Source organism: Callospermophilus lateralis, chromosome 1 (genome assembly GCF_048772815.1).
Source record: "Callospermophilus lateralis isolate mCalLat2 chromosome 1, mCalLat2.hap1, whole genome shotgun sequence".
NCBI lineage: Eukaryota > Metazoa > Chordata > Mammalia > Rodentia > Sciuridae > Callospermophilus > Callospermophilus lateralis.
This window is the reverse complement of record NC_135305.1, coordinates 195,860,044-195,991,161: the sequence shown is the minus strand read 5'-3', so window position 1 is coordinate 195,991,161 and position 131,118 is coordinate 195,860,044. Positions and strand designations below refer to the sequence as shown.

The 131,118-nt window shown below is 41.9% G+C and overlaps 1 protein-coding gene across 1 annotated transcript; it reads right to left on the bottom strand.

The window, feature by feature from the left end:
• Nucleotides 1-16,506: 16,506 nt before the first annotated feature.
• Nucleotides 16,507-119,287, bottom strand: Cmtm8 (CKLF like MARVEL transmembrane domain containing 8). The gene is made up of 4 exons (XM_076868778.1): nt 118,838-119,287; nt 29,293-29,466; nt 18,522-18,638; nt 16,507-16,938 (listed from the first exon to the last, which is right to left on the bottom strand). Exons 1-4 carry the CDS (start codon nt 118,982-118,984, stop codon nt 16,855-16,857), a joined length of 522 nt encoding a protein of 173 aa, XP_076724893.1. The 5' UTR covers nt 118,985-119,287; the 3' UTR covers nt 16,507-16,854.
• Nucleotides 119,288-131,118: the final 11,831 nt, after the last annotated feature.

The window sequence follows — 131,118 nt, the reverse complement described above, 5'->3', positions numbered from 1 at the left end:
CAAATAGTTTTCCAAGTGGCAGGACTCTAAATGAGTTATAGTTTTGAGACACATCTCCAACTCCTTTTTATTTTAGAGACAGGGTCTTGCTGAGTTGTTTAGGGTCTCACTATGTTGCTGAGTCTAGGGTCCTCCTGCCTCAGCCAGTGGATCTTGCTGGGTTGTTCATGCTGGCCTCAAACTTCTGGGCATAAGCAGTCCTTCTCCCTTAATCTTCTAAGTAGCTGAGACTCCAGGTGTGTACCACTGCACGCAGCTCCAAAGAGTTATGTTATTAATGTTCCCTGTGGCTATATTTACTCATATAGAGAAAACAGCAAAAATAATCTATCTTCCTGGGTTTAATACTCAGCAACACACACGCAAGAGTGTTCATGCAAGCATGCACAACACAAAAAGCAAACAAAGCCTGATTTGATGAGCTTATTAGGTACCAGCACTATCCTGGCATCAGAAGATTTTCCAACGTGGCAAAGTCTTGATAATTCTAGAGGGTGGATAATACTCTTTCATTCTCTGTTTTGACAGGTCTCCTAGGTGATTCTGAGCACATTCAAGTTCAAGAACCACTGTCATGATCAGATACACTAGAGTTGAGACATTACATTACATTTTTTTCTACTTTGATATACACTTTTTTTTTTTTTTTTTTTTTTTTTGGCCTTCAGCATCTGTCTTCTCTTTAAATAACATGCACAGATGCTTGATACCTCTATTTCTTTCTCTGTAAAACAGGTATAATTGCAACTAGGGGCTGCTGCAACAATGTGACAGACATGCAGATGTGCCAAAGCATGAAGTTGGCATGAAGTTGGTATTGCTCATCACTTCTCATGTAGATTTACATTTTCACTCCTGCACTTGTCCAAGTCTTTGAAACCCACAACAGAGGTGACAGGAGATCTCTGTTAAAGTGAGGGCTTCAAAGAAGCAGAAAACACAAGCGCTGGATAATTTCTCCTTTGAAGAGTCTTCGTGCAAATCTCTAGCAATTGTCTGGTGATTTTTCAGTTTAATGGCTCCCAGTCCAGAAGCACTGTTATCACCTGTGTGAAATACAAATTCTAGGATGCCATTCTGGTCTGCTGGATCAGAAGCTCTTGGTATGAGGCGTGGCAGTCTGTGTTTGAATAAGTTCTCAGCGTTCATCCCCACCCTGGATGCTCCAGGTTGAGAGCTGTTATTACCCAGGAGAGCTTGCTGACACATTACTGGGTTTTTCTGCCTGGTGTTGACCATTGGGCAACCCAACCCTGATTGGAAATAATCACCGATACTGGCCACTGTGCTAATCATTTTATCATAATCATTTAAGATACTTGCAATGCAAGAGACTTTCACTGGCCTGATGTGAAAGAAAGGGCTGCAGAGATCAGATCTTGCCAAGTACAAGGAGATGTCTGCATGGTGCACTGCCTGCTGGATGTTAATGATTGCCACTTGAGGGAGCAAGGGCTTGGACAAAGGACTTCGTAGTCCTCTAAATATGTCACACTATAAGAGGGAGCCAGATGGGTGGTCCTGAGTAGCTGTTGAGAATTCAGGAATTTCCAAGTTCTCCGTTTCTCTACTCTGAGGGTTTCAGGTGCTTATCAACAGTTCCAAGACTTCAAGTGGAATGTCAGTGACTGCAACTCTTATACCAACACAATTAAGATGATATATCTGGATCAGATATAAGGAAAAAATTAATAAAAACAAGAGTTGGCTCTGTATTTGTCATAGTGATTTTTGTTGCAGAAACTTAACTTGAGCAAAAAGAATTCATTGGCTTTGTGTAACTGCAATATGCAGAGGTGAATTCCTATATCAGGCATGGTTTGATCCAGGAATTCAAATCAGACCTGGTCAGGGCTTCTATTTCTAGCTTAATAAAGAAATAAAAGATTTTTTTTCCTGGATTTAGGCAATACAAGAAATTGAGGGAGCATCTGGGGGAAATTTCACTTCTTCAGTGTCTGGGAGGCAGGAAAAGGTGGTTCACCTATGCACTCTTCAGACCAAATAATTCCTGGAAGAGGAACTCCTTCCCCAGGGAATTTGTAATTTTAGTAATACAGGGAAATGGAGTTAGGTAGCAGGTAGCTGTGATTGTCATCTGCATGGAGTGGAGTCCAGGTCTGGACTAAAAGTTCCCTGTTCATGCAGTGTTTAGCAGAATTCTTGGCCTAAAGTAGTACTCAGTATATATCTGTGGAATTAATGTAGAGTTCCAGGGATAGTCCACAGAGGGGAGTAACCAACTTGTCCTGAACCAGGGGAAGTTTTGTAGAGGAAGTGGTGTTTGAACTGGGTCTTGAAGAGTGATTAAAACTTATAGTGGTGGGGGATGGGGGAGGGGGCATGGATGTAGCTCAGTGCACTTGCCCAGCAAGCATGAGGTTCTGGGTTCATTTCTCAGTACTTCAAAAGCAACAAAAACAAACAAACTTATAGGCAAGAGGGAATGGCCCAGCCCAAGGAGGCATAAAATAGCAACATGGTCTCCAGGAATTACCAGTGGTTTGGGGTGGCTAGAGTGTTAAGGATACATGGAAAACTGACAGGGGCTGGACTGAAGAGGTAGTCCTGTGGGGATACTGCAGGATTGTGGATGCCAGTTTTAGGATGGGGTTTTATATAGGTAGTGGAAGCTGAAAGGAACTAACAGTTAAAAAATGTCAAATGCTGAGAACCCCTGCTTGCCCTTATGATGGAGATGATGATGATTAGTTTATTACGATGAAGAAAGTTTCATGAGTAGTTTTTTTTTAAAAAAAAAAAAAGGAGAGAGAGAGAGAGAATTTTTCAATATTTATTTTTTTTTAGTTCTCGGCAGACACAACATCTTTGTTTGTATGTGGTGCTGAGCGCACTACCACTTGAGCCACATCCCCAGCCCCATGAGTAGTTTTTTTTTTTTTTTTGATATTTATTTTTTAGTTGCAGTTGGACACAATACCTTTATTTTATTTATTTATTTTTATGTGGTGCTGAGGATCATGCATGTGCTAGGCAAGTGCTCTTCTGCTGAGCCACAACCCTAGTCCTCATGAGTAGTTTCAATGCCTTCATGAACCTGGTTGAAAACTACTGACCTGGCAAAGTTCCTGGCAATTTAACTAAATCTCTTGAAATGTCACTACCTCTGTGTGGCCTTCTTTGAGCAATGAGCAATTCTCCATGCCACATATTAAGCCAATATTTACTGAGCATCTAGAAAGTGCCAGGCTCTATGTTAGGATTGAGAGCTATGTTCTTTTCCCCTGGGGCTTCCTGACATGAAGGGACCAGACTGTAAAACACTATTTTATTTTATTTTTTGGGGGGTACCAGGGATTGATCAGGGACACTCAACTACTGAGCCACATCCCCAGCCCTATTTTGTATTTTATTTATAGACAGGGTCTCACTGAGTTGCTTAGTGCCTCATTTTTTGCTGAGGCTGGTTTTGAACTTGTGATCCTCCTGCCTCAGTCTCTGGGATTACAGGTGATGCTTCACGACTGGCTCAAAAAATGGCAATTTTGATGCAGTATGAAAACTAAAAGTAGGGTTAAAGTGAGGTGCTGGGGGGGCCCGGGTTGCACCTCACCTTGTAAGGGAAGTAATGGGAACATCTGGGAAGGCTAAAAAGCTATTAATCAGCCTCAGGTGGGTGGAGAAGAGAGTTTTAGGCAAGTGCTAGATGAGGCTGGAAAGGTGGCAAGACAACACGGCAAATATGGTCCCCTCACTCCTGTATGTGTACCCACCCTGCACCCACGCTGGAAGTATGTGGCCTCTCACACTTTAGCCTTGCTGTCTCTCTTCCCACATTGGGAGTTCACACAGGGAAAAAAATCACCATGCAGCACCATGCTTGCTTGAGTTTATGTGCTGATTCTGTCACCTACCAGCTCTTCGAAGGAAGTAAATTTATTTTTTATTTTTTGGGGTATGCTGGGGATTGAACTCAGTGGCAGTCGACCACTGAGCCTCATCTCCAGCCCTATTTTGTATCTTAATTTAGAGACAAGGTCTCACTGAGTTGCTTAGCACCTCACTTCTGCTGAGGCTGGCTTTGAACTTGCAATTCTCCTGCCTCAGCCTCCTGAGCTGTTGGGATTCTAGGTGTGCACCACTGTGCCCAGAAAGTGGGAAATTTCTAACCCCCTTTGGGACTCAGTTTCCATCTGTCGAATGGATGTGAAAACGCATACCTATACTTCCTAATCCAAATCTCTTCTGCCTACTGGGCATGATGGTGCATGCCTGTAATCCCAGCGACTTGGGTAGCTGAGGCAGGAGGATGGCGAATTCAAAGTCAGACTCAGCAAAGGCAAGCTGCAAAGCAACTCAATGAGACCCTGTCTCTAAATAAAATACACAAATAGGGCTGGGGATGTGGCTCAGTGGTTGAGTGCCCCTGAGTTCAATCCCTGGTAATCCAAAATAAATGAATAAATAAACAAACAAATAAACCTCTTCTGCTGCATATCAAATCACCACAAAGTTTATTGACTTAAAATACTTTATTATTCTCTCTCATGGTTTTGTGATTTGACTGGGCTCAGCTGGGTGGTTCTTATTTGGGGTCTATGACACTGTTTTAGTCAGATGGCAGATAGGGCTAGAGTGGTCCGAAGCTCCCCTGGGGTGGACATCTAAGATGGCTTTCTCACATTGCTGGCAGTTGATGCTGGCAATTGGCTGGAGCTCAGCTAGGCCTGGGACTGGGGTGTCTACATGAGGCCTTGCGGGGCTTGGATTTCTCAGAGCCTGACAGCTGGGTTCTGAGAGGGAGCATTGACAGGGGCACCATTCCAAGAAGCAGCAAGAGGAACTGCAGACAGTTAGGGGTATCCCTGGAACGGGACCATCACTATTTCCTCTATGTTCTAATAGTCAGAACCTTCAAGGTCCCGCCCACATTCAAGGGGGTGCTGAAATAAACTTCACCGATTAAAAAAAATTTTTTTAGTTGTTGATGGACCTTATTTACTTATTTATTTATTTTTTATGTGGTGCTGAGGATCGAACTCAGTGCCTCACACATGCCAGGCAAGTGCTCTACCAGTGAGCCACGAACCCATCCCTATGACCATTTTTAAAAGTACAATCTGCCACACCTGTGTGAGGATTCAATACAGAAAGGCCTGGATCGCTTGACACGGAGCCTGCCAGCAGGCTTTCAAGTGTGCCAGCTCTTCTTGGCCTTCATCCCAACATCCTTATCACCATCCAAGGTGCCTGGTACATGGTAGTCCAGATTTATCATGTTCAAATCTGATAGCGGGAAAATCGTTCACCATATATTCATGGTTACTGACCATATAACCCAAGAATAATTATGCATATTAATAAACAGTAAGATTGGCTTCACTGTTTTATTAAACTAACTCTAACCATGAAAGCTCAGTTTGCATTATGTCTGTGTGTGCGTGGTGTGTGCATGCACACAGAATAATCCTTTGCTGGAAAATGGGGAAATACATTTGGAGATTTAAGAAAAGAGTATAATGCAAAGAGCATCAGATGAAGAGCCTGATCTTGCTCAACTGAAGGGACAGGGGAAATGGCTAACACTTGCTTCCTGCTCCTATCCTCTGCTTAGTTCCTGCCTGTGAGAGGTTTCTGGCCTTGCACACACCAGAGGTTCCTGCATCTCTTCTGCATGGGTCTCTGGAAAGGCCACCATAAGGTAGAATGCTATCTGGCAGATTGGCACCAGCTGTTTGCTTCAAAACAGCGAGCCAGGAGGGAAGTTTGACCCTGGCCAGTGAGGGCAAGTTGACTTTCGATTCAGACAGTGAAGCCTTTGATACTTTTCTTTCATTTTCTAATTATTTCCTGTGTTTGCTGTATCTCCCCAAGTAGTCTGTAGGCTCCCGTGGACAATTCGCTTTATGAATGTTCATGGGTGTAACTTGGAAGACGGGTTCCTAGCCCATGCTTTGGGCTAGGTAGAAAAGGGGTCAAGGAGAGGACTCCCTAATTCCTTAAGCAGTGAAAGGTCTGCTTACAAGGGCCTGCTTCTGCTTAGTGGCCCTTTGGAAAAAGCAGGTGGGACTGTGACAGCTGGTCTGCCTGCAAGTGAGGCTGTCTGGACCTCAGTTTCCATTTGTGAAATGTTGAAGCAGATAGATGTGTGAAAATGCCAAGGCAGCATTGCATGAATGTGAGGATCCACAGCTGTGTGTGACAACACTTTCCACCAGGACTGCTAGTTCTTATGCAGTCACCAGTGGAGAAAGAAGATGTGTGTGTGTGTGTGTGTGTGTGTGTGTGTGTCTGTGTCTGTGTATAGGGATGGGGGTGTGGAAGGCAAGACATGATTCTAGGGTCAAGAAACTCTTGCTATTTGTTTTGGTCTGAATTCACATTGTGAATGTATTTGGAGACAGGGTCTTAGTAGATAATTAAGTTAAAATGGAGTTGTGAAGGTGGGCCCAATCCAACATCACTGACGTCCTTCTAAGAAGAGTCTAGAACACAGACAACACACACAGGGAGGAGACCACATGGAGACACAGAGAGCCATCTACAAGCCAAGGAGAGCAGTCTCTCCCAAGAAACCACACCTGTCAACACCTTGACCTTGAACTTCTGGCCTCCAGAAGAGGAACTAAATTTTGGTTGTTTAAGTGACCCCATTGTGGCACTCTGCTATGTCAGCCTTGGCAAACTAATACGCCATTTATGTTTTAATTCAGTATCGGGGATTTTTTTAAAAAAAATAAATCTTTTAATCATTGCCCAAAACATCAATAGCACCCTTAATCTTTTAATCCTTAAAACTTGGGAATAATATTTCCTTACCTTACAAAGATAATATATGTTTATTATAAAATGTAATCATTAAAACAATCATTTAAAGTGAAACAAACAAAAAAAGATTTTTAATCAAGGCCGAAAGTCCCCCACATCTAACTGAAATTTCTCTCCTTTGACCAACACTTCTCTCTGCCACCCTCATTCCCACCAGTAACTCGCCACCATTGTGTTAGACTTCACACTCCAAATAAGTGAAATCATGCAGAATTTGTCTGTGTCTGTCTTCACTTAGCATAATATTCTCCAGGTTCATCCAGACTGTAGAAAGACAGGATTTCCTTCTTTTTTAAAGGCTGAACAGTATTCCATTGTATGTATCCACATTTTTTTTTCAATCCACTTATCAGTTGATGGACATTTCGGTTGCTTCCACTACTTTGCTACTGTGAACAATGCAGCAATAAACTTGGGGGGTACCAAGGTTTCTTTAATACACTGACTTCATTTCCTTTTGATATATAACCAGAAGTGAGATTGCTGGATTAGAGGGTAGCTCTATTTCTAATTTTTGAGGAAATCACCACACTGCTTTCCATCTACATTTCCATTAACAGTGTACCCTTTATCCACATACTCACCAATACTTGTCTTTCATCTTTTTGATAATAGTCTTTCTAACAGGTGTTATTATTGTGGTTTTAATTTGTATTTCCCTGATAATTAGTGAATTAATTAGTTGTTAGTTTTTTAATTTACCTGTTGGTCATTTGTGTATCTTCTTTTTGAGAAATATCTATTTAATTCCTTTGCCCATTTTTAAATTGGGTTATTTGTTTTTGTGCTATTGAGTTGAATTCCTTATATATTTTAATTACTAACCCATTTTTAGATGTGTAGCTTTGCAAATATTGTCTCTCTAAACTTAATCTTTTAACTAAGACCAAGTTTAAGTGCTCAAGCATTAAGTATCACGCACTTAGCTTATAGGAGAGGTTGTCTTTCAAACTCTCATTTTACACACAGTTCCCACAAGTGTAGTGAAAATTAAAAGCAGTTAATTCAAAGGGGTTAGGCTGCTGTAGAAGGGAGATGTACTATCATATAAGAGTCTATGCTATCAATCTGCACAGTGAGGAAAATGCTTGCAAATATATAAAAAAACAGGTTCAAAATTAACAACAAGGCCATTTGAATGGAACTTTGCTGGATTATAGCACTGTTCATAATGACTATCATCCCTTATTTTCAAAAAGTGAAATCAAGTCCAATGCTAACAAACCAGGGAAGACTATTACTTTTTTTATAAAGATTTTTTAGCCAAAATGTCAGCTAAATATAGTGGAAGAATGTTCTAGAATTATGCAAGGCAGTAGAATAGTGTGAATGCAAGAACTTCTCTCTGTGTAGGTGAGGTGTACAGATGTAAATTCTCACAGTTCTCTGTATTAGGTATAAGATAGACAGGTGCAAATTCTCCCATTAATCCATTTTTATCAAAAATTTGTAAATGAGAGCTTTGCAGATGTTTAGAACAGAATACAAACTTTCAAAGATGAGAAGCCCACACTCCCTTCATTCTTAGCTCCTACCTTACCCATGAAACCTTGCATAAATAAGACAAATGGCGGGGCTGGGATTGTGGCTCAGTGGTAGAGCGCTTGCCTAGCATGTGTGGGGCACTGGGTTCCATTCTCAGCACCACATATAGATAAATAAAATAAAGGTCCATTGAGAAGTAAAAAAATGTTAATGGCCAAAGACTATCTTCCCTTCTGAAGACATCGAGGCAATGAGTGGGTACAGTCCTCCACATGGTTTGAAGGCAGTGGCTCCGGCCACTTGTCTACCTTTATAAGGGAGCCTGAAGATGCTCATTTTTCCACTAAGAGGATCCTATCTTTTCTGCCTGATGAAACTACTGCTTTGTCTTCTACTTAAAAATTATTTTCTGATTGTGGAAGTATTTTATGCTCACTGGAGAAAACTGGGGAGAAATTCAAAGAAAAAAACAAAGAAAATCAAAATTGTCTGATAGTCCATCCACTCTTTACTACTTGACTTGCTCTGCCTTTTTGTAAACTCCATTATGCCATAAACATTTCCTATAGAAACCCCTCATAAACAGTTTGAGTGGCATTGATTTTTTTGCACACTTTTTTTTTCTCCATCATGTATTTTGAGAAAGATAGCACTTTAACACTGATCTTTGATTTAAATAAGCAATCCAGCAGCCCCTGTTCAGCACAGTTTGAGAGACTTCTCTGCAAGGAATGTAAAGGGAATTCATCAGTGAAGTGCAGTGTGAAGAACAACTGGGGTTCTGAATAAACTTGGGAGGGAATCAGTTGGAGTCCATTGATTCAGTCTCATTGACCAGGCGTAACTATTTAAGCCTTCTCCTACAGTGGAGTTTTTAGGCTGACTTTAGCTTTTTTCTTCCCTATTACACATAAAAACAGGATTAACATCTTTGTGCATGAATCTTAGACTCCTAAGATAGGCATCCCCAAGCCCAAGGGAACATTTTAAAGATTCTTTGTATATATGGCCAAGTAGATTTCTGGAAACGTTGTACTATGGTGTCCCCACACCCTACATAGTTTACACCTGATTCCTTTCCTCACGGTCCAGATGTTTGCAGTACACTGGGCTGGAGAAGAGAAGATCCTTAGTGAGAAAATCTCAGTCAGTCCACATGGTTCTATTTTTTCTTCTTGAAACCTTAAGCAAGTCACTGACCACTCAGTGGAGCCTTGATTGTCCTTATAGATAAACAGAGCTGTGGGAACTGCCTAAGGAGAAGACTTTTACTCCTGCAGGGCTAGGGATCAAACCCAGGGCTTGGTGGATGCTAGGCAAGCCCTCTACCACTAAGTTATGCCCAGTCCAAAAGGAAGACTTCTTTGAAGGTCAATCCACACTATATATGAAAGTAACTTGTCAAGTGAAAGGCTGTAGGATGAATCATATGAACTTGCCAATTTTGTCTGTCAAAGAAGCTAGCAGTGACACTTTCATGTGGTCCAGTCTAACACTGTATCATTAAATGGCCGGAAGCTATTACACACCATGACTCATAAGTGAGTAATCATTTACATGTTCTAGAAACACATCAGCTAAGTTGTGTGTTTGTTAGGGTACTCAGCTCATGAACCTTTTGTTAGCTCTAATTTATTAATCATTTTTTTTTTTTTTTTTTGGTACTAAGGATTGAACCAAGGTGCGCTTAACTTCCCAGCCTGTTTTTATATTTTATTAGAAACAGGGTCTGGCTGAGTTGCTTAGGGCCTCACTAAGTTGCTGAGGCTGGCTTTGAACTCATGATTCTCCTGCCTCAGCCTCTGAGTCGCTGGGATTACAGGTGTGTATCACTGTGCCTGACTTATTAATCACTTAATCGCTTTTCTAAACAATCTAATTTGGAGCACCCCTAAATAGATCCACAGGTTCAGCTCTTCACCTGCAGGTCTCTGCTGACCTGCTCAGTGCTGGGTTCCCTGTGATGCACAGAGACCCTGTATCCCCAGACCTAATCACCTCGGCAAGCTTGCCTCATCTTCTGTCTTGCTAATCTTTCAAGGTGTTCCAGAACTCTCTCCTGACCAACCAGAGTCTTCACTTCAGTAGATGTTTATTGAGTACAAAGTATTCTTGGCATCATTCTGAACTCCAAAGGGAAGATGGAGATAAAATCTCATCATTCCAGCTCTCCAAAAGATCACAAGTCAGATGAGAGTTCGATGGTAGAAAATGATTTGACAGCAGAAGAGATCAAGGTGATGATGGACATTGAAAAAATCCCACACTTTCTTTTAAAATTGATCTTATCATCTGGCATTGTCCCTGTGACCAAAGAGGCTAAGGCAGGAGATTCACAAGTTCAAGGCCAGCCCCGGGAACTTAGCAAGACCCTGTCTCAAAATAAAAAATAAAAAGGGCAAGGGATGTAGCTCAGTGGTAAATCACCCCCGGATTCAATTCCTAGTACCCAAACACAAAACACAGACAAATAACAAAAACAAAACAAAACAAAAAAAAAACACCCAGCTTTATCAAGATATAACTTACTTTAAAAATGTGCCATTTTAAGTGAAAAGTTGGTGAAATGTGTCAAACATGTACACTTAGCAATAGCCATCACAATCAAGACAGAACATCTCTCACATCAGAATATTTCCTGTTGGGGCTGGGGTTGTGGCTCATTGGTAGAGCACTTGCCTCACACACATGAGGCAGTGGGTTCAATCCATAGCACTACATAAAAATAAATAAAGATGTTGTGTCCATCTACAACTAAAAAAATATTTTTAAAAAAGAATAGTTCCTGTGCCCCTTTCTGTCCAATTCATCTTCAGCCCCAGACAACTACTGATCTGCTTCCTGTCATTATAGATTTGTTCTGGTTTTTTTTTGCTTGAATTTCATACAGATAAAATCTAACATTAGGTTTTTGGTCTGACTTCTTTCATTTAGTGTAACATTTCAATGATTCATGTTCACATTGTCACATGTATCAGTAGTTTATCCCATCACACGACTGTAGCATACCACGATTTGTTTAGTCATTCACTATTTGATAGACATTTGAGTTGTTTCCAAATTGGGTCAATTATGAATATAGCTACTATGTATATTCCTGCACAAGTCTTTTTTATTTTATTTTATTTTATTTTTTTTGGTATTGGGAACTGAACTCAGGGCCACTCGACCACTGAACCACATCCCCAGCCCTATTTCGTATTTTATTTAGAGACAGGATCTCACTGAGTTGCTTAGAGCCTCGCTTTTGCTGAGGCTGGTTTTGAACTTGAGATCCTCCTGCCTTAGCCTCCCGAGCCACTGGGATTATAAGCATGCACCACTGCACCTAGCCCAGTCCTATTCTTGTAGAGTCACTGTTCTTTGGCATTTACTGGCCAACTTACGTATAGAGATGTGAACCACTTCTCAAGAGACGGTAGGCCTTTGAGACATAACAGGTGGAGTTCTCACTAACAGTTAAAATGTCTGGAGCTCCGATTGTAAATGTCACTCCTTCACACTCAGCTTCTCTATTGAAATGATCAAAGACAGGTCGTGAGGTTCTCTTTGGAGCGCCTGTCCCCCCTGCTGTTTCTTTCCAGAATCTGTCCATGCGATTACCCTCTGAACTCCCTCAGGAAGGCTTGAGGAATTCTCTCAAACAGCTTCTCAAATTTCTTCCTCCTATTCCTCCTTCTTCTGTCTCTTCCTCTTCTCATTCTTATGTTTTGGTATTGGGGATTGAACTCAGGGGTGCCTTACCACTGAGTCATATCCCTAGTCTTGAGTTTTCATTTTGCGACAAGGTCTCACTAAATTGCTTCGGGCCCCACTAAATTGCTGGGGCATGCCTTGAACTTGAGATCCTGTTGCCGCAGCCTTCAGAGTGGCTGGGATTACAGGCACGCACCACCACGCCCAGCTTCAAAATTTCCTTTATCTAAAGTTGATTCATCTATCCCATCATTACTGTCAGGGCTCTATAGTGGTTTACTATGTCTCCAAGATGTCCTATGTACTGCTTAGGATGCATGCTGTTGCAAGAAATGGAGTTAGTTTGAGTAGACATATTTGCTTTTACATATTGCATTTTGAGTTTACATATTTGCTAAGTCAGAGTTTGGAAGCTTTCAGGGCTGAACTGATTCAGTGGCTCAACAATGTCATCACTGATGGTTTCTTTCCACCTCTTTGCTCTTCTTCTCTATGAATGGTTCCCCCTCCTGGTTCAAAATATTTGCAAACGACTTCCAAGATATATATTTCCTTAGTTGCCTTCCAAGGGGAGGACTGTCACTTCAAGGAGTTGCATTAGAAAAGTCAGTTATGTAATCATTCCATCATCTATACATATACCAAGGCATCATACTGTACTCCCCAAATATATATAGTTATTTGTCAATAAAAATAACAATTAAAATATAGGATAATAAAACATTCAATGAGCACCTACTATATATGCCAAGTGCTTTAAATATAATATTTAATATAATCCTCACATTGACACCTGCAATGAATATATTCACTTTTCACATTTGCTAGTTGGATGACTTATCAAATTTCTTAATCTCTTTGTACCTTGTCTATAAAATGAGGATAATCTAGTGCCTACTTCATAGGGTTGTTCTGAGAGTAAATGAAACATAAGATAGAAACCCTTGGTACAGTGCCTGGCATATACAGAGAAGCTTCAATATACATTAGGTATCTCATGCACAGAGTAAGCATGCTTCCAGAACTCCTAAGCAAGCCCTGGGTTACATGATCATCTGTGAACAAATCACAGTGGCCAGGGGGTGGGTTAGGAGCCACCTGCTCCATTCCTAGAGTCCAAGTGGAGTCAGCCTCCCCTAAGAACCTGGGTTGTAAGTAGAACAGACATCAAATGAAGACTAGGGGCAGTAAACAGTAAGAAGGAGAAAAGATATTGGGCAGAGGAGGGAGCTACAAGGTCTTTTATGTCCTGGATTATTTTAGTTATTCTGAATATTTTAGCAAAAAAAAAGATATTTACCACTGATAGGAAAATTTTCTCAAAATATATCTTCCAAAAATAATCTTCCTCAAGTTCCTGAAGTCACATCCCATATGAGGTCAAGCACTTTCTCTTAAACTGTGTCTTCTTTTATCTATACCTAACTTTATATAATCTCCAATTTATAACAATATTCATTATAATCTTCCCTATTATCCTAAGTCATCAGCACTGATACAGTTATCTTACCTTCTTTTACAACTGCCTGCTTACAATTCACATTTGGTAACAGAATGTCACCAGAAGGACATTTATATAAGGCCAAGTAGGTGCCATCATTCTTAGTACGTGTGTGTGCGCGCGCATGTGTGTGTACAGTGTAGCATTATACTCCCAGATTATTTTCTTTGAAGATCCATCTTTTCAATTACATTTCAATAAAACCCATTTTTTCCTTTTAAAACACATCTTTTCAATTAAAGCAATAATTGTCTGGGGAACAAAACTATGGACTTCAAATTGGTTTTCCACCCGAGGTTCATCTTCATTTAGCATTTCTAAATGTCGGTGCTCTACACAGAGATTCGTTATGTATTTAAAACCTTTTGTGTGCTAAGACCCTGAGGGGGTTTTCCTGTGAAGGGAGCAATTTAAAAATCTGAAAATAAATTATTGGTATTGAACATTGTTGTCTCTAGATTTTCTTGTAGTTTTCAAATATTGGCTAAATATTTATCTTTTGGGGGTATGGGTTGGAAATAGCTATGGGGAGAGATTAATTGCCTAAAGCATTTTATTGATCTGCCATGAGTGGGTAAATACATCAAATTAAAAACTCACCCAGCTCCATCAAAAAGCACATGAAGGGCTGAGAGGCGAAGGCAGATGTTGAGCACAGATGATGGTAGAGATGAGTTTAAGTATATTGTATGCTCTCCCTGAAATAAGATTTTTTCAAATCTGTTCTTTTCTTCTCTCTCCTTTTTTATTTTTATTATTTATTTATTTATTTATTTTTGGTACCAGGGATTGAACTTGGGGGTGCTTAACCACTGAGCCACATTCCCAGTCCTTTTAAAAATATTTTGTTTAGAGACAGGGTTGCACTGAGTGTCTTAGGGCCTCACTAATTTGCTAAGGCTGGCTTTGAACTTCTGATCTTTCTGTCTCAGCCTCCCAAACTGCTGGGATTACAGGTGTGTGCCACTGAGCCTGGCCAGAAACCTCTTCTTAATGTTAGCTGTAGGTACAAGGCTTTTTTGTTTGTTGTTTGTTTACTTGTTCGTTTGTTTCTTCCTCCTCCTCCTTCCTCTTCTGCTTCTCCTTCTTCCCTTGAGACAGGGTCTGACTAAGATACCTAGGCAGGCCTTGAACTTCCAGTCTTCCTACCTTACCCTCCATCCCCAGTGTCTGGAATCATAGATGTGCACCACCATGCCTGGCTTTTTCTACTGCTTAAAAGAAAAAAATATAAAGAAAACTAACCCAGTTCAAACCTTATAGTTTCATCTAGTGATAGAGCATCATTTTGTTTTCTAAAAATTATTCATGAACAAGATCTGTCAGCATGCACAAGAGGAAATAAGATCTTCCTTTCAGTTAAAAAAAAATAAAATAAACACTTCTTGTTGTTGTTGCTTTGGTGAACTCTCAGGGTAACACGGAGTCCTGCTCCTGGAAAACCACAACAAAAGACAAGACAGCAAGTGGCCTGCCCAGACACCAACTGATCACTGCTTTTTTAAATAGACCTTTTGGGGGATACCGGTTCAAGAGAGACCCAAAATTGTAATCTCTTTGGAGACCATTTCAAAGTGTGGTTTATGGCATCCTGGAAGTTACTTCCTGTAAACATGGCCATGATTCTAGGAATAAGGTACTCTCCCACAGCATATAAAAGCAGTCTTTTCTTTCTTTCTTTCATTTTTTTAAACCATTTCCAGGAACAAACCTCTATGTAGATGACTGTTTTCTTGCCTTGTCTGGAGCTTTGATTGCAATACCATGTGCCTAAAAGAGTCCCCACCAGGTATGTGAAGGTACATATGAGCCTGAGAAGAACAGATGGACAGAGAAGTTATTTCAGCTTTTTTCTTTTCTTTCTTTCTTCAAAATCTATTCAGTGGCAGGCTCTCCTGGTGATGACATAAAATCAGCTTTGAGAGGTTCAGGGCACCAATCTCTTTGCAGGTCTGTGTTGAGAAAGATTGACCTTCCAACAGGTTGTTCCCTGCTGCCACAGTGGTCCTATGTGCCCCCTGGCCACCCCAGCCCCACCCTCTGCCCTATCCCTACCCTACCTCTACATCTCGTTTTTGGAATCTCCTCCCCACTATCTCTTTGGGCCTGATCTACAATCTAAGAACCTTCTTCACTTGGATTTTTAAAGGACCAGGGTGGCTATTAGATACTGAAGAAGAAGTCTTAACTCTCTTGATTAGGTGTAGACAGAGCTTGGAGAAGGAATTAGAAGCAGCTGAACAGGAAGACCCACACAAACAAAACCCAACAGAAAGAAACAGCACTGCTAAGCAAGTAAGATACCGAGAAGAGACCATGGGCAGTCATGTAGACAAGAGTGCATGGTGTCAGCTCTGTTCATGTCATCGACTCATCTACTAGTGTTTCTGTGGTTTTTATGGTTTTTCAAAAGCTCATATTGAAAAATCACCCAAGATACCTGCTGTACCAGCAAGAACCATCCTGCCAAAACAGTTCTAAATACAACCCTGATCAGAGCTCCACCCACCATCTGTTAACACCTACTAATAATGTTACAGTATATCTGTGCCAAAGATTTGAGATATTGAGACTTTTGGGGTCCACGAGTTTCTATACACGTCACTCTGGTCAGCAAGATAGTTTTAAGGTATATGCAAAACATTTATCCTACTTATCCTTTTAATGGTTATATATTCATTTTTAAGGAAAGAATGAGAGAAGAAGGGAGAGAGAGAGAGAGAGAGAGAGAGAGAGAGCGCAAGAAGAAGAGGGAGAGGGAAAGAGAGAGGGAGGGAAAAATATATCAATCCCTACATTAAGCAGCATCACCTAGCATGAGTTCATTATCAAACTCAAGGCCAGGTCTCAATAGATGATTTGGGGGCCCAACCTGTTAGGGTGTGAGAATCATGGGCTCTGTGATACTCAGATTTGAGAAGATGAGTCTCTCCTACCACCCTGACCAGTGACTCTGGTCAAGTGTCTCCTGCCGGTTGGGTTGTACGAGGAAGAACACTTTCCAGAGTCTTTCATTTTTCAGCGGACACATTAGCTGGAGTTTTGCAACATTTAATCACAAAAGAATCTGGCATTTTAAAAGTTAGTTTACAAACTTGACACATTCTTAATATTAGCAATTTATCTATTTATACATTGACTAAGAAAATAAGGTCTGGGAGACATCAACAAGATACTTAAGAGTTCATTAAAAGCTATAGCACTTTGCAAATGAGTATCCAGTTTAATTGTAACAAACCACTACCAGCGAATTTAACTAAGTATATAAAAACATTAGTTAAATACAATTCTCTGGAAATATACATTATACCTACAGTTGTTTTTACAGTGAGATTCTTCCTGTTTTGAGTTTTTTCTCCCCTTTTAATTATCAAAATGGTAAATCACTGCATGGTCCTGGATCTCCATGCTGTAAAACTGAAATATGTGTTTCCAGCGTAGCAGATGGTGACCAGGAAGGCGAAGAACTGGAGAAAACAAAGCATAATAGAAAAGGGGTTTAGGGCATATTCTAATTAGCAAAAGTTATCATTTCACCTCCACTGAGTGAATCATGTACTCACGACATTCCCCTGACTCCAGGCTTCTCATCTAAAATTACTTTATTGGTTCAATTACTTTCTTCTCAAGCAATTTCTGGCCAGGCTGATTTTAGCTTTTGGAACATGTCTGGAAAGTCTATAGTTCTGCTCAAACCACCTCGGGGAGTTTCCCTTAGGAGTGAGTATGGTGGTGCATCTATGAAAAGTCTATCATTTCTAATTCAGCACAGGCAATTTTCGACCTTGGATTACCACAGGGTCAGCTCGCAGAAACAAACTGAGGGGGCCAGAATAAGCAACGAACCTAGATGGGGGAGGAGGAAAATTCAGGCCCTTCTTAAGGGGGCAAATACACTCACTGCTAGCCCATCCTTGCTGTATGTTAATTGGAGTCCAGTCTTACCAAAGCTGGGGATGATTTAACATCATATGCATTTATGCTGTCTACCTTTTAAAGGTGATTTTCAAATCTAAACGAAAGTAAAGAATATAATGAACCCCTACACGCCATTAGTTTTTCTTTTTTCTTTTTGGTACAAGGGATTGAACCCATGGGCACTTAACCACTGAGCCATATCCCCAGCCCTTTTTTTATATTTTATTTAGAAACAGAGTCTTGATAAGTTGCTTAGGGCCTCACTAAGTTGCTAAGGTTGGCTTTGAATTCTCAATCCTCCTGCCTCAGCTTCTGCGCCTGGCCATACCATCATTTTTAGTGTTAACATTCTGTCATTCCTGTCTAATCACCAATCTCTACTCCAGATAGGCTTCTTTTGGGCATGGGATATTTTAAGACCAATGTCAGAGTCATTCTTCAAACTAGTTTTTTTTTTTTTTTCCTTTTGTACTGGGGATTGAACCCAGAGGCACTTAACCACTGAGCCACATCCCCAGTCCTATGTTGTATTTTATTTAGAGACAGGGTCTCACTGAGTTGCTTAGTGTCTCACTTTTGCTGAAGCTGGCTTTGAACTTGAAATCCTCCTGCCTCAGCCTCCCAATCTGCTGGGATTAGAGGTGTGATCCACCACGCCCGACTTTTTTTTTTTAATTAGAAAAATAATATACAATTATGGTTTTAAAACGGTATGCAAACACATAAACTAAAAAATGGAGGTTTCTCATCTTATTCCTCTCATTTTCCGGTCCCAATCCCTGGATGGAAGCTCCATCTGTTTTTCTGAGCATTCTGAATGCACAAACATTTCCACTATTATGCTCATTCTCTGCAACCTCCTCCACTTAATAAGCTGTAGGCAGTGGAATCGTTCCAGACAGTTCTTCTCTCTCAGGTACTTACCTTCCTCCATTCCACTTTCACTTAAGCAGAGGGCTTCAACCCCATGGCCCTGCAGCCTTCACCAGTTTTTGAACCAGCAAATCAATTGCCCACTTGTTACTATTACAAGTGGCACTTTTTCCTGTAGATAACTTTGTCCTCTTCCATAAGTAATCCTTGGGGGAAGGAAGAGGAGGAGGGCTGTGAGGAGATGGGAGGGCTCACTCACCGATGAGGCCGCCCAGCTGTTGAAGTTGTGATTGCCCCTCTCTGGGGAGACAGAAGATGCATCCACAATGGCGGCAGAGAGGTATAAGACGAAGGCACTGCCATTAAAGCACAGGCCCTGGGGAGAGGCAGAGGGGCAGAGTGTTCAGGGTGAGAGGGGCCTCAGAACCGGCCAGAATTACGAAATCTCCTAAGTGCAGAATTGGTAAGGGGCCCAAGGGGAGGACAGGTGGGGGAGGAAGCTGTGAGAAACAGCTGCAAGAGGAGAGGGTTTGGGGCTGGGGTTGTGGCTCAGCAGTAGAGCGCTCGCCTAGCAAATGCGAGGCACTGGGTTCAATCCTCAGCATCACATAAAAATTAATTAAAAAAAAAAAAAAAAAAAAAAGAGGAGAGGGTTTCATACCAGCTCATGCACCAGAAGCCACTCCACCCAGCAAGACACCTCCATGCTGCTGCTAAATTAGCCCTTATTCTTCCTCAACTGGTTCTTGGTTCTCATTTAATGCAAACTTCAGCATGATGACACATTGGTGGAGCAAGGCAGGCGGAGGCAGGGGCCACATGGTGAGAAGAGACCTTTTGGGAGAGCCTTTTTCCAAACAGGCCGGGCTGATGTTCTCACCCGTGGCTCTAAGCAGGCATGGGCATTTCAGTGAGCTCCTCTGGCCACACGGCCAGTTTTTCAAAGTAAAAAAGAAGATTGTAGATATCATCACAGCCCTTTAGGAACTAATCTTGCCCTTGGTTTCACCTTATTATTATTTTTTCTATTCTTAGCGAACAGAGATATGTAAATCCAAGGAGGTAATTGGTTTTGAGTTATATTTAAACTCCAGGAATTCATATTCTGAAATGTGCAAAGCTTGGTCATGTCTGAACACCAGTGTGGGTGTGGTGGGGTTGGGAACAACCTAACAGCCATACAGGTAGGAAGAGGGAGGCATCTCAAGGAGTCAGCCCCCTGTGGTCTAGCACCTCCCCTTCCACAGTTCAGAGGGGAGAGGGATGGGCAGAGGAAAGAGGAGGAGGCAATCTTTTCCTTCTCAGAGGAGAAAAGGTACATATAATTTTCCAGATGTGGGTCCCAGAATTTTGAGTTGAACATCCTTGTGACCATCTCTGCCCCTTGTTCACATGGCCCCTGGGTTAGGTGATGAGACTCTGAAACAAGGGCTGTGTCAGGATCACGTGCAGGGTTTGGGCTGCCCCTGATGTTCATCTATCATTGATAATGTGTCTCCAAGAAGCTCTGGTTTCCCTAAATGACTTTTTTTTTTTTTCTTTCTTCTAGCACCAGGAATTACATCCAGGGGTGCTCTACCACTAAGTTACACCCTTTTATTCTTTTGAGACAGGGTCTTAACTAGTTGATGAGGCTGGCTTTGAATTTGCAATCTTCCTGCCTCAGCCTCACAAATCACTGGGATCATAGGTATTGCCACCATGACCAGCCATCTGAAGATTCCCCCCCCCCCCCTGATATTAAGGATTGAACCCAGGAGTGCTTTACCGCTGAGTTACATCCCTAGCCCTTTTTATTATGAGACAGGGCTAATGAAGTTGCTTAGGGCCTTGCCTAGGTGCTGAGGCTGGCTTCAAATTTGTGATCATCCTGTTTTAGCCTCCCAAGTTGCTGGGATTACAGGCATGTGACATTGCACACAGCATCTGTACATTTTTTTTTTAATATTTATGTTTTAGTTGTAGTTGGACACAATACCTTTATTTATTTATTTATTTATTTTTTGGAGGTACTGAGGATCAAACCCAGGGCCTTGAACGTGCTAGGCAAGCACTCTACTGCTGAGTCACAACCTCCATCTGCACATTTTAAAAAAAGAAAACTTTGCTCTCTTTTCACATCACTTTTTAGAACTTAGAGCTTTGCACATTAACTATTACTTTTGAAACATTAAGAGGCTTATTTATTTATTTATTTTAAGGTAATACATGCTCATGGTTGCCAGACAATCCGTCCTGGACAGAACAATCTGGAGTAAAAAAGGCAGGATCTTCCTTTCTACTCCAACCCCTCCTTTTGGGTGCAAACACTTTAATACAAATGGAGCCATGGAATTATTAACTTGATTCCTCCACCTACATTTAAAAGGTACCAAAGACATTTTCACAGGTAGTTCAAACAGACTGTGATTCTTGTCATGGTATTAGTGCCTCAAAATTGAACTCTTCCCCTATTGATGGGCATGTTGATATTACTTGTTTTCCAGGATTACAAACACTACTGTAATAACCATCTCTGAATGTGTATTTTGGGGGTACCCACGCATGGCCAGTTCCCCAACAGGGATGAAGGGACCAAGTGTGGTGGCACACACCTGTAATTCCAGCAGCTTGGGAGGCTGAGGCAGGAAGATTGCGAGTTCAAAGCCAGCCTCAGAAACTTAGCAAGGCGCTAAGCAACTCAGCGAGACCCTATCTCATAATAAAATACTAAAAAATGGCTGGGGATGTGGCTCAGTGCCCCTGAGTCCAATCCCTGGTACAAGGAAAAACAAAAAAGACTCCTTGAGCAAATATGTGAATAGTGAAGATGTGCAATGGCCTTGTCTCCCAGTAAGTGTGGCCCAGTCCTTTTTTCTGAACTCTACAGAAAGGAGAAACTACTCTAGTTCCCTTGCAAACAGGGAGAGGGATGAGTAGGAGACAGGCCATTCTTTTCCACACACCATCTACCAGGGGTCCTGCCGGTTATTCACAAGACTCCATTAATACTATCTCACAGAGCCTAACTTTTTGGTTTCTCAGTCTTGCTTAATACTCCCCAAAGTAAATATGTCCCAGGGGATGTCTGAGTTGGGGAACTGGAGTGAAAACATGTGGAGACATGAAAGAAATAAGAAGAGCAAAGAAACTAGTACCCGAGGTTGTTTCAAAGGTTCAACAAAGAGAACAGGTGATTACAGAAACTCAAATGGCTGTAGAACATCACTGAGCCTCACAGAAATATGAGGTCTTACTGCTGTAAAAGAAGCAGGTCCCAGAGCAGGGGCTGTTCAAGACAAAAGAAGTTAGAGCTTCCCTGTTGCAAATCCCAGTTCTGGACACATCCCTGGGTCATGGTAATGGCAGAGTGACAAGGACAACACTGTACCTTACTTGATCCCTGTTCCACATAAAGACACTCTTTTTTTTTTTTTTTTCTCAAATAAAGACACACACAGACAAAAGCCATCCAATAGCTGGCAAAGCTTTGTTGATCCTCCGCCCTGTGTTATTGGTGTCTACAGTTTAAAAGACCCAACTGCTGAGGATGCTTACTCCCTTCACGGTAGAGAGAAGGTAGGTTTAGGTTCATGGAGGTTTCTTCAAGGCTGGAACCAATTACTGAGTTTCAGAGTAGAGTTCATTACACGTGACTCTGAGCCACACAGGTCAGCCCTGCACAACCTCCCTGCCCTGGGTGAGACCCAGACTCCAAGTGACCAGCTCCAACAGGTGACTCACAGCCCTCTGCAGTGGCCCAGTCAGTACTGGACAGGTTTCGTTTGTTTGTTTTTGTTTTTAGAAGTTCCACATTATTGAGGGCAGTGTTATACATATGACACATACCAAATAAACACTTCTTGATTCCAAGGGTCAGAACTGAGCTTTATTTAAACTGGTTTATTTTCACACTGCTGCGCACCGTCCTGTCTAGTTAGCTCGACTACTTCCAACATCCCTTCGACTCTTTTGGTCACAAAGGTACTGAGAGGAAGCCTACTTACAACTTCCCTAAATACTAAGAGAAATTCTAGGTCTGACCATGTGTAGTTAGCATGTGGGTTTGGCTGTTGGGAACCCGACCCCAAATGAGTGACTTAAGAAAAAGTTTATTCCTCTCTCACATCACAGGCTTGAGCAGCCAGAGCTGGCGTGGAGGCCTCAGGGTGACAGGAATACAGCCTCTTTCCTTTGTGTCAGTCAGCCATCTCTAAGGTCTTACTGTTTTGCACGTAAGGAGGTTAACACTGGCCCAGCTGCATCCCAGCTAATAGGGACGTGGGAGAATGTGCCCTGTCTTAAGGTTATGGCCCAGAGGTGTGGCCCTGCCTTTTTTATCCAATAGCCAAGCTTAACCCTAAGGCCCAACTAGTGCCAGTGTGGCTGGGAAACCTAAATTAGCTGGGTGTCCACGGGCCTAGCTGAAAATTCTATGACTAGAGAAGAAAATGGATAATGAGGGATAATGAGCAGCCCCTGGTGCTGAATCTATTCAGAGAGCAAAAAGTACAAGACTTTCAGGTCAGCATCTGGCACTGGGTCCTCAAGAGTTCCAAGGAAGGCAGAGCCACCTGGATCACCATCTGGCATTCCCCAAGGCTCAGGTCCAAGCAAGCAGCTGGGAAGAATGGGTCCTTCCTCTTGCTCCCCTGGAACTTTGCCACTCTTTTTAGTATTCACAAAATGTCATTTTGCTTAATATTATAATTAGCCTTGTGCATCTCCTCTGTCTTCTCCATCAGAGTTCATCTTTTGAGGGCAGTAGGATGTCTTACTACTCATCTACCATTTGCCTTTCGAGATCTCTGGCCTCCATCACCAAGTATTAGTGGAAGAGATGTTCAGGTCTGATGGAAGAGATGTGGTCCAGGCAAAGGCTGAGAGGGTACAGAGTGACACCAGACTGCTCCCTATCCTGTCCACAAGCAGCTCTAGAAGAGCTCCATGCTACTCAGGGTGTGGCCCACAGACCAGGGACAGCAGCACTATCTAGATATAGCTCATTCTCAGACCCTGTCCAGACCTACTGAATCAGGTCTGTCAGGAATTTCCAGGTAGGACATATTCTCAGCAATATGAAGAAGAACTGTATTTTGAAGTCACAACAAAGGGAGAAATGATGAAGACAGAATGTGGTGAACAAGAAAGGCCACAGGATACATGATGGAGGAACAGTCTTGGATGCCAACTTCTGTCCTTCATCCTACCCCTCACTGGCTACGTGGCTTTGGACAAGTCACCTCTTTAAGCTCTTTCCTCTGTGCCTTCTGCTATCTGTTCTCCCTTCTCCTATGATAACAGCATGGCTAGTGACCACTCAGAGTCAAGATCCTACTTTTCATCTTTCTTGGAAGGAGTTGCAGTCACATGACCCTGTTTAGACCAATAGGATGCAAGCAGATGTAATGAATGCGACTTCCACATCATGGCTTTAGGGGAAGAAATGTGCCCTCCCCTTGCCTCCTTTTAATCTTCTCTCCTGACTAGAAAATAGATGTGATGGCAGGTGTTGAAGGTGCCACCTTGGACTCCAGGCAGAAGCCAAGAGTTAAAGATGGAAGAGCCACAGATAGGAAGAATGTGAAATGTGAGTTGATCTCATAGACCATGTGACTTACATGAGCCAGCGTTATCTTGGATCTCTCTAGTGTAGGGATCAAACTGATAACTGAACTGATTCTACTCTTAATTTACAAAATGAGGAAACATACGAGTCTCACACATCTCAAAGGAGACAGTGCCGTTATAGACCCATGTGAACTGTAAAGTGATCTACTTGTATAACCTACTCTTCTTATTTGTGTTTAATGACTGTGTCAACTAGAGGCCAAATAGAGGCCTAAGTCAAGTCACTTAGAACCTGACTGTGCCCTTCATACTAAATCACTACTGGTTAATGGGAGACAGGAAGACTCAAGGAGTCCCTGTCACACAATGTGGTCCTACCAGGTGATAGCAGGGCCCCTAGCTCTGTAGGCTCAGGTAGACTGGCTAGAAACAGAGCCAACAGGAAGGTGTCCATTTCATGTCTCTCAGCCCTTGATCATGAATCATGTCCTTAATACTGGTACTACCATTTGTTGAAGGGTCTTTTGGAAGCTTTGCAATAACAAACAGGACTCTTTGGAGCTGCTATACTGAAAAGATCAACCAGGCACTTCCTACTCAAGATGGCACAGTGGAAATGGTCACTTCCAAGGTCAAGAGAAATTTGAATATACATGAGCAATGGGAACCAAGCAGACTCCAGGGTTGAAAACTGTTGTCAGCATTAGGAGACCTGTCTCCCACTCCTGGCTACCAAACATCCTCTGAAGGCCTCAATGTCTTCATTTGAAAAATGGAAACAATCCATTCCACCTTTGCAGAGTTATTATGAGGATTAAATGATGTAAAAAATAAAGGATTCAGAACAACATCTGCACACAGTAGGTACTTAAGAAATGGCAGGTGCTCTTCCTGGTGAAATAATGCAAGCATCCCCTGCCCTTTGGAGCTCACAGGGATTGCAGGGAGGCCAAAGGAATGAGCAACAGAGGATGAGTCCTTGGGAAGTACCCTTACGGAGGCGCTAGTGCTTGGTGCTAAGAGGAGGGACAATTTTATTGCTTTGAACTTTCAGCTCAAAACAGATTTATCATAAAACGCATCCAAGGGGCTGGGGATGTGGCTCAAGTGGTAGCGCGCTTGCCTGGTGTGCATGCTGCCCGGGTTCGATCCTCAGCACCACGTACAAACAAAGATGTTGTGTCCGCTGAGAACTAAAAAATAAATATTAAAAAAAAAATTCTTGGGGCTGGGGATGTGGCTCAAGCGGTAACGCGCTCGCCTGACATGCGTGCGGCCCGGGTTCGATCCTCAGCACCACATACAAACAAAGATGTTGTGCCCACTGATAACTAAAAAATAAATATTAAAATTCTCTCTCTAAAAAAAAAAAAAAAAAGAATACATTATACTCCATGTGTGTATAATACATCAATATACACTCTACTGTCATGTACAAAAAAAAAGAAAAAAAATAAAAAAAAAAATTTTCTCTCTCTCTCTCTCTCTCTCTCTCAAAAAAAAAAAAAAAAAATGCATCCAAGCCTCTGAGAAAATGATGTTAGAACAGCTGTAGTTCAGGACCATAGAGGTACTACTGGAGACCAGCTGCTGCTCTTGCTGGTCTATATTAAAAGAGGATACAAGGTGATTGTACACCTCTGCAGACACATTAAGGGAATGGATTATTATTAAGATAGATTCCAGAGCAAAGCTCATGCCTTACCAGCTGGGGAGCTGGATTATGAAACTATTTTTCCAGTGTTCCAGGAGTGCTCTTCCAGCCAAGTTCCTGGGGACTATCAATCCCTGCTCTGCATTGTAGATTCCCTAAATACTCTGAAAATCAAGAGCAAATCCAAAAGTCATCTGGTAGCAAGAACTGACTAGAACTGACATGGGAGCGATATGGTCTTTACTATCCCTCGTAGCAAGAAAATTCATACGTTCTTGCAGAAACATTAACATGCCTTATTAGAGTGACATCCCAGATTTGGGCGCATATGTCACATATTGTAGTAAAGGCACCAAATTACCTTATTACCATTCTAGATTTTGAAAAAATATCTTAACTTACATCTGGCCTAAAAGTTTCAATTCAGGGATTTGGGGCCTATAATTATCTCCAGGCCAGTGTTTCTCATACTTTTAGGTGCCTAAAAATTATATGGAATAATTTTCATAATAGAGATTTCCATGCCCTTTAGAGTTTCTGAGCCAGTCAGTAGAGTAGGACCCAGGATTTTGCATTTCTAACAAGCATCCAGGGATGTAGCTGGTTCAGGGCCCGTGTTTTAGCATCATCATCCTAGGAAGACTCCTCCAGCACCAGGAGGCAATTGGCTGCTTCAGTCCACAGTCCTGGCCTGACCCTTGCTGTGTTCCCCATCAGTACTGGGACCCAACAGGGAAAGCCAGCACCCCTGGCCCCCAGACTGCTCTGTAAGAGATTCTGCTGGGCAGAAGGTAACACAGAAATTTAGTCTGAGTCTTTAGTTGTTAGCAGATGGAAACTTTTTCTAGTCTCCCCTCTGGATCTTCCGCTAGCACCATTTACCCAATCACAGATGCTTTGGGAGGTCGCAAAGGCATTTCTTAGTTGGCACAGCAAACAAAAACCCCAACCAAAAGCCAGACATGTTTGAGCTGTAGCTTCCATCAGCAGAAAATGAAATTTAAAAAAACTGGCTATAAATATGTTATAATTGGTAGAGTTCACACTTCTGGATTCTCTTAGGAAAACAAACAAACAAGTCAGCAATCCTGGGGGCAGAGTTTCAGATTATTTCTTTGTGAAATGATGAATGTTCTCAAGTTAAGATGCTAAGAAACTGTGCCTGGGGTGGCAAGAATTCAGCACCAAGCTGAGTTTTCTCACTTGTTTGACCTGTCTGGTCCTCACACGTATGAGTGCCCAATTCCTGACTGCTTTGCTTGATGAGATAAATGATGAAATTATTTCAAAGGAACTAAAGGTCCAGTCCCTTGACTTCTTGTTGGGGTTCTTACCTACTGCTAAGGTAGAGGAGCACCTGGAGTAGGAGGTCAGGAAAAAAAAATCTGGGTAAAAATTAAGACACACGGACCCCCAGTGTATATGAATCTATGCAGTCCTGAGATTCCAAACCTCAGTTTCCTTATCTACAAAATGGGGACATTATAAACTATGCAAATCAATCTCTTAGAATCAGGGATTGTCTGCAGGGTCAAAGTCAAATTTTGAAAACCTGCCATTTAAGGCAAGATTTAAAAATTTTAATGGAATAAATCAATATGAGAGTTTTGAGTTCCCTTCTTGGTTTATTCCATAAAAATGTTTACTCTCCCTTATGGATCCAACAAGAATTTTTGGAAATAACGTTTTACTAGAATACAGGTATGCTCATTCAATCAGAAATTGCAGGTGGCTGCTTTTGCCCAGCAGGAAGAGGTGACTAGTTGTGACGGAGACAGGATAGCTCAAGATGACAATACTAAATGTATGGTCCTTTATTATTATTATTTTAATATTTATTTTTTAGGTGTACTTGAACAAATACCTTTATTTTATTTATTTTTATGTGGTGCTGAGGATTGAACCCAGGGCCTCACACATGCTAGACGAGCGCTCTGCCTCTGAGCCACAACCCCAGCCCCAATTGTATGGTCCTTTAAAGAGAAAGCTTGCCATCCTCTGATCTAGACAACATAACTAGAAATTGAGACTTGTACAAAAGGGTAAGTAAGTAGCCCAACATTTTGGTTCCCTGCTACACTGTCTGAGCTCCTCTTCTTCCAGGTTCACGTCACTTTCTTTGAGACTGACATTAAGACTCATCTTTTAGGGCTGGAGCAGGAGCTCAGTGGCAGAGCAATTGCCTAGCATATGTGAGACACTGGGTTTGATCCTTAGCACCACATTAAAATACAATAAAATAAAATAAAGGCATGCTGTCCATTTACAACTACAAAAAAAAAAAAAAAAAAGACTCATCTTTCAGCTGGGTACATGCCTATAATTCCAACAGCTTGGGAGGCAGAGGGAGGAGGATGCGAGTTCAAGGCCAGCCTCAGTAACTTAGTGAGGCTCTGGGCAACTCAGTGAGAATCTATCTCCAAATAAAACATAAACAGCATTCCTTAAATGACCCCACATACTTTGAGTATTCTCTCACCCTGAGTTCTTATAGCTACTATTACTTCAGGGTGCTACCTGTCTTAGAATGCAACATACAAACGAGTCTGTCCTTCCTGTACCCACCGGGGGGAAAGTGGGACATTGATTCCAGTGCCCTAGAAAGTCATGAGCGCCTTGCTTGGAATTCCTTTCAGAACCTGCAACATACTCTTAAAAACTCTAATGGAGAATCTTCATTTTTGGATGTGGGAAAACAGCCAAGAGTCAGTCAATCTATTTTGTAAAATAAAAGGAGACTAGTTTCTTGTGGGGCTTAACTTAGTTCTGAAGGCAACTCAGAGAGAACAAAGCCAGGTGCATCTGAGCAGCGACAGCGTGGTTTGAAAGCCTGCCAGCTTAACTTGGGTCCAGAGCCTCCAAGTGGGAAATGTTTCAAATTTAGTTCAGAAATGAATTTTTTTTTCTGACATATTAGTTGAAAGTAAACAAAAGAAAGGTATACCTGAATGTTAGACTAGGCACATCAGAAAGTACTTCAGAGCTTTGTTCTATACATACTGACATACATACATGCGGCACCACTGGATTTAAAAAAAAAATCATTTAGCCACTTCAAATTCCCCAACAAGACTGCCCATGCTCCAAGGCAAAGGGATCCTCACCTTCTATCTCTGTGAGTCCACTGAGAATTCGTATTGAATCTTCGGGATAAAGCTAAATGTCACTTTGTTTCTAAAGAGTTCCAAACTGAGGTGGCAACTTTGTCACACTGTGCATAATCCCATATGGCATGTGGCAGAGGGAATGTTATCTGCACATTTTTTTTTTTCATCTATTTCCCCTTACCCTGTGTGTTTAGCTTTCTTTAATCTTCAGGTAGCATAGTTCCTGGAGCAGGACAAAACTCCAGTCACCCCTGATTGGAGTGCGAGGGTGGCTACTTGTTTTCTACAGTAGTTTTCATTTTTCATCCAAACTCTTCACGCACAAAGAGATGTGATGTGCAAAATATTCAGGAGAGGGTTGAAGGAAGGAAGATCTGCAGAGGCTGGCGCCCTGACATTCCTGCTTCTAGGTGACACTGTCTACAGAGGACTAAGAAGCAAGCATCTATGTAAGAGAACCCAGCTTTTCTTGATTCAGTCACCTGAGAATTGGTTTGCTAGTGAAATAAATTCCTGGATCTTCCAACCTGCCCAGTTTCATACATCTCAGTAAAACACTTGAGAAGCCATCAGATGCTGCTGATCCTAAATGCTATATTGGGTTGTCTATGGCTTGGCCCACTCTGCAAGGGCAGAGAACCATCTTGAACTAAGTAGAGGACTCTGGGCCATCCCACCTAGTGGGCACTGGACAGGAGCACCACCCCTGGCTTCCTTACCACTGTTGTCCAGGGCACCTGAGGAATCCTGGTGTAGGTCATCGTTATGTAGATGATGAGGAAGAAGACGGTGAGGACCCAGTAAAATACAGCTACGAACATGACCCAGCCAAATGCAGGAACCCGGAAGTACTCGGTCCCGGCGATAAGTGTCCATACCAGTAGACCCAAGACCTGTAAAATGGTAGAGGCAGTGGAAAAGAAAGGGGATGGGGGAGGAACAGGGGACAGAGAAAAAGATAATTATACAGAGCATCAATTACAACTTTCTTGAATATTCACACATACAAACACATGATTTAAAAATAGGGATTGCAAACTCTTATGCCCACAAATACTAGCAGGGTAAGATCAATGACCATGGCAGACAGGTTTGGAGCCATGGCAAATAAGAAAATCCATGTCTTGTGAAAAGGAGGCACTCTCTCTGCAGCTCTGGCTGATTTTAGTGGGCTGGTTTCAACAAATCTGCCCCTTCTTTTCCCTATAAGAACACAGAAACTCAAGTTTGCCCATGATAATCTTGTTTTTAAAATATTAGCACTAATTAAGAGTCTTAAAACACCACTCAGGGCAAAACAGCAACTGTGGCTGGAATTTGCTCTCAGAGCAGTACTTGTCCAGAAACAAGACTGCAGGTCCACTCAGAGGCGGTCCTGGGGCTGATCTGCTCCCAAACTCTGAGCCTCTGGGCATTCCCTGCCTGCCATCGCTGCCCTGCTCACAGATGGTGGAGAGTGGTGGCCTGAGAGAGCTGTCAGAGGAAGAGCAAGCCAACGTCCCCGTGCAGACACAATACTTGGCATTTTATCACAAGTGGCACACTGTCCCAGCAACAGCCATTCAACTCTTCACCACTGCAGAGCAAGGCCAGAGCCAAAGCCACATCAATGTCACTTGCTGAGTCCTGGAGGCCTGTAGCCAGGCACAAGAAACTGACCTAAAGCAGAGCTGTCTAGAGTCCTGAGCAAAGGAAGGCCAGAGAAAGGTAGGCACTTGCATTCCAACACTTTCCAGAGTGCTGGACAGAAGGACTTTATTCCTAAGTCAAGGGAAAGTTAGAGTCTGTACCACATCCCCAGGGGACACCGTCAAAAATTCAGGGTGAACTCTGGCCATAAATGCTGGCTTGCTGGGTGACTCAGGACAAAATATTTCATTTCCGTTTTAGCTTTCTTTGCAGTCTGCAGAACAAATACTAAAGTAACGCTAAGCATACAAAGCTGGGAAGATAAATGTTGCTCATTCGTATACCACATGTGCATCGACAATGGTCAGGCTTCTTGTCATCCGAAAGTGGGATATGAACTGAACAGATCCTGCTTATAAACAGCTTAACGTCTAGGGGTGGGAACATCAGACTAATTAGAACTGAAAATCACTACGCAGGAGTATGGTCAGTTTCCATACTAGGGGGACATCACGTTATTGGCAGGCACAAGAAGTGTCAGAGAAGTAAGCTCCTAAGACAGGCGGGAAAGTAATATTCTTGCAGAGTGTGGCATGAGCAAAGGTGGGGGTGGGGAGGGCTGGGCTACCTTCCCAAACCAGAAGGAACATGTATGTAGTAGGTTAAGAAGGGTCACATGACGCAGGCCCAGGAAACCTAAGGATTTTGTACTTTATCCTAAGGGTGAGGGTTTTAAGCAGAGACTGATGACATCTGGTTAATTTTTTTTTTTTATCAGATCACCCTAGCTGCATGCGGAGAATGGACATGTGGAGGGGTAAGAGGTGGGTCTGAGGGATGAGTTCAGAGATGGTGCAGGTACCCAAATGGGAGATGGGGATGTCTTCAAGACCAGTGAGGTGGGAGTGAATACTGAACAGTTGGTAAATTCATGACAAATTTCAGGAGCAGGTAGGACTTTATATATTACATATGATGGTGTGAGAGGATACAGTGGAATGACTGATCCCAGGTTTCTGGAAAGGTTTAGGAAGTGGTTTAGGGTTTCATTTGTTCAGCTGGAATGACAAAGGAGGAAAGATTGTGGGGGTGGGGAGGGTGGGAGGGGATGCTGTTGATGAGCTCAGTTCTTAATCTGTCAAGTTTGAGGTGGCTGCCAGACCCTTAAGACAGGTATTTTAGTCAGCTTTTTCACTGCTGTGACTGAAGGACCTGACCAAAATAACTGTAGAGGGGGAACAGTTTATTTAAGGGCTCACGATTTCAGAGGTCTCCATCCATAGACAGCAGGCTTTATTCCCCAGGGTTTCCAGGTAAGGCTGAACATCATGGCGGAAGAGAATGGCAGAAGGAAGCAGCTCACATGGCCATCAGAAAGCAGAGAGCAAGACTCCACTTGCCAGATACAAAATACATACCCCATAACCACGCCCCCAATGAACCACTTCTCCAGCCACACCCCACCCGCCTCCAGCCGCCACCCAGTTAATCCCATCAGAGATCAATTCACTGATCAGATTAAGGCCATAACACAATCATTTCTCCTCCAAACCTTCTTGTATTGTCTCACATGTGAGCTTTTGGGGGATACCATACCTAAACCATAACAACAGGGATTTTAAAAAATAGATGCTACAGGGAGGAGATTTGGGCCCTTCTTTAAGAAGTGAGAGTCATGAAGCCTCAGGTAGGATTCCCAGGGACACTCTACAGTTGATTTCCTGAGAGAAGCACACCTCTCTGTGAAAGTCTGCATGCCTGTGCAGGGAAGCAGGTGACAGAGTCTGAGTGTTGCTATTTCTCCTCTTTAAAGTTGAACATGGACATTCTCTTGTCTCCTTGATGTTGTATATGGGTGCCAAAGAAAAGGTGCTTAATGGAGATGTGTGTTTGTGCTTACATTGGTGGCAATAAAAAAAAGTGAGGATGTACAAAATGGATGTGACTCTAGAAAGCACTAAGCCTCACACTAATGGGGATTTTGAGCCCGAATTCATCCCAACTGACAGGTAATCTATACCCCAATGTTTGACATTCCCTTGGATCAGTAAGATTGGTAATGGGTATAATCCAGCACAACAGCATCGGAAACAACATTTTAGGGCCTCTTGATTCAAACTGAAAGGGTCAGATGGGCCTTTTGTTGATGATTCACACAAGAAACAACAGCGAATGAATGATTGCAAATGTGTTTATGGTGCTCTTCCAGGATTGCAAAGGTTTAAGGGTCACCTGACAGCTCTTGGCTATGAAATGCAAAAACGTTTTTCATTAATAAGCAAATGGAGCCTGTTGTCCAGAGCTGAAGTTGTCCAATTTGCTAGCAATGGTCACTTTCAGATGCAGGACAATATGTTTAACTGAGCTGTCTCTCAAAGAGCAGGAATACTTGACCCCTGACCTCACCAGCAAACATAGTAAAAAGAATGTCCCTGTCAAGAGAAGAATTGTTCTACCCCAGTGATTTTCCTAGGTAAGTGAAATCTATCTATAGGCAAACCTTTTATCTCCCTCTACAAGCAGTACTGATGAAGATCACTCTACAAAAATGTCACTCATCTTCTACGTGCATGTGTATGTGCATGCATTTAAGAAAAGTCCTAGATCTTTATTTGCTTAGACTGCACAAATACCATTTATTCTCCCCTGGTTTGCATTTTGTAAGGCCAAGCCTAAAAAAAAAAAAAAAATTCAAGAGTGATAAATATAGGTTAAAAAATAAACATGGAAATATATCCACAAGTTGGAAATTTAAGAAAAAAAAATCAATACCAACAATTTTACCAACCTTTTCTCTTGAATTCCTAACCCACCACCTGAGTGTCCTTTTCTTTCTTTCTTTATAAATATGGATCATTCTGTACATGGTGCCTATAACTTGCTTCTTTCAGTCAGTAATTCCAGGGAGGACATCCTATGTACTATGTACAGAGCTAGGTCAATTTTAATAGTTGCTAGTTCTCCATAATTCATGTAACCAGTTCCCTATGGAGGTAAATTTAGGTTATCTCTTTTTGTGTTTGTACAAAAATGCCCAGAGCATATTCTTACAATATAATCTCTGCATACCTGAATTCCAGGACACAGTTCTAGAAGCAGAATTTCTAGACTATTTTAAGCTGTAGAGATGCTGTCAAATCACTCTCCAAAAACCTTATACTCGTTTACCTTTCCATCAAAAAGCATGTAAACATGTAGATATTCTATATCTATATATCTATAATCTATATTCTATATTTATATTCTTTTTAAAAAATTGTAGACGGACACAACATTTTTTATTTTATTTATTTACTTATTTTTATGTGGTGCTGAGGATCGAACCCAGGACTTCATGCATGCAAGGCAAGCGCTCTACCACTGAGCCACAACCCCAGCCCTCTATATCTATATTCTGTATCTTCATTTATACATGCTTTCCTCCTTCTACTCTCACTGGACTATATTCCCCAATTTTTGTTGTTTTTGAGACAGGGTCTCACCATGTTGCCCAGGCTGGTCTTGAACTTGTAAGCTCCAGTGATCCTCCTGCCTCAGTGTCTCTAGTAGAGATACAGGTGTGTAGCCACCACAACTGGCTAATTCCTATGCTTTGAGTGATTAAAGACTTACTTCAGAGCTCATATCTTGCCTTTCACTACTTTATTGAAATACAGTCAAGAGAAGTGTGTCAAATCCTAAGGGAACAGTGTGGTGGATTCCCTCTAACTGACCCAGCCTGTGTACCTAGCATCCCCATCGAGAAACACACCACGGCCAGCACCCACTTCTAGTTGCTGCTTCTCCCCTCCAAGGGCAGCAATGATCCTGATTTCTAGCCTCCTGGATTAGTTTTGCTCAATTTCCATCTTCATGCAGATAGAATCGTACAGTCAGTACTCAACACACCCGGTTTCCTTTACTTGGCACCAAGAGTCAGACACAACATAGAATATATTTCTTTCATCCTCCTGACTACCAGCAACGGTTCTCCAACGTGGAGGGCTTGTTCACCCAGGTTGCACAGACTTTGCTCTAGAGTCTGTGATTCAGATCCAGGGTGAGATCTAAGAACCTGCACTTCTAGCAAGTTCCTGGTGATACTGCGGTCAGGAGCCAGCAAGTTATGAACCACTGATACATACTGTTCTTATTTCTGCTTTAAATTACATTTTCCTGACCTGTGCTAAGTATTTTTTTCAAATGCTTATCGGTAACTTACAGAGCTTTCTTTAATTGATAGGTTAAAAAAAATTGCTTTCTGATTAGAAGAGATCTTTACATAAGAGGGATAGTAACCAACAATACATGTGGTACATATTTTCCCCATGTAGTTTTTTTTTTTTTTTAAATGTCATGAAGTCTTGTCAATAGGAGTTTTAAAGTTTTACATTGTTCATTGGTTACCTGAAATCTTCTTCTATATCTACCCACTTAGGAAACTCTTCCTCAACACAAGATTATAAAAATATTCTCTTGTATCTTCTTTTGTAATTTTGCATGTATGTTTACACCTTTAATGAAACTTGAATTGATTTCTATAGGTAAGTAGAGAAGGGCTTTTAACATTTTTTTTCCCCTGGCAAATCAACCTAAATGTCATTTATTGGTGACTTTCCATATATCGGGGCTCAGCTTCTGGACTTCTGGAATTTTTATTCTATCCCACTCACCCATGGTCATTGCTGTGCCTGTGTCAACCAATGTAGCTTACAAATGTATTTAATGTATTTTAGGTTTCTGGATAAAGATATCAGACTGAATAGAAGAATCTAATTTTGTTTCCTTCCCCAAACCCTCCTAAAATTATCAGGAGGATGGATGAATAGGAGAGAAGGCAAAGGGAACACATTTGGGGGAGCTAAGAACACAGATTGACAAGGGATAATGGACTCAGCCACTCCGAGAGGGCTAAATGCTAAGATGGCCAGCAGGGAAGTCAAGAACAAAACCAACCTTGCTGCAAAGTCTGAGAAGATCTGGTGTCTCTGGGACTGGATGCCTAGGCTGGGTTCGGGTGGGGAGCAGTGGCTGCAATGTGGAGGGGGAATGGAAGGCTGTTTGAAAGCAGCTTAGTCTTTACCCTCTGCCCTGCTCCCAGCTACAGCATGTCTCTTCACCTCTTCATCAGTTTGAAGGTTTATTTTCTAGGTCAGGATTCCTCACTCTTAGCCCTATTGACAAGGTGGGTCAATAATTCCTTGATGGAGGAGAGGACTGTCCTGTGCACTAGAAGATGTTTGGAGCAGTATTCCTGTCCTCTTACTAACTAGATGGAAGCAGCAAACCTCCACTTCTTCCCTCTTGATGACAATCAAATATATTTCCAGAATTGCCAACATAGGAGGTGAAAATCACTTCTGATCGAGAACCACTCTACAGAAGGTGAAACGAAGTCAAGTCTCTGGATCGAGGGGCTTAGTTGAAAGTTTCAGCATCAGACTGTATGCAAAGGTTCAATGTGAAGACTTACCCACACTTTCAATCCCTAGCCTTTTGACTCTACTTGGGTTGATTGTTAGCAGCCGGGTCTTTACTAATGTCGAAGAAAAAAGCTAAAGATACTGACTTCCAGGATTCTTCAGCACACAGCCCAGCTGTGAAGTTCAAGGTTGAGAATGAAGTTCCACAATGAAGTTCAAGGTTGAGAAGCCCCAGCCACATGCTCAGAACAGCTAAACAGCTTTGCACTCTCAAAACATGGGCAGACAATCCAGCCTTCCCAGATTTATGGAGACAGCAGAGCCTGTTGGCAAGGGTGGGATCTGGGACCAACACACAAACTGGGAGAAAACTTGCAAGAGGGAGAAGAAAACATCCCAGAAAAAGAGTCTTCCGCATCCTAGAGAGAAGAGACTGTGTAGGAGAAATATGAGGTTTACAAGAAGGACAAATAGTCCTTCAAAAATAAAAATGTTTTTTGAAATTAAAGTGAGAATAGCAGAAATGAACAACTCAATAGAAATGTCAGATGGTAAAACAGAGAAAACCTTCTAGAAACACATCAAAAAGATAAAAAACAAAACAAAAAAAAAAACTCCAAACACCAGGTGAAATACAGAAAGTTAGAAGACAGGTTCAGGAGGCCAACATCTAATTACCGTTTCAAGACAGAGACTGGAGAAGATGGAGGGAAAGAAACCAACCAGAAAAGTCAAGAAAACTCAGAATTAAAGGAACAAATTTCTACATAAAAGGGCTTATACCTCCTGAATACCTAGCACAATGGATAAAAAAAGACCAAAACCTAGGTATACATCATGAAATTTCAGAACATTAATCAGAAAGAGAAAATTCTTTAAACAACCAAAGAACAAACAGATTACCCTACACGGGATCAGAAGCAAGAATGGCTTTTAATCTTTCTAAAAGTGAACAGTCAGAAGATAATGGCCAATACTTTCAAATTCCTGAGGAAAAACGATTTCTAACCAGAAATTATCTGGAAGATTATCAATGAAGAGAAACATAAGAATGCAGTTTTTTCCCCCTGATTTGCAATGTCTAAAAAATTTTCCTCCTCTCATGCAATCTTTCTCGGGAATCGAAACCAAAACAAGGCATAAGCTTTAAAAAGAAAATGCCAAACAAGCCAATAGGAGAACTGCCCAGGAGAGAGGTGAAGGTCATCCCCAAGATGAAGTGAAATCCACACAGGAGAGGTGCCCGGACTTGGAGGGTGACCAGGTCAGGCAGAAGACAACATTACAGGTTGTCATCATCAAGACTACGGCATGTCCCTTTCTTCACCTGCTGAAGCTACTAGAGAACTTGCTCCACCAAAATGAGGCAGGAAACCAAGAAAGAGAAAGAGAAGGCAACAGGAAACTCAACCTCCCAGAAAGGCAAAGGTTTAAGATGGCAGCCAGGGGAGATCCCTAGGAGAAATTCACCATAAGATAAAAACTGGAACTCTGGTTATCTGGTGTGATTTACCTTACAGAAAACGTTATTGAGAGGCTACTGGGAAAAAATGAGACCATTAACTACAAAGATAATTGAACAAATTTAAAAATGATACTAGGCTCAGTTGGTAGAGTGCTTGCCTCGCATGCACAAGGCCCTGGGTTCAATTCCCAGCACCACACACACACACACACACACACACACACACACGCACACACACACACACAGACACAAAAGAGATACTATGCTATTATATATACCTCAGTATAAAACAAAAGAAAGGCAGGGGGCAGTGGTGCATGCCTGCAGTCCCAGCTACTTGGGAGGCTGAGGCAAATGGGTTTCAAGTTCAAGACCAGCCTGGGCAACTTTGCAAGACCCCGTGTTAAAATAAAAATATAAAAAGGGCTGGGGATGTATATCTGTGGTAGAACATTCCTAGGTTCAATCCCCAGAATCACATACACATAAAGAAGTTATTGTTCACTAAAAATCTCAGATCTAATATTTTCATGAAGATAATAAACACTGAATATTGACTTCAATGATAACATGGAGAAGGAAAATGATAGACATGATGCCACAGCCTGAAGCTTGTCTCTGGAAACATTCATTTGTGGAAGCCTCAATTCCCAGTGTGATGGTATTAGGAGGTGGGTCTTTAGGAGGTAATTAGGCTTAGGTCATGAGGGTGGTGTACTCATGGTGGGATTTACTGGCCTTGGAAGAAAGACATCAGAGAGTTGGCTTCTCTTCTCATTGTCCCCACACCCCTGCCACCACAAGCACCAAGGAAAAGCCCTGTGAAGACCCAACAAGAAGCCAGCTCTCTGTGACTCAAAGAAACTTGCCCTGCTGATACATTGATCTTGGACTTTCAGCTTACAGAACCGTGAGAAATAAATTCCTGCTACTTACTCAGTCTATGGTATTTCATTCTGGCAGTTTGAGCTAAGACAAAAGGCCATAGGAAGTTACCAGTTATCATGTAAAACTGAAGACAGCAGCTCACATATTATTTACAAGTATGAATGTGATAAAGCAAGAGGTGACTCACGTGGTTACCTCTGGGAAGGGAGGGTGCTGGAATAAGAAGATATGGGGTGAGAATAGCTGCTTGTGATAAGCCTTTTAGTTCTAAAGGTGTTTTATCAATCTACTGATGTCAATTGATTCTCTGGACTTTTCTGGCTAAGACTTCTGCTTTGATGCTTTCCAGTATTTATACCAGTTCTTTCTTTGCTTCTTTCTTTCTTTTCTTTTCTTTTTTTTTTTTTTTGCATTATTATATTAGCTAGAATCTCCAGAACTTTCTTTCAGAACACAAGTGATAGTAACCATCTTTATTATTTTAATTTTTTTAATAGTTTGATGATCCGTTATTGGTTTTTGACAGATGGTAGATACCCTTTATCAAGCTAGAGATTTCTATTTTTTAGTGAACTAATCAGCTTCTTTCTTCTCCAGTGTCTCTCCTGAATAGGACAATTAGCTCAGTCAAACGCCTTTCTTTATCTTCCTTTTAAAATTAAATGTAGTATTCCTAATTCCTTTTGATGATTCAGGGTCAATGCAAACATCAAATATTTCAGTTACCATCTTGTCTTACAGGATGAAATTGCTTACTTCTATTCTGATGGTACAGGATATTTGTGGTTTTCTATGAAGAATTTGTTTTTGAGGGAGTATCAGGGATTGAACTCAGGGGCACTCAACCACTGAGCCACATCCAGCCCTATTTTATGTTTTATTTAGAGATAGGGTCGCACTGAGTTGCTCGCTTTTGCAGAGGCTAGATTTGAACTCATGATCCTCCTGCCTCAGCCTCCCGAGTTGCTGGGATTATAGGCGTGCATCACCATGCCCAGTTTATGAAGAAAGTTTTTAAAAATTGAAAAGCATGAGCTGTCACCTATGGTTCTCAGTAAATGGATTCCAGCAGCCCTCCTCTGCTCTTTGTGTGTATAAACATATGGTCTTCATTCTAACATTCTGTGGACTAAGAAAACAGATATCTTACATTTTTTAAATGTAAGAGATACCAAGTTTGCCCCTGAGGACTTTCCTGAGGAGTCAAGTCTATAACCTTGTGACAGCAATTCTGCTGCTCAGAATTATCTGATGGTAGTGTTAAAATGACATGAGGATGTACACTCATGGTGGGATTTATTCATATTCAAATACCACTAACACGGGTTTTCTTGGCACTGCTGATGGGGCAGGAAATGCCACATGGCTATAGCATGAGTTGGCTAATTTACTTCTGAGATTAGTTTTGATTGACAGGAGCACCTTTAGTATACCTACCTCTCAGCCTTGAAAACAGGTGATTTTTGACAAGGTTTCCTAGGAGCCAAGTACCAGTGTTCCCAGCAGATTTTGCTCAGAGGCACTGCATGGCTCCAGGTGTGAGCTTGAGAACAGTATACTTTTGAACTAACTCTTTGGACCTTAAGTCATATGATCATTACAAATTCATTTCAATGAAGTGGCACTGGAAATCAGCTTTTGTAAGCTTTACTTTGACGTACCCCACCATGAGAACCAACCAACATTCCTCTGCCTGGCTGCTCTTCTCCTGACCTGTGTTTAATATGGTCAACATATGGCAACATACATTCATTCAAAATTCTTACCAAGTTCTCACTGGCAGTGCAAAGCTGGGGGGAAACTGACATGGTTACATCAATCAATATTTAATTACACTCTGTGATGAGTCTATAAGAAGAAATGAAATTAATATTGGAATGCAAAGTACAAGGACCCAATCATTTGGACGGTTGAAGGAAGTTTGAGATTTAAATAGATGAAAAGGAGTTAATCAGGCAAAATTTTGAGAGTGGAAGGAACAAGTCTCTGAGAGACCCCAGATAATAATGTGTGTATCCTGTAAGTCCTGACTCATAGGCAAAGGCCGGGTGGAATTCCAATTTTGGAGGAGGCTGACCCATGCTCGGCTTCTGACACCAGTCTCCAAGGATGGCACTATTTCCCCAAGTCAAGACTTACTTCATGCGTGGTTCAAGAGCCCAATAGTGTTTCCCCTGGAATTTGCTTAGCTCCTCGTTTTATAGTTGCTGGGAAGTGGAGGCCATTTTCAGCAGCAACCAGCCTAGGGTGACAGAGCTGGTCCATGGTCAGAGCAGAACATGGGCCCAGTGGCATCTTTTGGTCCAATGCTATCTTAACTTGTAGACATCTTGATTTCCTTATCGATGCTTTCTCTCCTTTTCCTTCCTCTCTGGCTTGGGGGCGGGGGAGGGGGAGGTGCTACCACCGCAGACCAACAGGCAGAGTTCACATTCCCTGCCCTCAGGCAAGTTGCTACCCTGAACTTCAGTTTCCTCATCTAGAGAATGTAATTCAGAAGTTTCCCTTACAGGGTTATGGGAGGGGAAATTGAGTTGAGCAATGTGTGCACAACAGTGCTTGGTATGAGTGAGGTGCTGTGCCAGTTATTGCTATTTTCTAAGGTTATCTATCTATCTATCTATCTATTGGTACTGGGAATTGATATCTATCTATCTATTTATTTTTTGGTACTGGGAATTGAACCCATGGGACGCTTAACCACTGAGCCACATCCCCAGCCCTTTTTTATATTTTATTTAGAGACAAGATCTTGCTAAATTGCTTAGGGCCTCAATAAGTTGCTGAGGCTGGCCTTGAACTCATGATCCTCCTGCCTCAGCCTCCCAAGCAGCTGGGATTACAGGTGTGCGGCACCATGCCCAATTATTTTCTAAAGTTATTACCAAGGTTTATTATGACTGTTAGGTGTGCCTTCCCTCTTCCTTTCTCAGGTTAAACACTTATATTTCTCTAACTCAAGCTTTTCACACCTGTATGGAGCCTGCAAATCTTACCTATTTCCACCACGCTGGATGTACAGACTGATCTTGAAGGCTCTTCAGTGAGCAGTACTACCAACAAGATTCAACGTAAGTGAGCTGGGGATGTTTGACCCTCAGCTCCTGTCCCTGCCCTGTGGAGACATGCTGAATGCCACAGGTCTGCCTCAGAGCTATGGTTAGTTACCATGTTCTCTGTTGCTATTTGGTTTAATGGTATAATGTCAAGGGCATCTGGCTAGTAGAAAGCTTTAGGCTTTGAATTCTCACTATGTGACTAGCAAATAACTTATTTATTCAACCAATATTTACCAAGAACATTTTATGGGATCAAACCCCAGGCAACAGCCCAATCTCTTCTAAAGTGTAAGTAAGTGCTTCATTTGAACCTCTTCGCTTGTCCCCTGAAACAACTTCAATCATGATTGTTTTAGCTGGGGAAACAGAAGCACGCCAAACAACAGAGTCCAAGCTTTTTAGCTCTCATGCGACAGAATAGCAACATCATGCTCTGTTGAACTTTTCTGCGCTGATTTATATAGTTCTGGGATAATAAGCATTTTCCAAAATCCATGTGATGAGACAATATGCTCTACCAATGATAGCTACTGTTAATAACTAAAGAAACTGCACATTTTGGCAGACCATAAAACTACCTTCTAGGAATAGCCAGGTACAGTGCTGAAGAGGCTGGTGTATGAGGCAGAGAAGCTGACTCCTCCTCATTGATTTGCTTGCTTGTTTCTCTCTTTCAGTTTTCTGGGGAGTGAAGCTAGGGCCTCCTGCATGCTTGATAAGCACTCTACCACTGAGCCACATCCCCAACCCCCCTGCTGTTTTCTTGTTGTGTAAGGAATGTAGCATCACCTAGAACACCCTAGCTAGCCCCCACCCCAGTGCAAATCTGTGGGCATAAGTAGGTTCTAGTGAAAATAGCAGATGTCTCAGGGCAAACTACCCCTGGTTCTGCAAAACAAGATTCCCCAAAGCTGCCCTCTACTATTAAACCCAGGGAATGTCCTCTTCAGGTGGGATCAATCTGATTATTGTTAGACCAGGACGCAAGAAAAGACCACTGACTCCAATTAAAATCAAATTAAAGCAAGCTTATTATTTCGACCGGCCGGGCTGCCTCACCCTACCAAAACCGTGGGAACAAGACAGCATCCCAGCTTTCCTGCAGCCCAGCTTTATAGCCCAGAAAGTTACCCAAAGGGGGGGGGGGGTTATAGATAACATAACTCTGACAAGCATCACACTAATGGTAGTTTACATTTTTTTGCTGGCCCCAATATCAGAATTTATGAGGACCATTAGAGCCTCAGAGAGGGTCGTTGTCTGGCCAGGGAAGGCCAATATTTATGAGGTGTCTCTAAAGTTTCAGAGAGGGCTGCTATCTGGTCAGAGAGCCAGGCATGGGTGAGTTCAAGGCACGGGCAGGCATTCCAAGCAGGTTCAGAATTTGCAGTAATTTATAGTAAAGCCGAAATTATCTTTTCATGGCTTTGTGGCGAGATGGCTCCCAATTTTAAGAAAAGATCAGGTTGGGTCTATCAATTATCACAAGGCCTTTTTATCTATTGGTCTCTCCGGTAGCATGTTGGTTCATTTTAGTTAGACACAGATAGAAAGAAAATGTGGAGGGCATTTAGACCTATTTCTCTGATCATTTAACATCCAGTTCAGAAAGCATGCGGCTCTTTCTTCAAAAAATGCCAGGAAGTCCTCAAAGAAAGTTCATGTATATAACAGAGGTTGACTTAAAGGCAATTTTGGACCAGGAACTTTTGACTACTTGCTGCCTCTGGGAACAGGGCTGGGTACTTGGGACAAAGGTGAGTGAGACACAGGGTCCATGCACCTGAGAAATTTACCATCCACTGTGAGAGACAAACATGATTCATTTTTTTCTTCTTCACCAGGAGTTGACAAACTATAGCCCATGACACATGAAGCTCATTGCCTATTTTACGTAGACAATGAACATAGCCATGCTCATTCATTTATATAGTATCTATGTTTGTTTGGGGGCCAAAAAGGCAGAGTACAAAGCTTCTAGGCCACAAAGCCTAAAATAATCCTTTAAACGAAAAGTCTGCTAATTCTTGCTTACCATCACACATATTCTCTGCATCCTGAAATACACACACATACAAATGTGTGCAATCATTTGCTTTTATTTCTTGCATTTTTTTTTTTTTCAAACAAACCAGGTTATTTAGTGCATCAAGCTGGAGAAGATGCAGGACAAGAGTGTATCCCTTTCCAGGATCACCAAGGAACCACGTGATCCTCAAGCTGCCCTCTGCCTACATCTGCTAGGTATTCGCTTCATAGAGTCAAGAGGGTCTTTAAGCCAGTCGTCCCCTCTGGTCCCGGCTGGTAGTTCTATTCAGCAAGAGAGGTGAGCATCTCCGCTTATCCACCAGAGGGTGTCCAAACACTGTTTATAAAGGCGCTCTGGCTGGCCGCTGCTCTACGGAGAGCTCAGAGCTGGTCTGGATGCGTTCCTACATGTAAGGTGCATCGCACAGAGTTGGCAGGATGTGGAAGAATAAACTTGACTCTCCCCCATTAGTCCCAGACGTTGCCTGGAAACACATCCGACACAAAACGCAGTCAGCTGGCTGAGATAAGGATGAATTAACACAAAGAATTGGAAGGGCAAATTCCATCCGCAAATTCACAGCCTCCTCCTTGAGCCCTGCAGAGTTTTTACCAAAAACGTGTTTAATGCTCTATGGGAGAACCGTGCGGAGCATTGACCAGTGCAGCCCGGGGGCTTCAGGCCTGGGCGCCTTCTCTAGCCAGGCACGTGGCTCTTTGGGCCTCTGCTTTGCCAGTCTGGGAAACAGGGAGGATAAAGAAACCAAAGGGAGGGGGCCCCCAGCACCTAGGAGGAGCACATCCAAGTCACCTGGGTGATTTCAAGCCTTACAGACTTGATCCCACTTTCAAGCATGCCACAAGGGTGGGTGTGTCCCTTGGCCCTCTCTGACCCTTTCTCAAGTCCCACCGTGGAGTCCTTTGTGTGCTCCAGGCAGAAGAAGCTTGAAGCCTAGACATTACCAGTCATTTGTGACTTACCTTGCTCTGGCTTAGGACTTCAGTCTGAGGTCCTATGATCAACTAAAGGCCTGCTCTGGGGCAATACCATGGAACCCTGACATTCCCAGCAGGCAGTGAAATGGAAATCTGCACGCGGGGTGGGTTTTTAAATGTCTATACATTCTCTGACACTCCTCTTGAATGTAGGCTGGACTAAATGATTTGCCTCTGATGAAGAGAATGTGACAGAGAGGATGCTGTGTGACTTGGGAGGTTAGGTCTGAATGAAGACACAGTGTCCCCCTGGCTGTCTGGCTCTTGGATCACTGGGTCTGGGGAAGTTAGCTGCCATGCTGTGAGGACACACAAGCAGCCTGAGCAGAGGCCCACGGGGAAGGATCCGAGGCCTCCCACCAACAGCCTGCACCAGCCTGCCAGCCGCATGCGTGAAGCACCAGTCAGGTCTTCAATAAGTACAGCCCTGGCTGCTGTCTGACTGAGCCTCAGGAAACCACCTGAAGCAGAACTGCCTAGACAGCCTGCTTCTGAATCCCTAACCCAAAGAGTGATAATAAATATCCACTGTTGTTTTAAGCCATAGATTTTGAGATAACATGCTACATTGTGATAGGCCATGAATAAACCAAATACCATCCAATTTTGCGTTGTATATAAGAGGCAGCGTGGTAGGCAGTAGAAAGGATAGGAGACCTGGGATTGTCACAAATAAGTCCTGTCACCATGGGTAATCTTTCTCCTCTAAGCCTCAGTTTGTACTGCCATGAGATGGATACAGCACTGTCCAGGTTACCACAGGGTCTGAAGATGTTTTGTGATCTACAAAAATCTACATAAACAACAGTGATTACTAGTCCTTGTGTTTATTTCTTCCAGGACACATGATCCAATGCTTAGCAAAGCTGGTGTCTTGGTGGTGAGGGTCTTAGAATATTCAGCCAGTGAACGAAAGCAGGGTGTGGGGGGTGCTGTGCCTATAATCAGAACCACGGGGCTCAGGGAATTGAGGAACCTCTACAGTGGAGGTTGGCAAGCTTTCTCGGTAAAGGGCCAAATAGTAAATATTTCTGGCTTGGTGGGCCATATGGTCTCTGTCACAGCTACTCATTTTGCCACTGTAGCAGGGAAGCAGTCACCGACAATGTGGGAATGCATGGGAGTGACCGTGCTCCACTCAAAACTTTATTTACAAACACAGGTGGCAGGCTGGATTTGGCTGGCAAGCTGCAATTAGCCTTGCTTCTCCAAGTGTGTGGTCCTGGACCAGCAGATCAGAATCACCCACAGCCTGTCGGAAATGCAGACTTGCAGGCTCCCCCCAGACCTCCCAAATCAGCACCTTTGGGGCAAAGGCCTGGCAAGGTTCTCCCAGGTATCCAGGCAGCTCCAGTTGGACTGGCCCAACCTTTCTTCCCTCCTTTCCACAGGGTGCTCCCTGCAGCAGGGACCTAAGAGGAATCTTGAGAGCCAATAACCCAGATTAAAGATCTTCTCAGGCCTCATAAAGAGCACAGGTCTTCTCAGTTTTCCCTGTGAATCTTCCACAAACACTTGGTTTACAGTCCTGGCCACCAATGTCAATAGAGCAGGCAGCCCAAGCCAAACAGAGTCTGGAGGAAAATAGAAATGTGTAGTCACAACACTCCTAGAGGGAGGGGTCTGAATCTGGTGATATCCCAAGGATGTCCCTGTGTGTGCAGGGCTGGACAGAGTCATCCGTGGTCAGATGCCAACCTGCCTCCCGGCTCTACCACTTTCCCTCTCTGAATGGTTTTGGTGAAGTGAGGATATGGAAGACAGGTATGTTTTAAGGAACAGAAGAGAGAGAAAGGCTTATGGGAAAGGTTTGTAGAAAGGAGTGAGGGGGAGACAAGGCACCACGAAACAACTTCTTCCACTTCTACGAGGGACAGAGACCCTTAATGCCATAAGCACATTGTCATCTTGCTGCCAACACTAACATTAGCATTTGCACTACATCCCTCCCATCTCATTTAGGCAGAGAACCGTTGTAGAGGTAAATATGAGAATTCCCCCTTTAGAGAGGGGAACCGAGGCTTCTGGCAGTGAAAGGCCCCATTTAGAACCACATTCTATGAAGCTGGTGGAGCCTCATCCAAAGCCAGATCCAAAGGCTACTTTATACCACAGAGTCTCCAGGTGTGTGACCCACAGGTCCACAGTCCCTCCTCTTTTTTTTTTTTTTTTTTTGTACAAGGAATTGAACTCAGGGGCACTCGACCATGCCACATCCCCAGCCCCATCTTGTGCTTTACTTAGAGACAGAGTCTCACTGAGTTGCTTGGCATCTCACTTTTGCTGAGGCTGGCTTTGAACTAGTGATCCTCCTGCCTCAGCCTCTCGAGCTGCTGGGATTACAGGCATGCACCACCGTGCCTAGGCTCCATAGTCCCTTTGAGGACAAGGTAACATCTTAAACATACAAGTCTTGATTTCTGTAGACTCCAGTTTATCACGGGTCCCCTGGAGATAAGAGCTCGCTTCTACTGGGGATAGTTCCACCTCTGTCCTACACTTGGGCACCAGGGAGAGACGGTGATCATATAAAAGGTCTAGACACTGTAAACAGTGCAGGTGGCAAAAGTCAATCTCAGCCACCCTTAAAGTCCATCTCAAAAGAACTGAAGTAAAAAAATCAAACAAGGAGGATCATGGAGTACTTCCCTCCATCAAAGATGGGAGCATCCGCCCTACCTCTGCACTTGAAGAAGGCTCTCCAGCCCTCTATAAGCTGCTGTTTTCTGAAGTCCTTCCCTTGGTCTTTTCACCATCTGGAGGTTTAACTGCCTCCAAGTGCAGGAAGGAAGACAGCCGCTTCTTTGAGTGGAGTTCTGACTTCCCGACCAGCAGGTCAGGCTGCTCCCTTGCAGCTGCCAGGGCCCTGGCAGACAGACACATCTGCCTTGCAGGAATTCACGCTCCTTTCCATGGCCGTTCCCGGCTCTGTCAATCTGGGTTATGGTGCGCTTTTGGTTCCAATCAAAAAGAAATTTGAGAGTCATAAATCATAATGGGCACATTCCTGGGAAACATCTGGGAACAGGTGTGGAAGGCACAGCTTGTCACCAAGTGGGAAGACCCGAGAGAGTCTCGGGAGACCAAATCAGGCCTGTCCTTCCCTCCATCTCAGACACAGAAGCCCTGGCAGGATGGAATCCTTGACCCTGGCTAAGCTCCCCCCCCTCCCCTGCTGGGCAGAGTGTGGCAGAACTGTCAGAACTGTGCTCTTGCTAGGAGAGCAGGCAGGCACTTCAGAGACAGGGCTCTCAAAGGCCCCAGCGACTTCCCCTTTTCTTCCTAAAATGGCCAGGGGCTGGGGGAGCAAGAACCTGCAAGACCCCCCAGGCCCCTGGCAACCATTCATTTTTTAATGTCTCCAAAGTTTTGCTTTTTCCTCATGGTGTTTTGGTGAAAAAGCAAAGGAGAAATCTTATGCTACAGTTAGAAGCAATGCATTAGAAATGCATCCAGCAACATAGTTAGATCTTTGAAGCAGCACTAAATGAGAAAGGGAAAAATATGAGAGGTAGCCCTTCCCAAAGAGGAGTGTGCAGGCAAATCACCCGGGGTTCTTATTAAAATGCAAAGCTGACCCAGTAGGTCTGTGGTGGCCTGAGCATCTGCATTTCTTTTAAAAAAAATAGTTGTTTTAGTTGTAGTTGAACAGAATCCCTTTATTTTATTTATTTATTCTTATATGATGCTGAGGATCACACACAGAGTCTCACAGTGCTGAGTGAGCGCTCTACCCCTGAGCCACAACCTCAGCCCCCTGAGCATCTGCATTTCTAACAAGCTCCCTGTTGATGCCCCTGCTGCTGGTCCACCTACTGAGAAGTAAGGAGCCCAATGAGGGATGATCCATCAAACCTGATGGGCCAAATCACGCCACGACCCGTGGTCTGCCACCTAAAAATGGTTTTACGCTTTTCAATAGTAGAAAGAAAAATCCAGTGAAGAGTTCTTTGTGACATATCAAAACTTAAACGACATTTGAATTTTGGTCTCCACAATTAAAATTCTATTAGAACACTGTCAGGATCATTCTTTTACAAATATCTTTGGCTGCTTCTGTGCTACAGCAGCCCAGTTAGGCAATTGCAATTGAGACAACACAACCCATGAAGCCTAAAATATTTACTCCTTCGCTCTTTATTTAATTAATTTATTTATTTTGGTACCAGGGATTGAACCCAGGGACCCTGAACCACCGAGCCACATCCCCAGCCCTTTTTTAATACTTTATTAGAGATAGGCTCTCACTGAGTTGCTTAGGACCTTGCGAAGTTGCTGAGGTTGGCTTTGAACTCGAGATCCTCCTGCCTCAGCCTCCTGAGTCACTGGGATTACAGGAGTGTGCCACCATGGCTGGCTCTTCGGTCCTTTATTCAAAAAGCTTATCTACTCCTGATGCAGGCTGCTATTCCCTAAGTAAATTTAAATCACACACATTCTAAACCATCTCGTTTTACATACCAACTGCACATACATCAAACACATATTAATGGAAGTCCGTGGGGAAAGGGGCTGGCCGAATGGGATGAGGTTAAAAGGCAACAAATCAAACAAGGAGCCATTCAAGGATCAGTGCGGGTCTGGTGCCATGAACCGGATGGGGAAATTCATTCTCCTCCCAGGTGCAATAGAGGTCGAGAATCGCCAGCCAAGGTGGTCTCGTGAAGCATCCCTGCCCTCTTCGTACTCAGAGGCCCCATTGAAAGGGCTCTATTTTCAGAGGCTGGCTGCTGGGTGCAGACTCGATATGGACCGAGGCCTCTGTGTGTGCTCAGAGCAGCATTAAAGGTGCTGTCCCAAACGGCTCAAGCTCAGGCAATTTCCCCAGGTCCTTCACTCTGTTGGCCAGGTTTCCACTTCCCACTCTGTGCCCTTTCCCCAAGCCCCTGTCCCCTTCGGCCCCCTTTGTATTATTCTACTCTGATTTTGCTTGAGATTCTTCTCCAGCTATGAAGCCTCATCTCTCTCCCTTGGGTCTCACAGGGCACAGTTTACTTCCTCATGTACACGTGAGGATGCTGATGCCCACAGAGGTGGCTATCCCCACACCAGGTCCATGGAAGGCAGAACTAGAACCCAGGGCCCAGCCTTAGCCTTGTCTTGCGTCTACTGCAACAGGCTGCATCAAATCCAGTCCCACAGGGACAACTCCTTGCTGTACCTCTGTGGGGTTTGAACTTCATAATCCAAACTTTGCTCGAATCCTCCAGATCACTTTATACTTGCTTCGTGATTTAAGTGCTGCTTTTCTTCCCTTTTCATTCATGAATTACCTCTGTGTGTGTGCAGTCAAAACACACAACATAAAATGTATTATTTGAATCATTTGAGAATATACAGCATAGCAGTAATAACTGTGTGCACACGGTTGTACCACAAATCTCTAAAACTTTTTCAACTTGCAAAGCTGAAACTGTGTACCCATTGAATAGCAGCTCCCCTTTCCCCTGGTCCCTGGAAACCACCATTCTGCTTTCTGTTCCTAAGAGTTTGATTACTTTAAATTTTTCATTTGAATGGAATCGAGCAGCATTTGATTTTCCATGACTGGCTTATTTTACTAAGCATGATGCCTTCCAGGTTCATCCATGTTGTAGCCCGTGATAGAATTTCCTTCCTTTTTAGGGCTCAATAATATTCTCTCTCTCATAATTGCCCCCCCCCTCTGTGTATGTGTGTGTGCCCACAACATTTTCTTTATCCATTAATCTGTTGATGTACATTTAAGTTGTTTCTACATCTTGGCTATTGTGAATTATGCTACAGTTTTTTTTTTCTTATGTTTTCTTCTAGAAGTTTTGGAGTTTCAAGTCTTATATTTAGGTCTATAATCCATGTTGAGTAAATTTTTACATATGATGTGAGACAAAGGCTCAACTTCATTCTTTTGCAGATGGATATCCAGTTTTCCCAACATCATTTGTTGAAGAGACTGTTCTTTCCCTTGGTATAGCCTTGGCACCTCTGTCCATTTTCCCATATGGATTATTTTCCAAATGCTCTATCATCCATAAGTGACAATTGATCATAAATGGCCAATTTCCAGCAATTATTTGACTAAATAAATGAGGGTTTATTTCTGGGCTTTCTACTTGGTACCATTGGTTTATATGTCTGTCTTCATACAAGTGCCACACTATTTTGATTACTGTAGCTTTACAACATGTTTTGAAATCAGGAAGTGTGAGGTCTACGGCGTTGTGCTCTTTCTCATCATTGTTTCAGTTATCCAGGGTCTTCTTTTTTCTTTTTTGGTTCCTTATGAATTTCAGAACTCTTTTCTATCTGTGCAAAACATGCACTTGCAATTTTTATAGGATTGTGTTTAATCTGTAGGTTGCTTTTGGTGGTGGAGACATTTTAATATTGAACCTTCCATTGCAATGAATATAAAAGGTCTTTTCACTTATTTATAACTCCTTTAATTTCTTTCAGCATTGTTCATGGCTTTCAGTGTATATATATTTTTTGTCTCCTTGGTTATATTTATTCCTAAGTGTTTTATTCTTTTTTGATTATATTGTAAATCAAATTATTTTCTTAATTTCCTCATTGCTCATTGTTAGTGTATAGAAATGCCAACCGACTTTTGTGTGTTGAATTTGTATTATATTATGCAATCTTGTTGAATCCATTTATTATTCTAATAGCTCCCCCCACTTGGGGTTCTAGGATTTTCTACATTAGATCATGTCACCTATAAAATGAGATAATTATTTTTTCCTTTCTCATTTATATGCCTTCTATTTCTTCTCTTGCCTGACTGCTCTGGCTAGGAATTTCAGTCCGGTGTTAAACGGAGGTGGTGAGAGTGGGTATCCTTGTCTTGTTCCTAATCCTAGCCAAAAAACTTCCCATGCCTCACCATTGAGTATGTTAGCTATGGGCATGTCATACATGGGCTTTATTATGTTAAGGTAATTTTCTTCTATTTCTAGTTGTTTGTTTTTTAAATCATAAGAGGGTGTTGAACCTTGTCAAATCTTTTCTGCATCAATTGAGAAGATCATGTAGTTTTTCTTTATCAAATGTTAATGTGATATAGTATATAAACTGATTTTCACACGCTGAACTATCCTTGCATTCCAGTAGTAAATTCCACCTGGTTATCATCTCTTTACCATGTTGAGTTTGGTTTGCTAGTATTTTGATGAGGATTTTTGCATCAATATTCATTAGGAATAAAATCTGTTATTCTCTTGTAGTAGATACTGTCTAATTTGGCATCAGGGTCATGTTGGCCTTACAGAATGAGTTTGGAAGTGTTTTGTTGTTTTTTTATTTTTCTTTTAAAATTTTTTAAATACTTATTTTTTAGTTGTAGTTGGACACAATATCTTTATTTTGTTTATTTGTTTTTATGTGGTGCTGAGGATGGAACCCGGGGCCTCTCACATGCTAGGCAAGCGGTCTATCACTGAGCCACAACCCCAGTTCCTCTTTGCCTTTTTTTTTTTTTTTTTTTTTTTTTAAAGAATTTGAGAAGGACTGGTGTTAATTCTTCCTTAAACATTTGGTAGATGTTTCCAGTGATCCTGGGCTCTTCTCTATCAATACATTTTTGGATTATTGACTCAATCTCTAACTAGTTAAGGTCTGTTCAGACTTTTTCTTTCTTCATGATTCAGTATTGGTAGATTGCTATGTTTCTAGAAATATATCCACTTCTTTTAGGTTATCCAATTTATTGGTGAATCATTGTTCTTGGTGGTCTCATAGTTCTCACAGTTATTTTTATTCATAATGTATCCTCTTTCACTTCTGCTTTTCTGTCATTTGAGTCTTTTAATCTAGCTAAGGGTTTTTCAATTTTGTCAATCTTTTCAAAAAAATCAATTAAGCATTGCTTTCTTGATTTTGAGAACCACGTACATAGATAGTTATGGGTTCTAATATTCACTGATGATGGGTTCACACCTAGTACCACAGGAAAAGACTCTGCATGAACCGAAAGAACATTCTCCATTCTACTGATGATTGTCCAGGCAGTTTCCCCTATCAATATATTCCACACTTCAATCTTTTTGACCTGTCCTATTTTTTAAAACAATGAAATTTCTACCTACATTAAGTACTCAAACAAACCACAACACAGCTTATATAATCTGGTAGATGGAAATAGAACCCTATAGTTGCTCTCTGAAGGCCCCTTATGTGCTGCATCTAAAATTTAGCAATGGCTGAGAATACAAACCATGTCTTAGCAAGGAAGAAAAATGCAAAGGGATAATTTTGACAATTTCTCTTGCGAGTCCCCAACACAAACCTCAGGCTAAGAGAAAAGAATCCCCCAAAACTCCAGGCAATTAAAGTAGAGAAATTTCTTAAACATAAAATTCTCCTTGGCAGATAATGAATTGTTGAGTCATAAGAATATGTTTTATTTTTTACATGTAACAGCCATTAATAAATACATCCACAACTACATTTTTAAATCTGAGCCCCCAACATTTTAAGGGCTGTTTTTTTTTTCCTGTAATATATTAAGTTGCTATTAATCAAAATTTATTTTAAAAGCTGTAGGGAAGAGAGATTCACAAGGGGGATGTATAATGGCTTTCTAATTCAGTTGCCATGTAAACCATGGTTTTCCTGGATTGCATCTATACACAGCACGTCTGTGAAAAACTATTTGTTCAGTCTTCCAGCCACTGAATGAGGGTCACTAAGACTACTAGATACCAGGACAACGGTAGAGGCCTTGCACCAGGCCAGTGCATTCAAGAAGGACAATGGAGTCCCTTCCCTTAAAGAAGGCTCAGTGTGGCCAGGGAGAAAAAAAACAAACAGAAAACTAACACCGTGGGGCAGCTACACAGGGGCCAAGGAGGTGGAATCGTGTCAAGACATGCCGAGAGAGATTCACTCACGGGGGCCAGTAAATGACTGTGGGTACCCAGAGAGGATTCCCTTTCTGATCCTTAGGAAGGCCAGCACTTCCATGTGAGTAGCTGTGCTGCAGGCAGGGATGAGGCTGGCGTTTGGCACCTACCTGCTGCGGATGGGGCTAAGAAGCCATAAGGTTGGCAACAGTCCGCTTGGCAATGCAAGATGCAGAGGAGGGTGGTTGGGGCCGCGTCATGGACAGTTGGAATGGCAGGTGAAAGAGTCCAGATTCTACTGACTGAGCAGGCAGAGATGGGGCCAGAGGGATTTTTGGAAATCTGTTTTGGCACAAGTGTTTCACCCTGGCAGGCCTTCAAGAATCTTCTTTGGCAATGGCTATATGGGGAGAGCCAGTCAATCGTGGAGCATGGCTGGTCACTGGGAACATTCATTTCAACGTGCTGTGGCCTTAGAGGCCAGCGAAGGCACCCTGCCAGGACAGCTTCCACACATTTCCTGGCTGCCTCTGCCTCATCCTGGGAGCAGATCTGTATTCCTAAGGTCCTGTTGAAGCACTACTGTTCTAGTTGATGCCATGAGCTACCACTGGCACGGAAAGAGCGCTGCCCATCCACTCAGGGGCTCAGATGCTCAGCCTGACACTTTACAGCCTGCCTCTGGCTCCTTGGAACATGCTTTGTGACCATGGAGTAATGAGAAGTGGCTTTATAAATCACATGACAAATTTTGGGGACCAGGCTGTGTGCTGGAGTGTGGGAAGGTATGTTTTCTTGGAGCATCAATTTGGTTCAAAGGTTTGGGGATGAGCTAGGGAAGATACTAAGTACCGTCACAGATAAATAATGAAGTCCCTGTCTACGACCTTTCCCACCCCGTTAGGCCTCACATAGTTTTATGGAAGGCAAGGACACACCCACAACAAGCCCTAATCCTCAATCTGCAGCTTGCCCACCATCCACAAAAACTTCCTGCTCAAGTTTTACCAAACAGTATTAATTTGGTAAACTGAAAATCAAAATCAGAAACATTGTAGGGGAGAAGACAGCTCACAGGAATTTAAAAATATGAGATAAAACTTCCAAAATAAAAAAAAAAAATTGGGCAGCTTCAGGCCTTCCCCTCAGATTGCTGACAGAATGAGTTCGCTCTCAGAGGTTGGCCACATTTTGTTGAAAAACTTGATAAGTCCAGTGTATAGAGATAACATGTTAATTTAGACATCTACAGTGATGTTCCCCTTCTATTAAGTCTTTTTTTTTAAATATTTTTTAGTTGTCAATGGACATTTATTTTATTTATTTATATGTGGTGCTGAGACTTGAACCCAGGGCCTCACACATGCTAGGCGAGTGCTCTACCACTGAGCTACAATCCCAGTCCCTGCCCCATTAAGTCTTAAACAAAGAAAAGTCCTCTTCCCTGACTCCTAAAGGAGCTAGAAGTTAAGATGTTCTTTTATCTGAACAGATGATTGTGAAAGCTTTTTAAAGCCTGCCAATGACAATCCATCTCTCTTATTGGAACTTTTTTTTTTCTTCCTCCCTATAACTCCATGACTCCCAAGCACCCACTGGTCTATTTCACAATTTAAATCGGCCGTTAATGACCCACCAGGGATAGTCATATATCAGTGCCTCCCCCAAACTGATATAAGATACTGCTGTAAAACGAGCCAAAATTTTAAACAGTTCACTGAAAGATGGCAGAATATGCTACCTCCAAATTTGCTACTTTGGCATAAAGATTATTTTGAGCTCCACACGCCTGAGGAGCAACAGATGCAGGGAGGGCCCTGCCAGGATGGCTTCCACACCTTCCTGGCTGCTTCTGCCTCCTCCTGGGAGCAGGCCTGCATTCCTGAGAGAAGATGCTAAACCTTCCGGCCCCCAAGTCCACTCTGGCAACAGGAAGTACAGCCTCTCTATGGGGAGTTTCCCTGCACCAGGAGGAGAAAACGTTCTCAGCTCCAGAGACAGGGCGTTGAGGCCTGGAGTCTGCACAATGGGTCTTAAAATAATTATCTCCCTTTGGTCTCGCCATCTATTTTCGTTAATTTTCCACGATGGCCTCTTTGTTGAGCTCCGTAGGTAAGCACCTGGGTTTATCACTTCTCACAGTCTTTGTGGGGTTGGTCTATGGGGTTCCCCATGTGTATGTTAAAATCTGACTATGTGTTTTATTTTTGTTCTTCCTGCTAATCAATTTAATTCTCAGGCCCCGTCAGAGACCTGAAGAGGGTCAAATTTTGCCTTCCTTACATCACCAAAGTCCTTCCTGGGTGAGGGGAGACTAAGAGACCCCAACCCCCTTTTCCTTAGATAGGATGAAAAGTAATCATTGCCTGAATGAGGAAAGTGAGATTGTCTCCGACCTTTCCCACCCTGTTAGGCCTTGCATAGTTTTATGGAAGGCAAGGACACACCCACAACTAGCCCTGATCCTCAATCTGCAGCTTGCCCATCATCCACAAAAACTTCCTGCTCACGTTTTACCAAACAGTATTAGTAATATTTATAATAAGTCCATATTCCCTTCTGGAAAGAAAATTCCAGAGAACATTTTTTCTCAGGGGGTAAATTGAAAGCATTTTTAGATGGAAGTGAGTTTTTAGAACTTACCAGATTCAGTGACCACACTGGAAAAAAATTGTTACCATATTATAAGCAAACAGCTCTACCACCAGATTCCTGGCACTCTGCTTTGCTGCTCTTCGGTAAATGGGGTGATATGTGGAATTGAAAATCTGACAACTTTGAAATATGTAGAAATGAAGGGAAGGTAAAAGTTACAGGGTTACATGGAGGCTAAAAGTTACAAAGTGTGAGAGTGGAAAGTCCCACCATGCTGGCATTAACTACAAGGCATATTTCATGTATACACACATGAATTTGTTTTTGTAAACTACCTGGGAATGGAGAAAGGGAGTCAGGCTCCGGAAAACCCATAAATGCATGACAAGGAAATGAACTGAGGACAGGAAGCCAGACGGGTGGGAAGTGGAAAGCTACCAGAACAGCAGCCCAGCTCTTCCCATCTCTGTCCCCCAACCAGATTGGCCTTAGGAGCTCAGCAGTTGGGAGATGATAATCTTCCTCCCCGTCTCCAGGCTTGCACTGAAGCACCCAGGCATCCTCTCCTTTTGGCTGCAGCACCTGTGGGTCCTTCCATAGCAGCTACCTTCCACCTCCCTACCTCTGCTGGCTAGGAAAGGCAAAGCCTCAAGACTGGCATCCATAGCAAGAACCCATGAAGCTCTCCTTGAGATCTAACCCCACCCAGCTCCACAAGCAGCCACTTTGGACGAGCAGGATCTAAGATCTACCAAGATGATGTGGAACATTCAGGAAGTTCCCATCTGTTGTTTCTGCCTCTGGAGTTCTCTGTGTTCCAGCCACGTGGAAGAAAAAAGGGTGCCTGAGCTGGAAATGTGAGAGTGCCTGTCACTTAGCGTCTATAGCAACCTGGGCTCAGATCTAACTTCCCAGGAAACACAATGATCGGCCCAGCTTGGGTCAACTCCTGGACCAACCAACTGTAGCTATGGCTGGGGTGGGATGGGGGTGGAAGGAGATCATATCAAGTGAATACGGCCATTTCTACCACTACCACATGTAAAGAAGATGGATGGTTCCTAGAAACATTGTAAGCAATGAACTCAACAGGTTTCAATAACCAGGGCAGTACTGAAGGTGGCCCAGCCAGGAAGTTACTTAGGGCATCAAGGAGGAGGTCAACCTCATGGGGAAACAAGGCTGTCATGCAACATCTTCCTTTGGAAGCAAAATGTAAATTAATCTCATGTCTGTTCCTCACCGATTCCAAATGCTCCTATAAGTAATGAGCACAACACTAAAGAATAGTTGAGAGACTTGTGGATGTAAGCCAAGGGTAGAGTGCTTGCCCAGCATGCAAGAGATCCTGGTTCAATACTTAGCACTGGAAAGAAAGAGAGAGGGAGGGGTGGAGGGAAGGAAGGAAGAAAAAAACAAAGAATGCTTAAAAGATGACCAAATAATTGCCCTCCCGACTATACTATGGAGTCCAGGCCTGGACTCCTAGGAGAAAAGAATCCCATCATTTAGCACTTATGTTACTTTCACTACAACAAAGTACCTGAGACAATGAATTAATAAAGAGAAAGGTTTATTCTGGTTCACAGTTTTGGAAGTATCAGTCTATGATGGGTTGGTTCCCATTGTTCTGTGCCTGTGGTGAGGTGGCACATTGTGGTGGGAACACAGGGCAGAGCAAAACCACATACATCAGGAGCCAGGGAACAAAGAAAGAAAGAGACTGAGGCCCCAAAATCTCCTTCAAGGGCATACCCGCAATGACCTAAGGACCTCCCATTAGGCTCCACCCACCAAAGGTTCCACAGTCCCCCAGCAGCACCACTCGGGACCAAGCCTTCAAAACAGGCCTTGAGGGGACATTTAAGATCCAACCTACAACAGCATCAAAGTCACTGACAGAGCCCAGACAGTAAATAGCTTAGGCCTTGCAGGACAGAGAGTGGCACTAACTCCCCTCAGCTGTGAGGCCTGAAAGCAGCCCAGCATGTAAGTCAGTGGGCATGAAAGTGTTTGAACAAAAATTTCTCCAAACAGGAGGCAAGCCAGAGCTAGCCCCAGCCTGCAGCTGGCTAGCTCCTGACCAAGCAGCCACCATATTTCCCCTCATGTCCTATGGCTTTGGGGGTAACGTGGGGACTCCCCACCAGGGAGGGCACGTTCTCCTCAGCAGAACAGGTCACCTCAAAGCTCAGGGTCTGCCTCTCCCTTCAGGCACAAGGCTCCATGGAGGCACCTGTGAACTCCACTTGCACACAGAGCTCTCCACACGCTCTGCGAGCTGTGTGTTCTTGACCCTCTTCCCACCACGATTTTCTCTATTCAGCAGCTTTTCAAGTGAACGAGCTGGCATGTGACCTGAGCCTCTTCCAGGTCCCAGGGGTTGTTTAAACAGTTTCCCTGGGAACCGTGCTGGTCCAGCTGCTTCACCAGTAGGAAAACACACCAGTGACCTGGGTGTCATTTTTAAACCCTGTCTGCTGGTTGAGTCAGATAAATAAAAGGGCCTGTCATTAGCGGATGCCACACTGGCTTTTGAAAACCAAAGCAATTAGAGACCGAGAAAAACTCCAGAAAAGGAAAGTCAATGACTGTTGCCCAAGAAGCACAAAAATGCTTAACAATGCATGAGACGGGAAGTGGGCAGAGAAGGAAGGAAACTGTTATCAGTTAAGGAACAACTGCCTTAACTCCATGAAGAACGGCAAGTAGCGTAGGATCACAAGATCACAGCTCTGTTAAGGTGAAAGTTCCATAGCACACATGCAACCATTGAAAGTGTAGAATTCAGGGATCTTGGTGGAATCATCACCACAATCAGTTTTAGAACATTGCCTCCAGTCTGTAGAAACCCCTCACCCATTAGCCGTTGCTCCCATCTTCTCCTGCCACAACCACCTGCAGCCCTCAGTAACCTCTCATCTACTGTCTATTCCATTTGAGGCATTTTGTAGAAGTGGAATCATGCAACATGTGGCCTTTTGTGTCTGGTTTGTCATTTAGTACTATGTCATCAAAGGCTCAGCCATGTTTTTAACGACGGAATACTATACCATTTCATACAATTTTATGTACCAGAAATTTATCTACCATTATTATTTTTTTTGGTATTGGGGATTGAACACTGGGACACTTAACCACTGAGACACATTCCCAGCCTTTTTTTTTTTTGGATTTTGTTTTGAGACAGGGTCTCACGGAGTTGCTTAAGGCCTTGCTAAGTTGCTGAGGCTGGCTTTGAACTTGCAATCCTCCTGCCTCAGCCTCCCTGAGCTGCTGGAATTATAGGCATGCACCACTGTACCCAGCTGTCTATCACGTTTTATTTACCAATCCATCAGCTGATAATATTTGGGTTATTTCCACTTTTTGGCTATTATGAACTCTTACGTACAAGTTTTTGTGTGGGTATATTTTCATCTCTCCTAAATTTATTGCTAAGGAACTGGAGGAGTAGCCTAGTTGGGGTCAGTTTAGTTTTTTAGGTAACAGAATCACTGGATCTCCAGCCTGAAGGGGCAGAAGGTTTTTGTGGTGCTGCTTCTGCCAAGAGCTGCTTAGAGCAGAGGTGTCTACATGGCCCAGCACACATGCACCTCAACTTCCAAGCTGAATTTCTGTACTTCCTGAGTGCAACTCCCAAATGCCTTTTATGTTAAGCATCCCGACATCAGCCGACAAGCTCACTGAGGATTATTTTTCCAGGACAGCGTTGACAGTCAGCCAAACCTGCCTCCCAGCAACACCAGTATGCACATATATTTGACTATTTTGTAGCATTTTTACTCTAAGTAGCCTTTTAAAATGTGGAAAGTAGAAAAGTGGAGCTGGATCCAGAGTATACAAAGAACTCAGAAAATTAAACAATAAGAATACAAATAACCCAATCAACAAATGGGCCAAAGACCTGAACAGACACTTCTCAGAGGAGGACATACAATCAATCAACAAGTACATGAAAAAATGCTCACCATCTCTAGCAGTCAGAGAAATGCAAATCAAAACTACCCTAAGATACCATCTCACTCCAGTAAGATTGGCAGCCATTATGAAATCGAACAATAACAAGTGCTGGCGAGGATGTGGGGAAAAGGGTACTCTTGTACATTGCTGGTGGGAATGCAAAATGGTGAGGCCAATATGGAAAGCAGTATGGAGATTCCTGGGAAAGCTGGGAATGGAACCACCATTTGACCCAGCTATTGCCCTTCTCGGACTATTCCCTGAAGACCTCAAAAGAGCATACTACAGGGATACTGCCACATCGATGTTCATAGCAGCACAATTCACAATAGCTAGACTGTGGAACCAACCCCGATGCCCCTCAATAGATGAATGGATAAAAAAAATGTGGCATTTATACACAATGGAGTACTACGCAGCAATAAGAAATGACAAAATCATGGAATTTGCAGGGAAATGGATGGCATTAGAGCAGATTATGCTAAGTGAAGCTAGCCAATCCCTAAAAAACAAATGCCAAATGTCTTCTTTGATATAATGAGAGCAACCAAGAACAGAGCAGGGAGGAAGAGCAGGAGGAAAAGATTAACATTAAGCAGAGTCATGAAGTGGGAGGGAAAGGGAGTGAAAAGGGAAATTGCATGGAAATAGAAGGAGACCCTCATTGTTATACAAAATTACATATAAGAGTTTGTGAGGGGAATGGGAAAAAAATAAGGAGAGAAATGAATTACAGTAGATGGGGTAGAGAGAGAAGATGGGAGGGGAGGGGAGGGGGGATAGTAGAGGATAGGAAAGGTAGCAGAATACAACAGTTACTATTATGGTATTATGTAAAAATGTGAATGTGTAACCAATGTGATTCTGCAATCTTTGTAATGTTTTGAATAACCAATAAAAAAAAATTCTCAAAAAAAAAAAAAAAAAAGAAAGAAAAGTGGAGCTGGAGAAACTGGTGATAAAATCATTAGCTACATATTCACAGGATGAAAGTCGCTAGACTGTTCAATCCAGGACGGATTTCATGTAGGCAAGGCTGGAAGGAGCTCTCGGGCATCTAACAAGCTAGGTGAAGTGGTGGAGGAAGGGGGAAACCTTGGTCAGGCTTCAAGTGTGAGAGTACTGTGACTTTCAATAGCCAGGGGCCTGGGGAGGAGGGATGGGAGGAAACTGGGGGAAAGGGAGCGGGGGAAGTTACATTTAATTAAAAATATATATTTTAAAATACAATATTTTCAAAAAATATTAAGAAGATTCCTATCTTTCAGGGATATATACTAAAATATTTATATATTAAATGATATGTCACCTAGGACTTCTTTCCAAATTCTGCTGGAGGAAGATAGATAAAACAACAGTGACCATAAATTAATAATTACTAGAGCTACGTGGTGGGTAGATGGGATTTTCTTATGTTCAGTTTCAAATTTCTCATAAGGAAAAAAATAAAGCAACACTCCCTCTCCCATTCCTGAGATCTAAATGAAGAGCGAAATTCTCAGGTCTGAACCATGTCTTGCTTCAGATACCCCTATGACACCCCTATGGTGTGGGTTGAAATTCCTCCTGGTTATTTTATTTATTTATTTACTTATTCATTTATTTTAGTACTGAGGATTGAACTCAGGGGTGCTCGACCACTGAGCCACATCCCCAGCTCTATTTTGTTTTTTATTTAGAGACAGGGTCTCACTGAGTTGCTTAGGGCCTTGCTTTTTTGCTGAGGCTGGCTTTGAACTCTCAATCCTCCTGCCTCACTCAGCCTCCAGAGCCTCTGGGATTACAGGCAAGTGCCACCGTGCCCGGCCCTTCTGGTTATTTTAATTGTTCAAACACATGGCTCAAAAGTGAAGAAAATGTAAGAAGTTAGGCAGGGAGAACCCTCCATGACCTTGGGATGACCTTGGGGATGTTTCTTGCCATGGCTTACCCTGCCTACTCTCTTAGAGGTGGAAGCTGTTCCCAGCTTCCTGTGCATCCTTCCAAAATTATACTCAACCCCTCCAATTCCCCATTCATTGCTTTCCAGACAATGCATTTTGGAGATCTTTTCTAGGAACTTTGGGAATCATCCTTATTTCCTTCCATGGCATTCCTGATAAGCCAGTGTCTGTCTCTCCTACTTCCTACTGGTGAGCATGATGGGTTGTTTCCAGGCTCCAGATGTCACTAACAGTGTCACCTTGTCCACACGCTATCCTCTAGAGGTCAAGTTCCCCTTAAGGTAACAGCAGGGCCAAAGAACACCCGTTTTCATCATCATCTTGGCTACTGTTCACTGCCCGCCATGATTGTTAGACTGGTCTACTCGCCCATCAACAGCACATGAATTTAAAAATAAACCCCAAAGTTGTGACCATCTCCTCCCTCCCTCCCTTAAACAGTTAGCCTTTCTCCTGAGCCTAACATTTATTTTTCTACTAAACGTCATTTCAAGTAAGATGGACTAAGGCCAATGTGAAGAATTTACTTTAGAAAAGTCATCACAATTGTCCATATTACTGTTTAATCTATGTCTTAAGCACTTACATAAAAATAAATAAACTAACATTTACTGAGAAGTCCCTCCAGTCCAGCTTATTCTCTGAGCCCTTTCCACATATCGACAAGCTTAATTCTTGTGCAGCCTTGAGGTCAATCCCATTACCAACCTCGATTTCAGATGAGGAGAGAAGCACAGAGATGAGCCACTGGCCCGGGTCCTGCAGCTTGAGTGACAAGCTAATGTCAGATGTACTTCACCCTCTTCCTCCTCTGCTTACCTGTGCAGAACCCACAGGAGAGCTGGAAAACTTACAAATTAGTATCCTAAGCCATTTCCCAATACTCAGTAACATGCAATCGGGTGCTCAATTTTTAAACATTGGCTTGCCCTTTTTTTTTTTTTTTTTGGTACTGGGGATTGAACTCAGGAACACTCAACCACTAATCCACATTCCTAGCCCTATTTTGTATTTTATTTAGAGACAGGGTCTCACTGAGTTGTTCAGCGCTTTGCCGTTGCTGAGGCTGGTTCTGAACTAGCAATCAATCCTCCTGCCTCATCTTCCCAAGCCTCTGGGATTACAGGTGTACACCACTGCACCCGGCTTGCCCTACATTTTTAGGAATAAATTGAATACAAAGCATCTTCCTATCACAGAAAAAATACCTACCACCTTGGTAAAAAGACTTTCAAATCTGGACTCATGGTCAGGAGTTGATCCAAATGTTAAGACCTGAGTTATTCCTAAATGGAAAATGTTACACACACACACACACACACACACACACACACAATTCCATAGTTAAAGTCTATGACTTGGAAAAAAAGAATTAAAACTTAGGTCAAGAGGGGTTCTGCCATGTAACCACTGATTTCTAAAAAATTTCACTGAAAAATGTAGCTTTCAACTCAAGTCATTCCATTTGCCTTCCTACCTCATCCCCCTTGAATAAATCTTGAGCCTCAATTGAAACTGGTGCTGCTATCTTAGAAGAGAACTATCCAAAAAAAAAACAAGCCAGCAGGCACCTTGAGATTCAGCTTCCACTTCATATTCAGGTGGTGTAGAGCTGACAATTGATTCTACATCTCCATAAGGCCCGACACATTTAGCCACAAACCTCTCAACAATAAAGGTCACATTCTTGTCATGCCTTCTGTCAACCTTCTTCTAAGCTGCTCTGAAAAAGTTGCCCATCTGTCAAGATGCAGGACACAATGTGTAAACACGGGGCATCTGGAAGAGTCTGAGGTGATCTCAGAGGAATTAAAAAAACACACACACAAAAAAAACCCTTCATCAAATCTGTTCAACCAGTAGATGGACCCACGCAGGTAAAATGTGGACTCAGAGAAAGGACTGAGTGTAATTTTAGATTTCTGTCATTTTCTTTCTGTAACTTCCCTGAGGATGTTCGGTTATTTCATGGAAAGTTAAGAGTTTCTCAAAATAGATCTCATTCACTAAAGAAAAAAGAAAGAAAGAAAAAGAAAAAAAAAAAAACGCCAATTAGAAGAAGAATGAGAGGCATTTAGTTTTCTTAGAAGAAATAAAACGGTCAACTTCAGATAGTTTAGGAATTAGTATTGAATACCACAAGCCACCAGAAAAATATGCCACCTGCTTCATAAGTCACCTTTCTCAATCCTGTTCTCAGGAACCCTAGAAATAAAGATGAACGGGGTCCAATTAGTTTGGGAAAGCCCAGACCTTAGCCATGTCTTGGAAATTGGGCAAGTTACAGCCTCTGAAGAGCCACATAGTAATGAAATTAGCCTCGTCTCACACAGCTTTCCCCAAAATCACTCTGCCGTGGAACCCCTTTCACTTTATCAGAGCACCCCAGCACCCCACCCATGGGAGACTCTCTGGCCAGCAGAGTCACTCTTCTACTAGCATTTGTTTCACACCAGCCCTGCTTTATGGTTCAGAATCCCCGTGTCATCTTCCTTGAATTGTAAAGGGACTCTGGGACTGTGGCTTTGTGACCTTAGTTTTCCCCACCACCAGAATGAAGGACCCAGGGTTCACTGTGGCACCAGAAAGTTCCAACAGAGAATGGGCAGCTGTGACGGGAATTTTCAGTACTTCAGTTTTCACATATGTTCCCTAAAGCTCAACTCAAGATCTGCGTAAAAGGCTGGGTGCCTCAATTGGACCCTCTCCCCAACCCCCCTCTAGAAAATTCTTCCTCCTCATTGATAATGGAAAGTAAGAAAACAGGTGAATTGGAACATTTCTGGCTTACCTACCTACCCACCACTCCCTGGCAAGATGTCTTCACACACCTCCGTCCCTGAAGGGCTGGCTCCTCCAGAACATGCTCCCTCAACTTCCTCAGAGTGGCCCTGGGCAGGAGCTCCCCAACACTCACTCAGCCCATCCCCCCACAAGGCAACAGCAGCCCTGATACTCAGCACTTGGTCCCCTCCCAGCATGACCACAGGACAGCACAGTTGTTCTGCATTGCCACCGACTGATGCAGAACAAGGAATTAATGAGACCTGTGTGGGGCGTGGCTTCTACTCAGCTGTGTAGCAGCCCCTAAGTGAACCCTGCAGTCTCTTCCATAGGAACCAGCCTGGGCAGTGCCTCTGAGACTGAACCATCTTTCTTTCTAAGGATGATGCTTACGCTAACAGCATCCAAATCTCTTGGTGCAATTGTTGAAAGTACAGATGGCTGTTCCCCATCCAAGAGCTACTGGGTCCAGACGGGTTGGGGCAGGGACTGCTCAGGAATGTACGTTTAACAATTTATGGGTGACTGATGATGCACAGTAGTTTGGAACAACTTCTTTGAAAGATCAGGTGAGGAGGGAAAAATGAGAGAAAAGATAATTCTTTATAGTAGGTACAATAATGCCCCCCTTCCCAAGATGCCCACATCCCAATCTCCAGAGCTGTGCAAAGTCACCTCACATAGCCAAGGGTAAGATTAAGTTAAAAATCTACAGATGCAGGGGCTGGATTGTGGCTCAGCGGTAGAGCGCTCACCTCACATGTGTGGGGCCCTGGGTTCGATCCTCAGCACCACGTAAAAATAAATAAACGAAATAGAAGTATTACGTTCAACTACAACTAAAAAATACATATATTTTTTATTTTATTTTATTTTGAAGAGAAGAGAAGAGAGAGAGAGAGAGAAAGAGAGAGAGAGAGAATTTTAATATTTATTTTTTAGTTTTTGGCGGACACAACATCTTTGTATGTGGTGCTAAGGATCGAACCCAGGCCGCACGCATGCTAGGAGAGCGCGCAACCGCTTGAGCCACATCCCCAGCCCCACATATATATTTTTAAAAAAATCTACAGATGCAGCTGGGCATGGTGGCACACACCTGTAATCCCTGCTGCTCGGGAGGCTGAGGCAGGAGGATAGCAAGTTCAAAGCCAGCCTCAGCAACTTAGTGAGACCTTGTCTCAAACATAAAATAAAAAGAGCTGGGGATGTGGCTCAGTGGTTGAGCGCCCCTGGGTTCAATCCCCAGAACAAATAATAATAATGACAATAATAATAATAATAATACAATAAATAAAAAGATAAAAGAAATATACAGATGGAGAAATTATCATGTATTATTGATTGAACCCAACTGTTTATATAGGTAAAACATGAAGGCAGAGAGAGATATGAAGATTTAAAGAAGAAGGAGATGCCTCAAGCCAAGGAAAGCACTAGAAAAGGCCAGGGAACCATTTCTCCCCTACAGCCTCTAGAAGCAAAGTCCCACTAACACCTTGACTTCAGATCAGTATGACTGATCTTGGGACTTCTGACCTCCAGGACTATAAGAGAATAAATTTGTATTGATCTAAGCCACTAGCACACTCAAACCACAGAAAACCTGAGAAAATAGCACTGTAGTAAGGGTGTTAAATATACATCCCTCCTAAGAGGTAGGCACTTTATGTGAAAAGTGACAGCCACCCAAAGAACAAAAGCACTTTTGGCCCTAACGGCAGATGAAGTGGGAGGCAGGAAGAACTTATGGAGGGTGCTCAGGGTGGAATTGGTGATAACGGGGCACACTGGGACCTCACTGTGCCAGGTACTATCCTAGGCTATCCTTTGTAAAATCACTGTAGCCTAACCATCCTGCAACATGGGTCAGCCCTGTGCGCACAGGGAGGCCACACGGCAGTGGAGGAGCACGCAGCAATGAGTGAGCGAGCCAGGAATGGGAGTGGAATGGCAGCTCTCGGGTGGCGCCTTGAAGTGAGGGTGGGAACCCTAGCTGAGGCAGGACAAAGAGCCATCTAGGGACCGTGATGTCTAGGCTGGCCAGGCTGCCAATGGAAAGAAGCAATGTTCCATAATACGGCCTTGAGGATGTCCAGGAGAGAGCTAGACCAGAGAGGGGCCAGCATGGCCAAGGCGACTGGACACTGAGCAGGAAGTTCTGAGATGGCTCTGAGAGGTAAAGGAGCCAAGAACCTGTGCTCACGGGCTCTTCTTCAACCTTAAAGCAAGACTGAGGCACAGCCCTCCAGCACATGAGGGACAACTGCAGATTCGGAAGCAGATTTTGATGGCATCACCCTAAGCAAGGTAACAAACTTTTTTTGACCAGAACTCACCCAGGAATGGACACTACACGAGGACTCTATTAAAAATAGTTTCAAAATTTTATGCTTTAACATCAGACATGTGGAAAACGTTTAGAATACCTAAATTGCCATGGGGGGTGGAAAAATTCAGACTTGATTTTTCTCCTTACAACTCCAATAAAATAAGAGTTATATACAATAAATTGCATTCAGTTTAAAGTGAAGTTTACTAAGTTTGGACAGGTGTATAAACATCAACAGAACCTCAATCAAAATATAAAACATTTCAGCACACCTCAAAATGGCCCCAAGGATCCTTTGTGCCCTTTCACAATTAAACCCTCCATCTCACCCCACCCCCACCACTTCCAGGCAACCGTCTGTGTTTTCTATCACTGTGGACACGGGAGGCAAGCACCCTACCACCTGAGCTATATCCCAGCCCCATCACTATGGATTAGTTAGTATTTTCATACAAATAGACTCATACAGTATAGGGGGCAGCATGACAAAAGGTCAGAGAGTAAATATTTCACGTTTTGCAGGCCACACAGTATTGAGGATACCTACTCACTTTCTACAGGTGATACAACTTGCACTGGTTCTCAGTGTGCACAGAAGAAAGCCAGTATCCTCCAAGATAGTATGTATCTGGATTTTCCTGCCCAGGCTTGTTCTCATTGTTCCCTTAACTTAGTTAGGTTTTGGGGGGAACAAAAAGGGGGTATTCAGGGAAATGGTTTTTTATGTTCCATGTTTTTTTTTTTTTTAAGGGATGATGCAATATTGAATAAGAAAAGCCAGATATCAAAGTATATACTGTGTTCAGGGTCTGCTGTGTTTTTGTATGACCTGCAAACTAAGAGTAACTTGAGCATTTTTCAGTGGTTGAAGAAAATTGAAATAAAAATACAGACTGGCAACCAGGCATGGGGGCGCATGACTGTATTCCCAGCGACTTAAGAGGCTCTGAGGTAGGAGCACTGAAAGTTTGAGGCCAGCCTCAGCAATTCAATAAGATCCTCAGCCCTTTGTGAGAGACCCTGTCTCAAAAAATAAAAAAGGCTGAGGATGTAGCTCAGTTAGGTAAAGCACCCCTGGGTTCAATGCTCAGCATCAAAAAAAAAAAAAAAAAAACTATTTTGAAATATGAAAAAAAATTACATGGAATTCAGAACACAGTGTCACCAAATAGAGTTGTATTGGAACACAGCCATTCATTTGTTAACTGGCTGCCTTTGTGCTTCTTGGGCAGAGTGGAAGACTTTGTGACAGATAGGGTGTGGCCTGCAAAACCTAAAATATTCACTCTCTGTGGCAGAGGAAGCATGCTGCCCCCTGTACTATATTAATTTTTTTTTCATGGTGCTGGGAACTGAACTCGGAGGTACTACATCCCCAAACCTTTTATTTATTTATTTATTTATTTTGAGACAGGGGTCTCAATCAGTTGCAGAAGCTAGCCTTGAACTTGCAATCCTCCTGCCTCGCAGCCTCCCACATTGCTGGGATGACAGGCATGCACCACTGTGCCCAGCAAAACTTTGTTTTGGGTGCTCAGAGGCATGCTTGGCTCCATTCATGGGGGTCTGTGCTCACAGCTGATAATAAGGACGATTCTAGCAGGGGGACCCTCAGGTTCCCAGGACACTGAATGCACACTTGCAGTGTTGCACCTAGCAGCGTGACTGCAGGAAAGGAATCCTAGAAGAGAATCATGAAAGGCTGCTTTGAAGTCCAGTCTTTTCTCATGGAACTCATTTCTTCTTTTCCCGCCCCTCCTTAGAGAGGACCAGCCCTCCTATGAAGATGTTATTTCTTGCATGGGAGATTTCTAAAGCACCTCCAGACAGCCACGTCTGCAGCTCAGGTGTAGTTTTTCTTGGGAGCACAGACATGGGTGGACTGCAAATTCAAGCTGCAGCCTGACATTGCCAGCAAGTCTCTTGCCTCCACACTGCCGTGGCAGGCTCCTGATGTAAGGTCATGAACAAAGATGCACCCAGATCTCCTGATGCCTTTGCCCTTTCCTTTCCAGTGCCCATTCTACGGCCCCACTGAACACCTAGGATCCTGGAGAAGAACCTGAGGTGTGGAAATGCCTCACCTGTGTGCAGAAGAACTCTCTTGCAAAAATCTGTTTTCTTTTAAGCATATGCACAGGTTTAGGGAGGGGGAATTTCTACACTTGTTTTTCCCTGTATTGACAACTCAATATATTGCTCTGGAGCTGGATTTTTCTTGTTCTTCACAATATATCACTAGTGCCTCATCATAGACATGCTTCTGCCTCTGTGTTTCCACATGCTGCAGAAAGCAAGGCCATTTAGTCTGTAAGTCTCCTCCTACCCATGATAAGTTAGAGACAAGCAATGAGGTAGGGTCTGAAGGAGGTGTGACTCCTAGGATTTAAATGGCAAGGAAAACATCATTGTCACCCTGTGACCTCTTCTGTGTTCTGCTTTCTCTGTCTCTTTCTTTTCTTTTTCTTTTTTTTTTTTTTTTTTTTTGGCCATGCTGGGGATGGAACCTAGGACTTTATGCACTGTCCCCCTGAGCTACATACATCCCTACTCCTCTTTTCTTGTTAAGCTGAGCTTCTAAAAGAAAGCTCCTACCTTAGCATCTCAATTCTTCCTTAAAACACTATTCTCTTGTCTTTTAAGAACCCAAACTGGGGGTGGGAATGTAGCTCAGTGGTAGAGCACTTGCCTAGTATGTGTGAAGTCCTAGGTTCAATCCCCAGTATAACAAAAAGTGAAAACAAAAAAACATTAAAGAACCTAAATTCTTTTGAAATGCCTTTGCTGATTGGTTTTCCTTTGCCCATTCCTTGAACATGGTCCTCCAGGGCCTTCGGCTTTTGTCTCTTGCCCTAGACTGCTTCTCAACCTGTGGTCCCAAACTAGCAACACTCTACCAACTCAACCAGCAACACCAATCTCACTGGGATATTGTTAGAGATGCAAATTCCCTAACTCTACTCCAGATCTCCTGAATCAGAAACTCCAAGTGGGTCCTGGCCATTCAGGATTTAACCACCTTCCAAGTGACTCTGATGTATCTAGCGCTCTAGACAAATCCACCCTTAAGGGTCACCTCCTGCCTTGGGCCATTCCCACATCCTCATCTATAACCTCAGTTTTTTCTCAAGCTGCACAGCCATATATGCAGGTGTGCTCTCTGGGCATCTCTCTCTCTCTCTCTCTCTCTCTCTCTCTCTCTCTCTCTCTCTGTACCAGGGATTGAACTCAGGGGCACTCGACCACTGAGCCACATCCCCAGCCCTATTTTGTATTTTATTTAGAGACAGGGTCTTACTGAGTTGCTTAGCTTCTTGCTTTTGCTGAGGCTGGCTTTGAACTCACCGTCCTCCTGCCTCAGCCTCCGGAGCTGCTGGGATTACAGCGTGCGCCACTGCATCCGGCTTCTCTGGGCATCTCTACCTGTTCACACCACAGACGCCTTAACTCATCACCATCCCCAAAAGCTCTTCTTCCCCAGGATCTGCTCTTCCCTCAATGCTCACCAACAACTTGAGCCAATATCACCTCTCCACCCACCCAAGACAAAAAACCCTAAGTCATCTTAGACCCAGCTTGTTCTCATTTCCCTCATTCAATCAGCCACCAAATCAGGCCGATTCTACCTGTTCTCCCCATTTCTATGACCTTCACTCAAGTTCCTATTTCCTGGTTGGCCTAAATTAGTTTCCACTGAGGCACACCAAGACCTAATACAGCACGATAGCACGGGTTCCTTCCGGTCCTCCACATGGTTGCCAAGAGAGTCCCTGTAAATGCATTAACCCAACCTAAAACCCCAGGTTGCCCACCGTCCTGAGCACCAAGTCCCAAGTTCTCAACAAGGAAGTCTTGCTCCTGTCCCCACCCCACATCCCCATTCCAGATGTAACCATTTCACCCCCTTCTGTTTCCTCTTCAGTGTTTTTGCCCAGGAACAAGCTCCTGAAAAGATGGCCCCACTCAGCACAGGGAAATGCAAAACAAACCATGACAATGAGATGTACATATTAAACCAGCCAATGGGAGAGAGCTTGGACTACGCAGAGTTGGCTGAAGTGGGGAACCCAGGAATGCCCGTCGCTACCTGAGGAGTGGTAACTGCAGTAGGCAGAGAACACACACGTGGTTAAACTAAGCACTGGTGTAGCTCATGTCAAGAAGTCTTACTCTTGAGAACTGCCATAGCTCCACAGGATGTTCATTATAGCACCAAGAGACGGAAGTAACTCGGGCATCCATCACTGGGAGAATGGACAGGTAAAAGGTGGCAGATGCGTTTGTAGGGCCCAAAAAGGGGGTGATCCTCTCCCTACCGATCAGAGAGGGTCATAGGAAACACCCTTATACCAAAAGTCAGGTTAATAAGAGGAAAGCATAACAAACTTATTTGATCAGTTTTGAACAACATGGGAGCCCTTAGATTGAAGATCAATATGAACTATCTATTTTTATGCCTAAGTTCGATGAAGCAAGAACAGCTGTGCAAAAACATGATTGGACCAAAAGGACCTGATCTAATGCTGACAGACAGGGTAGGGAGGCCCAGCAAGGCCTTTCTGTTCAGATTCTCCCCCGCTCCCCACCATACCAGGCAGGATCCCTTGTGAAATGAGAGTTTCCTGATATGCTATCACATAAGGTAGGTTAGGGAATTTCTTTATGGTCAGCTCCATGACAGAAAGGCAGGGGGAAATTAGAGTCCTATTTTTAGGCTTTTATGGCTTGCCTTAGGGCTCCAGTTTCTATGACTTGCCTTGGGAAAGAGAAATGCTAGTTTCTGTGGCTTGCCTTGCAAGTAGGGAAAGGGCCACAGGTGACAGAAGGACAGAAGTCAGAGAGACACTTTGCTTTTGAGGCTACTTCAGTGGTCTTCACTTTGGTGCACCACATCAACGGCCCCAATTAACCTCCTTGTAACCACATCCTTTGCAATGAGACCTTTCAATGCCTCCCATCAAGAGGCAGAGTCTGCTTCCCCATGGTCTGACTTCAGGTTGGACTTATGCCTTGTTCTAGCCAACAAAATGTGGCAGAAATGACTGTGTCCAGCTTCTAAGTCTAGGTCTTACACATTTCTCCTCTCAGCTCAGGCTAGCCCCATAGAGGATGACAACAATGGGACCAGGCCCTCTTACGTCATCCACTCTCCAGCAGATCACAGATGAATGATGACACCCGCTGACATCAGCAGACCAGACACGAATCAGCCAAACCACGGAACAAACCCCAACAGACTAGTGAAAAATGACCGACTGTTGTTTTAAGTCACTAACGTTTGGGATAGTTTATCACAAAGTAGACTAAGTGATACCCAACCCAAGGAGTACCAGGAAACAACGAGAAACAACAAAATAGATGATTCCATAGCGAGATTCATTTTAGCAATGTAGGACAAGAAACTGAATGAGACAATATATGCAAGTGGAATGATGATAAGATATATCTAATATCATCAATAGCATATATTTTAGTTTTTAAGAACATGCAAAATCAAGGCTGGGTTGTGGCTCAAGGGTAGTATGCTTGCTTAATATGTATGAGGCACTGGGTTCGGTCCTTAGCACCCCATAAAAAAAATAAAGTTATTTAAAAAATAAAAGAACATGCACAATCAAAGATTTGTATTTGACCCCTGAACATGGTGGCCAATGGTATAGGGGAAAGGAGGGACAAGTGGAAAAACAATAAGAGGCCTCCTCGGGCCATCAGACTGAGGAGTGTGGCTTCTCCACCCTCTGTACTTAACAATGCCTGCTCATCTTGTAAGCCACACCCAACAAAGCTTCAGTTCATAGCCTGCTGCACCCTCTTCTCTGTTTAGCAGGGTTTTAAAAGAAGGGGAACGCGCAATCCTGTAACTCTAAGGCTCAGGATACAGGTGGTGGCAGAGTGCTTGCCTAGCAGGCAGGAGGCCCTGGGTTCGATCCTCAGCATCTCAAAACAAAACAAACTCCCATTCCATAAAACAGAGTTTCCCTAACCTTGGAATTAGAGGCAGTTTGTACCTGATATTTCTTTGCTGGGAAGAAAAGAGGGAGGAGGGCTCTCCTAGGCATTGTAGGATATTCTAGAAGCATCCCTGGTCTTTACCCACCATCCCTCTTAGCTGTGACCATATAAAACATCCCCAGACATTACCAAACTTTTCCTGGGGGAACAAACTACACTCCGGGTGAAAACCACTGCTATGAAAGATTGGGCTCCACAAAGCTACGATCCTAAGATGGTTTTGTAGACACAGTTAATATGTCTGAAATAAGCAATGTTTGAGATTATTAAATGACATCATCTAATACCTAACACCGCTTGAGAAGGATTTAAGAGCACCAACATTTTTCCCTCTTAGAGACATGGTTTTCACCCGCTCGCCCAAAACTAATGTTTTAGTTCACTACCCTATGGGGGAAAATTAAATACGAAATTCACTTGAGTTTTCATATCCACTTAGAAATATTTCTTCTCCCAAGCCTTAGTGAAACCTTTTATTTACCAAGTTTAAATCTGTCTTCTTAAGTCAATGGTATATGCTGCTGATTTTTCTCTATTACTCTGCAGAGGCTGTTTATCCAGCCGAGATGCCGAAGCAAGCATTCTTGTACTGTGCTATTAACTAAAACATGAAAAGCCAACACAGAGCTAAGTTAGAAGAATGCTGCCTCATTTATCTTGTGTGTGCCACCAGGGCAAACATCAGGCATTTTAATAACCTCATCCAGACCTTCAGTCATCATTGTAGGCTACTGACTCCAGACAAATATTTGCCTTGGAGGTTTGTCTACCAAGAGACTGAAGTAAACCACGCTTCTTTTGTTCACGGAAATGGAGTATAACAACCTGAAAACACACAGCACTCAACATCATTCATTTCTTGCAACCATCCACATAAAGGAGCAATGGAGATGGTTCCATAAATACTAGACTGGATACATTTCTTTTGTCTTTTTCCTCTTTCCCCAGGCTACTTCCAATGTCCAACATCAGTGGATGTTACAATCAGTGGGTGAAAGGCTGTTGGGGTCAACTTCATTCACATGGCCTCCAAACAGAACCCCATGGAAGATCTGCAGGTATCCCTGCAACTCAGTAACCAAACTTCACAGGATCTATTTCGGAACAACCAGTGGTCACAAGCCACCTCATATGATTGCAATCAGACACAGTGTATCCTCCCTTATGCCCCATGTTCTTGCCCAGATTGTTCAATTGAAACCTCATCATGAGGGCACAGATAAAGCAGGCTATGGAGCCTTCTAGAAGACAACTGGCCTGGACTCCTCTAAAATGTCAATGTCATAAGACCAAAAAAAAAAAAAAAAAAAAAAAGGCAGGGGACTTTTCAGATTAGAGGTGACTTAAGAGACATTGGCAGCCACATGGAATTTGTGGATCCTTGAATGGATTCTCAAACAAAAGGCCAAGGTAAAAGCTGTTAACAGGACCATTTGGTCAGCATTCTAGATTACTAAATTGATGTTCACTTCTTGAGTGTGATGAAGGTATTGCAATGATTTAAGTGAGTATCTTTGTTCTTGGGAGATACATACTGAAATATTTAGGGAATAAGTGTCATGCCTGCAATTTCCCAGTGGTTGCACAAAATATAAAAATAACAGGCATATTCACAGAGAGGGATAAAGCATATGTGGTAAAATGCTCACTGGCAAATTTAAGTGAAGAAGTCTGTATTATTCTTAGTTTTCCTACATATTTGCAATTATTCAAAATTAAAGTTGGGGAAAAAAGAAAACTAGGTATAGGTCGGTTGCTATGAGTATATAATCAAGCCAGAATGTTTCCAAATGTATTACACGGGGGAAAAAATATAAGAACTAAATATTATTTTCTGCCTCACATCTGATGATAAATAGCCTGAGTTATTTTAAGGGTTTGGAAGCATAAGATAAAAACAAAATCCAAACAAAACACCTGAATTGAATCAAATATGTTTTGATTCTCTTGTCACACTAAGAAAGCTGAACTCAGAAGTCTGAATGCATTGGAGCTCTCAAAACCCTAGAAATTCCTCACTGATATGATAATGGGCTTTTATGCATATACTAAATAAATTTCAAGCACAGTATTAAAGCACTTTTTGCAACTTGTGAACACAACTGCTTTCAGGAGGACATAGAGAAATCATGTCAGGAAAGGTCTCCGCTCTCCAGAAGGCAGTGGTTCTCAGCAACTTATTTTTAAAATTTATTTATATACATTTTTTTTTCCAGTACTGGGGGTTGAATTCAGGACTGCTTTACCACTAAGCTACATCCCCAGCCCAGCCCTTTTAAAATTTTATTTATCTTATTTTCGGACAGGGTCTTGCCAAGTTGCCCAGACTGGCCTTGTGCCTCAGCTTCCCAAAAAACTAGACTGTCATTTAGAATAAAAATATTAAAATGTTTCTTTAAAAATCTTACTTAAATCATTTTAGATCCTAGACTTGTGCAATTGGAATGTTCAATTTAGGGATTATGTAATGATAATCAAAAAATTTTTCTTGGGCATGTAATTGTAGGTGTTGGAGGCTAGAGAGGCAAAATTAGTTTAATAAAGCTAAACAGGGCCACTTGGATATTTAAATAGGAGAACAGGTTCTCTTTTAAAGACAACAAAGTTCTCTGCCAAATGCCCTGGGGTTCCCTTGTTCAACTTACAAAGTCTTTAAGTCAGGCATCTCAAAAGATCAAAAAGTTACAGACAAAACTTGAGGACCTTAGCTTTCCTCTGTAGCAATAAATGTCAGACCTCCCCCCAGAAGACCAATGCCTTGTAAGATACGCTGTAGTCTCAACTGCAAATTGGTACAACCACTCTGAAAAGCAGTATAGAGATTCCTCAGAAAACTTGGCATGGAACCACCATTTGACCCAGTTATTCTACTCCTCGGCACATACCCAATGGTCTTAAAATCAGCATACACAGTGCTGATGTGTTACAGCCACATCAAGATTTATAGCAGCTCAATTCACAATAGCTAAGCTATGGAACCAACCTAGGTGCCCTTCAACAGATGAATGGATAAAGAAAATGGGATACCTATACACAATGAAATATTACTCAGCCACAAAGAAGAATGAGATTATGGCATTTGCCAATAAATGGATGGAACTGGAGACTATCATACTAAGTGAAATAAGCCAATTCCAAAAACCCAAAGACCCTAATGTTCTCTCTGATGTGCAGATGCTAACCCACAATAAACTGGGGTGGGGGGAGGAATGTGAGAATAGAAATTTGATGGATGAGACAAAGGGCAATGAGGGGAAGGTATCGGGGGTGACAATTGGAAAGACAGAAGAAGGAATCAGACGTAACTTTCCTATGTTCATATATGAATACATGACCTGTGTAACTCCCCACAAAAATGGGAAGTTATACTCCATGTATGCATAACATGTCAAAATACCTTCTACTCTCCTGTACACTTGAAAAGAACAAATTTTTAAAAAGATATGTTGTAGTCTCTTTCCTGGGCTTGAAATCTCCAGGGAATTTCAAACACCCACAAGTGTACTTCTAAATTCAAAAGGAGCTCTGATTCTTCATCTGCTATTTCAGTCTGCCTCACTGCTCCAGCAGGTCAGTACCCACCTGCCTGTCTGCGGCTTGGCTTCTTCTCTTTCTCCCTTAGCCAAGGAAATCTTCACCCTCAGACTTAAGGCTAACTTTGACTCAGGAACAGAAAAATCCTAGTAAGTCAGTTCTTACTATAACCCAAATAGCAAATAAAAGCAGATAATTCCTTTTTGTACTTTTCTACCACTGCTATTTCTTCCAAACAAAGAATTAATTTAAAAAATGGTTATCTTTTATAAATTATTTTATTATATATGATGACTTTGTCTTTTATATAAGAAGTCAAACCTGGGAATCCCGGGAAAATTATTAGATTCCGAATACAGACTATGCTATTATTTAGCAAAGAATCGGTGACCACTCTTAATTCCACCCAAAGGAATTGGAGTCAACTTTTTTTACTATAAAATTCTCAGCACTAGAAGGAATATTAAGGTCATCATAGCCTTCTAACTTTTCATTTGACATATGCAAAAACATACTGTCCTTTACCCAACATCACAGATTCAAAACTAGGAATGTGTTGATATTCAGTTCCGTGTCCAGCTTCCTCCCATCAATTTTCTTTCTTTTTTTAAAATATTTTTTAGATGTATAGACCTTTATTTTATTTATTTACTTATATATGGTGCTGAGACTCAAACCCAGTGCCTCACACATGCTAGGTGTGCTACCACTGAGCCACAACCCCAGCCCCCCTCCCATCAATTTTTCTGCAAAAAAATTTTTTTTTCTCTTTTTCTTCTTGTTCTCCTTCTCCTCCTTCTCTCTCCCTCCCCTCCTCCTCCTCCTCCTCCTCCTTCTTTTTCTTAATACTATCAATGATAAGAACTACTGGATGAAAACCAAAATGAGTTGTGAGGAACTGATGAGATTCAAAAATCTCTAGTATAATGTCACCACTGATGCCTGGGTTAGCCACAAGGGAGTCCAGGGGGCACAGGGAGGACCCTGTCCAAGAACATGTCACCCTCACCGTCCTCTTTCACTCTCCCTTGGTCATCTCCTGTATCCAATGGGTAGTACAGAAAGATAAAGTATAAACTGTTTGCCTTCTTTGTTTTTTTTTTTTTTTTTTAGTATTTATTTTTTAGTTCTAGGCGGACACAACATCTTTGTTTGTATGTGGTGCTGAGGATCGAACCCGGGCCGCACGCATGCCAGGCGAGCGCGCTACCGCTTGAGCCACATCCCCAGCCCCTGTTTGCCTTCTTTGAATAATTATTTAATTGTCCCATTCTTAGTTTTAAAAATAAACAGATGTAAATTTATATACTATTATTTAAAATGTCCCATCTTCCTTAATATATATGGTGGTCAAAGTCTAATTTTTTGAAAATTATGTGTTTGACTCATAGAGGGTGTACATGCCAAATATTTCCTGAGTCCCTGATGAAGGATCAGCATGAGAGAAAGCTGGGTCAAACACGGGGTACAAAAACCTAAGGTGGGGGCTGGGGATGTGGCTCAAGAGGTAGCGCGCTCGCCTGGCATGCGTGCGGCCCGGGTTCGATCCTCAGCACCACATACAAACAAAGATGTTGTGTCCGCCAAAAACTGAAAAATAAATACTAAAAATTCTCTCTCTTTCTCTTAAAAAAAAAAACAAACCTAAGGTGGGGGATGTGGGCGGAAAAGTAGATGTTGGAATGGGGCTGGAAATGAGGCAAAACTGGTTAATGTCCTTCAGGGCATAACAGGACAGTGGCCCCAAGGTCTACTTGAGAAAACATTTGCATCTTAATTAGATAAAAATCATTTGCAACTTATTAATCTCAGCCATCTGTTTCTCCGGGCCTACACAATTAAAAAAAAAAAAAAATGACCTTTCTATTTTTATTTGGTTAAAAAATGAAACTCATATTTTATAATATGAAATACAACATGAAAATGATAGGAAATCCAAATTTCAGTGTCCCTAAATAAAGTTTTATTGGAACACAGCTGCAGGCATTAATTTTTATGTATTACCTCTGGCTGCTTTCATGCTACAATGGCAGTTAAGTAGCTACAGATAATAAATATTTTGCCCTGCAAAGCCTAAAGTACTTTCTGACACTTTACAGAAAAAAAAAATAAATAAATAAATAAATAATTAAATAAATAAACATTACCAGCTTCTTCCCTGGAGCATCAGATGGGCTGAGGATCCCAAGAAGGATTTAAAGTAGCAATGAGGGACTGTATCACAGGACAAAAAACGAAACATGAAGTTGGGACTGTTTAATAAACAGAAGCAGAATGGAAGGAAAATATCTAGGTAGGGTCTCCCTTAACAGAGACCAAGAGTCACATTCTGATTTTTTTTTTTTTAAGAGTGAACAATTTTGGAAAGAAAAAAAAAAAAAAAAAACTCAGTCCTATGTGTTTTCGATCCTCAAATATTTACATGAAGTCTTAGGAGACTGTGGCGCTTTATTAGGAATTCTATGAGTAGTGAATGCTGCTAAGGACCATGAAACCCTAAGTGGACAACACAAACCAACCCCTTTACCTTGGCCCTTGAGTTTCTCATCATCTTTGATTTTTTAAATGTTATTCTTATCCTGGTTTCCCTCACAAACACTTTGTGAGTCCTTAAATTAGTACCCGAACCATTTCTCCAAGTCCTTCCCACACAGAGGCCTTAATTTTCCCACATGCAAGCCTTTATTTTAACCTGCCAAATCCCCCTGAGTTTAAGAACTTTATTTTCCCTTAACTGCCGCAAGCTGTAATTAAATGTTCCTCCAGATAAGGGTGGTGAATGAACATTGGGAGAAAATGTTATCTTCCACCAGCCATGTTTGTGCAAGATCCTAGGACACCACTGGGATCTCAGACGCACAGAGTGGCTGGGAGCGTCCACCCCAGCAGCAATCAGTGCTGACACCAGCCACTCATTCTTTGGGCCAGTCAACCATTTTCTCCATGAGGTCACAAATGTTGGTCCACAGAAGAGAAGAATGGCTTCATGAAAAATGTAGGTACACACTGTCTATTTCCAAGGTGAGGAAATGGAGTGATTTCTTTTTTCCTTCAAATCTAGAGGGCAATTTTTCTAAAATCATCTTTCTATAGGAACACAGATGAGGGGGGTTTATTATCCCTTTTGAGTGGTGAGACCACAAACCATCCAGAAAAGCTTACCATTATTTTGAGGGCAAACACACAGTGGAGGGTTGGTGAGTGCAAAAGGTATTCTCATGGTGGCTTATTAAAGTGATTACAATGTGAACATTAAGGAAGATGGCTCTGCTGCCCTCTACTGGCTAGGCCAAGCACCACCACCACCACCACCATCATCCTCCTCAATATACACCCTCCCTTTTCCTTTTGTAGTTGAATTCAGCACTGCTCTTATCAAGAAAAACCTGGGTGAGAAAGGCTGGTGGGCCCCACCCACGGAACTTCACATCTGGAATATCTAAAGCAACACGGGCATATTACACCACCCAAAGGGGTGCCATTCCTGTATAAATACATCATCAATGATCCCACAGCCTCAGTGGGTCGATTTAAATAAGTGCCCCAGAGTGATAAGTGATCTTTTCAGGGGGATGGACCAGAAGTAGAGACAGATCAAGGGAGTGGAAAAGGGACAACAGATTCCTACAAAGAAAAACAGGTTCAAATGTTTTAGAAACTGTTCAGGGATGGACAGGAATAGAGCCAAGTCAGATGTATTAACTTTCCATTATTGTAACAAAAACTCGAGGTAATCAACTTGCAAAGAGAAAAATTTAATTTTGGCTCACAATTTTGGAGGTTTCATTCCATGATTGATTGGCCCCCTTATTTGGATCTGTGATAATACAGATCATGACAGAAGCATGTGGCAGAACAAAGTGGCTCACCAAGTGGCCAGGAGCAAAAAGAGGGAGAGGAAGAGGAAGGAAATGGAGCCTCACAATCCCCTTAAAGACACACCTCCAATGACCTCCCAGTGAGTCCCACCTCTTAATGGCTTGACCACTCCCTAATAGCGCCAAGCTGAGGAGTAACTCACGGATCTATGGGGGACACTTTTCAAACCACAGCCTCAGAATATGTATTCATGGCCCATTCTACAAACTTGACCATCCATTGCTCAATCCATCACTCATTGTGTCAGGCACTCATTGCAGACAGCCACCAGATGAGAGAGATGTGCCTGCTTCCAGGGGTTTTAACAGAGAAACTCAGACAAGTAAAAGCTGGCAATTACAGGCTGGGGCTATAGTTCAGCGGTAAAGCGCTTGCCTCGCATGTGTGAGGCACTGAGTTCAATCCTCAGCACCACATAAAAATTATAAAAAAATATTGTGTCCATCTACAACTAAAAAAATGATTAAAAAAAAACTGACAATCACAATATAATGTAGAAGTCTGACAATGAAGAAGTCTGTTTGTTACTGAAGCACAGAAGAAGGGCATGGCCCAGACTAGGGGATTAGGAGATCAAGGATGGCTTTCTGAAGGAAGTGACATCCAAGAGAGACCCAAAGGATAAAGAGATAATGACCAGACGAGAAAGGCACAGAAACTATTCCAGGCAAATGGAAGAGCATTGCAAAGAAGCAGAGATCAAAGAGCAAAGAGTGTTCCAGAACCCGGAGTCCAATGGAGCCTGAGTGTGGGGTGCAGGGGTGAGTAGGCAGCCAGACAACAAGGGAAGCTGGAGAGGAAAACAGACCCTAGGCCACACAGGGCCTCACAGGTCCAGCAAGAGTCTGGGCCATACCCTGAAGGGCCATGAGGAGTGAATCAGAGGTTTAAGCAGAGGTGAGATACTAATAGATTTGGGTTTGGGTCTCCTCCATTGTATGAGGCTCCAAGGAAATTTGATGAAGAACAGTCATTGTGTACCATCCCCTAAGGCATGAATGTAATAAATAAAAAATAATAATTCTTGAAACAGTTAACAAAATATGTTTGCTACAGTTTGGATCTTTTTTTTTTTTTAAAGAGAGAGAGAGAGAGAGAATTTTAATATTTATTTTTTAGTTTTCGGTGGACACAACATCTTTGATTGTATGTGGTGCTGAGGATCGAACCCGGGCCACACGCATGCCAGGCAAGAGTGCTACCGCTTGAGCCACACCCCAGCCCTACAGTTTGCATCTTAAGTGTCCCCAAATGTTCATGTGTTAAAGGCTTGTTCCCACAATGATGGGAGGTTGGAGGTAGTGGATCTTTTAGGAGGTGGGACCTAGTGAAAGGAAATTAGGTTATTAGGGCAAGTCCTTGAAGGGGATAGTGAAACCCTGGTCCCTTCCTCTCTCTTTACTTCACGGCCACCTTGACATGGCAGTCTCTTCAATGGTCCCACCGCCATGATGTTCTACCTCCCCACAGACCCAAAGCAATGGGGCCCAGCAACTGTGGACTGAAACCTGTGAAACCATGAGGCAAAATAAAAGTTTCCTCTTTTGAACTGTACATCTTAGGTACTTTGTCATAGGGGTGAAAGATGGATAATCCAATGGTGCTAGAGGATCTCAGAGATTACGTAAAATAGGCCGATCTATACCTACTACTGTATCATTACTTCTGCTCATTGTGTCTCACCCCAATGGAACGCAAGTTCCACAAGGCAGGGATCTGTCTCTCTTCACTGCTAAATCCTCATTGCTCCCACGTTTTGTTCCAAAGCCTAGAACAAAACAGGTCCTGAAATACTTATGGAGTAAATCACCGCCCATTTATAGGGACGATTTGGTTTCTTAAAGATCAGATCCAGGGCCTGGGGATGTGGCTCAAGTGGTAGCGCGCCCGTCTGGCATGCATGCGTCCCGGGTTCCATCCTCAGCACCACATACAAACAAAGATGTTGTGTCTGCCAAAAACTAAGAAATAAAATATTAAAATTCTCTCTCTCTCTCTCCTCACTCTCTCTTAAAAAAAAAAAAAAAAAGATCAGATCCAATGAGTTTATTTACTTTGCAAAGACATATATGAAAGGCAGGTGCCAAACATAGAATGCATGTGTCCTCCTGGGGCTATTTATTAAATGCCTATCTACTACTACATACCCTATCTGGCTTCTCTTGTTTTTTGCTTTTCGAGGTTCTTAGGAGAGAAGTACTGTTCCTATTTTATAGGTGAGAAAACCAAGGCTCACCTAGGTTAAGAAATTTGACCAAGGATCTGCAGATGGCAAGTAGAAGAGCTGGGATTCAAAACCACACCTGTCCAGCCCCAGATGCCCACCCGACTGGGCAACAAGACAAGATATGACTGGCAACAGCACAGAGCAGCTTCAGTTGGCTAAAGGGAATGAGGAGGAACAAGACCTGATGGCAGGGCTGGGGTTGTGACTCAGTGGCCCAGCGCTTGCCTCGCACATGTGAGGCCCTGGGTTCGATCCTCAGCACCCCATAAAAATAAATAAACAAAATAAAGATATTGTGTCCATGTATAACTAAAAATATATTTTGTAAAGCAAAACCGACCCAGCCAGGACACGGGTCCTCAGAGGAAGGCAGGCTGAGGTCACTCAGCTCCTGCTCAGGATGGGTAAGGCCATTCCGAATAAGCCCCACGCTGACCTAGTAGAAAACACGGAGGCATTTCTCACCTACAGGAATGACAAGGACCCAAAGGTGTCATAACCCCATTGTTGAGGCCATGGGGAAACAGGCCTCTCAGATCACTGCTGAAAGGATGTGCCAAAGGGCATGGCGCTCATGGAGGAGGAATCTGAGAGCAGCCACCAAATGATCCAGCAACCCAAGTTCTGAGGAGCTACCCCACAGGGTCACGGGCAAAAGGAAGAATGACGCGTACATAGGCTCACTTACTCAGCACAGTCTGATAACAGTGGGCTGGAACCCGGTGCCCACCACCCACAGCAAACTGCTCAGTCTGCTATGGTGCCTCCAAACCATGGAATGCCACGAAGCTACCAAAGCAAGGACAAACTCCACGCACTGACCCAGAGATCTAGGAGATCTAGGATCTCTACACACGTAAAAGTAATATACATCTACAGGACCTATGTTATGCATCGGGACATATGTGTGAAATATATACGATATGCCCATATATTATTAATATACAACCTAGATATATATTATATATATTATATATATTATATACATATATAATATACAACCTAGATTATATATCTATCAGAACATAGATAATAAATAATAGACAGATGACTCGTCAGGAAAAAGAGCTGTGTATATAGATTGCACAGGACAGCTCCCCACAACAGAGATCATCCAGGCCAAAAATGTCAATCGTGCTGAGGTTGAGGAACCCTGACCTAAAGAAATAAAGGAAGGATCAACATGAAACCTTTGGTTGTCATGTGGAAGAGGAAATTGGTAATGGTAGGGGGAATAGCAAGATTTCTGTCATACTTTTGACATCTGGGTCATGTGGACATATACCTTGGCTATGCCTATTTGAAAATTGGGTTTAATTAGGAAAAGAAAAACACACGATTGCAACATACGGGAAACAGGACAGCATCTCAATAAGAACTTGGGAGCCTGGGTTTTGGATTCAACTCTATCAGAAACTTAGGATTCTGTCTCCAGGCTCTGTCTCCTCATCTGTGACATATCTATACAAGAGGGGCTCACGGTCTCTGAAATCTCCCATTTCAAGCTGCCCTGCCCGAGGAGAGGGTCACATGCAAGGGGATGTGGGTTCAGTGTGGGACGCAGGCATTTCCACCACTCAAACTCTAGCTCACGAATGCTCAGATTCTTCTAATACTTCCTTCAACAAGCACCTTGATTAGCGGGAAACATCTGGTGTTTCCTGATCAGCTTACTAAACTCAAACCACAGGGTAGATCTGCATAGAAGGTGATGACAACTGTAAGACTGTTGGAGAAGTTTAAGTAAATATCGTCTCACCTAACTTATTTCTCAAGTTCCAAGAAAATGTTTACAGCCTAAGATCCTATTACAGCAAGTAATAAGAAATTACTGTAAGACTGGCCATGAGACTAGTTTCTACTAGCTCTAGGTGCAGTGGAAGCAAAGACCTCCCCCTCTAATAATAAACTCTAGGAGCCAGGTGCAATGGCTTGGGAGAAGGAGACAGGAGAATCTCTAGTTCAAGGCCAGCCCCAGCAACAGTAAGGCACTAAGCAACTCAGTTAACGCTCTGTCTCTGAGTTCAATCCTTGGTGCCCCTTGCACCACCCCTCCCCCCAAAAAAGAAAGGAACTAATCTGGAACTCTTATATCTTGAATTGTCCTTTTCCACCAGAAAACCTGAGATACCCAGTCCCTGTTGGGGGCATGGTGAATTAAACCAGTACCCTGGGTACTCTAAGGCCTGGGCCCAAACCAGGCTTCCTTATACTTAGTTCCTAGAGTTTCTTTCTTTTTTTTTTTTTTTTTTCCTTTTGGTACTGGGGAGTGAACCCAGAGGCACTTAACCACTGAGCCACGTCCCCAGCCCTATTTTGGTGTTTTATTTATTTCACTGAGTTGCTTAGTGCCTCTCTTTTGCTGAGGCTGGCTTTGAACTCATGATCCTCTTGCCTCAGCCTCCTGAGCCGCTGGGATTACAGGTGTGTGCCACCACACCCAGCTGAATTAGCTCCTTTCTCTGGAGGCAACTGTAGCCATCCCAGTATGGCTGCCACTTGTCCCTGCATCAGTATACCCTGGTAGAACGCAGTCTGAACTGACATCCTATCTGCTTCTCTTTCCATCTATGTGAATTTCGTTAGTTACTTAACTTTTCTGAGCCTCAGTTACTCCTGAGGCTGTTTCAAATGGATTAAGTGTCTAATGACTCAGCAACATATGTATGTTCAATACATATTCTTCTCCATACAAACTTACCTTTGCCGCTCACCTCATTTGTCCTGCAAATTGCCAATGGTGAAACTTTATAAACAAAATCTATATCATTTCCCATCCCTACTCAAAATCTGATGGCCATTGTAGAATTTCTCAAACTTAAATAGTGTATGATCCTCTATGAAGTGAAAATAATTCTTAAAGCAATCTTCAGTGATGACCAACACATGTAATGTCAGTATGAACATAAAACCAAATGTACACCTTTTAGTTCTGCTATGAGAAAGTCAGATTAAATCTGCAAATTAAATAGAACACAAAATCACAAGTCCATTGAAATTCAGATTAATAGCCTTATTTATTTTTATGAAATCAGACCACTATTTGCCACTCAAATATAGTACAACAACATAAAACCACAGCAGGGCAATTACTTTTGGGTTTACCAAGTTTGTGTCATCTAACATATCCTATGTGACAATATCATAACCTATATAATTCCCCACCTATTCTACTCCAGCTGCTATGATCCCTTTTTGAGCTGTGACATTATTTGGCCTACACTTGGTCTAACCAAATACTTACATAATCAACCTGCTTTGTTTCTTTGTCAAAGGTCCGGAACCAATTACTACATTTCAGCACCAAGGTGACTGCAAATATAAACACCAGATGTCTGTCCTAAAATTACCTAGCAGGTTTTAGGCAAATTTAGAATTCCAGAATTTGCTTATATCATTAAAATAATATAAAAAAATTTAAATCCCTCAAAACACAAACACTGACTTCAGTATGAAGAACATCAGCACACTGGAGTCTAAATGCCATAGTCTGGTACCAAAGTCCTCCAAATTTGGCTTCAGATTATCTGTTACACATAATAATGCATTTTAGAGGCAGCCTAGTCCACACACATCATCTATTCCATTACAAAACTGTTGTTATTTGGACTATAATTATATTGAATGTGTTGTTTGAGGAGAGGATTAAAATCTTTACAATGTTGATGTTTTCCATTCATGAACATGGTATATATAGCCTTCTATCCATTTAGATCTTTACATTTCAATGAAGTGTCATAGTCTTGCTCCCTAAAGGTCATATGTACTTTAAGTTTTAAAAATTATATTTTCAAGTGGCTTATTGCTTGTGTATAGAAATGAAACTGACTTTCATACTACAGTCTTATATTGAGCAATCTTGCTGTACACTATAATTTTAATCATTTGATGTTCTTTGCAGACGATATTGACTACACATAATGACAGTGTGATTTTTTTTCTTTCTAATTCCTACATTTCTTACTACACTGATGAGGGCCTCCAGCACTATGATAAATATAAATGGTGACAGTAAATATCCTTATGTTCCTAATTTCTTATGTTTTTCTGTATTCAGAAGGAAATGCCTCTGAAGTTCCATCACTAAGTATGATGTTTCCTGGAGGTTTTGGTAGCTGGGCCTATGTTTTCTATGAATTCATTTCAGTCAGACTGGCTTTCCTGTTTTCTTTATATGTCATTAACGGCACATTGATATCACTGTTGGTATTATAATTTCAGATAATATTTTGAGTGTCGTGCATGGTGTTTACTATACATTCTGTGTCATAACACAACTCCCAACCAGGCTCCTTCCTTTCTACTATTTATCCTAAAAGCCCTTTTCAGGGCTGGGGTTGTGGCTCAAGTGGTAACGAACTCGCCTGGCATGCGCAGGGTGCTGGGTTCGATCCTCAGCACCACATAAAAATAAAAAATAAAGATGTTGTGTCCACCAAAAACTGAAAAATAAATATTAAAAAAAATTCTCTCTCTTAAAAGCCCTTTTCAGACTTTACCTCCTTTAGGAAGCTTTCCCTGATACCATGGCTCTTTGAAGTTTCCGAGTTCCTATTCATTTGATACCATTGGGTCCTTCCTTTCTCCATGGCCACAATCAGTTGGAATTTGAAATCTGGGGGTTCACTAAAAACCTTCTGCTCTCTGTTTTTTTTTTTTTTTTTTTTTTTGTGATTTTTTTTTAACCAGCTACTTTGCTCATTAAGCTGCCTGCCTGGCCCCTACATGTAGTTGATTTTGTGAACACTGGTGTAAAAGCAACCTTAAAGGTCAAAGATCAGGACCCTGAGCCGGGCATGGTGGCACACGCCTGTAACCCCAATGGCTGGGGAGGCTGAGGCAGGAGGATTGTGAATTCAAACCCAGTCTCAGAAAAAGTGAGGAGCTAAGCAACTCAGTGAGACCCTGACTCTAAGTAAAATACAAAAAAAAAAAAAAAAAAAAATAGGTCTGGGAATGTGGCTCAGTGGTTGAGTGCCCCCGAGTTCAATCCCTGGTACCCAAAATATGAAATAAAAATAAAAAGATTAGGACATTGGGCTTTATCATGAACTGGTATAATCTTAGGAAAGTAAGTATTTCTTTGAGTCTTGGTTTCTTCACCTGGAAAATCAACTAATGGCTTGTGCCTGAGCTGGTTCATAGCTGTAGCAAATTCAAATGAGACAGTAACTAAATAGCCTTAGAAATGCTAGCTGTATTTTCATCTAGTTAGGTATGAAAGCCAGTTCCTCAACTATGTTGTAAGCTCAGGGACAAGGACCTGTCATCTAAAACCCTGTGTTTGCAGAGTTCTGGGTATAGAGAAACAAAGTGGTACTGTCAAAAGACCCTGGGTTATACGGTTAGTTCCCTGGTTTTTGATTCCAGGTTTAGCTCTATAATATCTGGCCAGTGACTTAATTTCCAGAACCTCAGTTTTATGATTGACAATAAAATATTAAGTAAATAGTAAATATAAAATAAATTAAATAGTAAATATAAATATAAAATGAATTAAAATTTCATAAGTAATTTTCTTAAGCCACAAATGCTTGAAGTCTTGCTAAACTTCAAGTGCAGAGAACGGCTTTGTGACTGTTGGTTGTCATATGGATGTTTCTACAGATTCGTTGGTGGTTTCCACCATAATCTTACCAACAGCCCTCTAGAAAATCTTATGACTCCAACACTCAAAACCAAAGTCACTTTTACTGTCTTTTCTGATTTGGTCATCTCTATAGGGTTGGGAAAATATATAAAATAATGTGCATTTTTGTTCAAAATATAACTTTTTGAAATATTTATTTCAATTCTGTTAACCTAATAAATCTCAAAAGACATTTGTATTTTCTACTAAAACTTTATTTCCCTAACTCTAATGTTTCAACTTAACCTTACTTTGAATTGACACCTCTCCATCATTTTTTCATAAATAACATAAAACTTTGTTGGTAGACTTTACTAAATCAATCCATACTAAAATGTATTTGAGCACTAAAAAAAAAATAACTCACCTAGAAATAGTTTAATAGCAAAAAAAAAAAAAGTTTAATAGCACTAACAGCTAAAGTGTTTCAATATTTTAAGAGTTAGGACAATTATCACACTGGTCCCAATCTGTCTAGAAACAAAACAAATAAAGCATTTTTTTAAAAATTAATGACTTTGTGTCATGCTAATTCTGACAAAGATTTTTTTAAAAAAAGGAAAACTTCAAATTCAGAGAACTGAGAGGCTGTTGTATGTATCTAAAAGGATGGAGACAATCTTACAATCTCAGCTCATCTAAATTTAAACCCTTTAGAAGGAGCCCAATAAACATGGCAGTTAAGTGCCAGGTACATTAAAATACTTTTCCATTTCAGTCCTCAAAGCCGTCTACCATGGGGTCGATCAGTATAATGACTTTAGGCAGAAAGGGGAATTGAATACATATTAGCTAGCCCCAAACAAAAGCAGTGAATAGCCTCAAGTGTGATCCACTGTGCATCACCATCCCAACTTTAAAGTGGAGGAATACAAGCTTCCCCAGGCCTGCAAGCCCTGCCCAAGCACAGGGTGGGAGGGACTGTGAGGCTGGGTGTGAGCCCAGATCTGTCCTTCCCACCAGACAAGTTCAGTGGACACCATAGCAAGATGCCTGGAGCCCAGAGTATTTTTTTCACATTTCATATGGGAAATGGGCCAACCCTGCAAAACTTCCTGAGGAAAGTCCAGGCTGGGTTGACTTATGCCTCAGGAACATTCTTCTTCTCAGCCCAAAGAGAAACCCAAAGAGAAAACAGACCTGCTTTGTGGGGAGCACAGACATTGCCACCAGTGGTCCTTTCTGATCCGCAAGGGATGTGTTCCACGATCCCCAGCAGATACCTGAAAGCATGAACAGCACCAAATCCTGAATATCTGTTTCTTCTGTATATATCTATAGAGTTCCATTTATAAATGAGGCATAATTAAGGATAAAATGGAACAATTAAGAAAATACACTGGAGTAGAAGTTATGTGAATGTGATCTTTCTCAAAATATCTTATTATACCGTACTGGGTAACAGAAACTGCACAAAGTGAAACTGTGGATAAGGGGGCACTGTTGTCCCCTAATTTCCACAGCTGCTGTGTGTGCAATGGCCAGTGGAACAGAGAATGAGCTTGCCAAAAACGGTACTGCCTACTGCAGAGAACCAATGTGGGCCTCGGCTACCACCAGCCCACCACCTACTTTCGTTCAGATCACTAGCTAAAATTGGTTTTTATGTACTTAAATATTTGGGGAAAAAAGAATATTGTATGAAATTCCAAGTTCAGTTTTTTTTTTTTTTAAAGTGTTTGTTTTTAACTTTAAATATTTAAAATTTGGAAGGCAGAAGTTGTGGCTCAGTGGTATAGCACCCCTGGGGTCAATCCCCAGTACCAGAAAAAAAAGGGGCAGGGAGGGAATGTCAGGTACTATGGTAGGAGCTGGAGATTTAGCACCCATGGGTGAGAAAGGCAAAGAGCAAAGAGTCACAAGCCATGTTACATTTCAGCCAACAAAGAATTGCATATTCGAGGATGGTCTTATAATATCCTAATGCAGCTGAGGGATTCCTGTCAGCTAGTGATGTCATAGCTTTCAGGTCGGCTCAGTGCAGGCATTACTCAGGTGTTTGTAGTGGAGCTGGTATAAGCAAACCCAGTCTGCCGCAGTCATATAAAAGGATAGCACACAAAATGATGCACAGTACCTAATACTTGACGATGACAACAAATGACTATGTTACTGATGTATGCATTTAGTGTGCTGTTTATTTCACAGTGTACTCCTTCTGTTAATAATAATTAAAAAAAAAAAAAAAAAACTCCAGGAAGACAGTAAGCTGTTATGCTGGCAGCAGCCTCACACATCTTGAGGTCACCACATCTCATGGTTGCACCATTTTTCTCTCATGCTTGGCTTAAGTCATGCCTTCTCCTCATGGCACTAGCTGTATTAGGCTGTATCCTACATACACACCATACAGCCCAGGTGTGGAGGTTGTACCACAGATTTGTGTAAGTACATTCCAAGAGGGTCATGCAATGACAAAATTGCCTAATGACACATTTCTTAGATCCTACCCCTGTCATTGAGCAATGCATGAACCATGTGGTAATCATAAGCACTAAAAGAAAAAGTCACCATTCAGCCGGGCAGCACGGGGTTGAATCCAGATCTGTTGTCAATGTTCTGCTGAAAGGAAGGAAGGAAGGAAGGAAGGAAGGGAGGGAGGGAAGAAAAGAAAAAGAAAAGAAAAACCTTCTTATTTGGAATTAATTACTTACAAGAAGTTGCAAAAATAGTGCACAGATTTATATACCCATCACCCAGCTCCTCCAATAGAAGCATCTTACGTAACTTATCAAAACAAGGAAACTGATATGGGCAAAATGTACTTAAGTAGTCCACAGAACTTACAATGGATGTTACTCATATTTGCAGGTACTTATTACTTTCGTGTGTGGTGTATCTTTACGTACCATTCTAAGCAAGGTCTTTGTATCATGCTACCATATTATAGAACCTTAAACCAAACCATCTCCTGTGTATACTCATTGCTGCCCTGAAAGCAATATAATACTGTCCTCTATTCTCCTTCCAGAATCTGCATTTGCTCCTGGACCACATCAGATGACCAACAGGCACGTACCTAGATCTACCTAGATCACATCAGCTGGGGCCTCTGAGATGCCTTCCCTCTCCCTTCCTAAGTAGAGGCCCTGTCAATCCTATGCCTGTAATTCTCTCCAGTTTTCTCGAGAACAAGGCACAGGACACCACTCAACATTCCTGATCTAACAGCCCACACGTGAGAACTCCCAAAATAGAGCCAGGAAAAAACAAAAATAAAAATCTTTCTCTCAAACAATTGGCAGACTTCTTCCATTCCGGTACGGAGAACTGTGATACCACTAATTTATTTTTACTTCCAGATGCTGGAATATAAAGATGAACAGACACAGCTCACGCCTTCGGTGAGCCGTGATCCCAGGGCAGTAGTAGAGACTTCTAGGATGCCTAGGAAAAGCCCTATGTCCACTTAAAAAAAAAAAAAAAAAAAAAAGGTACCATATAATCAGTTTCTTGGCATTTTCAATAAAAAAACACAACATGATGACTAAAGGGAAAAATTATGAATGATAATAAAAAAAGCCAGTAAGTAGTGGGGCCCAGGTGAGGCAGCAAGCACCTACGTGGCCTCCTCCTGCACATGGTTCTCCTTCCCAGGCCCTGATCTAACCCTTAGGCCTCACCTGCTTCTTCCTGTTCTCTCAGGCCAGGTTTCCTTTCTTTCCCTTTTCTCTCATTTTTATTTGATTAAGTCTATAGGTGTGTGTGTGGGGGGGGGGGGTTATGTATATTTATAAAACTACTTCAAATTCTTTTTGGAAAGAAGTGATCTATAAATATTTACAAATGGAGTTTTTTAAAAAAATACCAAAGGTCCTTCAACCTAAGGATTATTTTCTGACCATAACCCAATAGGATGTTTGACTCTCTGAGCAAATTGTCTTTATTTTTTTCCTTATTCCTACTTGGAGTTTCCCCTGACACCTCGGTTCTCAACCTGGGATGTGTGTGTGTGTGTGTGTGTGTGTGTGTGTGTGTGTATGCATGTGCGTGCGTGCATAAGTGAAGCAGGTTGAGCCTCCCTTCCTGGGAGCCAGAGAAGGTGTAAATCCTACTGTGAGAGGACAGTCCCAAAGCTCAACTGCCAGCCTGAAATGCCAAGTGTCCCATGTGATGTAGCCTCAGCCCCTGTCCTGTCCTGCAGACTCCAGCTCCCTCATGGGGAAGAAAGCTACTGGCCCATGAAGTGCTGGTCATTTCACACTTGCCTTGGTCAGAGGGCACAGCATTCCAGCATCTGATGCTGTTCCCCGGGGAACCAGAGACCAGGAGAAGCCACAGAGCCAGAGTTCAAGAGACCGTGGCTCTGCCCAAAAAGAAGAAATGCAGATGGCCATTCCCCCAGTTACAGCCAACTCCAAAGTATTGCTGTAAGACATGTAGATGCTGTAGATAAAGCACAGACTGTCCCCAAGAGGACAAAGAGGAAGGAAAAATGTAAAGACACTAATAATTGTAATAGCAGGCACCAAGGGACCCTGTGCTGCCTACAGCTTGGGCTAAATTTTTCTTCATTATCGCCCCCTGATCCCTGAAAATAGCTTTCTAAACATTGCTTCGCTGACCACCCCCATGTTACAGAAGCAGAAAGGAGGCCAGAATGGTGACCCAGAAGGGAAGGAGGACATGAGGTGGGAGAGGTACTGGAGGATCCCCAGGGGCTTGTAGATTGAACAGACTTTGGCTCTTCCTCCAGTGACAAGAGAAGTTGCAAAATATGCCACATTTTCCAGGATCTCTCTGGCTGCTGTGTTGACAACAGACTGGGTAGAAATGGGGAGACTATGGTAAAATAAGAGAGGAACTGGGGGTGTGGCTCAGGGATAGAGTGCTCGCCTTGCACATGTGAGGCCCTGGGTTCCATCCTCAGCACCACATATAAATAAATAAAACAAAGGTATTTTATTTATTTGGACACAATTGTCCAACTACAACTAAAAAATAAATAAGAATGGCCATGTGATCTAAACCAGGACAATCAGGAATCTCCTCCAGTGCTTGGTTATCACTCTGGAAAAAACAGACGCATGCTTTTTCATCTGGAATTAGTAACTGTACAAATAATACAGACTATGCTTGATTTTTGTCATATGTAACAAAAGCATCCCTGAGGATGAAGTCTACATGGAAGACAGAATCATCAAGAGATGGAGAGAGCCTGAGGCTGCTGTGATTTGAGCTCCTGGTTCCAATCATATGGAATCCAGACTCAGCCTCAACTTGTTAGATACTTCAACTTCCTTTTTGTTGCTGTTTAAGCTAATTTGGCCAAAGTTTCATCATCTGCAACTGTAAAGACCATGATCAATACCCTATTTCACTGTGGTGTATTAAGAATAATGTCTATGCCGGGCGCAGTGGCGCAAGCCTGTAATCCCAGCAGCTCAGGAGGCTGAGGTAGGAGGATTGTGAGTTCAGAGCCAGCCTCAGCAAAAGCAAGGCACTAAGCAACTCAGTGAGACCCTATCTCTCAATAAAATATAAAATAGAGCTGGGGATGTGGCTCAGTGGTTGAGCACCCCCGAGTTCAATCCCTGGTACCAAAAAAAAAAAAAAAAAAGTTTATAAGGGTTCTAGTAAGTGTCTCTCTTTGGATAAGTGCTCAGTAAGGAGCACTGATCACTAGTCTATTATGTACCAAGCACTGTGCAAGGCATGGAGTATGTAAAGGGCAGTAAACTAAAATCAAACTAGTAGTTTCCGCATTAGGATAGGACAAAGGAGAGAGAGCCTAATTAGGAAAAGGAAGCAGAAGACCGAGTTAGCCTGAGTGGGAGTCTGCTAGGTCTGGAAGGGAGGGCAGGTGATTCTAAACATAATCAGCAGCAAGTATAAAAGCACAGAGGTGCACTGTGATTGTATAGGCAATGAGGAGAAGTCAACTTCAAATACCTAGGGACCTTGCAGGGACCATAAATAAGTAAATTAGGTGAGAAATGAGGCAGTGGCTTTTGGCATCAGTCACAGGAAGACCAGAGAGTGAGAGTTGAGGACTGCTGCAAACAGGTGAGCACATGGCCCATCCCTGCACAGAACGTGGGTCTCCATCCCATCCACACTTGTCTTCTCACTTCAGTGAGGAGTGGGTTTTCGCTACTCAGTGAGCCACCTAGATGAAGACCACATTTCCCCAGCATCATTTGCAGCCAATGAGGCCAGGCCAGTGAGTTCTGACCAGTAGAATGTGACAGGAGAGGGTCCCTGCCTCTTGCAGGCTGGGTCCTAAAGGGATCACTCCACTTCCCTTTCTTACTGTGGCCTGGACCGCACAAGACAATGGGAAAGAAAGCATCCAGGACTAGAAGAAGGGACCCAGTGGAACAGACCAAGACCGACCTACCTGCCTCTGACACAAGAGCCATCACATCCACCCTTGAGCAACAGGCGCTTTGACTGTCAAATGAGAGCAAAACTGGTTTCTCCCTTGTTTGAGGTACACTTATCTGGTCTTTGTTACAACACTCAAACACATGTCTTGCCCAACTCTTACATGCAGGGAGGACAGCCACTTCTTGGTTCCAAAGAATTATTGTCATGAGGGATTGTGGGCTCAGTGCTGTACATTTTGTCCATTTTTCCAAGAAAATGTAGAAATCTGGATTTTCTTCTTTTACATACTGCCAACTAATTTTGATTTTGCAATACTTTACAGGCCTGCACTGGTTTGGGGGGACCGTGTCACTTCTGTTTCACAAACTTCTCTCAGTCTTTTTATTAGAATAACATAGTTTAGGATGTTAACAGTGACCCAGAGTTTGGGCAACACAAGATGGTTCTCGTCAACTCTTGTCACCCTCAAATGCAGTTCTCAGGGCGGTCACATTCTCCCAGGAGAATAGAATGAGCAAGTCGCTCAAGTCAACAGAGCAATGACCATGCTGCTCATCTTCCCATAGTCCCTGTCCCCACCCCTGCTTGGGGCCTCCCTAGCATGAGTGGCCTGGGCCAGGATGAACACTGATTATTCTCCTCCCTTCCCCACATCTTTTCAAGATTAAAGAATTTCTCCAGAGTCGGGGCTGGAAAACTGCACCATGGAAGTGTCACCCATTTGTGCAAGAAACAGCAAGTGAAAAAGATAGCGCTCAGTTTCATGTGGAAGTTCTGGGAGCCTCACCAAACAAGTCCACCCAGACAAACGGCTCCTTGGAGAAGCAGTGGGAGGTGGTGTAAAGGAAGATGCGTGAGATGCAACATCCAATGCTCATTATGCACGAAACCTTGACCAGATGGGTTAAGGCAACCTAAGTGACATCAGCAGAACACAAAGTAATGCTCACCCCTAAAAAACAAAGATCTATGTGACAGCTTCAGCTGAGCCCATATTTCTTCTTCAGGGTTCACCTCTGCTGAGGTCTGTGGGCAGCCATGGGAAGCCAATCTAATCGCCAGTTGGGCAGTGCCTCCATTGAGGCATGGCTCACACAGGTTCAAACCACAGGTGTCTTCTCAAGCCAATACAGTAAGAGACATATCACGGCACTGCTGTCGCACAAATAGCACAAAGAACAGAGCAAAAACAGCCAAGTTATTGAAAAAGGAGTTCCTAAAATATAACACCTTCTGCCCTCTAGGGAGCTGGGGCCTGAATTGGTGATGAACTTTGCTCAGTGATGCCATCACTCGGCTAAGATACACAAGTCAGGTGGTAGGAGCTGGAGAGTTTCCTTGCATTGTATAGGGAGAGGGATTTGGAGGTGAGGAGGATGAATAATACAGGAAGGAAAGGTGATAAAACAAGAGGGGAGAAAGAAGTGGGAGGCCGGGATGCATTCTGCCAGGGTCCCTCCCTCCATTACTGGTCAATTTGCAAAACCAATCTACCACCCGGGGTGAGTGGGCTTCATTTGGCACTAGAGATGGGCAATATCAAAGGGTAAGGAGATAATGGAGAGGGCAGAGAAGGCCGGGCAAAGACTGAAGTATGTGGGAGGCCTTCAGGCTCTGTCTACATAGATACTGAGATTCTGAGTCATTTCACCAATACTCCTGAGGGACAGGAGGTCCCCAAGCCACTTGGGTAATATCACCTCTCCCAAAACAAGAGTTATGAGTTCTTACGATGTGCCAGGCACTGTGATAAACAGTTCACAAGAATTCACATTTAATTCCTTCAATAATCACAAGAAGTAGATATTGAGACATATTTTACAGAATGGGTTTAAAACGTTAAATGTTGAGCATAGAGCTAACAACAGCAAGGCCAAAACTTGAAGCTAGATCTGTTTCAGTCAAATTACTTCACTTTTGCTCCAAAAAAGTGCCATATTTAGGTTCTGAAAAAGGGATTCTGGTTAGGTTCGGTAATCGTGAGACACACTGGCAACCCGTGCCTCCTGGCTAGGGTGCACTGGTGACAACATGCTGCCGTGGGGTTCCTGCCAAGGACTCACAGCCTGGATCTGACCCTGAAGAAACACTACACAAGCCCAATTTGCAGAGCATTCCACAAGGTTCTTCAAAACAGACAAGAAATAGACAAAGACCGCTGTCTACTCCAGGAACTATTCCAGATTAAAGAGGCAAGACAACTGCATACGACACATGATTCTGGAGTTTACCTTGCACAGGGGAAAAGAATATAATGGAGGCAGGTGCAGTGATACATGCCTGTAATCCCAATGACTCAGGAAGCAGGAAGTCATGGGTTCAAGGCCAGCCTCAGCCACTTAGTGAGACCATGTCTCAAAGTAAAAAATAAATGGACATTATTGGAATAATTGGTAAGATATAGGTGTGGACTCTCTTAGGATCAAGGATAAGTTTGATGAACTTGGTAGTTAGGCTGTGGTTGCAAAAGAGATTGTTCTTGTCCTTGGAAGAAGCATGTTGAAATGCCAAAGCAAGTTTGCACATGAGACTTTGATGAACCTTGGAGACCCTTGAGGATCTTTTTGTCTTACATAGCTTTTATGAGATATGCTTCCTATACCATAAAATCAACCTTTTCAAAGGGTATAACTTAATGATTTTATATTAATAGAATTGTGTAACCATCACAGCTATCTAATTTCAGAACATTTTTATCACCTCCATAAGAAACCATATTCCCATTAGCAGTCATTCTCCATTCCTTCCTCTTCCCAGATTCTAGCAATCACAATTCTATTTTCTATGGTTTATCTACTTGTACATTTCACACAATGGAATTCTATAATATGTGGCCTTCTGTATTAGCCCTTTTTTGCTTAGCATAATGTTTTCAGGGATTATTTGTATTACAGCATGTATCAGTACTCTATTTCTTTTTATGGCCAAGTAATATTTCATGGTACGGCTACTAAACACTTTGCTTATCCATTTACCAATTAATGGATGTTTGACTTGTTTCTTCCTGTTGGTTATTGTGAATATTGCTGCTGTGAACATCCACATATAGTGTGTGTATGTATGTGACAACACATGTTTTATTAAATTCTCTTGGACACATACCCAGAATAGAATTGCTGGGTCGTATGGTAACTGTTTTTCCTTTGGGGGAACATTGCTTTTCCAAAGTGGCTGCACCATTTTACAATCCCATAGCAAGATAAAGGGCTCCAATTCCTCCACAAGACTTGTTATTGTCTGACTTTTTAATTATAGCCATCCTAGTGGGTACAAAGTGGCATCTCACAGTGGTTTTAATTTGCATTTCCCTAAAACCTAATAATATTGAGCATCTTTTCATGTGCTTATTGTCCATTTATTTCTTCTTCAGAGAACTCAAATCCCTTGCCAAGCTTCCATCTAGGTGCTAGATGGTGGAAGACAAAGCCAAGAGTTCAAGGAGAACTACTCATGTAAAGATGGTATCTTAAAAGGCTATCCCTTCCATGTGAGGGAAATTAACTCACTGTCCAGAGGAAATAGAAGGAAAGCTCACTATCTCAGTCTTGGCGATGAATAAAGGGTATGTAGGTGTGTGGGTGGCGGGGATGGGGATGGGACCCTTTCAATTTATAACCACACTCACTCTCTCATTTGAGTTGGGTCTGAGTCTATGTGGGCTATGAAAAACACAGTAGATCTGAAAAGGTTAAGAAATTTCTAGAAACGTAACTAAAAATTCAACAGATGAATTAAACAGCTAAGAAAACACTACCTAAAATAGAACACACAGCAATAATATTAATGTAGCCCAGGAACCCAGAGTTGAAAATTATCAGTTGAAAAGACGAGGAAGATGAAGTCTGAAGCATCTGATACAAAATTAAAGAGTTTCAAGTTTTTAAACCCAAAGACATGAACCACATTCCCTGCACCTGGAACATGTTTGCTTTTTTCATTCCTCATTTTCTCCTTCCCCTTGGAGACAAATAAAACTGCCAATATACTTCGGAAGGGTTGCTATATATCACAGCAACCCTTCCGAGGTATTTTTAGTAAGATTTTCGTCCATTTATTATTTTTCTCAACTATCTAAGAACTGCTGACATACTGTGGATGTAGTAGAGTATAAAACTTGAAAGACGCAGATGCTGAAGGAATAAAAGGTATCTTGTGTTTAATACTTTGTGGCAGGGTTGTACTGCAAGCAAATGAATCAAACAACTTCCCTTGTAAATAGCAAAAACTTAAGATGAACCAAAGTGAAAAAGATAACTTCCAGGCAGTATTTTCTATTACAACCTGTTATTTAAGGGAATTACTAGTGTTGTCTTCTAAATAGGAGGTAAAATTGTTCCCAATTACTCTTCCCCAGTCCTCCTACCTGCCAAGAAATCAAGTGTAACTGTGATAGATAGCAACCCTTCCGAGGTACATTAGCAGGTATGTGTGTGATCTAAGAATACACAGGTGACATAGATATGACACCAAAACTGGTAATGGTGGATTCATTTGCATTGTTTACACTTCTGCGACCAGGCCTTAAGGAAAGGCTAGTTTTTTTAAAAAAAAAAAACCAAGTAGTGTCTTCCTGCCTGTCTCCAAATACATGTCAAACAAGAAGGGTGTTTCAGCTTCAGCTTGATCTTTGCTCAGTAATACAGTCAAGCAAGAGTTTGTCTCCAAGGGAAAGCAATGTAATGTAAGCTTTCTTTGTTTACTTCAGATAAAATATATTTGCAAGCTGGGAATGGAACCACCATTTGACCCAGCTATTGCCCTTCTCGGACTATTCCCTGAAGACCTCAAAAGAGCGTACTACAGGGATACTGCCACATCGATGTTCATAGCAGCACAATTCACAATAGCTAGACTGTGGAACCAACCCCGATGCCCCTCAATAGATGAATGGATAAAAAAAATGTGGCATTTATACACAATGGAGTACTACGCAGCACTAAGAAATGACAAAATCATGGAATTTGCAGAGAAATGGATGGCACTAGAGCAGATTATGCTAAGTGAAGCTAGCCAATCCCTAAAAAACAAATGCCAAATATCTTCTTTGATATAATGAAAGCAACCAAGAACAGAGCAGGGAGGAAGAGCAGGAGGAAAAGATTAACAATAAGCAGAGTCATGAAGTGGGAGGGAAAGGGAGAGAAAAGGGAAATTGCTTGGAAATGGAAGGAGACCCTCATTGTTATACAAAATTACATATAAGAGTTTGTGAGGGGAATGGGGAAAAAATAAGGAGAGAAATGAATTACAGTAGATGGGGTAGAAAGAGAAGATGGGAGGGGAGGGGAGGGGGGATAGTAGAGGATAGGAAAGGTAACAGAATACAACAGTTACTATTATGGTATTATGTAAAAATGTGGATGTGTAACCGATGTGATTCTGCAATCTTTGTAATGTTTTGAATAACCAATAAAAAAAATAAATAAAAAAAATATATATTTGTATTATTTGCCATTTATACTATCCAACCATACTACACTATCTTCTGTATCAGATAGTCCAATAACATATACTCATTTTGTTCTTTAAAAAAAAAAATTAAGAGTTTCAGAAGGAGTTGAAGTTAAAAAAAAATAAGTTGAAGTAAAAAAGGAAAGACAATATTTCTAACATGTCAAGAGATAATGGCTGCGATTTTTCCAATAGAAGGATGCATCATCCCAATCAAACCCAAAGGTAAATAAAAAGAAATCCTCGGCTAGACATATCATAATGGGGTTGCTGAACACAAAGACAAAGAAAAATTTAAAAGCAAAAAGCAGCTAAATTAGAAAGAAATGGCAATTTACAATTTGCCAACTTTGACAGCAACCATAGAAACCAATCAGACAGAAGAATGATACCTTCAATGTACTGACACAAAAATAGCTTTTCGATTTAGAATTCTACAACCCTTATAATTATCTCTTGAGAAAATAAGAAAAAAAGATTTCCAGAAAAAAACAAAAACAGATGGGAGGGCTGAGATGTAAGAAGGAACAATAAGCCAAGATAACAAGCAACGATGTGGGTTGTGGGTCTTAGCTAAAGTTTGACTGTACAAAATAATTACAATGCCTAACTTGTAGGTGGAAAGTGGATAGAACTAAATAACTAGAAAGTACTACAAATTATGAGGGATGACATCTGAGTTAGAGCTCTGAGGTTTTTCTTTTATTTGGGAGCAGGGTAAAAAGATTAATTCAACCTAAATTGACTAAGAATCTATGTTAAGACAGCTAGAGAATCCACTGAAAGAACAGAGTAACTTTAGGGGCTGGAGTTGTGGCTCAGTGGTAGAACTGCTTACCTAGCATGTGTGAGGCATTGGGTTCGAGTCTCAGCACCACATGAAAATAAAAAATAAAATCAAGATATTGTGTCCATCTACAACTTGAAAAAAAAAACAGTAAATTTCAAATAAATAGAAAAAAGAGACATAGACATACAAATGGACAAATTAATCAATCCAAAAGATGGCAAATCCAGGAGGTCATCAACATAGAAGGGACAAAATATGTATATTCATAAAATGGAATATGATACAACTTTTAAAAGAGTGAACAACATATACATGTATTAATGTAGGAAAATGCTTTCAGTGGTTAAAAAAAAAAAAAGCAGCTCATAGGGGAAAATATTCATGAAGTTTTATGTTCTGTGAAGTTCAAAATGAGCCAAGGCTTCATAATACCCAGAACATTTGGAATTTTATAGAAAATAGAATATATATGCTTCAATAAAACCAAACCCACGCTGGGCATAGTGGCGCATGCCTATAATTCCAGCAGCTCAGGAGGCTGAAGCAGGAAGATCACAAGTTCAAAGCCAGCCTAAGCAACACAAAGTGCTAAGAACTCAGTGAGACCCTGTATCTAAATAGAATACAAAATAGGGCTGGGGATGAGGCTCAGTGGTTGAGTGCCCCTGAGTTCAATCCCCAGTACAAAAACAAAACAAAACAAAAAACAGGGCAGTGGTTACCCTGGGGAAGAAGGACAGGGTCTCCAAAGAGCCTCCAAGATATGATAATACTCTATTCTTTTTTTTTTTAAAGGAAGGATTTTTTAAATACCTTTATTCTATTTATTCATTTGTATGTGGTGCTGAGGATCGAACCCAGGGCCTCACATGTGCTAGGCAAGTGCTCTACCGCTGAGCTATGGCCCCAGCCCCAGTATTCATTTCTTAAGCTCAGTGGTTGATGCTCTGGTCTGAATATGTCCCCAAAATGCATGTGTAGGAAACTCAATCCCTAGTGCAATCACATTGGGAGGTGGGGCCTTTGAGTGGTATTTAGGGTGATTAATGCTTTTATAACAAGGCTGGACAAAAGGACTTTGTTCCTTTTGGACCTTCCACCTTCTGCTATGTGAGGATACAGTTCCCTAGAGGATTCAGCACTCAGGGCTCCATTGGAACCAACGACTGGACTCTTAGCAGACAACAAACCTGCTGCCATCTTGATCTTGAACTGCCCAGTGTTTAGAACAGTGAGACACAAACTTCAATTACCTGTCAAGTCTCAGGTATTCTGTTATAGTAGCATGGACCAAATTGGCATATGGTCGTTTTATTTTTCTTTAAATTCCATGTGGATTTTAGTACTTCATGAATATGTCACACACAAAAAAGTTGCAGTTAAAAAAGAAGGAACCTTTGTTCTGGGAGCAGGGGAGTCTGCAGAAGACACAGGTCCCATTTCCCAGTTACACACATCAGCAACTGAACCACAGTGGCCTGATTTTTCCAGTACCTTGGGAGACAGGAAACTTTAAGTGTCAACTCCCATCCAAGCTCTGGTTCCTAGGATGGCAGCTAAGGCAGCATTAACCTGGATCCTAGTTAACTGGGCGCTGGTCTTCTACCTTTCACAAAATCAACTTAATCACATGCAAGTTTAAAAAAAAAAAAAAAAATCCAACATTAGCTTCCCACGACAATACAAACACTAGCTCATGATTTCAAATGTGAATGAAAAGGAAAACGGCTCAAGATTCACATCACAGCTAAAGGAAATTTAGATATAATTTCCACTGTATAAGCTAGCAGAATATTCAATTCAGTAATTACAGACTTCCTCAAACATCTCTATCTCTAAGGAAATTCTGATCCTATGAATCAGAAGGTCAGTGCTCCAAAGCACACAGACTTTTTTCCTCCCTAAAGCAAACCTACAGTTCAAGGGAGATTCGATGATGAGTCCTCAATACATTCCTGCTCTTGACTGCTATGCATGGCAGACATGAAAACTGTTAGCCATCTCTCATGTATCTTAGTCAAAGATGCCCCTTCAATGAGCCTGCTTGGGGCTTAGTGTTTCTGACCAGGTTTTTTTTTCTCTAAAAAAAAAAATCTTTGATGCTTGGTTGTTATGGATTTCTTGTTGCAACCTTTAAAGCCTCAATTTAAAGATTTTTGTCCTGCTTCAAGCCCTTCCTAGAAACAAGGCAGGTTATAAATAAACAATAAAGATGTCTTTCTCCGCTGAGTTCTTTCTGCCCCCAGAAAGTGGCACCTCTTATAATTAGATTTTGGATACTCGAAGGAAAGGGCAAGGTGAGATAAGGAAGAAGCAGCTCAGAGCTTTGCATGTTTTCCAACACAGGTCATTACACTCAGACCTCCAGGAAATGGACCACCCCATGGCTTAAAAAGGTGAGTTAGTTGATGAGCTCTTTCTATTGTACCTGTGAAGCTGTATTGTTCGTTATTATGGCTAGATCATTCTACTTGTCTTTTACAAAGTCTGAATGAACTCATCGTGTTAAAAGTTAAAATTGGGGCTGGGGCTGTGGCTCAGTGGTACAGCACTTGCCTTGCACATGTGAGAAACTGGGCTCGATTCTACAATATATAAACAAACAAATAAAATAAACATCCATTGACAACAACAAAAAAATTTTTTTAATTAAAATAAGCAGATCTTTGTGGTTCTTAATCTTTTTTAAAGGTATGATCTTAAGCTGGGTATATATCAGAGAGGCTCAATTCTATGCTCATGCTCACTGCTGGGTGAGAATGCTTTAGAAGCTGAGATATGTCTGCTCATCCCAAATGCCTGTCCAAGCAGGATTGACCTATGCACCGAGGGAAGAAGTAACAGAATCAATATACCTTTACCCAAGGAATAAGCTAATATTTACCTCTGGGATAGGGTTCTCATGTGCTTTAGCTCACTTGATTTGCTGCTAACGTGTAAAGTCATCATTACCTTTCTCATTATCATGGATGGGAGTTCAGGAAATATTAGGTCAGTTATAAAAGAGCACACAGCTAGAAATCAAATGCATGTCTCCAATGAAAAAACTGTTAAGTCCTTACAATGTTTTAGTAATGCAGCAAATCACAATTGGTTTTCAACACAGTGACCCGGCAGGCTACTGTGAAAGCAGATATAACAGAAGCTACCTGTGGATCCCCTCTCCTCTAGTCCCCTTGAATTGTCCCTGACTCCCTCACTGCCCACCCAAGGCTGGAAAGCCAGACTGTCGCTCAGGTCCCACACATGATTATGTAGCTTCACAAATATACCCCATCCAAGAGTAAGAAGGTCAAACAACATCATGGCCAGAGGACACGCTTTGGCGGCACCTCTGTTTCCACTGGCAGACACAACCTAGGGAGGAGTTTTTGTTTTTCTGTGGTGGTGGTAATTGAAATTCCAGTATCCCATTGCTGGCTTCATGGTGTTGAGGGTGATTCAAAGAGCCTGTACCCTATGGTACCATGAGAGACAATGCAGATGGCAGTTTGTGAGAGTCGATACTGCTTCCTCACCTTCCTGTTTGTTTCATACTGGGTCCATGGATGATTCTAGATGTTATTCCTGGAAATCCAGCCTAGAGCCTACTCCTTCAACCCTACTGAAAATCTGGAAGCTATCCAAAGATACTTAGCAAATCCCTTGCTACTATGGCTGGCTAGAATGGATTCTGTCATCTGCAACTGAACCCTGAACCAAGACAATGGATATCCTACCTTCCCATGGAAGAAAGATGCTACCGGGCTGGTTACCAAGGATCTCCTGGCTGGGACAAGCAATCAGATGGGATTTTCCCATCTGGCAGTCCTCAAGGGCATGATGAACTCATTCATGTATGATTTGTTTCCTCAAATCATGGCTCAACTAGAAACGAAATGAAATAAAAGAGGAATTCCCTAGAACACAGGGGCTGGTTTCTTATCAAGCAAGGCGATGAATGTGAAAATCCTTTAAGTGGTAAATATTCATCTAAGAAAAAGTATTGCCACTTTCCTGGAAATAGTCATAAATCTTAGTGAAAATTAGAAGCAAACTGCATTTTAGACTTAACTCTGTGAGGTGAATAAAGGATCCAAGGCCTGGAAGGAATAAGTGCCTCTTGAATTTCAGCTCAAATTTTAAAACCTGAGTTTTTTTGTTTTTTTTCCCTTACTATGATTCAACATCACCCTAAGCATATTTTTTTTTCATGTCCTACATCTTATCATTGATCATTTGTTTAAGTAAAAATAGATGAAATTTATCTCTATGGTCTAAGTGTCAAAGACACAGACTCTGGCATATGATAAATATTCCACATTTTTGATGACTGAATAAACAAGATATTATTGTGAATTTTCACTTTAAAACTCATAGCACTTTAGACTGGGAAAGACCTTGAAAAACAACCCGAACTAAGGTAATATGGGGCAGGAAACAGATGAGGAGTTTCCCTCCTAGCAACTAGAGTAGCCCAAGTATTTTATAAAAATCCAATATAATTTGACAATGGACAGGGGACACAGCTGTGAAGGACTTTAAAAAAATCCTAACAGTCAACTTGAAGAATAAACATGTGAAAATTAGGAAGAAACTTTGAAAAAATCACAGCTGGGTGGGGGGGTAGATTACCCTATGAGATGTTCAAATGATTTCTAAAGCTGCAGATACAGTAAAACACCAAAACACAGTACAGGACTTAACCCAAGCAGATATAAAAAGTAAGTAAATGGGGGAAAAAAGGAGGAAGCAATCTAGATCAGTAAATGAAGAATGGATTTATCCACATAAAATGTTGCGATAACTGAGTAGATATTTGAAAAGAAAGTTAGAACCCAACTTTACAACTTTCGCTAAAATAAATTTCAGTACTAAGGTTATATACTACCTTAGTTCATTTTCTGCCAACTACACCATAGTACTTGAGACTGGACGATTTACAAAGAACAGCGATTTGGTTTTTGCAGTTCTGGAGGCTGGGAAGTCCAAGGTTGGGGGACCTGTATCTGGCAAGGGCCTTCTTTTTTTTGTTTGTTTGTTTTGGTACCAGAGGTTGAACCCAGGGGTGCTCAAGCACTAAGCCATATTTCCAGCCTTATTTTATTTTCTTGTTTTGAGACAGAGTCTTGCTAAGTTGCTTAGGGCCTCACTTAGTCGTTGAGGCTGATCTTGAACTTAGGATCCTCCTGCCTCAGCCTTTTGAGCTTCTGGGATCATAGTGTGCGCCACCACGCCTGGCTGGCAAGGGTCTGCTTTTGGAGTCATCCCATGGATGAAGGTTAAAGGCAAGAGTTCACTCTCCTGAGTAAAAGAAGGTAAGGGGGCCAAACTCATTCTTTTACCAGGAATCTACTCCCTCAATGACATTTATTCATTTAAGCTTTTTAGATGGACACAATATCTTTATTTTATTTTATTTATGTGGTGCTGAGAATTGAGCCCAGTGCCTCACGCATGCCAGGTGAGCGTGCTACCACTTGAGCCACAACCCCAGCCCCTCAATAACATTTTTGAAGACAAAGAGTCTCCATGACCTACTCATCTCTTAGAGGTCTCACTATTGCATTGGGGATACAGTTTTCAACAAATGAACTTCAGAGGACACATTTAAGCCACAGCAAATATTTTTAAGTACCACAAGAAAAATATACATAAATATGAATGTATGATTAATTTCATCAACTATACTTAGCTTTGCTAGTAAGCATGACACCAAATATTAGGGGAAAATGAGGCTGATAGAGCTGAAGATAAACTTCAGTTTATGGACACAATTACTAAAAAGAAAATTAAGGGATGACAAAATAGAAACATATTCATAAAAACAAAAGGTCAATATTCTTTATATACATTAAAACTACCTGTAACAAAACAGTAGAACTTCTCTACAGCTGACTACGTCTGTATGTTGACTTCTTTATTCTCCCCAAATCTCACTAAAATGATTTTGAAGAAATTTAAAATACCTAATAGTGTTGAAAGCTAGAAAGAGCAACCACAGTCTGGAGCAATAAGGGATTCTTGGGGGACATTTGGTGTCAAACTAATGACAAGCAAGGGGTTTCCAACTTTAAAAAAAAAAAGTCCAGGGAAAAAAAATTGGCTAACACAAGGTACATGACTAGAAATGGACAAGGGAGAGACAGTGTTCTTTTGAATATAGTAATATAGCCATACATCTTGATTATTTATTTAAGTAGTTAAAAAAATATAAATTTAAACATAGACAACAATTACTGAGTAACTCCAAACAAACAAATAACTTTCAATTACTAGAGGAGAAAATAAGGAAAACTCAGAATTCCAAATAACCCATTACAATAATTAAGCCGGGCATGGTGGCGCACACCTGTAATCCCAGCAGCTCTGGAGGCAGAGGCAGGAGGATCCCAAGTTCAAAGCCAGCCTCAGCAATTCAATGAGGCACTAAACAACTCAGTGAGACCCTGTCTCTAATAAAATTCAAAACAGGGCTGGGGATATGGCTCAGTGGTCGAGCATCCCTGAGTTCAATCCCTGGTACCTCCCACCAAAAAAAAAAAAAAAAACCCAAAATACAATAATTATAAATGTGTCAAATTTTCATACTGAAAGAAAGTTCCCAGACTGGGTATACAAGTAAAATCTAGCTATATGAATATATGACATAGAAGATGTACAAATAACAAGATGACAAAGAAGGTTTAAAAAAACAACAACAACAAAATAAAATTTCTCCTTTTGGAGGAGGTAAAATATTTTGGAATTGGAAGTGGAAACTTTACAACACTGGAAATAGACTAAATGCCATTTGATTGTTCATTTTAAACTGATTGACTTTGATATGTAAATCTCATCTCAATTAAAAGAACAGGAGGAAAACATAGATAAGTGCTACAAAAGAGCTGATAAGGTGATTTTTTAGATTTATTTTTTATTCTAGTTTGTTATATATGACAGCAGAATGCATTATAATTTATATTACATATATTGAACACAATTTTTCATATCTCTGGTTGTATATAAGGTATATTCACACCAATCGTGTCTTCATACATGTACTTAAGGTAAAGATATCCATCGCATTCCACCATTTTTTTTACCCCTATGACTCCTCCCTTCCCCTCCCACCCCTTTGCCGTATCTAGAGTTCATCTAATCTGCCCATGCTCCCCCTCCCAACCCCACTATAAATAGAGCTGATAAAGTGTTTTAAAATCACATAAAGCAGAACACAGCAAAGGAAACTAAAAGACACAATATTCCCAGATATTATATTAAAAACTCAAATCCAAGAGTAAAAAAAAAAAAAAAAAAGACATTTTAAATCCAGTAGTCTATTAAAAGAATACATTACAGTCATGCGCTATTTTAACAGTGGGGATACATTATGGGAAATGCTTCATTATATGATTTTGTTATTGTGCAATCATTATGATGTGTACTTACACAAATCAAGATGACCAAAATGTCACTAGACAATATAAACTATGGGACCACCGTTGTATATGCAGTTTGTCATTGACTGAAATGTTATGTGGTGTATAATGAATAACTAAATATTGATTATCCCAAGAGAGCAAAAATGTTTCAACATTAGGTTTCCTAATATAACTCACTACATTGGCAAACCAAAGAAAACAATACCCCATACAATCACCTCAATAAAAAGCTACCCCCATCCAAATCCAAACTCCTCTTTCCATTTCCATTCACAGTGCCAGATCACATTCCTGATTAAAATGGGTACACAATTGAACTTCCCTTCCTTAAATCAAGAAGACCTATCAGACCCTGAAGGTAAAACTGTACTACCATTTTAACAGTGTGTGCTAATCAGTTTTTTGTTGCTGACACAAAATACTTGAGAAAACAACGTAGAGGGGGAAAGACTTATTTTGACTCATGTTTTCATAGATTTAGTTCAGGGTTGGCCGGCTTCTTGGTTCTGTACTTGAGACGAGACAGAACATTATGGCAACAGCATGTGGTAGGGCAAAACTGCTCAAGGCATGGTGGCTGGAAGGCAGAGAGAGAGGGCCTGGGGACAAGATAGAGTCCCTAGGGGAAGACTCCCTTCAACTAGATTCCAAATCCTACAGTGTCTACCATTTCCACTAAGCTATGAATCCCTCAATGGATTAATCCATTGATGAAATAAGAGTCCTCCTAATTCAATCACTTCCCCAAATCCCCACCTCTGAACATTGCTGCTTTGGGGACCAACCTTCAACACATGAGCCTTTGGGATATACTGAGATCTAAACCATAACACAGTGGAAACATCCAATTAAAATTATGAGCCAACCAAGGATACTCTTATTATCCCAATTATCCAACATTATCCTAGAAATCTTAACTCATACAATAATGAAAAAGTAAAAGTATAAAAAGAAAGTGAAAAACAACCGTATTTACAGATATTACTTTTATTTATGAAATAAAAAATAATAAAAATTATGAGAATAATTTTAATAAGATGGCTACACACAAGATAAAAACTAAAAAACAAATAGCTTTCAGCCAGGTTCTATGGTGCACACCTGCAATCCCAACTACTCAGGAGGTGGAGGCAAAAGGAACAAAAATTCAAGGGTAGCCTGGGCAACTTAGCAAGACCCTGTCTCAAAATAAAAGGGCTGGGGATATAGCTTGGTGGCAGACAACTTGCCTCGCATGCATGAGGCCCTGGGTTCCATCCCCAGAACTACAAAACATAATAGTCTATAGCTTTTATATATCACAAGTAATCAAAATTTTACAAACCAAATTCATTTTTTATAAATATCATTCATCAACAATGAAAAATAATTAAATCAAGGAAGGCATGCACAAGACTTACCTGGAAAATAAAAACTTTTACTTACTGGAAAAATATAAACAACTAAGAATTTTAAGAAAATAAGAGGACCTGTATAAATGGAGACACTATTCTTAGATGGTAAAATACCAGGAAGATAACTTTTAAAATTAAATTATAAATGTAACGTGTCTACAATCCAAGTTGTAATGAAATTTAAGGAATGCTGACTCTAAAAGCCACATGTGTTAGTGTAATATACAAGAACAGAAAAAGAAATAAACTTGTATGACTTACCCTAGTGGGTATTAAAATGCACAATACAACTATAATTAAAGAGGTCTGGAATTGACTCAAAAATAAAACAAAAGAGAGTCAAGAAATATTTATGCACATAGGGGAATATAATTGATTCATAGCAAGACACCTGGATATCCAGTTGGGAAGAAATGTAAAATTGTTATATTACACGAAGAGACAATCTAAGTATGTAAGTATTCTTAACATAAAATTTCTGTCTCCTATAATTTCTTCAAATATTTGTATAATCATGGGGAAGCCCTGTTTAAGCAAGTTAAAGCTCAGAAGGCTACAGAAAGTTAAGACTTCAAACAAATTAAAAACTTTCTTTGATGAAACATGGCATGATGACATTAATAGCAGGTGACAGATGAGAAAATTAATAACCATAACATATAGGAAATGTATACAAGAAAATAATGTGGAAAAATATTAAGATACTTCAGATAAATGAGGGAGGGAGTGAAAGAGACTATTTAAGTGACCTGAAACTTATTTTTATAACATACATTTTATATTTTAAGTTTCTTCAATTACATTTATACAAAAATTTATCTTCATTCTTAAAAAATTAAATCATAGGGGCTGGGGATATAACTCAGTTGGTAGAGTGCTTGCCTTGCATGCACAGGAACCTGGATTCATTCCTCAGCAACACCAAAAAAAAAATTAAATTAAATCATAAATAAAAATAAAGAGTTAGAAAGCAAGCATCCCAGCCAGGCATGATGGCTCATGCCTGTAACGGCAGTTTCTTGGGAGGCTGAGGGAAGAGGATCACAAGTTCAAAGCCAGCCTCAGCAACCCAACAAGGCCCTAAGCAACTTAGTGAGACCCTGTCTCAAAATAAAATATAAAAAGGGATGGGGACGTTGCTCAGTGGTTAAGCACCTCTGGTTGAATCCCAGGTACAAAAGAAAAGAAAAAGCAAGCAAGCAAGCAAAAATTCCCATTCAAACACACACCCAATTCAATATTATTTCCCTCCCAGGTAGTAATTTTCATTAAGGGATTCTTTCTCTTTTATATCTTTAAAAATGTTTTTTAAAGAAAGAAATATCCTCCCCCCCTTTTTAAGCAGGTAGAAGAAAAAGCAAGCAGTTACCCAAAATAGAAAGAAATGGCTAATAAGCATATTTAATATTGTACAACTTCAATAATCACAGAAATGCAAACAAAAACAATTTGTTCTTTTTCACATGTCCACGCTCCCCTGAATATTGTTTACGGCTGGTGTTCTCTCTGATTGGCAGGTTCCCATGCCAAATGAGTTTTTATTATTTTGAATCTCTCTCATCTCTAATTGGCAAATATCAAAAGAAAATGTGAGTCTGCAGAAACAAATCCTGTTACTCATGAAACACCACTAGAGGAAATGCAAATTGACACAACATTTTTGTACAATTTGGTTGAAATATCAGAAGCAATAAAAACATATGACAAACCACACATACAAAAAAAATATATTACAACTAACAAATGTCAGAAAAGTTGTAGAATACAATATCAAGGATGTAGAACTCAACTGGATTTCAATAATCTAGTACTAAATAATCTGGAAAAGAAATTAAGAGAATAATTCCATTTGCAATACCATCAAAAATAATAAAATACTTAGGAATAAATTTAATAAGAGAAGCGCAAGACACGTATGCTAAAAACACAAAATACTATTGAAACAAATTAGAGAAGACCTAAATAATAGGAAAGACATCCCATGTTCATGAATTGGGAGATCATTTTGTGAAAATGGTAATTTTTGCCACATTGGTCTATAGATTCAACATAAGCCACATTGAAATTGTTAAGTTGCCTTTTTATGTTTTTACAGTTTTTAAAAGTTGGTCCTAATTCATGTAGAAATGCATGGGACCCACAATAGTTAAAACGATCTTAACAAGAAGAACAAAGTTGAAGGATTTCGATTTCTGATTTCAAACTTAGTACAAAGCTACAGTCATCAATACAGTGTGGTACTGGTATAAGGATATACATATAGACCAATAAAATATACTGAAAATTCAAATATAAATCCTTATATTTATGGTCATTTTATTTTCAATAAGGATGCCAAGAAAATTCAATGGTAAAAAAATAAATGGTGCTGGGAAAATTAGATATCTGCATGTAAAAGACTGAAGTTAAATTCTACCTCACACCATACACAAAAGCGAGTTCAAAATGAACCATAGATCATAAAACAAGTTCAAAATGAACATAAATGTAAGACCTAAAACTATAAAACTTTTAGAAGAAAATGCAGGAGTAAATCTTCAGGACTGTGGATTAGGCAAAGTCTTCTTAGATATGATATCAAAAACCCAAACAAAATAAGAAACACATAAATTGAACTTTATCAAAATTAAGGACTTTTGCACTTTAAAGGACACTATCAAGAACTTCATTGAAAAGACAACCCACAGAATGGGAGAAAAATATTTTCTAATCATATAGCTGAAAAGGAATTTGTACCAGAATATGTATAGAACTCATACAACTCTACCCTAAAAGCCAAATTAATCATATTTTTAAACCGGCAAAGGGTTTGTTAAAAAATATATACATATATATTTATATATTAATATATTATAAATATGTATATGTATATATTATATATATATATATTTTTTAACTTATAGATGGACACAGTACCTTTATTTTATTTACTTATTTTTATGTGGTGCTGAGAATCGAACCCAGTGTCTCACATGTGACAGGCAAGTGCTCTACCAATGAGCCACAATCTGAGCCCCAAAACTGGCGAAGGATGTGAATAGACATTTCTCTAAAGTATACACACGAATGCTCCATAGACACGTGAAGATTGCTCAGCATCATTAGTCTCGTGGAAATGTAAACCAAAACCACAATGAGACACCCCTGCATAGCCCCTAGGATGACATGAATCAAATATAGAATGTAAGTCTTGGTGAGGATGCAGAGAATCCAGAACATTCTGTTGCTGATTTCCACTTTGGAAACAGTCTAGCAGTGCCTCAAAATGTTCAACAGAGTCACCATGTAACCCAGTAATTCCACTTCCAGCTAAATGCCCAAGAAAACCAAAAATAAATGTCTACACAAAAACCTGTACATGAAAATTCATACCAGCATTATTCGCGCTAGTCAAAATATGGAATCCCAAATGTCCATCAACTGATGAATGAAAAAATAAATAAATATATAAATGCAATGGAATATTATTTGACAAGATAAGGAATAATGTGCTTATGAATTCTATATATGGATGGATGGTTCTTAAAAACATGAAGTGACAGAATCCAGACAGAAAGGGCCACATAGTGTAGAATTCCATTTACATGAAATGTCCAGAGAAAGCAGGTTAATGATTACTAAAGGCTGAGGAAAGGGAGGAATGGGGGGTGATTGCTAAGAGGGGATTTTTTTTTTTCAGGCAAAGTTCTAAAACTGAATAGTGGTGATAGCTGTACACTCATATGAATAACCTAAAATTCCTTAAACTGTAGACCTTAAAAAAAAAGTCAGCTTTATATATGAATCATATCTCAATGAAGCTGTTTTTTAAAAAAAAAAAAAAAAACACACACACACACCCAAACTCATAGAACTTTACACCAAAAAGGATAAATTTTACTGCATATCCAATAAACTTGGCTTTAAAGAAGATTCATTGATGGTTGGGGTTGTGGCTCAGCAGCAGAGTTCTTGCCTAGCACATGCAAGGCACTGGGTTCGATCCTCAGCACCACATAAAATAAGTAAAATAAAGGTACTGTGTCCAACTACAGCTAAAAAACTTAAAAAAAAAAAAAAAGATGCATTGACGCTTTTTATCAATTCTAAGTATTGATCCTTAGAAAACATCAGACATCCAGGAAGATTTAGCTTAATGGATATTTATTACACGGCTATTAGGAAAAGGAAATAAACACACATTGAATAGTTGGAGCCTAGATATTTCTGGAATACTACGTGGTCATTAAGAATGTCTAAATTAATCATTGATAAGAAATGCAATAGGTCAGGTGTCAGTAGGAAACCAGGCACACACTCACATTAGGTAATCTGAGCAGAGTTTAATAAAGGTGCTATCTGTAAAGCAGGATGCAGGAAAACCACAAGTGATAGCACAGTATCTGGAAACAGTAAGCAGAGGGGGAGTGGACAGTGATCAGTGCCAGAGAAAACAGCAGCCAGATAGCCCACCTTCCATGGAGGGACACAGCCAACCTGCTGAGACCCAGCAAGGAGGACTCCTGGGGAATGGGTACCCAGAATTTGCTTTCTTTTCCCCCAGAACCTCCTGCTGGGGACACCAGTGAATGAAGCAAGAGGCATGTCAGAGGGTAGGGAGTCCTTGAGAGTCCAGCAGGTCAGCTTCCCAGGTAGAGAACAGGTGGAGAATGGATCTGGGGGACAAATGGTAGATACCAGCACAGATGGTCATGGCAAGAAACAATAAGAATAATTTTTTTCTCCCAAAACATATTGATTAATAATATAAAATTACTTAAGAAATTTTGGAACACTTTACTCCAAAGGGTAAACAATGGTTCACTCTGAACCATTGAACAGTGAACCAACGGCTATTGGCATTTGGTGAAGGATTCTGTGTTGTTGGAGACTGTTCCATACATTTCAGGACATTAATAGCTCTACTCCCCAGGGCACTAAACACCAGTATAAACCCCAGGTGTTACAATAACCAATACAACTTCAGGACCCTACCCACTTCTAGACTGTGCCCTTGAGAAACCACTGTGGGGGCAAGAATTCATTTTTTGATTTTTTTTTCTTACCTGCATTTTTCCAATTTTCTTACAAAGCCTGGGTATTGCTTTTGTGAAACGGAAGCCACGTTCACTACTTTTTTAAAAAAAGGAACAACAAGATAGCAATTTCGATTACAGTTCCCAGTTAACCCTATTTGTCCTTCCCCAACCAAGTTTGCTCATGATAGTAAGTAAATAAAAGGTGACCTAACATTATCATGTGGATGCTATAATTCATTTTAAAGTCACCAATACAGGAAGGGTACAATTAACTCAGCTTCTTACAAATCACTTTTATTCTTCAAGTACTTGTAATAGGTATGAGATCACAGCATCCTACAATTCACAGGTCAAGTACTGGATTGCTTCTAGCTTGTTATAAAACTTTAAAAGGAAGGAAACTGCCATGATTTGGTTTCAACACGGTGTTACACTGGCATAGCCTTAAGTGTCTTAGTAGGCATAGCTACTGCCACTCACCCACGCAAGAAGGCCAGGGCAAGCAATTTTTTTAAATATTTTTTTTAAGTTATAGATGGCTACAATACCTTTATTTAATGTATCTATTTTTATGTGGAGCTGAGGATTGAACCCAGTGCTTCACACATGCTATGCAAGCGCTCGACCACTAGGCTACAGCCCCAGCCCCACAAGCAATTTTGACAAGTGATTTGGGGAAATATTGTGTTTTGTTCTATTATTTCATTTCCTCGGATCCAAGCAGAAGTCAGGATCTCAGTAATTCTTTATCTCAATATTTTTACAGGGCTGGAAAAGTAGCATTTTTCTGGGTTCGGGTTTAGCATAATCTCAGAAAAGGGACAGTGAGAGTTAGAAATACACATATACCCCTCCAGATAAAGAATCAGTGGTACCATATTTCATAATATCCAAGAAACCATCAATTTTAAGCTACATCCTGATCCACATGTCAAATCATGAATTTAAAAAATCTTAGAATCAAAACATAGTATATCATTTCAGGGGCTCTTCAGCATTCTGAATGTTAAGAGTTCATTTAATAAAAAAAAAAAAAAGTAATTTTTTTTTAAAAAGTGCACACTGCTGATGACAATTTTGACAAGTAAAACTGCAGAATATGTCACAGAATCCTTAAATTCGCATACCTTTTGACCCAATGATTCTACTTTAAGGAACTTTTCCTCAAGAAAACCATTGTGCAAGCCCAGAAAGATAGACAAAGAAGGACAGCAGCTGCAGCATTGCTTATATTAGTAAAATTTAGAAACATATTTGTCTTAAGAGGACCAAGGGAATCAAATATGGTACTTCCTTATGATAGAAAACTAACAATGCGGGCTGGGGCTGGGACTCAGTGGTAGAGTGCCCGCCCAGCATGCATGAGGCACTGGGTTCGATCCTCAGCACCCAGATTTACATAAATGTAAAATAAAGATATTGTGTCCACCTAAAACTTAAGAATAAATATTTAAAAGAAAAGAATGAGAAAACTAACAATGCAAGAAAACAGAGATCTGAAAAATGTTCATGGCATCATAGGTACAAATAGCAGGTCACAATCAGTAAGAAAAATTGCAAAAACCACACGATAGAAAAAATAAGTATAAAAAGAGTTTTGAAAAGAAATGAAAAGTGGAAAGAAAAACAAATTTTTTTTTAAATCTCCTTAAACTTACATGAGTTTTCCTTATTTGGGAGAACACACTAAGTCCCCAGTATAAGGGAAAAAAACACATCACTGATACCTCAGATCTCTGAGGAGAAGGAATATTCTATAGGCTTCCAATGTGGTGAGCAGAGGTGAATTGGAATAAATGTGGTTTTTTTTGTTTTTTTTTTTTTTAAATCAGAACAGCTAAAGGAGTATAGAATACTTTTAAAAAATTCTGAAGATCAACTATTTCCAGTCTAACACTATTTGCCTAGTCAAATTATGTGTAACAGTAGATTTCTGAAAGATGAAAATCTCAATTTCCACTTGCATCATTTCTTAGGTAACTATGAGCTGCTCACCCCCGCTGGGGGTAAAGCAAGTCAGAGTAGGACACTGACCAGAAGAGGTGCAGCCTCCAACCTGAGACAGAGAGCACAGAACTTCAGGGTGACAGTGCAGTCACCAGATAAATGAGAGCAGGTCAGAGTCCCGGGGGTGAAGCAGGTCAGGATAACCCTGATAGAATACAGTGGGCTCTTTCTAGCCAGAGATTTGGACAACTCCAATTAAATCGGTGACTAAATATGTGGGGAAATAAGAAATGTGAAAAGGGCATTACTAACACCAAAGAAAGCAAGAAATTGGGGAGGAAAAGTGTTCAAGGTTACTCTGTGGCTCAGCTCTGAAGTGTTCATGGTATCATGAGTCAGTAGTGGCTGTTGGTCCAAACCAAATCACCTGATGACCGTCCTGGGAGACAGGAAGGGTATTATGTAATTGGAGGTGGTCTGAGACAGTAAAGGCTTCAGCTCTCAGAGCAGAAAGGCGGTGGACAATGCAGGCAAGCTGGGGGAAAACTGTAAGCTTAGAGACACATTACTCAGAGCGCTAAGAGTCTTGAATATGGGTGTCTCTAGGAATGGAGGGCGGGGAAAAGATTTCTGCCTGTAGTACTGTTTGATTCTGAAACATGGCCATAATTGTCTCTGTCAAAAATAAAAACTCAGCCATGTGTGGTGGGGCACGGGGGTGGTTTGGGAGGCTGAGGCAGGAGGATCTTGAGTTCAAAGCCAGCCTCAGCAACTTAGTGAGGCTCTAAGCAACTCAATGAGACTCTGTCTCTAAATAAAATATTAAAAAAGGGCTGGGGATGTGACTCACTGGTTAAGCGCCCCTGGGTTTGATCCCCAGTACCAATAAATAAATAGATAAATAAATAACTCGCCTACAGCAGTAATAAGGGTGATATGGTTTTTCCACCTTTTTCAAAAAGCTCCCTGAAATGCCAGGCATGGTGGCACACACCTGTAATCCCAGTGGCTCAGGAGACTGAGACAGGAGGATCACGAGTTCAAAGCCAGCCTCAGCAATGGCAAGGTGCTAAGCAACTCATGTGAGACCCTGTCTCTAAATAAAATACAAAATAGGGCTGGGGATGTGGCTCAGTGGTTGAGTGCCCCTGAGTTCAATCCCCAGGACCAAAAAAAAAAAAAAAAAAAGCTCACTGAAATCTAAAAGGATACATGCCAACATGTCAACAATGATTACTTCTAGTGATGGGATTGTGAGCCATTTACATTTCTTCCTTCACTTTCATACTGTCTGAAAAAGTATGGCACAGAGAGCATATCTGAGCTTGTTGTCAGAAAATGAGAGGCATTTTATTTCATGCCTGGTGGAAACCCACTAGAGTAGAAGCCCCAACTCCATCAAGTTAGCTTCTGGTTTGCCCTGCTCAAGCAGGGAGACTGCCAGCTCCTTCACTCTTACTGCAAATATTTGTTGAACTTTGTAAAGTCAGGCCCTGTAAGGTGATTCCAATATTTTCAGCTTTTTATTGGGTCTCCCGAGTCTTTAGTACCAGCCAGGAAATCAGTTGGGAGGGCTAAGCCAACATCACTCAAACTTTCTGTGCACTGGAACACTTGGGAGATGGATTCCCTAGCTCTAGGATGGGGTTTGAGCCGCTGGAGGAGCTAGCAAGTTCTTTGATGTACACAGGTTTCACCGAAGGTTTCTCAAAGGGACTGTCCAGGACTGTGTATGTCTACTTTCTAGCTTTCACACAGGCTCAGTCTGAATTCCACAGTGTTTAAACAAGTCTCTGAGATAGCAGAAGGAGTACTGGCCAGACAAATGGAAGGAATGCCCCTTAGCGGTTAAGAACAGAAACCAGGAAAAAGGCTGGCCTGAGTCTGCATTCCAGCTCCACCCTCCACAGGCATAGTTGACTTCCTCTCTTAGGCCTCAGTTTCTTCACATGTAAAATGGGTTTAATTAAAACCACCTTTACCTTGAGGGTTGTTGTGTGGAGGACACGAGATCTCTAAGGCATCTAAGGGATTTGATAACCCTGGCACAGGGGGAAGACTCAGTAAATGGTGACCACTGCTAACGGTTAACAGGGCTCCAGTCCTTTCTCAGCCATGAAGGATTGGCTGGGACTTCTGTCCTCAGTCTCCATGTCTAACTATGGAGGGGAGCAAATACATGCCCTGTCACCTGCTGGCAGGACCTTCTGAGCCCGCACCAGGATGTGCACAACACCAGACAGGAGGCCCTTTCATTCTCAAAGAGGTTGATACGCTCAGATTTTACTCAGTGATTATCCACCCCCCAACCCCATTCATTTCGTTTTTACTTACCAGGGAGATATTTAGAAAAAGGAAAAGCCCCTTCCCACTACCCCCCAGTCTTAGGAAAGGTTTACTTTAAGGAAAGAGGCTATCCACGTGGAAATCAGGTGAAGCAGGCACCAAGTGTCCCTGACATGCAACACAAACTTGAATACCCACCAGGCATCCTGCTCCCAGCACAGATCATCTCCACTAGATTTCTTCCCCCCTCCAGACATCGTGAGAGTCACCACCCTCTCCCCAAGAGGTTGAAAGGATCTCCTTCTGAGTTTTGCACTTTGCGAAGAATAGAGGCTGAGTTTAAAAAGGGTTCCCCAAAGCCTGCCCGAGGATCTGAGCAGGTTCCACTGGAGAAGCCCAGCGGGTGCCAACGCGCCGGGTCCGTCTGCCTCCCCCGCCCCCGGCCCGCTGGCACTCACGATCTCGGCCACGATGAGAAGCCCGGGCACAGTGCGGAGGAACTCTCGATCGTAGGCGAAGCTGCTGCTGGTGGTGGAGAAGTTCTCGGCGAAGGAGCTGGTGGTGGTGGTGACCGTGTGCGAGCGAGCACGCTGCGGCTCCTCCATCGTCGCGCCCGGATCGGGCTGGCCGGTCCCCGGGGACCCCCAGGGCGTCCGGGGGCTGACGCGCGGCCCAGTGCCCCGGGGACACCGGTGAGCGGGAGGGGAGCGCGGCTGGAGCTGGGAGCTGGGCGCTCCCGAGGCGTCCTCCGGAGCCAATCCAGGAGCCGCGCGTGTCCCGCGAGTGCGCGGCGCCCTCCGCAGCTCCGCGCGCGGGCTCCGGGGCGGCGCGGGGGCCCTGGAGGAGGAGATCGAGCGAGGGGAGGCCGTCCGGCGGCCGAGGAAGGCGGCGGAGGCCCGGAGGAGGGGAGGGGGCGTGGAGAGGGGCGGGCGGGAGGCGGGCTGGAGAGGGACCGCCCCGCCGAGGCGTCGCGGGCGCGCGGCCTCTTCACCTGTTGCGGGACACCTAGCGACCGAGAGAGTCGCTTTCGGTGCAGCTGGGCCAGCTTCCCCTGAGCCGCGCGGAGGCGAGGGCCGGGGTCCCCGTCGCCTGCCCTCTAGGCTCCAGCCTTCCTCGGGCGGCCGCGGCCGCTGACTTGTTTTCTTCCACCTGGCCAGGACCCGGGGGCACCCGGGGCCCCTCAGGGAAACCCAGGCCTTCAGGGACTCAACCATTTGAAGAATGACCGAGGCAGGGGGTGCGTGGTGACTGGAACTGGGGGAAGAGTGGCTGGAATTATGACCCGGTCGGACCTTAGACCCGAGATCGATGCGAGGCCGCCAGGACTGCCTGGGAGCCCCTTTCCCCCCTCCCGCTGCGGCCGCCACTGGAGCGCGGTGTTATTTCCTGCCCCTCCTGTCGGGAACAATTTGAGGAACCAACTTAATCGCTGGCCTTTGAGAGCAAGACGCTTCCAGGCGCTCTCCGGCAGGGATCGGTCGCCAGGGCCGGAGATGGGAGGGGGGAGATGTTTGGGGTTCCTGGTTCAAGATGAATCAATGTGACCGACCCGTCACCCTTGGGGGAAAATGTTTTCCAAAAAGTCTGAAAGGTGTGGTTTGTGCAAAATGAAGTTTACAGTGACAAATCGGCTGCACTGTCCTGGGGGATGGGGGAGGGGATGAGGACGCCTCAGTGTGGCGGCTTGTGCAGGTCAGATTAGACCTGACTCAGGCAAGGTACTTGTATTTGTTGGCGGTAGGTCAAAAAGCAAATAGCTTCACTTTTCTGGGCCTCAGTTGTGCCATCTGTAAAAAACGACAGGCTTAGACGGACGGACTCCGGCCTAAAAAATGTCTTGTCTGTGGCCCCTCTTGTTTTGTGAACGGATAACAAAAAACTTCTGAAACCACCAAAGGGAAAGGAAATAATCTTTTGGTCACAAATAAGAGCTTTGAATTCAGTGAAGACATACCCGTTGATCTGGTCCAAGACAAGTTAAAGAGAGATCAGAAAGACATTTTATCCACAATGTTTAATCAACAGTGAAGGAAGCACAAAAGACAAACTAGTAAAACAAGAAATTAGTTTCTTTTAAGTCTGGGGCCTAGCCAGGTGGATCTCAGAGACTAAAGGGCTTCAGAAGCATAGTACAGATGAACATTTGGAGCCATCCCGTCCATGTACACTGGATAAGCACCTTGGGCTAGGGGTAAACACAATAAAACTATTAAATATAGGGCTCTTCCTAGAGCAGTAGGTCTCAACGTCTGGTCCCTGGACCTACAGCTTCAGTGTCCCTGGAAACTTGCCAGAATCTCAGCTTCTCAGGCTTCACCTCAGACCCACTGAATCAGAGCCTTTGAGTATAGATCCAGGAAGCTGTGTGGGAATAAGTCCTTCAAAAGACACTAATGCAAAGTGAAGCTTGAGAGCTACTAGCTTAGAGAAACTGCTAATGCATTTGGGGGAAAATCAGAGATACATGAAATGACCGGCAACATGCTTGACATTTAGTGAATGTGTAACACAAAAGGAAGTATAGACAATTGTTTTCATAATGCAAAGGATAATCCCTTCCAAAAACCCTGGGGGCCAGATGGATTTCAGAATTCAGATTTTTCTTTAACTTAGAAGGATAAAATGCACACATACCATACCATGCACCCACAGTGAGGTCTGGAGCAGCACTCTAATCAAATACACTAATTTTCTGCAGTGAAAATGTATCAATGAAGTCTATTTGGGTTGTTTATTGCACTGTAACAAATGTTCCCAAACATGAGTAGTGTAGAATAAGTGCTTTATTTGCTTAGGAATCTGTGGCCAGGAATTTGGGCTGAGCTTGGCTGGCAGGTTCTTTAGCTCTATCTGGTATTGACTGGAGGCATTTACTCAGCTGCTTTCAGCTCATGGCTAGGCAGGACTAGAAAGTCCAAAAAGGCTCCACTCCCATTCAGGTGCTTCAGAGTCCTTCTGACTATCCTTTCTCTCTGTGAATATGGGACTTCTGCAGAGTTGGCTATTAAAGGGAACTTTTTATAAATGCAAAAGCAGAAGCTGCAGATTTCTTAAGGTCCCGATCTTCAAACTACACAGAATCATTTCTGCCATATTCTATTGGCCAAAACCAAAGACAAGGCTAGCCCAGTTTCAAAGAGAGGGACAATAGATACTACCTCTGGAAGTGTGCTCATCTTTTAATGCACCAAGAGAGAGAACAAAAATGATAAATAGCTTCACATCAGTTTAGGTTTTTCTACCAACTCTATCTTCTGAAAACTTAACAAACAAACACCTTTTGATTTTCAGCTTTTGAGGTTACAGAATGGCAGAGAAGTGATCATACATGATTGCTTAGAAGTGGCCTGCTACTTTTCAAGTGCTGCTTAAATTTAGGTGCTCATCTTCCACCTAGAACCCTCCTGATTGGGGTTCATTCCTTCAATAACTTTCAGTCCACTCTTCACCTTCCTACAAGGGTTACTGTCCTGAGGGCTGGGGCTGGGGCTCAGTGGTAGAGAGCTTGCCTAGCATGCGTGAGGCCCTGGGTGTGATCCCCGGCACCACATTAAATAAATAAACAAAATGAAGTATTACTACTGTCCTGAAACCCCAGGCTAAGTATACAGTGTAAGGCCTCCTATAAGGTAATTCAACCTATCTCTCCCAATCCTTTTTCTCAATTACTGTAGAAAAGCTTCCCATTCTAGACCCAAATACATATTGACCACTTTATGTCCATAACCAGTTTTTTTCTGCCTAGACAGCCTCCTACTTTCACACACAGTTCAGAATCAGCATCCTTCCCTGCCCATTTCAAATGCTACCTTTTCTGTGATTTACTCTAAATGTCCATTAGTTTTCTTCTTTGTTTAGAAGTCATTAGTTTTATGTATATCTATTCACCATTTCTTTTCTTTTCTTTTGGTACGGGGGATTGAGCTCAGGGGCACTTGACCACTGAGCCAGCCCTATTTTGTATTTTATTTAGAGATAGGATCTCACTGAGTTGCTTAGTGCCTTGCCATTCCTGAGGGTGGCTTTGAACTTGAGTACCTCCTCTCTCAGCCTCCCAAGTCACTGGGATTACGGCATGCACCACCACGTCCAGCTCTCCAAACTTTCTAAGTCATGTTTAATGTTTTTGCCTGATTTTGTTTTCCTTGCTCTTCTTGTTCAAAACTGCCTTAAACTGCATGTGAGCAATTACATTCTATGTATTTGACCTCAATAAAATCATGCCTTTATTTTTTTTAAAAAAGTATACTTTCAATCACAATTATAGTTCACATCTCCAAACACATTGAATTCTGTGGTTTATCCACCCCACAACTATTAGTGTTTGTCCTGTGGGAAACCAGGACATTGTCTAAGAAGTAAGAGTGATCCTCCTTCTCCAATCACAAAAGCCACCAGTTAGTCCAGGGTGCCTCAGTTTGAAAACAGGCAGAGATGGGACCCAAACCCACTGGGCAATGAACTTATGGGTTTGGGGTTCGTTTAGGTTTCAAGAGGTTCTATCACTTTGACCAGAAATCTTAAATCTTAAAGAACCCAAAGTTCGACAAATAAGATAATGAAGGACCAGACTCAGGTTGGTTTCCAAGGGGCCTTTTGTACTGTATTCTTCGGAACCAGACACTTCCATGCTTAAATGTTAACTTCATGGTGATTTCCTTATTTTTCTTCAGAAAAGAAAACATTCACTCCCTTTTTCTATGAAAGGTATGACCTCCTGGGTTTCTCTGTCATTTTTCCACGTTGGTTTGAGACAGGGAGAAGAAATATTTCTCTTTTCTCTTTCCATGGGAGAGTAACATCTGGGGAATTTGGGAATATTATGCAATTAACCCTCAACAAACTCAGTTGGGAGAGTAATAGGGAGTGGTGGGTTCTGTGGTAGACTAGAGCACAGATACTCTACAAGAACTATCTTGGTTTCTGCTTGATTTCATCTTTTAAAAAACTATATTTTTAATTGTAGATGGACACAATATATTTATTTTATTTATTTTTATGTGGTATTGAGGATTCAACCCAGTGCCTCACATGTGCTAGTCAAGTGATCTACCACTGAACTACAACCCTAGACCCTCATCTTGTTTATTACCATATAGGAGTTGGGACCTGGTGTTGCCAGAAATCCTGATTTTTAAATCCTGGCAACTAATTCAGTATTTTAAAAACTATAAGTGGGTCAAATAAAATGTGGCACCCTCTGATTAAGATACAGAGTAAAGTCCCTCTTTTTCCTGACCCCTGGCTTCCCCTGTGAGGGTCTCCAGAGACCTCAGAGGACATAGAGTTTACGTACACAGGACAACCCAAGAGCAGAATAGCGGGAAAAAATATGAAGAGAGTGGTATTAAAATGGGATGTGCTAAAGGCAGAAGAGGGTTAAGATTGGGAAAATATGGAGGGATTCTAAGAATTAGATTAGAAGTAGGGATTCTCAGAAGACATAATAATAATAATAACCTAATTTATTGTTGGCCTGTTTTGTGCCAAGCACTGTCTTAACTCTTTGAATAATTTTATTAATCACTAATTTGAAAAAAATAAACTTAGACCCCTATGTCTTGCCATATATAAAATTCAACTCAGAACAGATCAAAGACTTAAATACAAGACCTGAAACTATTGGGGAAAAACAAAACAAGACAAAAAACAGGGGAAATGCTTGAGGACATTGGTCTGGGCAAAAGTTTTGAATTTGATCCCAAAAACATAGGTCACAAAAGCAAAAACTGACAATTGGGATTACATCAGACTAAAATGATTCCACATAGAAAAGCACACAGAGTGAAGAATAGTAGAAAATATTTGCAAACTGTTCATTCAATGAGGAATTAACATCCTGAACATATAAGGAATTCAAACATGGCATCAAAAAGAGACTCCACCTAATCTGATTTAAAAATGGGCACATGACCTAAAAAACATTTCATTTCTCAAAAGAAAATATACACAGGACTAACAAGTATAAGGAAAAATGTTCACGATTAATGATCATCAGGATAATGCAAATCAAACCCATAATGAAATACCATCTTACCCCATGGTTGTTATAAAATATATATATATATATATATCAGGGCACAGTGGTGCATGCCTGTAATCCCAGTGGCTCAGGAGGCTGAGACAGGAGGATCATGAGTTCAAACCCAACCTCAGCAAAAGCGAGGCGCTAAGCAACTCAGTGAGAACCTGTCTCTTGGGCTGGGGATGTGGCTCTAGCAGTAACGTGCTCACCTGGCATGCGTGGGGTGCTGGGTTCGATCCTCAGCACCACATAAAAATAAAATAAAGATGTTGTGTCCACTGAAAACTAAAAAAAGAAAAAAGAGAGAGAGAGAGAGAGAGAGAGAGAGAACCTCTCTCTAAATAAAATACAAAATAGGGCTGGGGGTGTGGCTCTGAGTTCAATCCCCAATAACAAACAAATAAAATAATAATAATTTATAAAGCTGGGGAGGGTGCAGAGAAAGTGGACTCCCACTGACTGTCAGTGGGAATGTAAATTAGTACAATTATTATGGAAAACAATATGGATGTTCCTCAAAAAACTAGAATTAAATCTGTCCTATGATCTAATAATCCTACTATCTGGTTTATTTCCAAAGGAAATGAAGTCAGTATGTCAAAGAAACAACTTTACTCTCATGTTCATAACAGCCAAGAAATGGAAACAACTTAAGTGTCCCTCAACTGATGAATGGATAAGAAAAATATGGCATATATATGTATATATATATACATACATACATACCCACACAATAAATTATTAATCACTACAAAAAAGAATAAAATTCTGTTACTTATAGCAACATGTTTAGAACTAGAGGCAAGTCAGGCACAGAAAGACTTACATGTATGTGGAAGCTAAAACGTTGATCCCATAGAAGTAAAGAACAGAACAGTGGTCAGCAGAGCCTACAAAGGGTTTGGGGGCAGGTGGAGAGAAGATGGTTAAATGGTATAGGGGTGCAGTTGGATAGGAGGACCAACATCTAATGTTTGATAGAACAGTTGAAAGCAAGTAATTGAATATTTCAAAATAGCTAATAGAGAGGATTTTGAATGTTCTCAGTACAAAGAAATAACATCCAGAGTGATAGCTAAGCCAATTACCCCATCTAGTTACTACACATTGTATTCATGTATTGAAATGTCACACTGTAACCCATTGATATGTGCAATTGTTATATGTCAATTAAAAATAAATTTTAAAAAACCTTCTAGGGCTGGGAGTGTGGCTCAGTGAGAGTGCATGCATGAGGCCCTGGTTCAATTTCCAGCACAGGAAAAAAAAAAAATCTTTGAGTTCTTGATCTCAACAAGAAAGAGAGACTCCTCAGAGTTCTTGGCTGCATTCAGGGGCTTGGCATTTATTTACCAAGCTGTACCATTCACTATTGGAATACACGGCTCAGTAAGACACTGTCTCTTCCATGCTGAGTATTTCATCAAGAGGTGGGAGACAGAGGTGGACTGGGGCTCAAGCCCAGGAGGAGGGTGGCAAGATAGGGCCTCATGAACAGTGTCTTCGGAGAACAGACATTTACACTGTTCTCAAGGGTCATTCAAAGTTAGCGAAGCAAAGAACAAAGGGATAGAGGAGGAAATCCCTGGAGGAGGACACAACCCCTCTAACCAGAAGCTTCGGCCAGAGTGTTTTCTAAGAAATGCTGCTGAAGGGAGTTTCAGTGCTTCTACACCATTATATTCTGGTGTAGAATATAATGGGCCTTCACTGCCCCTTCTCTGTTTTCCCACACACATTCACTACACTGTGCTTGGCAAAGGAGAAGACATGGAGAAATCCCATCAAGGAGACTTCAGGCAGCTTGAGGTCTTACCATGCTCACTCACTCTGGTTGAGATAGGGGAAGGGGTGCAGATTATATTACAGTCTTCTTAGAGGGGTGACACACTTGAATCTCATTTGTTCTGCAGACTCTCTACATTTTTTTTCAACAATTACTTTGACAAATAGGTAGAAAAAGAAATTGGCATCCACAGAAACAAAGACCAATAAGAAAAGGGAGGATAACCAGTAAACTTTCTCCTATAGGGTGGTCAACTTGACCCACATGCCAGATTGAAGAGCAGAAAAATACGGAGATGTGCTGAAGGAAGGTCAAGTTTTCCTGAACCACATCTTACAGGGGTTCATTTATCACATGCAAACGAAGAAACCGATGGCATGAATCACAAGCAGTCTGAGACTCATGAATGAACCACGTCTGAAGGTGAGTCCCTAGTGAGATGGTCACAGATTTCAGAGACAATATCAGCTGAGTTTAGAGGAGCCACCCTAGAAGTTCTACAAGACATGAAGAAATCAATCCATCCAGTCAGAAGACATGGCTGATAAAAATACCTTGTGCTTGTCAATGATATTTCATTGAGCTTCCAGGGGCCCAAACCTACAGGCTTTATTTGTAGCACTGACAAGAATTCTGGGTTCTTTTTTTCTAAATATTTCATTTTTTTTGTTGTTGTAGTTGGACACAATATCTAATTTTTTATTAATTTATTTTTATGTGGTGCTGAAGATTGAACCCAGGGCCTCACCCATGTTAGGCGAGCACTCTACCGCTGAGCCACAACCCCAGCCCCTCTGGGTTCTTTTATAAGAACTTAAAACAGGGGTGAATTTGAAATTTCTGATGCTAACATCTTTGTTTCTTTTTTATTTTTTTAAGCATCTTTGTTAATTAGCATTCATTAGGCGCCCACGTGTGAATTCTTCTGCCCAAGGTGCTGGATGAGCAAATACCTGTCCTCCCAAAGCTGACTACACCCAAAGAAGTGCCAAGATAATTCCAAAATACAATCAGAAACTCACTGAAAAAAATTGGGCAGCAGAGATGAAAAAGCAGAATAATTATACCCATAACATACTCACCCGAAGGTATTCTCCAAAAGGAACAATTAAGCAAGCAATTCACAGAGTGGTTACCTGCTTACTAAGTACTTTGCTTTAAAAAGAAATAATTGGAGGGTTTTTTGAGCCCCAGGAGCCAACAAATATTTAAATGTTTATATATGGTCAATTAATAATTTGGGGGAAGATGGAGTGGAGGAATTTAAAGGTTGTTAGTGTCTTTATCCAAAGGAGTCATCACTAAGAAACACCAATAAAACACCAACTCGGTAAAAAAAGATTTAGTAATACATTCTTTTTTTTTTAAGATGGCACAATACCTTTATTTTATTTACTTATATTTATGCGGTGCTGAGGATCGAACCCAGTGCCTCACTCATGCTAGGCAAGGCTCTACCACTGAGCTACAACCCTAGCCCCTAGTTATACATTCTTGAACAGTTGCTGGCAAATTAAAAGGTAAAGTGTATGATAAGGTTGTTTTAGAAATTCTCTCCCCTATTTGTTTATAATCCCAAGAATCACTTCCCTCTCTTTTATTTGTTTATTTATTTATTTTTATCCTCCGGTACAAATGCAATTCACTGGAAAGCAGTTTTTCTTTGGGTTCCCAGCCTGTGCTTGCTTTGGGAGCTGGGTTGAAGCGCTGGGCCCGTCTAGCAAGAACTCAGTTACACAAGCTGCAGTAATATTAGCAACAGGCTAATTACTGGATGACAAACTGCACTTGAGATCCTCCCCTTCCTTGACCTGGTGCATCTGCAACCAGAAAAGCCAGTTAGATCTCCTGGCACCACTCCGAGTGTGGGGGCTGATGGAAAAGGAGCAAGGGAACCCCCTTAATGGGTTCTATGCTTTTCAAGTGGGGAATCCTGGCATCTTGCCTGTCAGGGCCTTGAACATATCACAGTGACAACCTGGCCAGAGAGAAGAGCTCACCATGGACACCTAGCTTGTGTCCATAGCACCTGGCAGATGGCAAACATTCTGAGAGACCTGGGGAGAGAATAGGGTGAAAAGAAATGCTACTTTTCTGGGCTTGGGATGTGGCTCAAGCAGTAGCACGCTCGCCTGGCATGCGTGCGACCCGGGTTCCATCCTCAGCACCACATACAAAAACAAAGATGTTGTGTCCGCCAAAAGCTAAAAAATAAATATTAAAAATTCTCTCTGTCTGTCTCTCTCTCTCTCTCACCTCTCTCTTTAAAAAAAAAAAAAAATGTTAAAAAAAAAAGAAATGCTACTTTTCACAAAAGCAGAGAATTGTGGGGCCTGCGAACAGTCCGTAAGGACAACTGAGACAGAGCTTCACATAGGAATATTTTTTCTTCTTTGCCATCTTTAGGAATGGTTCACTTTCACCCCATCACACACGGAGGAATGCACGTAGGTTTTTAAGACACAGCAGAGACTCCAGTTGCCTCTTAATGTCCTCTCTCCCCTCCTACAAGAATACAATTCTAAACTGGGTGTGGTGGTACACATCTGTAATCCCAGAGACTGGGGAGGCTGAGGCAAGGAGATCACAAGTTCGAGGCTAGCCTGGGCAACTTGGCAAGATCCTGCCTCAAAACAAATAAAAAGGACTGGGGATGTAGCTCAATGGTAAAGTCCTCCTGTGTTCAATCACCCGTCCCCTCTCCCCCCCACCCCCGACACACACACACATAAATCCTAAAGTTCTAGCTGAACACAATGCCACCTGGTTAAAGACATTTCTCTTGACCCCACCCCCTCACATTTAGGTGTAGCCATGTGGTTAAACAAATAAAAAATAATAATAGCTTACTCTCTCATATATGTGCCAGGTAACTATCTTAAGTGCTTTAGATGTCTTAGCCTGTTTAATTTTCACAATAACTTTATAGGTATTAGGAACCAGAGGCACAAAGACATTAAGTGACTTGGCCAAGTGGTAAGTACATTAAGTACTTGGCCAAGTAGTAAGTGGCAGAGCTGGGACTTCAGCCCCCAAAGTGTGGCTTCTGAGCTTACATCACACTCAGCTCAGTAATTTGAGAACTCACAGGCCACATCCTCACAGTTAGGGAGATTGTTCCCTCGTCCCTTCTCTCCTTTCTACATCCTGAAAATCACCATGTCAAAATATGAGACGGAAGCCACATATTCTAAATGGCAGGACAATGAGACAGAAAGATCCTGGGTGCCTATTGCCAAAAATATCTCATCAGCCTGGATTCCTTATGCTCAGATTATTGTATGAGAAAGACATTAAAAAAAAAAAAAAAAACACTTATGTGACTTTCGTTATTGTTATTTGGGGAGGAGGGGTAATCTTTGTTTATACTGTAAAAAAGAATATATCTCAACTAATCTACCACATACTAAGACTGAGGTTATGAAGGGAAGGGAAATACACCTTAGAGTACTTACTATATACCCAGAGTCTTCACACATGACCTCATTCAGCTCTTACAAAAATGCTGCAAGTAGGTATCATTAGCCACAATTGGCAATAAAGAATCTGAGGCTCAGAATGGTTAAATTAATTTGTCTAGGATCTAGCTAGGTGGATAGGCTGGGATTTCAACACATCTGCTCCAAAGGCTTCTTTTTTACTATCTTATGGCAACACCTCTTGCAGAAAGTGACTCATTCACAAAAGGCATTTCTACAACATCTGTATCATGATTCATATAACCCTTTTATTAGTTACTCTTCAGAGCCATCTGATCAGATTGGTACTTTGTTCCATTTTATATGGGAGAAAACAGGCAAGACAAGCAATTATACACCCAAAGTCGACAGAGGGCCCAGATTTAGAAGACACAGCTGCAGAAATCCAAGGCGGATCATTCCTCTACAAATAGAACCAGTTTGAACACTTTTCTTCTTGATACTTGCACAATATCTTCTCATTTTTCACGAATTTTCAAGGAGAAGGTGTCTGTTGCTGATGACACAGAAGAGCTATCCTTAACTGAATTTTGAGAGGTTTTTCCTCAATGACTTGAGATTTAAGGTTGTTGGTCACGTTAGCCCTTCCAGGTTGCAGGGACAGTTGCATGAAGACCCCAGCCTGGAAGCTGTCTTCTAGAAACACAGGCTGTGGTTATCAGGGTTCTCACTCACTGTCATACACAGCCTCCAGGTGGGCGGGAGACCTGGAGACCCCTGACTGCTAAGTACTGCTTGGTTTTGATGGTTTCTTTCAAGAGATCAGCTTTCTCTGCATTTGGTCTGTTGAGGAGAAAATGGTAGTCCTCAGTTCCCCACTACAGATTTCCTGAGTTGACAAGGACAGCCAGATGGAGCTGGAATCTGCACTTCAAACCTCACATCTCAGAGATGGGGTGGAGTGTTATAGCTTAAGCCCACCTTGTCCCTCACCCAATCAGCAGTGGGCGGCTCACAGTAACCCGTGGACTTGGGAGAGCCCCTTCCCACAGAAATGGCAGGAGCCAGGTGACTTAGGTCTGGGGTCCTCAACCCTGACTGGGTATGAATATTACCTGGGGAATATCAAGAACCACGACTTTTGGGTGTGTTATACAAAGTTGCTCAGGTGACGATTTGTAGGCCATGGTAAGATGTTTGCAGTATATTTTAATAGCAAAGGAGACCCTTTCTGAAGAGTCTAAACAGGGACTGCATGTCCTGAAAAGCTATTTTGCTCTGCTCTGCGATTGGTCAGTGTCTCCACTCCTTTCTGATTTTAAAGAAAACCCTGAATGAAGAGGGCTCCACAGACCAGTGCCATCAGCCTCACTTGGGAGCTTGTTAGAGATACAGCCCCTCTGGCTCCACCCCAGACCAGGGGAACTAGACTCTGCATTATAACAAGATTCCCAGGTATTTCCTTTGCAGATCAGAATTTGAGAAGCGCTGCTTTATAAGACCCTTGTC

Excerpts from the sequence above, each read along its gene's own strand:
- Cmtm8 (XM_076868778.1), bottom strand. The coding sequence starts at position 118,984 with ATGGAGGAGCCGCAGCGTGCTCGCTCGCACACGGTCACCACCACCACC. Across the intron at positions 18,639-29,292 it reads AGGTGCCCTGGACAACAGTG|GGCCTGTGCTTTAATGGCAG; the intron begins GTAAGGAAGCCA and ends GCCTCTCCCCAG. Across the intron at positions 16,939-18,521 it reads ACAGCTGGGCGGCCTCATCG|TTCTTCGCCTTCCTGGTCAC; the intron begins GTGAGTGAGCCC and ends TGTTTTCTCCAG.